Genomic DNA, 128,114 nt, shown 5'->3' on the forward strand with positions numbered 1-128,114 from the left:
AGGCAGACATAAAGACAGAAATATAAGAAAGTACACGCTTATGTTTGTAACACTAATGCACAACAGAAGTTTTATTTCATTTTTGTCTCACAATCTAAATTATACGTGTGATTAATTAAATCTACGTAAGTATACTTAATAGTTAAGAGGTAATTACATGTAAAATTTCAATTAATATTCTAAACCTTTGAAATGAGACTCTTAACTATAAACAGTTCTATTATTCTTGTTTTAGCAGGAATACATACAAACAAGCTATAATTAGGAAAACTGCAAGGAATACTGTTTTCACAGTGTAATGATTTTATAACAGAATTGGTCATAACCTAACAAAAAATATACAAATTTGCATTCAGTAGGCTATATTCAAGATGGAACTTCGTCATATTGCATCAACGATATGAGAAGTCAACTCAATTTTAGAATCAAAATCGTGCAGTAACTTAAATTTTACCATCTATTTGAAGATTGCCAGTTATCACTAATAGGCCTATTGCTGAGTTTAAAAGAAACTGAGCGTTAGAGATGTGTGCTCTACGACTTTTAACAAATAGATACTCACTAAGTACGGTAATATTCTCTCCTGTGTTATGTAGATCATGGAAACCAGCGTGGGCATAACCTTCATTGACCACGTCGACGAGTTTCAAACCCCTGTCCCATAGGGATCCCACCAGCTTGGCCTCCTCCTGAGAGTTGAGAATTAGCAGATGAGCGTCTTTCTGTTTGCAGATCTGTAGCGCCTCGTTCCACGTCCTCCCGGTGGTGTGCAGCTTGTAGTAACCAAAGCCTGGCATTACTTCATATCCAGGTGATGGAACGCGTTTCTGACTCACAGCATCCGAAGCAGGCAGAGAAGGAGCTATGGACAGATTCAAGACTGCGTTAAACACTAAACGTTCTTGCATTTAGTGATTGGGTTTCTTTTCAAAGCATTGCATTGTCATAAATAAGAAACAGTGCAGAAGATCCGCTACAATCAGAAGGTTAACATGTCTTAAAATTTAGAGTAATAGGAATTTTTAACACATCTTTCTAAGCAAGGGAAAAGAAAGGAGTAAAAATATGTTATAGTTGCATTGCATGCCAGTCAACCGCCATGTTGTTGCGTATTTGTATATATAAATGCATTTTAACATAAGTACGTCTGGAAAGTTGTTTCGCTTAGTGCGGTGCCGTTCGGAAAGGGACATCGACAAGTAACATATCGCTTTGTGGAGATTTAGGGTGTCAGCTTTCGGCAAAAAAATCTAGCTACTTTTCTCTCTATTATTCTCCCTTTAGGGGAGTGCATGAGCTGAAACTCCCCTCGCACGCAGGCCGCTCAAGTGGGTCCATTTTACTACTCGGAATGAAATGGTGTGCATGCCCTAAGGCCCCCGCGCGCAGTTCCCGCTGCGCACCGTCACCGGTCTCCTAATTCCTTTACCATTCCATGTAGCCTTCACCAAGGAAAATAGAATACAAGGTACTGGCCAACAGGAACAGACACATTGCTCGTGACGTCATCTGCCGTCAAGGCTGGGACCTTTAACTTGCTCGCATATCCAAAACAATCTCATAGTAAGGAAAATAGAATAGGCTCTGCCTTTAACAATGTAAAGGGAAAGTAATGCACCAGAGATATTTATGACATGACACCCCAGTTCTTGGAGAAAGTAGTACAAAACGTATATTGGCAGACCTTCATATGTCAAAGGAAAGGGGCAAATCGTAAAGTTGAGTCGATTTCTCTTTTACCCTCATCGATTTATTTTTCACCCTTCCTAGTAAATTCTTTTAGTTTTACTTTGCCAAGTTTGTAGTTCAGTTGTACAGTGTATATTTGTGTAAGAGAGTAGATCTTTTAGACCTGAAATGTCATATATTTTTTTCTGATCATTTCGATAATTCAGTGTTTCTTAGCGAGTGTGAAAGTGTAAAAGGGATTCATTTATAAAAATGCCTTGAAGTTGTGCAGCAGCAATCTGTGAAAACAGAGGAAAACATTGTGGTGATGAAAAGCATAATTTACGTTTTTAATTTTACTTTGCCAAACTTGTAGTGTAGTACAGTTTTTATTAGTGAGTGTAAAAGAGTTTAATTGATAGAAAATGCCTTGCAGTTGTGCAGTAGCGACATGTAAAAACAGAGGTAAAAATTGTGGTGATAAAATACATAATTTACCATCGATTTCCAAAGTCGCAGGCTGTTGTGTAAGAGAGCAGATAGTTTCAGACCTGAAATATCGTATATTTGTTCTGATCATTTCGATAATTCTGATTATGATCGCGATCTGAGAGCAGAGTTATTAGCGTTACCATCAAAATTGAAACTAAAAAATTCGGCCGAACATCATTTATTGTTGCCAAGTAACAAACATGTGACATCCAAAATGACGAACGCGACACAAGATTTCATTTAAGAAACATGAAAAAATTGTGTGAAATTTTGGAACCAGGCACATCAAATACATGTGGTGAAAGTGAAAATATTGAAGAGAAAGTGAATGAAGAAGTTATTAAACTTCGAACAGTAAACGATAAACTGCAAAAAGAACTACAAGAAGCAAATAACAAAATATTGCAGTTGGAAAGTAAAATCTCTGAACTTGAGAATGAACTCTCGAAGTCTAAATCATTCCTTGTTAAATATGAACAACTCTTCTCAGAATGCCAACGTAAAACCATTACTCGTGGCTCATGCAAATTTTGAGACAGTAACGATATTGCAGTAGCTGTGACACTTCGTGCAATTTCGAACAGAGCTTCAGAATATGTAAGGAACATTCTAAATTATCCCTTACCCAGTGCACGTACTTTACGTAGACGTCTTTCGACAATTGAGTGTCCACCAGGCTTAATTAAAATTAGCTTAGACATAATGACCCAGCATGCACATACCTTAAATGAAATGGAAAAAATGTGGTGTTGTGTTACGACGAAATTAAAATAGATAGTGACATTTGTTATGACCCAAAAAGCGATTGTTTCTATGGGCCACATAATTATGTTCAGGTCGTACTTGTTCGCAGTTTGACGGGGAAATGGAAGCAGCCAGTTTATTATATGTTTGATTGTGCTACCACGCCTTCATTATTACATGAAATCATAATCTCTGTAGAAGTGTCTGGTTTTAAAGTACGTGCTTTCGTCAGTGACATGGGCCCTCAAAATCAGAAACTGCGGAAAGATTTGGGAATTAATGTAGGTCAGACGTATATTTCAAATCCTGTTACAACTGAGCGTAGAATCTGGGCTTTCTGTGATATACCGCACGCACTGAAACTAATGAGGAATCATTTACTAGACACTGGATTTACTTTGGAAACCGGAGAAACTGTTAGGCCAGCAGTATTAGAAAAATTAATTTCTGATAACGAAAATATAGACTTACAATACTGTCATAAATTAACAATGAACCATCTACTAGTGACTGGAAGTGAACGACAAAATGTGAGAAAAGCTGCACAACTATTGTCTGATAGTGTTGCAAATTGCTCCTTCACAATTATCCAACAGAGAAACACGTAGCACAAGTCATTCATATTATAAATAATGGTTTTGATGTTTTAAATTCCCGGACACCTGTCCATAAGACGTGTTCAATGAAAAGTGCTTATGGTACGTGTATTGAGCAGCAGGACGATGCTCTAGAACAGCGGTTCCCAAACTTTTTGAGCCACGGAGCCCTTTTTGATGCAAAAGTTTCTCGTGGAGCCCGAAGAAATGTTTAGTTTTTAGTTTTATCTCTCTATGTTCTATGAAGTATATTACACACGACACGTTTACGAAAGTATGCCTACTAAGGCATATATATATATATATATATATATATATATATATATATATATATATAAGAAACAATAGTATATCTGATATAACAACTAAGTAGGATATATGACAAATTTTACAATGTTACATGTACACCCGAAGTTATGTGAATAGTGTGCATGTTTATGTTCGGTGTCACAGAAGTCAGTTGAAGACGCATATCGTCTTCTGCCTCCAAACAAGCTCGATATTTTGTTTTGGTAGCAGTGTACCTCGACAAGGCCGTTTCACAGAATTACGTATTACCAAAAAGGCAGTAAGAGCAATTTAGCTTTTGAAATTAATATCAAAAGATCCTCCCCTAACTGAGCCCAAAATCCTGGAAGTGGTTTGCTTTTAAATTATGCCTGACTAACTGTCCGAAGCCATGTCTATAAGGACCTCATATTCTGCCGCAGTGAGGGCTGCTGGTTTTGACTTCACTACAGTGGATCTATGTACAATCTACTCATATTTCTTTCGAATCGATTCCTGAGTGTCCCTTGGAAAGTATGAATTCATATTTTGAAGAAAATTGTCAAGGTGTTCTTTTATTATTGCTATGGATGACTTATTCATTGTTATGTTATTTTTTTCTATTAATTTTGAGATCGATAAGAAACATGTCAGATCCTTATTCTCGACGCTATCTTTTTCTTCAGCGCGGCAATTTTGTCATTAGCATCGAATATAGTCTTCAGTTCCCCCTTGTATATATGTGCTGAATTTGTTCATTTTTTTTTAAATGTCTGCCAAATAACATAATTTGCACAACCATTCTTGATCATTCAAATAATCCGCTAGCAAACTGTTTTGGTCACTCAAAGGTGAAGAAACTTCCGTTCGAAGTTCAAGTAAACGTGACAACGCTTTACTACGCTACAACCATTGCACTTCTGTGTGTAATAACAATGACTTGTGTATACTTCCCATATCTTCACACAGGATATTGAATAGCCTACACTGCAAAGCTCGTGCCTTAACGAAGTTGATAATTTTGACGGCGTTGTTGTCTAGTACCTGCTTTAATAACGCTGGAGTCCACACCTGTGGAGTAACGGTCAGCGCGTCTGGCCGCGAAACCAGGTGGCCCGGGTTCGATTCCCGGTCGGGGCAAGTTACCTGGTTGAGGTTTTTTTCCGGGGTTTTCCCTCAACCCAATATGAGCAAATGCTGGGTAACTTTCGGTGTTGGACCCCGGACTCATTTCACCGGCATTATCACCTTCATCTCATTCAGACGCTAAATAACCTTAGATGTTGATAAAGCGTCGTAAAATAACCTACTAAAATAAAAATAAAAAAATAACGCTGGCATTTTTGCAAGGGCGTGTCGGTGTAGTACCAAATACTGTAAAATGATAATAGATACCGGAAAGTTCACGGTAAAAGTGGCGAATGACTCACCAGTGCTATCTAGCGGCAGGAATTGTAGGCAGCGAGGATGACGTGACGAATAGGGCGATGAACTGTGATACGAGTTTTGTTCTTCAACAAACACATGATGTCGTAAGGATTATTCTCATTATAATTGTACACACTACACACTGTCAATTAACTGTGGAAATGTTTGTTCTGTGTTTTGTGAAATCTACGCCTAGCAGAATATGCTAGATCTTTCTTCAGATTTCCAAAAGATACAGATTGAGAGTAGTCATGTAAACACCAGTAGAATATTACTTTTCTGTTACAAGGTACGACGATGATGATTACTACTACTAGTACTACTACTACTACTACTACTACTACTACTAGTATTATTACTACTACTACTACTACTACCGGTACTACAGTTATTTGATTTTGTCTTTTAGGTGTACCGTGCTCATATAGGTAAATAAACGCAGACAGACGTTAGTGAGGTTTAATAGGGCGCGCCAGCTAGTATCGCTATTTGCGTCCTTATCTAAAATTCTTAAAAAAAAAAACAAAACACAAACAATATCATAAGCAAAATGCGAGCACTAACTAGAAACGCTGTCAACAGTTCTAGACGAAACGTTTAAAATTAAATGGAGAGAATATCTGTACAAAAATCACAGAAAATATTCAGATCACTTTTGATTATCGGACTTCAATAACTATAATTCGAAACATTAGGGGTAAATAAAAATAGGGTGTAATAAATTGGAAAAGAGTACCGAAGTTTCAGATCAGTCGTAGGTCTGTAAATTTTTAATACTCTGTTTTAATAACAGACTGAAGATAACAGTTATCCCTTCACTGAATTTAACAGCTTCTTCTTCTGAAAATATGAGTCAAAATCAAAGCACAACGAAAGAACAGCGAAGATCTCAAATAAACACATTAGATCTTGCATGGAGGAAGCTGCGAGTTTTCTGATATCAGACAGAAACGGCAGACGATACTCCTCCATCGTGTAATTAGATAGTGCATTAGCAATGACATAATCTCTATGTTAACTAAAACAGTTACTAAATTGCATAAATCTACTTTACACTGTTCATATAAAACACAATTTCTTTATAGTTTCTCCGTTAAAAAAATTGAAAGTCTTTACTTTTTTTATCCAAGTAGTGTGTCTTGGGATGCGTAACATAAAAATGTGAATTATTTATTTTGTGAAGAAAGTGGACTCCTGTTTTTTTTTTTTTTCGTAATAAGTGATCCAAGTAGTTATTCGGACAAATAATTTGCCTAAATTAAGATTTTTTTACGATGCAATAAATCCTAAAAGATAAAAACTGGCTCAAGTGGAAATGACAGCTCTAAATACAGCAAGTTCAAATGCCGATTTAGTTAAAATTGTTCAAAATGATGAATTCATTAGTCACAAGTGTGCTTAAAAAGAAGAAAATGGGGAAACGATATTCCAGTTACGATAAAAGTTTTGCCCCAACATTCCATTAATGCTCACCTCAAGATTAAAGATTTCTAAGAAGAAAATTATATTTACCAACTGTTAGATCTCTAAAAAATTGACTTCATGAATTTGGTATAGGCCCCGGTATAAATAGCACCATTCTACAATTTATCAATTATTAAAAATAAAATCCGATATTGTACCATTGAAAGAAAAGGTTGTAACTAATATTGATGACGATAAAATGTCTTTGAAGGGAAACATAACATACAATGCTAAAACAGACACTTTGAGGGATCCATTGAATTAGGTATAGACAGGCCTAATCAACAAACTTCAACTGACGTAAAAATTTCAGAAGTACCATTTGCAAATCAAGCAATGATTTTCATTATTAGAGGAATGTGCAAAATTTTAAAGCAAACTACATATATGTTATTTTCTACCAAAAGATAGAGAGATTTTAAAATGACATCTGCTTGATGTAAAAGATAAAATACAAGATACAGGGTTTATTCCTAAAGCAGCAACTGTGCCAGTATCTTCACTGACAAATATTTCAATGTGCTAATGATTTTTTACATAAAAAATAAAATGGATAACCATTAGCCAAAAAACGAAATACGCGATGTATGAAAGTTTCCAAAGTAATGCACAACTAAATCATAATTACATTTGAAAATACGAGAATTGTCTCATTTCATTTATATTCCAATAACTTAATTTAAAATGTTGCGAACCTTGTGACTCTAAATAATTCTATTCATTTGCGTTTTCTTATCGACATCAAATGCACACCTCTCTGTTTTTAATCACGTAACCCAGCACGCCGCAAGGAGTGTATAAACAATTCAAGCCTCTAGATACCAGCACAGTCACTTTTCCCCGTCGCTTGCAATGCTACAGAGGCAAGCTTTCCAGACTTGGTAGTACACAGTGACTACTTGTGCAGTTTTTTTTAACTTTCTTGATTCTTGTAACAGAGCCAGCAACAGGAACTACCATTGCCTTTGCGCCATCTATGCACACGTCAATGCTATTGTCCCACAGTATCGAGTTTTCAATGAAGGAGAAAAAATTTCAGTACCGCTTGTAAAGGATGGCAATTGCTTGCAGAACAAAATATCTTCATGAAAGAACCTGAAAATTCGTACCGCACAAACGTCATTAACACAGATACTCCGGCAAGGTCCGGGATTCAAGTTGTAACGAAATTTTCGTTTGCCTAATACGGAAAATTATATTTTTAACTTGGTTTGATAGATTCTGGATTCGATTACGTACAGTGTTATTTGAGGACACACTGGAGATCAAGCTTGCAGTTTTTTCGTTGGCCATGCACTTCATTATCTTCACTAATATTTGTTTCATAAGAGTTTCAGCAAGGATGATGTTTACCAGCAAGAGCCAGATCAATCAAGTACGACGCTTCCAATGCTTTCTCGTTATTTGTCTTTACACGAGATAAAATTTTTGTCCGAACTGCATGGAATTAGTCACTTTTTCTTTTGAAGTAGTCTGCAGTTTTATTTGTGAAGACAGGATGAGTGTCGAAATGCCGTGAAAGCTTGGCAGGGAATATAGAACTATTGGGAAAAACTTTGTTACATATCACACACTGTGGACGTCCGTCAGTAAACTCAGTAAATACCATGTCCAAAAATGAATCACAATATTTTCGTTTTTAACTTCCTTTCAGTACCTCTACACTAGGCATCGTAGACTCTGAAGCAGGATCATGTTCAGCATATTCCGAACTCAATCTCACGGAATTCGCATTATCTTCTCTGAAAGTAAGGTTACAGCTGTTGTTACCCCCTTTGACTGAGCACTGTTGTTGGTTTATGACTCTCAGGTCTTAGGGAGCCCGTCTTAAGTCACAATTCCAGTTCAACGAAAGTTTAGTTAACACTTCTACAATAAAATTAACACGCAGGTATATATTTTTTGAGGCAACACAACATTCAATAGATTTTAGATTCCACCTACAACGAATAAAAAAATGCTGTCTGTCCGGTATGTAAAATATAAAAAAATTTCGAGAATCATCCGAGTACTTGGCAAGTAAGAAAGCTCAAGATAGCTCCAGTGACGAGTAGATCTATTATTGCTATTTCCATCTAGCAAGAACAACGCAAGCTACTTTCTGAGAAAGTACTTTTCGCTTGACGGAAGCAGTTTGCGTTTTTCCCGTTAGGGACTAGATGTAAGCAGCAATTTTTGTCATTTTTATAACAAAAGCGCACGGAGCCCCTGAGAATCACTCGCGGAGCACACTTTGGGAACCACTGCTCTAGAAGAACTATCAAAATTGTGTTCTTCTTTAAGAGTTGTGAATAAAACTAAATTGCTCCAATTCCAAACCGCGTTTCTTATCTCTATAGAAAGCTTGAGAGGTCTCTATGCCGAAATAAAAAAGACGGATTTTCATACATAATGACTGCTAAATTAAATCAAGACGTCCTTGAGAGTTTATTTTCTGAATTAAGAGACCTTGGAAAATTCTATGACCATCCATTACCTGTGTCTTTCATTTCAAGATTGAAGTCAATTCTTATTAGTCGAAATCCATCAACAATTTTCTGCAGCACTGCTATAGAAGAACTGAACACAGGCTGTCTTTCACTGAGCAGTGATATCATCACACTTGCAATCCCGGAAATTCCAGAATCAATTAGTGCAATGAATTCAGAATGCAATTTTTCTAACAGTCACAATACAGAACAGCATGAAGTTTGTGAAGATGATTTGTTTCTGCAATCACTTGACGGTCTGCTGGAAGATTTAAGACATTTGGGTGGGGTCAGCAATGTCAGTGAAAGCGAAGATGTGAAATGTGTTGAAGTAAATAGTTCTGAAAAAAGTGAATTGATCGAAATGCTAGCTGGTTATCTTTCGTACCGTTTGAAAAATAAATATCCGTGTGTATATACTGCAAACAAACTCTTCTATGGTGAAAAAACAAAAAACTATGAAAATAATAAATCCGATTGGTTACAGTGTGTTTCACGGGGAAATCTTATTCGTCCTTCTGTTGATTGGCTTCATATAGTTTACAAATTTGAAAAATGTTTTGAGGAGTACCATGGGGCTACGCTAAACAAGTGCAAAAACGTAACACAAACACTTACCGCTATACTAAAGGAAAAGTTTTATAGTATACAGTAGATCCATTCGTTATTGAATGCTACTCCAGGACTCGGTCATTCATAAGAATGAAAGCTCTCAACAAACGCCGACAAGGGCAGAAAAGAAAATCATCTACAACTGGCCGTAAAACTGCGAAGAAAATGACGAAAATCACCAAATAATGTGAGTACAATAATGTAATATTTTCCTTAGTCATCCTATATTATTTTAATTTTCAAGGAATTAGCACTGTAACAATGTTCCACAGTCTCTAAAGAGCCCACAATAAACGAAAAATAGTTTGGGGTCAAAATGATGTTTTTATGAGTGTCATAAATATCTTCGGTCATTGCTTCCTATAGTAAAAGGCGAGTTAAAAGTCCCAGTGTCGACGGCAGGTGACGTCACGTGTAGTGGGGGGAACTTCACATGGCCAGTACCTTCTATTCTATTTTCCTTGGCCCTCACCACGATCCCTCAACCCCGGTCCCACGAGTTACCACATGCTCCGTGGAGAGCTCACGGTGCTTAGCGCTATCACCAACAACAATAACCACATATCCTCGGAGTCCAAGTTCGACGGCAGCCAGCAACCAACACTACATCGGAGCAAGCCCGAACCTAGGAAAGAAATTGAGATTATGATGATGATGATGATGATGATGATGATGATGATGATGATGATGATGATGATGATGAAAGAGGACAAATGTAATTATGATAGCGAAATGAATCCGAGTTCCAACTCTGGAAGTTACCCAGCAATTCTGCTTCGATTGATTGAGGGAGACCTTGAAAAAAAAAACATGAACCAGGTAACTTGTCCCAACCAGGATTTGAACCCGTGCCCGTTTGTTGCACGGTCAGATGTGTTAACCGTCACTCCACAAAGGTGGACCTCGCGACCTCTACACTGGATTGCATTAATGCCGTCTCGTTCTTTAGTCGTGCACAGAACGAAACTACGTCTTCTACCCCACCCCTACTGTGCACGCGCGGCTTGACTCGTCTGCAATGTGTATTCCGGTTTTCAGTGGTGTTCATACTAGCAGCTGTGCCGTCATCACAAATTAAAAATTGTTTGAATTGTATGTATACATTTCAGAGGTACAGCGATACGCCACTGCTCATAGGAATGGCTACTTCTGTGCCTTTTGTACACACTTAGGCCTACTGGAATAACAGTGGGAGGGAGATAAAGTACTGAATGTAAACACATCTTCAAAACGTCACCGCATTGCTTGAATAAATTGTACAATTGCAATGTCATTAAAACATCTTAATATATAAAATTGAATGTGGGTATGTATGTATGTATGTATGTATGTATGTATGTATGTATGTATGTATGTATGTATGTATGTATGTATGTATGTATGTATGTATGTATGTATGTATGTATGTATGTATGTATGTATGTATGTATGTATATGTATGTATGTATGTATGTATGTATGTATCTATGTATGTATGTATGTATGTATGTATGTATGTATGTATGTATGTATGTATGTATGTATGTATGTATGTATGTTCTCTATACAAATCTACACGGTTTGACCGATATGTGCCAAAGTTTGCACATTTAATCTTCATAACCAAGAGAAGTATATAGGCTACATTAAAATTGTGTAAATGGACGTTAAATTAATTAAAAAATAAAAATTGAAATAAATACGATCAAACATTAATGCATAATATTAAAATGCAATCTTCGACAGTCAATAGTTTTTTTTTTATTATTGTCTGTTGTATTCAACATCGACTTTCATGAAGCCACGGAAATTATAACACGAAATTAAATAACATTGTTGATACACATAATGAAGGCTAAAACTAGATAATTCATGCAATAAGTATCTTCACGCAGTCCAGGACCGTATTATGAATTTTTCGATGCAGTCGTAGATAGTGAGCAGACTATGTTTTATCCAACTGAATTCTAGAATTCTTTCAAACTACAAGGATTGCTACTACATAATTTACTTAATATTGAATAACCAGAAGTACTATTGCGAAATATTGACCCACCAAAATTATGCACCAACAAGAATTGGTGTGAAGAACTCATGCGAAACGTAATAGAAGTGGCAATATTAACTGGAAAAACGAAAGGGGAAGATGTTTTATCTCACGTATTGCTATGATACCCATTCGATTTTAAGCAACTGAAATTTCAGTGCGACTAACATTTGTAAAGGCCATATTAAAATGAAGCTCAAGGACAGTAGCTCAAAGTTGCAGACATTGACTTAAAAACTGCGTGTTTTTGTCACATCCTCGACTATATTTTAAATAAAGGATTGGAAAAAAGGGTTTTTCATATATCGAAAAGCAATTCTATGACATATGTCATGTTGCTAATGTAGTATGTGAATGTACGTAAGGCGACTGAAAATAACACTGTATTAATTCTAAAATATACGTCTCTCAAAATATTGTTCTCCACGTCCAAAAATATGTTACTGCGAAATTCTGTCTGCATAATCACGTTGCAAATATAATAGGCAATGCAATGTGGAAATAATCTCTTAATTTCTAAAATACCGTTAAGCCTATACGTTTCCCAGATTATTAGTATTTATGTTAAAAAAATGACTTATTGCAAGTTTATATTGTATCTTTATTCTGTGTATAAAATAAGAACTAATATAATATGTTCTGAATTTCTGAGATATAGTTTTTTCAAGTCATATTAAGAAAAGAAACTGGATATGATGTAAGTGGGTGTACAGCGGTCAAGAGGTAAAAAAATCTTCAAATATAAATTAAATTATATATGTACATAATTATTGATTCGATGCTGAAACTGATCAGAAAGAGGAAAAGGAATCATATTTACGTTGGGTTTTACTTCGTTCATAGTTTGATTTTCTATTATTTTATTTGTATTTCTGGCGATATGGAAAAGAAGGCCTAATGGTCTTAACTACACCACAATAAATAAATGAAAACAAATAAATATATAAATTCAAAAAACCGTTGACCGTCGGGCACATGATGACATGTTTTCTTTTCGGTGCCTGATTTACAACTGTTTTAAATTCAGTTAACGCTGGCGGAATTTCGATAAGGAGTTCATCAATTCATGTGAATGAAGTTAAGTAAAGATTCATCTTAGCTTAGTAAAGACAATTCATTTTGGTTGTCTATAGTTAGGTTCCGAGATTTCCGAAAATATAGTAACCAGTTTAATTAAAAATAGAAGCAGAAAGGAAAACCCGTGCAACGCCGGGTGCTTTCAGCTAGTTAGATATAAGAAGTTAAATTAATATTAAAATACTAATGCTAGGGGAGGTTGCCCTATTATCGGTCAGGCCATAATACCGGTCACCAGGTAGTTACACATTTATAAGCTATATAGGAGAAGCAACCCGTTATGAAGTGGTAGCCGATGACAAAGGAACTTGGTTCCTCGCATAGGGTTCAGTGTTTGCCTCGCCAGTCTGGAGGAAATCTTTGTGAAGTGAGCACCACGTGGTTTTTGTATTACGCTGTTAACGTTTGGTCCATTACTGATTGTGTTTAGGTGAGTTGTTCTTATCTATTATATTTTGTTGTATACTTAACATACCTAAGCAATGATTTAATGTGCTTACATTACGAAAAATTTTGTTATATATAATTCATTTGTCATTATCTTTATAACCCTTTTCTTGCCCTAGTGCCGGTCACTATGTCTGTTCCTAATACCGGTCATGCAGAAAGTCTTGTAACAACTGTAGTAAACTTATTGTACATTTCAGGGATTATTGTCAAGATGGCAGCAACCAGGAAAGGAAAATGGGATGAAAAAAACATGAAAATGGCTGTTGATGGTATGATGGCGGGAAAATTGACTTTGAGGGAAGCAGCTGGTCGCTTCTCTGTCCCTAGAAGAACTTTGAGTAACCGTGTATGTCTCCTTAAAAAGGGGAAATGCACTCAAATTGCACCCTCAATGGGAAGGTTTAAACAAACCTTTGATGATGAACTAGAGGGCGAACTTGTTTCGTATCTCAAATATCTTGATAGCTGTTTCTTTCCTGTAAATAAAACTGAATTCTTAAAGCTAGCCTATGCTCTGGCTGAGCGTTTCAAATTGCCACCGATTCAATAAAATAAAGAAAACTGCAGGAAACAAGTTTTATCGGGGATTTATAAAGCGGCATCCCGAATTTTCTTTGCGTTGTGCCCAGTCAACAAGCCGGCAGAGAGCTCAAGGCTTTAACAAGGAGCAAGTAGATGCTTTTTTGACAAATTAGAAGAACTTATGGATAAGTACTCATTCCCTCCAAACAAGATATTCAATTGCGACGAGACGGGTGTCAGTGTTGTATATTCAAATTCTCAAAAAGTGTTGTCCATTAAGGGGAAAAAACTAGTAAGCAAGCTAACATCAGGTGAACGGGCCAGGAATATCACAGTGATGCTTTGCATCAATGCTGCTGGTGACCAATTCATCCCGCCTTTATTTGTATTTCCGAGAATTCGAATGAATCCACAGCTCATGAAAGATGCGCCAGATGGTAGCATTTTTGATTCTCAAGAAAGCGGCTGGATTTCGGTTTCAGGATTTATTAAATAGCTGAAGGCTTTCATTGAGAGAGTAAATCCTACAGAGCAAACTCCAGTTCTGCTCATCTTAGATGACCATAGTACACACAAAGATCTTCAAGCTATTCTTCTTGCCAAAAAGCTTCACGTCCATATGTTGAGCCTTCCCTCACATACAACACACAAACTCCAGCCTCTGGATCGTGCTGTCATGAGGCCTTTCAAATCTACATACAATGCAGCTTGTGAAGAGTGGATGAGCAAGTGTGGAAAACTGAGATTGAAAATCACTGACAAATACATCTGCGGATTGGTAGGAACTGCGTTCACCAAAATATGCTGGATGGAATTGGCAAAGTCAGGATTCAAATGTACAGGGATATATCCCTTCAACGGGAATATTTTTTTCAGAACTGGATTTCCTACCAGCGTCAAACACAAGAAGAGTGGCAGAGGGAAGTGAACATGGCAAACCTTCAGCAGAGTCTTCAGATTTCAATGTCGACTCTTTGCCAGAGTCATCACCGACACTTCCGAAAAATCCAGCGGTTGACATGGCTGTTCCTTAGAAGTCTAAATCTACAGACTTCCAGAAGGGCATAGCTAAGGTCTCTCCTGTATCTGATGACGTGCAGAGAAAAATCGTTAACAGAAAAAGGAGAGGAGAAAAAAGTGCAATTCTAACGTCCACCCCCTTTATAAATATGTTAGAATAAAAGGAGGAAATCAAGCGACAGAAGAAACAAATAGCGTTATGTGGAAAAAATGGCCCTAAGAAGAAGGAAATTTCAGGCGGTAGGCCTACCAAACGTAAACTTCAGCTTGGGAAAGAAAATGAAGTCAACAAAAAAAGACAAAAATGATACCGAGGAAATTGAATGCATTATTTGTGGCGAATCTTTTGAGGAGGATTGGGTGCAGTGTTGCAAGTGTTGTGGTTGGGCTCTTGTAGGTTGTGCAGACAGTGACCAAATAGTCTATTTTGTATGTGAGAATTTCAAGAAATGACTAAGAGTGATACATATCAAGAGAATAGACATAATTGTATTATTTTCATTTAAATTTTGTGTAACTCTTCAGTCATACCTTTGTTTTTCCGTGTAAACCAACGTGACCGGTACTGGGAACAGTTTTTTGAAAGTCATTATCTCAACAGTTTAGGAAACACTAAATCATGGGTAATTAAACGTAAGTTATTTGATACAATTCTTGCACTGACTTATTTTTCATGTTATCCCGTATGTTAGATTTCAATTTTGTTTAAATTCATTAACGGATTTACCTCAAATAATGATAAAGGCTTAAGTGACCGTTACTAGGGCAACCTCCCCTATATCGAATAACTCTTCTCGGGTTCTCAGCCAGGTGAGTTGGAGATTAGCTTCCAAGCTTTCGACGGCTAGCTCTGCCATCTTCTTCAGGGACGAAGTGAAGATGGCAGAGCTAGCCGTCGAAAGCTTGGAAGCTAATCTCCAACTCACCTGGCTGAGAACCCGAGAAGAGTTATTCTACATCAAACGCCGGGAAAGCCTCAAGTCATACACTCCCCTATATCGTTCTTCCTAAACATTATTCCAACGCCTCCACTCTTTTTGGAGATGTCTATAGCATACTGCATTTAGTTACTCAAGTTTCCTCATTTGGTGTTTACAGTACTGACTGAAGACTGATTACACTGACATCTCCTTCTCGTAGTTTGTGATTGTCTCTTATCTTTGTGTTCACTTGCATACATTTAAGAACACTTTTGAAATGAAAAATATTGGAGTGAGGATGATACAACATGAAACTTGTATTTAAATGTGAATGAAAGACTCACAGGGCCCTGGTTCGAATCCTGGTTGGGACAAGTTACCTCGTTGAGATTTTTTCCGGGATTTTCCCTAAACACACTAAGAGCAAATGCTGGGTAACTTTCGGCGTTGGATCCTGGGTTCATTTCGCTGGTATTATCACCTTCATTTCATTCAGACGCTAGATAATCATAGCAGTTGATAAAGTATCGTAAAATAACTAACTAAAAAAGACTCACAGGCGTTCTTTGTACACATTGACCTTGAAAACATTTTCTTTTCTGACCTTACATATGGGGGAAATTCACTCTCTTCGGTAACATATTGTACAGTTGCAAAATGTCTGTACTGTACTGTCATTCGGTGGAATTACCACGTGATCGCCCGTAAATCAATCTTCAGCTTCACTTGCTGGAAGGAGCTACCGAAGAACAGTATTCCAAAAATATACTGATTTCCAAGCCACGTTCCTTATAGACAGTGCTGAGACTCAGGGGACTGATATTCTACTACTAAGTTCAATGAATTCGTACATGGAATCTGTATCCCTTCACATGTACAGTTGTCAAAAAAAAAAAAAAAAAAAAAGAGTGGCCACACTCGTGAACAGCGAAAATTTTCTAAGTCCACTTCGGGTAACGGTGATGTTAAACGATGCATGTCCTTGTAAAAGGAGTTCCGGAACTATGAAATTATTTCATATACGTGTCTCGTAGACCAGCGGTAGAGTGCTCGCTTAATAATTGAATGATTGGGAGTTCGGTCCTTGTTCAAGTTTTGATTTTATTTTTTTAATCGTTCTTTAGCGATATAAATAATATTCAAATTATAATTTGTATTCTGTTACCGTTCTTTCGCGTTATAAATAATATTCACGATACCATTAATATTCTGTTATCGTTCTTTCGCGATATAAATACTCTGAATTTATATAAGAAAATATTGTAATAGTCTATAAATAACCACTTTTCTTTGTAAAATAGGTAATTTTATTTAAATAATTAATTATATATTATATAATATCTTATATTAATTAAACAAACCGATATTTATCATTTATATTATGTTATCGTTCTTTAGTGATCCTGTATAAATAATATAGAAGTTATTTATATTCTGTTATCGTTGTTAGCGATATAAATAATATTCAAGTTATCGTTTATATTCTGTTATCGTTCTTTAGCGACATAAATAACATGAATTTAATATTAGGTTTGGAACAATACAGTTGCATAATGCTGGTGTTAGTTTTTTTCTTTTTACATTTTACATTATATTATCTTCAAACACAATAAAATGAAAAGGAGTGACATGGAATTGAACCTGAGACGTTTACATCAAAATTCCGACGTTCTTCCGACTGCACTACAAGGGCACAAGTAAAGAAACATTTGCGGAAAAATTGGCCCAATTCACCTCCAAGATTTTCTGATGATTTGTAGAAGTTCGTCCAGGATGCGGGGGACAAAGGCTAATTGGGATTTCCCGGTATCTGATCGGGTCAATAATCCTGAAAGAACTAAATTTAACCCTTGCGGTGAATTTCGGTGAAGTCCGGAGGGCCCAATTAGTCAAATCCATTCTCTTCACCGCCACGCTTGGTCCCCTAGAATCTATTAAGATTCGAAAGAGACAGTGGTGTGTGGAAAGCCACGGGATGTTAACGCATTTATCCTTCCCAAGAAAAACTGCAAACATGAGCATAGGAAGCTTTTAACAGAAAAAGAAGCATCTTCTGCGACCTCTGGAAAAAGAACTAAGGAACAGACTAGTGAAGTGTTTTGTGTGGCACTGTATGGGGAAAAAACATAGACATTACGATGAAATGAAGAGAAACATATAAAAGCATTTGAAATGTGGATGTGGAGAAAAATGGAAAATGTGAAGTGAACAGACAGAATAAGAAATGAAGTTGTGTTGGAAAAAGTGGATGAAGAAAGTATGATGGTGAAACTGATTAGAAAGAGAAAAAGGAATTGGTTGGGTCACTGGTTGAGAAGAAACTGCCTACTGAGGGATGCACTGGAAGGAATGGTGAACGGGAGAAGAGTTCGAGGCAGAAGAAGATATCAAATAATAGACGACATTAAGATATGTGGATCATGTGCGGAGACTCAGAGGAAGGCAGAAAAGAGGAAAGATTGGAGAATGCTGGGTTTGCAGTGAAAGACCTGCCCATGGGCAGAACGCTTATATATGTCCAGGATGCTTGGAATGTCGTGGCTGAGAATAGTAATTTGAAAAGACTCTAGTCGATTCCATGCCCACTCGACTGCAAGAATGCTGGGTAACTTTCGGTGCTGGACCCTGGACTCATTTTACTGGCATTATTACCTTCACCTCATTCAGACGCTAAATAACCAAGATGTTGATAAAGCGTTGTAAAAATAATCGAATGCAAGATGTGATCGAGATGTGGGAAAAGATAAATTAAATATATTGAATCGTAGCTTTTTGTTTTGTTTTTTGAACGATTAATTGTTTGAATATTGTAAGGCAGACACCAGTAAGTTTCTTTTGTTTATGCCACGAAAGATATTTTTGTTGAGAATAAAATCTTTTTTTTCTTTCCATTTGCAGCCATAATGTCATAATAAGTAATGATAAAGGCATGGCATAACACATTCATGAACCTGATGTTAATTACTAAAATAATCATAAAAGGGAAATGAGCAATTATGTATATTTTGTATCTCTCACTTAAAAACAAAAAAAAAATAAAAATAAAAATAAAAATAACATAAAGAGCACGAGGTTGTATTCGAACACAAGACCTCACGAATATGAGGCCAGAACGCTACTATTACACTATCAAGTAACACAAATAATACTTTAATTATAACTGTAGATATCAGGCAACGTGATACAACAACATGTAACATCGCCTGTCTCCGAACTATAGCGAAGATACAAGGAGGGAACTTTGCTTCTGGAGAGCGGCCACTTTTTCTTTTGACAACTGTACAATGAATGAAATTTCAACAGACAAATTCAACGCTTTTTCGAAGTCGACGTAAATGTATTTGATGAAAAATTCATTCTAATCGTTCCTATTTTACTACAGAACAAGCTCATGTAGCATTCTTGCCTTTGAACTCTTCAGGTAAGACTGGCAAGGAATTCGGTTGTGTACTCGGTTGATCCGGAAATCAATAATTTGGTTCTGTCTTCATCTACATTACATACCACCGTCCTTAGTTTTGTGTATAGGCCACTCTTTATCTCGTGCGCCGTAGCTTATGGTGGGGGTTAGTCAGGTAGCTAGATGCAAATGGACGCATAGCGAGGGAGGGAGGCTTTCTTCTTCCCCTTACACGCAAGTAGGTTTCACGAGATAACGTATGGCCTATACTCATATATAATGATTTATGTACCTCGTTTTTTATTGTGACAACGTTTTTAGTTCGTGTTTGAATTCAGTTTATGGTATTGTTTGTGTTTGTTTTTGAAAGGATTTAGATAAGGGCGGAAATAGCCATAGTAGCTGACGTACTCTTGTCATACCCCATTAACTAACTATATAAAAATTTCGGTACCAAATAATTTTAATCTGCCATATCTGTAATTCAGCTTGGATGTATTAGATGTTTTCTAATATCTACATTACTCAGTTGGTGAATGAATGAGTATCCAGATTAACTTTCTACAGTCAAACTTCTCCTGTATATATTATTCTCGTCTCAGTTGCAGTTATTGTCCAGTTCTTAGGGCCGTACCCAGGAACGTTACTTCAACTTCACATCCCACTTTAATAGATTGAGAACGCAGAATTTATATTCAGAAACACAACTTAACTTACATTTTAGTCGCAACTTAGTCAGAAGCTAGTCAGAGTCACTAGTACTATAATTTGTCTGAACAACTAATGAGACTAAGGTACGGTAAGGTAATAACTGCCTTCCATTGGAGGTAGCCCAGAAGGATTCAGTATACTCTCCTACATGAATTTTGCAATATTAAATGTTTACATAAATTTTGTAGAAAGAAAATTTAAATAAACATATATGAATAGAAAGTGAATAAAAAAAAATTAAACAGAGTGAATATGATGACTTAGAATTTGGCAAGCGCGTTTCAAAACTGAAGTTATGATGTCAGCAGTATTACAACATTTTTTGTAGTAAATAGACTTTTATTTCAAAATGATTGAGAGCACACAGCCTATAATGTATTTTCACTGTGACAATGTATTAAAAAAATCGAACCCATATAAAACAAGCATAATATTGTACTTTTTTATTTCATATTACAACATTTTTTAAGTAAATAGTTTCTTTTATTTCAAAGTGTTTCAGAGCATACAGGGTCTAATGTATTTTCATTGTGACAAAATATTAAACAGATCGAACCCATATAAAACAAGCATAATATTGTACTTTTCTACATCGTATTACATCATTTTTAAAGTAAATAGTTTCTTTTATTTCAAAGTGTTTGAGAGCATACAGGGTCTAAAGTATTTTCACTGTGACAAAATATTAAACAAATCGAACCCATATAAAACAAGCATAATATTGTACTTTTCTATTTCGTATTACAACATTTTTTTAAGTAAATAGTTTCTTTTATTTCAAAGTATTTCAGAGCATACAGGGTCTAATGTATTTTCACTGTGACCAAATATTAAACAGATCGAACCCATATAAAACAAGCATAATTTTGTACTTTTCTATTTCGTATTACAACATTTTTTAAGTAAATAGTTTCTTTTATTCCAAAGTGATTGAGAGCATACAGGGTCTAAAGTATTTTCACTGTGACAAAATATTAAACAAATCGAACCCATATAAAACAAGCATAATATTGTACTTTTCTATTTCGTATTACAACATTTTTTTAAGTAAATAGTTTCTTTTATTTCAAAGTATTTCAGAGCATACAGGGTCTAATGTATTTTCACTGTGACCAAATATTAAACAGATCGAACCCATATAAAACAAGCATAATATTGTACTTTTCTATTTCGTATTACAACATTTTTTAAGTAAATAGTTTCTTTTATTCCAAAGTTATTGAGAGCACACAGCCTATAATTTATTTTCACTGTGACAATGTATTAAACAAACCGAGCCCATATTAAAACAAACATAATAATGTACTTTTCTATTTCATATTACAACATTTTGTAAGTAAATAGTTTATTTTATTTCAAAGTGATTGAGAGCATACAGGGTATAATGTATTTTCACTGTGACAAAATATTAAACAAATCGAACCGATATAAAACAAGCATAATATTGTACTATTCTACATCGTATTACATCATTTTTAAAATAAATAGTTTCTTTTATTTCAAAGTGAATGAGAGCATACAGGGTATAATGTATTTTCACTGTGACAAAATATTAAACAAATCGAACCGATATAAAACAAGCATAATATTGTACTATTCTACATCGTATTACATCATTTTTAAAGTAAATAGTTTATTTTATTCCAAAGTGATTGAGAGCACACAGCCTATAATGTATTTTCACTGTGACAAATTGTTAAACAAATTGAACCTATATAAAACAAGCATAATATTGTACTTTTCTATTTTGTATTGCTACATTTTAAAAGTAAATAGAATTTTTATTTCAAAGCGTTTGAGAACCCATAGGCTATAATATATTTTCAATGTGACAAAGTATTAAGCAAATTGAACCCATTAAAACAAGCATAATATTGGACTTTCCTATTTCGTATTACAACATTTTCGAAGCAAATAGTTTTTTTTTATTTCACAGTGATTGAGAACACACAGGCTATAATGAATTTTCACTGTGACAAAGTATTAAACAAATTGAACCCATGTTTAAATCACGTCTGTTCAAGTCCCGTTAATAAATTATAATTAATCATCCATTTTGTATCTGGTACTATTAAACAAACCAAATTGTATTCTTATTAAATAACATACAAAACATATTATAATTTCCGTTACAAGTCTAACATAAACTGTTTTATTAAAATGTTAAATAACAGAAAAAACATTAAGGACATATTGCAAATTTTAGATAGAAAGTTGGTTACTGTGTTGAGATTTAGTAGGCCTAATCTTGAGAATAGAAAATAACTGCTCAAACATAATTTGGACTACGCTTTGTACCGGACATACATAACATTTGAGTAGCAAGCCTATGTAACCGAGGAAATTTTTGTTCGAGATATGTACTGTATTATAAAGCTCAATAAGGTTATCTTTACGTTTAAATTTATCTATCAGTTTTATATAATTTCGCAAATCAATCATTTCTATTTGGTATTCAGCAGTTTACAATATTTTGTCAATAGGAAATGGAGTAGCGAAAATGTGAAAATGCGGCTGAAGTTTTCCATATATGGTATCCACATTCAAATTCCGCATAACGGTCCTTCAATACTTAGGATAGTTCTTCAAATGTTTGTAGTTGAACAGTCTGAAATACCGAAGTTAAATTTGGGCTTCCATTAATAATTTATGGATGAGGGCAATTCGATCTTCCCCTCATATTGTTCAGTTCATTGATCGTTGTAGATGCTTTAATACAACGTTTTCAGGTATTATCACATACGAAGTCAAAAAAATGCTGATATAGATTTCTAGTTTTTAGTCATTGACTGATGCCCTCTTTAATAATTCCTAAAGCTTTAACTTCACTCTCGAACTTCAAAGAACATTCTGACCAATGCCCTTTTAATGATAATCAATGCATATAATATATACTACTATATAAAACAACAAAAAAAGCAAATAGTTGGCTGATGTCCTTTTAAGAATATGTAATTCATTTGAAATACAGTGTTTTAATATTTTACAAGATTATGTTGGTGCTTATTCAACTGCCGAAGACAGGTCTGAACCTCACAAGTGATACCTACAAGGCACCACTTATGAGGCAACTAAGCCGGAGGATAATGAGGTAGGGTGACCATTTCCTTTCCTCCATCATTGCATACATCGGCAATTAGCTACATGTTACACTAATCAGATTTCAGATGCACAGAAACAATGATGCTATCGATCTGAGGAGGCTGCAGAATAACATCACAGGCAAGCGGAGGAACGTTCTCCAATCACAATGGATACTGTTGCTGAATCGATACGATGATATACAGTGAATCATGTGCTAGAGGAGCGATCCTAAAAATCGACTTCAACAATCATTTCAATATAGGCTTAAGGACGTTGCACAATCAGCCTAAGGCTGCGGTGCTTGGCTACGGGCCCTCCTCCGAAGAAAAATTAAACATATCAATATAGGAAAGACCTGTTGTTTTCGTTTCTGCAAGTAATAAAGGTCCATACACCTTTCTCAGGGAAATGGTGCAGAAAACGTTTGGTAAATTCCGTTTGTGATATATGATTTTTTGTGGGTTTTCTGTGCCCCAGATATGCACATTTTGGAGACTTACTTTTCCAATTTAGTGGAATGTTTCTTAATCTGAGAATACTATGCAAAAAGAGAAATCGTTATTTCCCATTTCCCATCTCTGTTGTCATGTCATATTAAAGGTTCATCAGCATTGTCATCGGGTTGTAGAGCTTGTATCATTTTCAGCTTATATCCTGTCATACTCTATAGTATTTTTATAACTCACAACACTGTTGTCAGAGGGATATTTTACTCACGACTTTGTAGATTTTTGAGCTTCCGCTGGAAATATTCGATAATCCTTCGTAAGTTGTCTTCGAAAACTCATGATCATCTAGAACTTTCCCCCTCTACAGACGCATCCTTTTCCTTCAAACTGTTTATACAATGGGTGAATGTTATTCTCGGTTGAGGAGCAATTCGATATAGCCTTCACAACACACGTTGCATCTTTATGGTAGACTGAAATTTTGCATATTTGAACATACAACGCTTTATGGTTTAGACTTATTATTTTGTTTAATTTCATTATCCTAGGTACTAAAATCTTTGGAAAAAACAAATGTTATGAAATGTCATACTCGGAAAATTTCTCTTCGTGAAAACCATTTAATCGTATCTATGTAAGTATAGGGTCGTTTAGGGACATCTCGACACGCCAACGAAAAATGTTAATTTTGCGATCAATTTTTTAATAACATGTTATTCTAATACAAATTAATGTCAAAGTGTGAACTTCTCCCATAATGGGGGATATTTCGACATAGTGTGACAAACATAGGAAACACTTTAAAACCCAACATTTACATCACAAATTTTGCTCCTGAAATGTTAATATTTTATAATTCTCTTACTCACATTGGTCACTTGTGAATTATATTCAGTGTTGCCAATTCAGCGATTTTCCCGCTAAATCTAGCTTTTTTGGATAACCGTTTCGCGGGTAAAATTGTATTATCCCGCTTAGCGGGAATACTAGCGAATTTTAATCTTTAAAGTTACTGAAATGAAATTCATATTAGCATTATAAGCGACTTTCATAATTACATTTAATTCGTTCAGTGTGTTTTTTGTGAAATAATGGATGTGTTAATGTACTGATAATTCCATATTATATATAAACCTAACCTGTAATTGATTCTAGGTCTTACGAAAATTCGCTATCTATCTATATTTTAAAAATATTTTTTACTGGTTGAAACTGGTTTTGTCGGAATTTGGGTTTTAACGGTAACATATATATATATATATATATATATATATATATATATATATACTGCAATAAAAATTGAAATGTGTTGTGTCTGGAATAAAGGTGTTCAAAATTGCTTTAAAGCGCCACATTGGGAATGATAAAAGTGTGCAATATTCGTTACACTGGCGGGCGGATGTCGTTACATTGGCAGGTGGATACTCTATCTTGACCATTATTATTATTATTATTATTATTATTATTATTATTATTATTATTATTATTATTATTATTATTATTATTGAATAATAAGTATACATTAAAATCTAGAGATATTTGTTAGAAAATCGCGGGTTTTCGAAAGCCATCTAGCGGGATTATACGAACAACTGTTGGCAACACTGATTATATTAAGCAACGCAGTCTGCAGCAATAAACCGTAGCGAACAGACGTAAGCATCAAAAGCGCTGGCGAGTATATAAGCATTCGCTTGCGATAAAGGAAATCATCATAAGAGAAAAATGGAAAGTGGATACAACAGGAGATAACAGGAGTGGAAAAGCAAGTAAATTAGGCAGTGAAGTAGTGGAAAACAATACAAGGTTAAACCAGAAGGAAGCAGCACTGAAGACTCAGAAATTTGAAAACTTACGCCTAAAGGTAGAAAACGTCTTTGTGAAGATGGAGGATTTGCGAAATGAGAACAATCAATTAAAAGAGAAAATGAGTGATTGTGAATGCAATATGAGGAAAATGAATAGAATAACTTTTGGTGTAGAAGAAAAGGATAGCGAAAAAGGAGAGGGCTACTTGGAGAAAGTGTATGAAATGTGTAAATTGATTTTAATAATGTAGAAGTGAGTGAAGAACACATCGATGAAATATATAGATTAAGAGGAGACGTAAATAGACCCATTCTAATAAAGTTTAAGAGTACAAGAATCAGAGAAGTCATTTTGAATAATCGAAGACAGCTCAGTGGTTCAAAATTGCGCTTGCAAAAAGACTTGTCATATGAAATTAGAGACAGAAGAAAACTACTGTTCTTATTTTATAAAAGGATATTTTGCGAACTGTATGAATATAAGTTGAAAGTAAATGGAAAATTCTACAGTATGGAGTATTGCTTGGAAAATGAAGATCATTCAGAATTCGTAATACGTGTATATGTTGCAGGCGTATCTAGATCTGCCTAGCCAAACTGGATTCTACATACGGCGTTTAGGTAAATGTGTATTAAAAAGAGGATTATATATATTTGCCTAGGCATAGCGAGTGTACGGAAGAGTGTTAGGCAAATCTAGAAACTGTGTTCTCCGAGAAGCTACATTTAAATATCTTCACCTCACTTCGCGCACGCGCAATAGAAGCATTCTGTCGGCTGCTGTTCGGTCTGTTATAGTGGGAAGGGAGTACAATATCACGGGAGCGGCCAATGAGCGATCTGTGGGCCAGACTACAAAATTGTCGAGGTCCCTACCAACGTAAGATTAAACTAGCATGCAAATATACGCAAAACAAACATTGTAATTTGTTTTACTTACTCCTTTCCTAGGCTGAAAGCTGAGAATACTGTCAAATGCACTGGTGAATGTTCTGCTCCCTCTTGAAGCATTTAGCTTGTCCACATTGTGTAATGTCACTTCACTGTCACAATAAATGTCACATTTCTTACAATCAAACAAATCTACAGTAGGCTATCTTGCAATACGACACATAAAACGATTAGGTGCAATGAGTACAGAAATGTTATTTCCAAGATTGCAAGTTCGATCCCGGATCAGATCAGTAGCATTTAAGTCAAACGTCTAATGTTAATAGATTTAGTCGCATATAATAACGAAAAAATTCATGCGGGACAAAATTCCAACACACGGGCACAGGCCTTGGCGCAGTACAAATATGAAACGTCAACAATGGGGAAAAAGTTATGTGTTTCGTTTTGTCATTATAGTTGTAACGGTCAGAGTGTATTAGTTTTAAACATGGCTTCTAAGGAGAGGGATGCACTCATGCAGACAGAAAATAATACTCATAGTATTGTCTCTGATACAAGTGAAATGAAGTTTAAGTTTAACGCCAAAATTAGCAGCTTAAGGAAAGCAGAGTGTAGTGATTTCTTTGAAAAAGAACGATACAATGAAATAATACTATAAGGGGAATTGGCTAAGGTGAAGGCTAAGAAGACTTGTTTGTACTACAGACGATTGAAAAAAAATTGATGTTCTGATAATCGGTAAATACAAGAAGTTGACACTTCAAGAGATGAGATAAAACATTATGTACATGCTAATGAACTTATTGATATAGATACTACCAAGTGGGTAAGAAAGACTACTATATATATATATATATATATATATATATATATATATATATATATATATATATATATATATATATATATACGAGCTGGCAGACTATTTCCTTATCCAACAACTGCTCTGAATATGACCACAACACAGCGGTCGAAACGTCAGCCAATAACACCAAGACAACACGGTAGAAGCCCTGAAGCTTATCCACACACCATGTACACCAGCTGCGGAAGCCTACGCGAACATATTTTTCACAACTTTTCTTAGGTTATTCAACGGGAGTAGTATTCTTGACTTCATGGATCCTGTCTTCAAGTTCATCAAGAGTCTTGCATAAATAGCAATTCATGTGCTTCGTTCCATGTAGAAATTGTAGGCCAAATAAAATTGTATAACACTGCCAAGTAACGTTCACCATTCATGGTGTTCCGCAACAGATATGGCCCATCAACACGAAATTCGAACTTTTTTTGGGGGGGATGGCGCAAAGAAGAAGTGTATCCGAGTAAATATCAAACTCTTGATGAACTTCAAGATAGGATTCGTGAAGTCATGGCTGCTATTCCCGACGAGTACCTAAAAGAAGTTCTGGATAATGTACCTGTCCATTTGAGGAAATGTCTTGAAAATTCTGGAGCACATATTGAGTTGTGGCTTTCGCACATGCAATAACAATGCGTGAGCATTATGTGAACAGAAATGGGGGTTTCTATTCTGTAAACCTTTTGAGAAATACGCGTTCAAAAATAGGGTGTGACCTTTCACCCATCCTGTGCATGCAACTCATCGCAACTGTGACTATGGAGATACGGGTAGAATGCTTTGCAATTTAAAACAGAAATACAAAAATGTGTCATGAGATATTTTTATGATTTACTTAAACTTATGTGGACGTTGTAAAAAAATGTAACGCAAGTGAGCACGGAATTGTAGTTAAACCAATCAATTTTAATGAGTGTATCGCACGAGGACAGGTGGTTCTTATCGACATGCAAACTTTTGCTGGTTGGAAGTTTAAGTACGTAATGGTATACAAAGACCACCTTCAAAATATGTAAGCCTACGAGCTCTAAAATGTGAGAGAACAACAGAAGTAGCATAGAATCTCTTGATATATTCTGTTAAATTAGAAACAAGTCATAATTATTTTTTTCCCAATGAGAAAAATATATCTTCAATGGATAATGAGCGGCCCCGTAACAATATATTATGAGGCAGAATAGACTGAGCTAAAGCACAATAATATACAATGCAGTGCAAAAAAAAAGTGAACGCTAGAAAAAAATTATTTTGTGATTATATACTAGGACTTAAAATCTCTGTTGAAATCTGAAGTAGTTTTATAGTTTTATGATGCTGCTGGGATATACTGTAAGAAAAAGTTAGTAAAAACTACCCTAATAACCATTTTCAGATCTTTAACGCATTTGTACTTTATTACCATTATCAGAGGCAATCATTGTTAACATTTATTGTACCATATGTTTGGGGGATGGCTTGTGATTTTGAAGTTAACCGAAGCAAAGACGTGTTTTGTTAACTGTTTGACGCAGTTACGAAGAAGTTTTCATACGATCAATATGCCATTAAGATCGAAGGGTTGTTGAATTGATTGAAGATGGAAGATCTTATCGCTGTAGAGCGGAGAGACTTGGAGCATCCGTTGGAAGCGAGCACGGAGCTGGGAGACAATTTAGAGGGACAAATTAGTACAGCAAAATGCCAGGACCGCTTTATATGGCTTCAAATATTGCGGAATCGGTGTACGACTGCCGCCTGGGTCCAAAATCGACTCTATCAAGTCCATCGATTGGAAGTGAGTGTGTGGACAGTTAGGAGCAAAGAGTTTGTAATATATAACTAGAGACACCAACGGCGCTAGTGTAGCGTACAAATTTGAACCGCTGTTCGGCCGCCATTAAAGGGAGTTGATACTTCGCCGGGATTGCGAGCAGTTCATGCTAATTTGAGGAGTATGAGTGTATATAAGTACACATGAAGGGAAATAATAAGAAAATGGTGAAATACTGCGCCGCAAATAATTGTTCTAACATAGCTTACTATTGTAGGATGCCCAGGAAAGCATTGAAAGAATATTCTAAATGCAGTTCCACCTTTGAATGTGTTTACAGAATGTCGGAACATTTCTTGGATAAAGCTTTTCCAGAAACACATTAATCAGGTTTATACGGTTTATTTCAACAATGTATGTATTGGTTAGGTGCCATCATATTACAATAGATTGTAATAGCAAAGTGCACAAGAAAATCCTCAGACAGCATCTGCATAAAACTGTTTTGTTTCAGAATAAATGGAATCATTTATGTTCCCGTTTAGTACAGTATGTACTCCTAGTTTATTGTTGAAAGTTTAGCCGACGGCAACCAATTTATTACCACCACCACTACTAGTAGGCATACTAATACCACCAATACTTGGGCTACTATTACCACTAATACTAGGCTTACTATTACCAACACTACTAGGCCTAGTACCACCACTACCACTATTAATGGCACCAATACTAGGCCTACTGTTACTACTACCTACTAAGCCTACTGTTACCACTATTCCTAAGCCTACTGTTACTACTACTACTAGGACTAGTATTACTATTACTACTACTACTGCTACTAGGCCTACTAACATCACTAATACTAGGCACTATTACCACTACCGCTGGGCCTACTGCTACTAATAGGCTGCTAGGCCTACTGCTACTAATACTACTAGGCCTACTGTTATTACTACTACCTAAGCCTACTGTTACCACTATTCCTAGGCCTATTACCACTACTACTAGGCCTACTGTTACTATTACTACCTACTAAGCCTACTGTTACTACTACTACTACTACTAGGCCTTTATTATATCACTAGTACTAGGTCTACTATTATCACTACTACTAGGTCTACTGTTACTACTATTAGGCGTACTGCTACTATCTACTAAGCCTACTGTTACCACTATTCATAGGCCTACTATTACCACTATTCATAGGCCTACTATTACCACTACTACTAGGCCTACTGTTACTACTACTACCTACTAAGCCTACTGTTACCACTATTTCTAGACCTACTGTTACTACTACTAATAGGCCTACTACTACTACTACTACTACTACTAGGCCTCTATTATGTTACTACTACTAGACCTACTAATATCACTAATACTAAGCCTACTATTACTTCTACTACTAGGCCTACTGTTACTATAGGCCTACTACTACTACTATTACTACTACTACTAGGCCTATTACTACTGCTGCATTAAAAAGCCTGTACTGACCTCTAATCTATGGTCGTCAACTGTAGAATTAATAGATTGTTTTATGACGATAAAAATTTATCCTTATTTTGTTTTAAATCATTGTTTCCAGAATTTTGATGATTTCATATTTCACCACTAAACATTTTCTAAGCACCATATACCTTCCTCTTCCTTTGCATGAAAGGACAAAAGTATAGATTATTTTATTACAGTAGATATCTATTATTATGGTCTTACACAATACTGGTAATATTGAAAATTCATGTTGGCATTTCCATTGTTCAATATTTCACTTACTTATCCCGAGTATATATGGGTCATATAATTTATTTTTTAACATCGCCATAGATGAATCATATAATATTTCAATAAATACAGCTCTCCTCTACCATTCATATTTATTTAATCACGATCCATCTTTTGTAAAAGATGTTTAAAACAGTGTCTATCACCAGGCTACATCAATGTATTGTGGTACTGTTTTCGAATTTTGCGCCGCAAACACTCCCTTTAATGGCGGATGCTAGCCGATTCAATTTGTGACATTTTTCTTGCCTGCCACTCACGGGTATGTGTCTCTAGTAAGTATTACAAACTCTTTGGTTAAGAGATGTCTCCACGAATCGATCCTACAATCAGGGAGACCTGTCACAGGATCCCAGTTGATTCGGAAGCATTGTGCTGCAAGACTTAAGTTCGCTCATCAACATACCAACTGGACGTTAGAGCAGTGGTCTATTGTCTTGTTTACAGATGAGTTTAGGTTCGATGCCCGGCCCAGGAACAATTTTTCCCTCGTAATTATTCAAATAAACTTTACGGGGAGTTACACCTGAGAGCTTGATTAGCATAATACATGTCACTGTACGTACGTTACAGAAAAACCACAATTTAAGTCACACAGAGTCAGTGTGCACTTAATGTTGGTTGCTTGACGGCTGTCAGCCAACTTTGAGGTCTGTGGATATAGAGGGAAAAATTGGATCGGTGTCTGCTAGAGTTCCCGGGTAGCTCAGTTGGTAGAGCGTTTGTACGTTTAACCAAAGGTCCCGGGTTCGATGCCCGGCACCGGAAAAATTTTTCCCTCGTAATTATTCAATAATAATAATAATAATAATAATAATAATAATAATAATAATAATAATAATAATAATAATAATAATAATTAGATAATCTAAAGAAGATGTTGCTTCTGCACTTTATAATCGGGCCATCTGTAGTAGTAACACAGTAGAAATTGGTTAATTCTACATTGAATAATTCGGGTTATAGCATAATATTATTAGAATAATTATTTATTCATCTTGGAATTCGTATTCAAACCAAAACCAATTGTAAAAGTTCACATTTAATTCGAATTTTTAAGCTTCATTTGCATAATTGAAAGCAAAGACAAAATAATAATCTTTAGCATTACTTTTAATTTATATTTGGTGGCCAGCGGACGAATCAATCAGTTTAAAATCAGTCTAGGTATTACATAAATGATAAAACTAATTGTGTATTTGCTGATCCGAAGTTGAATTTAGACGTACGTTCGATTCCCGTTTAGACTTATTAAGTGGTTGGAATTTTTCCGTGGTTTTTCCCAACTATAAGACGAATATCACTTAGGTCTAATCGTATGGCGAATCCTCGACCTCATCTCTCCAAACATAATCTTTTCTTCTCCTATTAATTATAGGCTTCCAGCCTGTTGAGAAGGAGTTGTTCTAACTTTTCCAGGATCTTCCAGGGGATCACTTGTCAGTTCAAAATCATCTCGTACAACATTTGATAATATGTCCTCATTCATTATTGATACATAGCTGTTCCAGTCTTGTCTCGTTGTCCAATCATTTATCGGTTGAATTTAGCACATTTCCCGAACACGTTCTTCCCTTATCCTGTCATATTTTACAATCTAGGCCTATCATTTTCCACGTCACAAATTCCATCGATGCTAAATAACCTAGTAGTTGATAGAGCGTCAATAAGTAATCGATCAAAATAAAAATAATAATGTGTGTTATAGCGTGAAACAGTGTCTTGTCTCAAAACTCGTTTGTCACACTTAAGTTCTCCTCTAATTACTCGTAAAAAAGTTAGTGTATGTGTGTTATTCATAGATAGAATTAATTGCTGAGACTGTATTAAACTCAGTTACGAACTGTGAAGTTCACGACAATTCCATGGGAAACTAGGCCACTCGTAAAGCTTCTTTGCTACTTCGTCAGCAGCTCATCTGTGGCTTGTGCAATACTTAAGTTATTCAACACCTGGTTGTGCTTTCTAGCATAGCGAGACTCTGGTAGTATAAAAGAACCCACTAATTATGTAGTTTGAGTACATTTTATTTTAATTCTTACACTTATTGCATAAGTCGTTGATTCCAATTACGTGGGCACAATAAAAATAACAAATAATAAAAATGGAATATCGGAAGATACCTGACAAGGATGTCCTCTATCTCCTGTACTATTCAATTAATATTTAGATGATGATGATGATAACAATGATGGCTATGATGATGATGATGCTGATGATGATGATGATGATGATGATGAGAAATTAAAAACCATCAGAATTTTAAAGAAATGATATTTAACAGTGATATTTAGGCCTACTATTCACTGTTGATCAGTTTATAAGTTCAGATACAGAAGATAGATTAAAAATGGCAGCTAACACATTATTCAATATATGAAAAGAATATAATTGAGACATTTCTACAAAGAAAACAAAAATATTTGGTTTTATTGAGACGGAACACATCAGAACAAAAATCATTATAGAAACTGAAATATTAGAACAAATTCATTAAATTAATCATCTGACTGCAATATTTCATATCAATCATCAAGTGATTTGGAACCCAAATTAGCAATTTCTTACAATTAATTGTCTTAATTAAACGAACTGTATTGAGAAAAACTAAGAAATAAACAATTTTGAAATTATATAGAAACTTTAATATTGCCTACATTTTTATACGGATCAGAAAATTGAATTTTATCAACCTCACAGAGGAAGAGAGCTCAGAGAGCAGAAATGCGATTACTTGACCTCTGACAGCATACACTCTCTTTGACCACAGAACACACGAGTCTATACGTCAAGAATTAAACATTTAAAGCATATTAGAAAAAAATAGACGAATACAGAAAAACTGGTATTTACATTTAGAGCGAATACCAACACGTCGAACGCCATTACAATCATACAAGTACAAACCACATGGAAAAAGAAGAATTATAAGACCTGAGAAGTGGAGATAACAGCTATAAATATTGGACCATTAATCTTATCATGATTATTATAATGATGAGGATGATGATTATTGTTATTGTTGTTGTTGTTAATGCAGTATATGTATTACTTCAGACTATCTGCTGTTAGGCACAACGTTCACGTGTCCCTTATCTTTCATATTACATTTCTGCTTCGCAGAAAAACGCCCTCTTGTGGAAACATGCATCATCTGCTAGCACCTTGTTCCTTCCAAACAGACCGCAGAATTTTTTGTTCCGTGTCGGATGTCCAGAAGCCCACTTCATAAAGCCAGTATTCGTCAACGACTGGTCTGTAATCAAGAAAAAAGATTTGGTGTGGTTACCTGGCGAAGCAATAAAATTCAGATCTGCGCCTAAGTAGTAGTTATTTAGCTAACAATTTTTATTATAAGGGGGCTGTTTATAGTTTGCAAAACAGTAGCTACAGATAATGGACTTACTGTATGGCGAAATGAACGGCAGTAGAAAGAGAAACACTACGAGAAAAATTATACTGCAGCTATTTTTTCCCTGAAAGTCTCGCAGAACATTCTGGTAATCGATCAGGAGGTAATTGATATTGAAATCTTATCTCTTGTTAGAAGTACTTCGAAGGTCGATGAAAAATATATTTAATATTTGAGAAATTGAGAGTAAAATTAAAATAGGTACTACATATCTTGATTACACAAATTTTAACATTATATCACTTCGGAATGTGTATTATATATCTTTCTCGTGTTAAATTCTATCGTACCTGGTTAAGGCCAAAACATGTTAACCAGGTAAGATAGAATTTAAGACGAGAAAGACATGTAATACACATTCCGAAGTTAAAATAGGTCATCCATCACTATAACGGCGTTCTTCCTGAACGAATTCCAATTTACAATTTAGAAAAAATTACTGTACACTCAGAAACACATAAGACATGCCAAAAGCAAGCTTTCCGCGATAACGGATGCTGAAAATGTGTATATCCTTGAAAATATACAAATTTTCCTTTTCGCAATACCGCTTTTCTATTTCTTTGCAGTTTGTATGAAAAGAAAGTAAAACTGTTTCAAAATTGTCTTGTAATGTACATTGTTACTATTTAAACTACCTACTTTATGTTGTTCAATGTAGTGCATATTATTTGTTTTTTTTTATCGTATAATAAAGTAAATAAGCCTGCAACGGTGTTGATTCAAATAAGGAACACTTAAAATTGTTAGAAAATATACTTTGAATCCCTGGAGGTGAGAGTCTAAAGAACAGGAGTAAAATTTGACAGGAAGTATTAACCCTCTGCTAAATAAAGATAAAGGAATCCCCTAGTCTATAAACTGCATAAAGACGCTTGCGAGGCTTGAAGGTAGAGCTCCATACTTTCAGCGCTAGAATGTGGTGGTGTGATCGTCACCACGCTCCGACCGTCTTTTACCCCCATGAAAGATTCAGTACTCAATTTGATAGGAGGCCGAGTGAACCGTTATGGAAGTTTCACGAGAAAGATCACGCCACAACCTGAGATTGAACCCAGAACCTTCCAGTCCGTAGCCAGTTGCTATACCAACTTCTCTGCTAAATGAAATGCAATACTTTTTAAATAAATATTTGACAATTTCATCTATGTCCATTACGTCCACACGTGTGGAATAACGGTTAGCGAGTCTGGCCGCGAAACCAGGTGGCCCGGGTTGGGGCAAGTTACCTGGTTGAGGTTTTTTCCGGGGTTTTCCCTCAACCCAATATGAGCAAATGCTGGGTAACTTTCGGTGCTGGACCCTGTGCTCATTTCACCGGCATTATCACCTTCATCTCATTCAGACGCTAAATAACCTAAGATGTTAATAAAGTTTCCTAAAATAACCTACTAAAATAAAAAAAAAACTATGTCCATTAAAACCAACTAACTGTTCCATCAAATTCTGGGACTCATGACCTGTGCCAATGGACTCAACTGTTCAATCGATAGCGATCCTAACGCTGTAATACTGAACTACGTAGCGAAGCGTAACAAAATTTTTGGGTAAGCTGGACTGAAGGCATGGTTCGGAAATAGTGATCTAGGCCGTGCTTTACATCGCTAAAAGGTAAACGAAACTCGGAAACTCTCCTGTTTTCAACTAACTAAATTCTAAATTGATCTTGTCCCTCTTTCGAAAATGTTTCGGAAAGTTCAGCTTACCCTGCCTACCCTGAAGCTTCGCCACTGCTGCTATTGTAACCTTAGCAGTGATAAGAAGAAACTCACTGAAGATAGTAACGTATTCCTCGTTTTTGTACATGTTGTGAAAACCAATATGAGCATAAACATCGTTGACCACATCGACGAATTTCGAACCCCTGTCCCACAGGGATCCCACCACGTTGGCTTCCTCCTCAGAGTTGAGAATTAGCAGGTGAGCGCCTTCCTGCTCGCAGATCTGTAGCGCCTCGTTCCACGTCTTCCCAGTGGTGTGCAGCTTGTAGTAACCCAAACCGGCCATGACGTCATATCCAGGAGACGGGACGCGTTTATGTCGCACATCGTCCGAAGCAGAGAGCGACGGACCTGTGGACAAATTCAACCATGGCGTTAAAACACTAACCATATCTGAATTTTTTGACTGGGTTCCTTTTCAAAGCGTTATTTATTGCAATAAATGGTGTCATACGTCCGCTACGATCAGAAAGTTAACACGTCTCAATGTTTGGAGTTGTAGACAGATTCAACCACGGCGTTAAAACACTAAACATATTTTGAATTTAGTAATTGCGTTCTTTTCAAAGCGTTATTTGTTGCAATAAATGGTGTCATACGTCCGATACGATCAGAAAGTTAACATCTCAAAGTTTGGAGTTGTAGACAATTCAACTACGGCGTTACAACACTAAACATATTTGAATTTAGTGATTGCGTTCCTTTTCAAAGCGTTGCAAGAAATGGTATCTTACGTCCGCTATAATCAGAAAGTTAACGTTTCTCAATGTTCAGAGCTACAGACAGATTCAACCACGGCGTTAAAACATTAAACTTAACTGAATTTAGTGATTGCATTTATTTTCAAAGCGTTATTTGCTGTAAGAAATGGTGTCATACGTGCGTTATAATGAGAAAGTTAACATGTCTCAAAGTTTAGAGCTGCAGACAGATTCATCCACGACGTTAAAACATTAAACATAATTGAATATAGTTATTGCATTTCTTTTCAAAGCGTTATTTGTTACTAAAATGGTGTCACACGTGCGTTATAATCAGAAAGTTAACGTGTCTCAAAGTTTAGAGCTACAGACAGATTCAATCACTGCGTTAGAAAACTAAAGATAGGCCTAAGTGAATTTAGTGATTGCATTTCTTCTCAAAGCGATATTTGTTGTAAGAAATGGTGTCATACGTCCTTTATAATCAGAATATTAGCATTCTGAAAGTTTAGACTTGCAGAAAGATTCAACCACATTAAATCACTAAACATATCTGAATTAATTAGTGATTGCGTTTCTTTTCAATACGTTATTTGTTGCTAAAAATAGTGTCATACGTCCTCTATAATCGGAAAGTTAACGTGTCTCAAAGTTTAGAGCTGTGGACAGATCCAACCACGACATTAAAATACAATACCTTATTCAGATTTAGACCTATCAAGAGGTATTGTACGTACAGGATGAACCGTAAGTAATGTCATTAATTTCAGGGGTTAATCTTTGAGGTATTTCAAACAGAAAAGTTTAATAAAATTTTGTTCATTTTTGCTTTCTTTTCGAAAGTCATTGATTTCAATCCCAATATGCTCAGTCAATTTAAGAGGACTCTGTATTATGGTAATAAATTATTGAAGGAATTTTAGTTTTATCCTTTAAATTTGGAGAAATTTGATCCGAACAAATGTAATATTTTAAAATTCCTGTGCTGAACTAAAAGTTGCATTTGTTCGGATCAAATTTCTGCAGATTTAAAGGACAAAACTAAAATTATTTCAATCACTTATTATCAAAATGCACTGCTCACTTAATTTGACTAGGCGTATTGATTAAATCAAAGACTTTCCCAAAACACGCTATGAAATGTTTCATATAAAACAATTTTTATCTTGAAAAGGAAGCAAAAATGAGGAAAATTGTAGGCCTATTGATTTTTTTTGATGTGTCAAGGAATAACCCCCCTGAAATTAATGGGATTACTTACGGTTCTGCCAATATATTTAGTTTTGGGCTATCTTAAGGAAGAAAAGCGAAAGCAGAAACCATGGAAAAGATGTTTCGTAAATATTATTGCATATTTGGTGATAAAAAGTTGAACTGATTCTATGTTATGAATTTAAAAGAAATTTGTGTTTGATATAAAATTCAATTTTGACTAAATTGAGTGTAGAGTACTAATCAGTGCTAAAGTAGGTACTTATTTTTTATAAAGATTGGCGAGCAAGGAAATTTCGATTTTGACGTTTTTGGAGAAATTCACGTTTTCAGCGTCACTGATACCGAAAGAGGCCACCGTTTGCCTTCTGATCCGGAGCTGCTGTCGGTCATGGATTCGATTCTCACTTGGGTTGATTGCCTGGTTGGCTTCTATCCCAGTTTTCTCTCAAATGTAAGGCGAATGTCAGATAATCTCATGGCGAATCCTCAGTCTCATATCACTAAATACCACCTCGCTATCATAAATTACATCGGTTCTAAAATGATCTTCATGAGCTTCATTAAACAACCGACAAAAGGATGTAAGGGAATCCCAATGATTGCTTCCAACATCTAGGCCTATAGACGAATTAAAGTAATAAACTACAGTAATATGTACTTTCTTTAACACTGTACTGTATTTAATTTAATATTCTTGTATAGGGCTATACTTAATCCATATTATACTCAATATTTCCATGACTATTGTGTGGGAAACCTCGAGGCACATTAAATAGAGAATGGAGTGAGACGGACCGTGTAGAAAACCACGAGACACGACGTTTATCTTACACTTCTGTTTCCATGGTACCACGAGTGACGTCAAAGTAAATTTTTCATGTCTAAACGTTACAGTTTTTCTCTTTTGTACCCGGAACATAAACTTATCGAGACAAAAAAATAATATCTCGGAAGGTTTTTCATGTACACACTTCCGATTTGCGTCAACGCAAAGGCAATCTCCCAAAGTTTTATGTATTCCCGCTCAAGCGCTATCACTAGTTGGTGACGTTGACCAAGCTCAGTGAACAATGTCTATACCTCAGGAGGAGGTACAATGCGTGTAATGGGTAGCCGAATTAGAAGTCTGTTGTGTCTCTTAAGTATCGTCTTAGAACGCATTATGGACGTTAACCTCCAGCACGGAAAAGAATCCAATTAGGGCAATATACATGAGTACTATAGGAAGTTGTGTTATATTTTGGATATATTTAGATATCTTTGAGCCACAGACACTAAATTACTCGCAAATAAATTCATTGTTGCGGAACATTTAAATTTTCGTGACTCAATTTCTAATAGGCCTATAATTCGTAATGTATCGGTTTTTATGTAATTGTTAGCAATCAACAAATTTGAGTTAGTATTTCAAAAGTAAGGTATGTTGACCTTTTAGTAAACCCATGTAGCCTAGCTTAACTGAACATTTTCTTATTCCCTATGCTGACACTACCATTTTCTGACTTTCATAGATCAGATATCAATTTAACAATAATATACTCCAGTTATGTTTCTCATTTTATATAGGCCTAATATATTACACAAACAGATTACATGTAGAAACATCCCGATATAAGCATTTGAGACGCTCAATTGAGTAATGACGTTTATACTCAAGTTGTAATTTTTTAACTCTGTTGAGTAATAGAATTTTAGAAGTACAAAATCTCCATTAGCTTAAAATAATAGTTAGTTATGCATGGGAATGGAACTCCTTTACCTGTGACGATGGCTGTTATCAAGACAGACTCAGAGTTCTCGCATTTGAAAGTGGTGTGGTCCAAGTCCAATTCCCACGGTCCTGCGTCCTTCGGATCGGCTTCATGTCCCAGTTGCACCTGAAAAATAAGGTAAATGCAAGTAGAGTGAGGTGCAAAATATTTTCTATCTTCACGAAGATAAATGTAAACTCACGCTCCAGACGGCTTAACTGCACACAATTAACTAGCTGCTACAATTTGACAGTCGTTCAGGATTATTCTGTAAACCCAAGAGGGCATAAGTAGGTCTAAAGCAAGTCTTTCTTTTATGTCCGGTCGAATTGACGCGTAGACACTGAATATGAACAAAATCGGTAGGTTAATTTAGGAAAAATCACTGTACACAGACATTGATAACTGATAAGAGTGCCTGTATATAGCTACTAAGAGTAGAGGCATATTGACCAGAAAACATACATGCAATAGACCCATTGTACTTGACAGTCAAATAAATAATACTAGAAAAAGAACTAAACAAGAGGTTCATGAATTGTTTTGTGTGGAGTGTGACATTGTAAAAAGCAGAAATATGGACATTACGACGAAGTGAAGAGAAAGAACTAGAAGCATATGAAATGTGGATATGGAGAAGAATGGAGCTTGTGAAATGGACAGGCAGAAAAGGAAACGAAGCTGTGCTAAGAACAGTGGGTGAAGGAAGAATGAAGCTGTAACTGATCAGGAAGAGGAAAAGGAATTGTTTGGGTCATTGGTTAAGAAAAACTGTATACTAAAGGATGTAGGCCTATTGGAGGAATGGTGAACGGGGAAAATTTCGGGGAAGAATACTGTATCATATTAAAGACAATATTAAGATACATGAATCCTATGTGGAGACTAAGAAGAAGGCGGAAAATAGGAAAGATTGCAGAACGTTGGGTTTGCAGTGAAAGATCTATCCTTGGGCAGAAACTACGAATGAATTAATGTTATCATGTAATTATTTCTCGACCTTTGCTTTCAAAATCATTTTTATGACAGGAAATATTCGTTAAGTTGAATGAAATTATCAAAAAACTATAAAATTGGTGGTATTACTGTTAATAATTAAATAACCGTTATTTCGGTTAAAATAAGCACTGACTTTCGGACCAACCAGTTAAAATTGATTAGCCATAAGTATAAACTCTGTTCATACAGCGATCTCAGCTTGTGACAGTAGAATTGAAAGCTGAAAACAAAAATGAAAAGAAACTCAAGCAAAAACATGAACATTTATAAATACGTTATACAGCTCAAATTAATACCTCTATCATGTACCTGATGAAGTTCTGTTAATGCATAGCTTAAAATTTTCCCCTATTGACTAGAAATTCAGATACTTACCTGAGCAACCCAATGTCCTGTCTGGTTGCGACGACTAACAATGGAAAGCTTGAGTGTGTTTGTGTGCGGAGAGACACACTGGAGCCCTGGTGATTCCCTGAAGCACATCAGCACACAAAACGCCAAAACACACTTCAGCATCGTGTAAACAAGAATGTACAGCTGACAGACCAGAAGGTATGGCACTTTATATACTAGCAAAATGTCTGGTAGGGCATGGATTATCCAGATTATCCTTCACTGCAAGAGATTTTCTTATGTAAGGAAATATAAGATCAGATGCCAGCAGCAGACGTATTCCGTATGTTTGCTTATTAGAGAGTGAAATTACATCCAATGCGTTCAATGACAGGCAATTAAAGAATATTATAAGTAGGGACCGATTTTTGAGGTTTTTAAGAAGTCCATTTTAGGTTATTTGAATAGGTGAAATAGATTTCTTTAGGATTTTTGTTCTAACTGTGAAATATGTCGCAAGAACTGTCTCATTGTTAAAAATGTACTCTTACAGTTAATTTTAAATAACATAACTTTTCCCTCGACGGTAAAGATGGAAACATTTCCAATCCATTGTCGTAATAAAATGTGATTTCACTTATTTTGACGTAGCTTAACAAAACTCAAAATATAAAAATTCAATGTTAAAACCAGAAGCACCAGAATAAGACAGACTGCATAGATATCTCAGAAACGTTCACAGCTCGTACTCGCACAATCAAGATCACAGTCTTCTATTAGGGAACTTGTCCGAAAACTTCACGAATTTCAACAATGCGACATTTTGCAGGGCATTCAGCTCAAAATAAAGTTCAGTCACTTCTACTGGCATGTCATATCTGCGATTAGTGGAAATTCCAAGATACATACAGTCGCATTCATTGCCTTTGATGGAGTGAAGCCTCTGAAGGACGGCCCGCTATACAAAGAAATACAAAAATCCTTGTTAACCATTTTATCCAAAACAACAAAGGACTGAAAAGGTAAAGACCGCAATCACTTTCTCCAGTGCAGAAAACGATAGAAATTGAAGATAAAATGAAATTTCCAAATATATGTTTGTAAAACGTAGTAAATAATGGAGAATACATATTAATTATGATTTAGGTTTATTTTTAGTTCTTAAAGTCCAATTTAGGTGTTTTTAGGTTCAGCAGAATTTACATAATATATGACTCTCATGACCATGATTCCGAAATTCATCTAAGACATTGTGAGTTTAGAAGTAAGAAAAAAATAGGTAAAAACCTATAAATCCGGTCCCTGTTTATAAGTGAATAAAGCACATATTGAAAAAATATATGAAAAATTTGATGTCATGTACATACATATTATTATACAGAACGTTCAGTTCGGCTCCTCAGAACACGCACGTCAGACATGTTTGCTTGACCGGCGTAGAGTGCATCATTATCGGTCCGTAATCTTTTTTACATTTTTACTCATATAATTTTGATTGATAATAGATGCGTTTCCAATTCACTGCGGGCTAAAGCAAAGAGATGCTCTATCACCTTTACTTTTTAACTTTGCTCTAGAGTCTAGAGTATGCCATTAGGAAAGTTCAGGATAACAGAGAGGGTTTGGAATTGAACGGGTTACATCAGCTGCTTGTCTATGCAGATGAGGTGAATATGTTAGGAGAAAGTCCACAAACGATTAGGGAAAATACGGGAATTTTACTTGAAGCAAGTAAAGAGATAGGTTTGGAAGTAAATCACGAAAAGACAAAGTATATTATTATGTCTCGTGACGAGAATATTGTACGAAATGGAAATATAAAAATTTGAAATTTATCCTTTGAAGAAGTGGAAAAATTCAAATACCTGGGAGCAACAGTAACAAATATAAATTACACTCGGGAGGAAATTAAACACAATAAATATGGGAAATGCCTGTTATTATTCGGTTGATAAGTTTTATCATCCAGTCTGCTGTCAAAAAATCTGAAAGCTAGAATTTATAAAACAGTTATATTACCGGATGTTCTTTATGGTTGTGAAACTTGGACTCTCATTTTGAGAGAGGAACGTAGGTTAAGAGTGTTTGAGAATAAGGTGCTTAAGAAACTATATGTGGCTAAGAGGGATGAAGTTACAGGAAAATGGAGAAAGTTACACAACACAGAACTGCATGCATTGTATTCTTCACCTGACATAATTAGGAACATTAAATCCAGACGTTTCAGATGGGCAGGGCATGTAGCACGTATGGGCGAATCCAGAAATGCATATAGAGTGTTAGTTGAGAAGCCGGAGGGAGAAAAGACCTTTGGGGAGGCCGAGACGTAGATGACAAAATAATATTAAAATGTATTTGAGAGAGGTGGTGTTATGATGATAGAGACTGGTTTAATCTTGCTCAGAATAGGGAACGATGGAGGGCTTATGTGAGAGCGGCAATGAACCTCCGGGTTCCTTAAAAGCCAGTAAGTAAGTAAGTAATAGAATGCATACAATTATATTTTAATTCATAATTGTTACTAACCTGCGTTATATTCTACTGTGGATCTAAGTTGTGTACGTCTGTATTCCTAGATTTCCGATGCCTTTTATAAAATTTGTATTCAAAATCAATGTTCTGTTTCCGTAATGATAGGAATTTTTCTTGTCTCCAAGTTTGTCTACAGTTTTGGGTTATTCCTTTATATCTATTTTTAGAATGTTTAGGAAGTGAATAGTAATTTCTCCGCGGTTCAATATAAGCAATCCAGTTTTTTCCAATGTCATCATGAAGTTCGCATTTAAGAAGCTTTTCTATCTCCGGCGTTTTGAATATCATGGTTTTCTTTCGTGTTCCCCTTTAACCTGCGCCCAAATAATTTCTTTTGCGTCATACTGACATTTTAAAGACGGGAACCTTCCAAATTCAGGCCTTCTTGCATTGACCAGTTGATCAAGTTCATATAATTTCTCACTAATTTTGAAATCACGAAATATTTCCAAAAAACTAATTGTCACTGCGAGGGAAAGAAATTAAACCACTTAAGTTCTAGCCACTGCATGCTACATCTTTCCTAGTGAACGTATTGGACGTGGGTTTTTTTTTAACAAAACGATATGGTGCATTACCCTCATAGTTATACAGCCTTCCTCCGATACCTGTTCAAAAACTATTCTCAATATTTTCTCGTGATAATTAACCTACTAATCTTCTCTGACTAACTGCCCATTTCCTGCAAGGAATGAAACTTGTTTTAGCCGATCCTGCGTCACAAAACATTAATTTTCTTTCTTCCTCTACACTTCTACACGAACAGTGAGATCCTCAAATCTAGATGAATCAGCCAAATATATGAAGAGGTGAAAATGATATAGCCCTAAGCCACACAGAGAAAATTTTACAGAAAAGCGTGTTGAAAGTTTAGAGTCCAATGCCATTAAGTGAAGTATCACAATTTCTCCAGCGTATACTTACGTCATTTGTTGAGTAACTTTTGTAATAATCTGCTAGGAGATGCCTTATATGCATAAGAAATTAATTCGTACAAAAAACTGTTTTTGCTAAAAGTATGGATTTGGTCTACCTTATTCTCACCCCTTCATATTTTACAGTAGGCCTATGATTTTCGTTGGCTCATTTTAATTTTAAGGTAAAAATATAGACAGTGTGTCGCCTAATTCCCTGATTATGTGCTTTATGCTCAAGAACTTCAACTTCACTGCAGCTATATCATTTCGTTCCATAAGGAATTTTCGTACATCAGGGGTTTACCCGTAATGTAATTCCAACTCTTTTAGTAAGACACTGAACAACTGTGCACAATTTTTTTTCTCTGAGAGGAAGCTTTAATTCTCGACTCTTGGATATTCTATTTCATTATAAAAGTAAAAAAGCGGTGCGTCGTAGAATGGAAGTCGTCTAATTTGTAATTTTATTGTTTTACGTACTTTTTATAGTGTATACTCCGACTAGACGAACGACTTTTGGTCTACAAAGTTGGTATATTTATTGAACACACCTCGGTGGTTAGTTCTTGGCACTTGTAAAAATTTTTACTTTTAACTTCAATTTTCTACATTCGCAAATTTGGTGTTGTCGCCAATTGAGGACGTGAGAACCGTTATAGCCAAATACCTGAAGAAACTGGGAAAACAAGTGAAGATTTACAAAAACAACATTCCATGAAGAGACTTCATCAATTTAAATCCACAGAAACAAGCTGTCAGTATGCCTGACATCAAATATAAAAAGGTCTTGGTCCACCGTTGATCGTGATGACATTATTAGATACTTATAATAATAATAATAATAATAATAATAATAATAATAATAATAATAATAATAATAATAATGATAATAATAATAATAATAATAATAATAATAATAATAAATATGTATGGACCTTGTTTTTTCTCTCTTTGAACATAGTCAAGTGTAACATGGTCTTAAAACGCTTTAGAACCGCTGCTTTCTTCAAAGTGAACGAGTAGCGCCAACACCGAAGCTACTTGGCCACCTCAATAAATATATATATATATATATATATATATATATATATATATATATATACAGGGACATCATTTTATTTTTACTTGCATTTTTATTGTACCTGCATTTCAGAATGTACTTCACTCCCACCCCTTCACAAACTTACGGCCGTCAGACACACAAACTTACGGCCGCTGTTGCATTCAAAGTCTTCAAGCAGTGAAGTAAACACTGCAGTGTATAGTGTGTTTCAGAAATATGTTGCGTTTTCTATAGAAGAAATAACCTATATTAATAATATCGTACTAAAAAATTATATTCAAGAAACGATAAATTCAATTTCAGAGAATATGCTTCAAAATGTTTTTAATAATAAGCATAAAGAATTGAAGCCTGCATTTTAATGAACGGCAACCATTTTCAGCAACTTGTTTAAAAATTCAGATTAGCTTATTTTGAATTGAGGTGGCTACAAGCAAAGGAATGCTAGTGACATTTGTAATAATATGAGTTAAGTACATCCAGTGTAAGCAAAAGTATCTAAAATTTTAGTGGCAAAGGGATATTTTAATCACATCACACATTAAAATTTAAATAAAAATTTCACCGATTTACGAAAGCTTAAATATTTAAACCCCATTTTCTCAAAAGTAACTTAAGTGCACTTACAGCCCTTTACTTATGACCCCCTCAATTTAAATGCACTCTCTATATTGTATGTTAACATCAATAATTAATATGCTAAATAAAGTAGACATTACATAATGAACATAGCCGCCTGAAAAATTGAGTTTTTGAAAAAAATGTTACTACTCTACTGTATTCCATAAAAGTGATGATCAAACTGAAAATCGTAATATCGTATTTCCCTACAACATAAATGGATACACTACTTTTCTCTCCTCCTATATCTAGTAAAATGATTTGTTTACGTATTGCACTAGCAACATCAAAATCCTGTAATGGAAGGGGGCAACAGTATTTCCGAGTATAGCCACGTTAATGTTAAAAATGTTGGTAAAAATAAAGTGATGTCCCTGTATATAGTCTACCATACATATAGCACACATCAGGTGACATGTTTTGAGATTTATATATACAATAGTTTCCGAAATATTTTGCAAAATCGCCCAAAAAGGTGACCTTAATATGCGGCGTGGTGCACTGGAATGAATGGTGAACGAGAGAAGAATTCGGGGCAGAAGAAGATATCAGATAATAGACGACACTGAGATATATAGATGACATGCGAAGATTAAGAGGAACGTAGAAAATAGGAAAGACCGGAGAATGCTGGATTTGCAGTGAAAAACCTGCCCTTGAGCAGAACTCTATGAATGATTTAATGTACCGCGTAGCCTATATATCTGTAAAGTTATTCCATCTTTCACGTTTACATTTGATCATGAAATAACGCAACGCAAATCAGACATATATCCTGTGTGTGGTGTGGAAGGATATCAAAGCTTCAATTAGTACTTTCACAAATATGTTTATTTAATCTGTCACCTTTATATCATACATGTTAGCTACAATGATCTGCGTGAGAAATCGCAAATTAGCACCGACAATAACGTCGCATGTTGTCTTTCATGTCACAGTTCCTCTTCGCAGAAAAACGCTCGCTTGCTCAAGCACGAGCTATCTGCTAATCTTCTGCTTCTCCCGAACAAACCGCAATACTTATTGCCTGGTCTCGGAAATCCAGAATCCCAGCTTGTAAACCCTGTAGACGTCAGCGACTGATCTGCATTGAAAACAAAGATTGCACCTTGTTAGGTAAGGAAAGATGTTCTTCTCCCTCCCCCCCCCCCACTCACCATTCATGATAGCAAGTACAGCCCAGTTACTTTATGGTGATAGCTCTGGCCTGGCGACGCAGTGGTTTGGGCGAGTTCACTGTTTGTTCGAAGGGGTGTTCATTTTAGTCTTCCCCTGGCTGCGTTAGCGGTCACATCTCGGGAGCGTTAGTATGGGCGTACAGTCGCGCTAAGGACCTACTACACCACCACTGTCTTGTGTATTGCAATTTAGTTCATTTGTTACGTACATTTCATTTAGTTACTTAAATAGTTGTAGTTCTTCTGTTTTGTATTGTTTAGTGTGTAGTATTTATTGTCTAGATTCACTGCTATTTTCTGTTTGTGAAAATGCTGCCTGTTAGAAGCAAACTGTAAGGTCGGGTATTGCATTCGCAGTCGCGAGAAGACGTGAGCAACGTGTAGCGCTTTACGAAGATAGCGTCGGAAGAAAAAACGTAACAAATGTTGGAAAACTTGTAGCAGAAGTTACCGCTGTGTCCGTGAGTAGTAATAGCCAAATAATAAGGGAGACTAAAGACATTGATTCCTGGGCTTCAGCTTCTTTTAGTGCTCCAAGTAAAGAAATATATCGATCGGTACTAAAAACAACTGTGCACAACTTTAATGAAGCTGTCATAAGGCGAACCATACACGAGTTCTATATTTCACAGAAACAGAAGCCCACAATTTAAAAAAAAATATAATTGAAATTGAAAGACTATAGACTTTCAGGGAGGTATCTCGACTTTGAAGAAATTTATTTTAAAATTAGGATTTCATTGGAAAAAAAAACACAAAATAATCGCCAAATTCTGGAGGAGCATCACAGCATTAGGGCCAAAAATTTGCAATATTTGAGGAAAATAAAGAAGTACAGAGAAGAAGGCCGCCCCATCATTTACATGGATGATGATGACGATGATGGGAAAAGTACAGTGAAGCACTGATGAACATTACCGGTATTTACGCATAAGTATATTTCATTGTTAATTAGTGATTAACTGTTAAATATAGTGATTCGATTGCTGCTCATTGTATTTCCACATTAGTGCTTACTAGTGACTATTGTTCCGAACTGCTGCTCATTGTATTTCCACATTAATTTACTTCTTTAGTGTTTATTATTATTCCGAACTGCTGCTCATTGTATTTCCACAGTAGTTTACTTCTTTAGTGTTTATTATTATTCCGAACTGCTGCTCATTGTATTTCCACATTAATTTACTTCTTTAGTGTTTATTATTATTCCGAACTGCTGCTCATTGTATTTCCACATTAGTTTACTTCTTTAGTGTTTATTATTATTCCGAACTGCTGCTCATTGTATTTCCACATTAGTTTACTTCTTTAGTGTTTATTATTATTCCGAACTGCTGCTCATTGTATTTCCACATTAGTTTACTTCTTTAGTGTTTATTATTATTCCGAACCGCTGCTCATTGTATTTCCACATTAGTTTACTTCTTTAGTGTTTATTATTATTCCGAACTGCTGCTCATTGTATTTCCACATTAGTTTACTTCTTTAGTGTTTATTATTATTCCGAACTGCTGCTCATTGTATTTCCACATTAGTTTACTTCTTTAGTGTTTATTATTATTCCGAACCGCTGCTCATTGTATTTCCACATTAGTTTACTTCTTTAGTGTTTATTATTATTCCGAACTGCTGCTCATTGTATTTCCACAGTAGTTTACTTCTTTAGTGTTTATTATTATTCCGAACTGCTGCTCATTGTATTTCCACATTAGTTTACTTCTTTAGTGTTTATTATTATTCCGAACTGCTGCTCATTGTATTTCCACATTAGTTTACTTCTTTAGTGTTTATTATTATTCCGAACTGCTGCTCATTGTATTTCCACATTAATTTACTTCTTTAGTGTTTATTATTATTCCGAACTGCTGCTCATTGTATTTCCACATTAGTTTACTTCTTTAGTGTTTATTATTATTCCGAACTGCTGCTCAATGTATTTCCACATTAGTTTACTTCTTTAGTGTTTATTATTATTCCGAACTGCTGCTCATTGTATTTCCACATTAGTTTACTTCTTTAGTGTTTATTATTATTCCGAACTGCTGCTCATTGTATTTCCACATTAGTTTACTTCTTTAGTGTTTATTATTATTCCGAACCGCTGCTCATTGTATTTCCACATTAGTTTACTTCTTTAGTGTTTATTATTATTCCGAACTGCTGCTCATTGTATTTCCACATTAGTTTACTTCTTTAGTGTTTATTATTATTCCGAACCGCTGCTCATTGTATTTCCACATTAGTTTACTTCTTTAGTGTTTATTATTATTCCGAACTGCTGCTCATTGTATTTCCACATTAGTTTACTTCTTTAGTGTTTATTATTATTCCGAACCGCTGCTCATTGTATTTCCACATTAGTTTACTTCTTTAGTGTTTATTATTATTCCGAACCGCTGCTCATTGTATTTCCACATTAGTTTACTTCTTTAGTGTTTATTATTATTCCGAACCGCTGCTCATTGTATTTCCACATTAGTTTACTTCTTTAGTGTTTATTATTATTCCGAACCGCTGCTCATTGTATTTCCACATTAGTTTACTTCTTTAGTGTTTATTATTATTCCGAACTGCTGCTCATTGTATTTCCACATTAGTTTACTTCTTTAGTGTTTATTATTATTCCGAACCGCTGCTCATTGTATTTCCACATTAGTTTACTTCTTTAGTGTTTATTATTATTCCGAACTGCTGCTCATTGTATTTCCACATTAGTTTACTTCTTTAGTGTTTATTATTATTCCGAACTGCTGCTCATTGTATTTCCACATTAGTTTACTTCTTTAGTGTTTATTATTATTCCGAACTGCTGCTCATTGTATTTCCACATTAATTTACTTCTTTAGTGTTTATTATTATTCCGAACAGCTGCTCATTGTATTTCCACAGTAGTTTACTTCTTTAGTGTTTATTATTATTCCGAACTGCTGCTCATTGTATTTCCACATTAGTTTACTTCTTTAGTGTTTATTATTGTTCCGAACTGCTGCTCATTGTATTTCCATGTTAGTTTACTTCTTTAGTGTTTATTAGTGACTATTGTTCCGGAGTATGAAGGGAACACAGTGATAGGAGCTCAAAATTATGCAGACGTAGCAACATGCGAGAGAGCAACGTGAGACTTCATTTCTAATATGACTGTATTTCCCTCCCTCCATCTAGAAAACGCGTCGCTCCGTCTCGGATCGGTCTCCCTTCCACACTCGAAACTTCTCCTCTCTCGCGTCGACGAGCTGTCACCATAAAGTAACTGGGCTGTACACTTCAACAGTTACTTGGATTTCCTTCTCCTTGTAATGAACACAAAACTAGAGAAAATATAGCACATGGAATTTACAATACAGTAACGACGACGATATAGTACCATTACGTGTATCTGTGTGAGAGATAGCAGAGTTAAACGAACAAAAACAAGATACACTCTTTAGGAACAATAGTTTGAGAGGAAGGATTTCCATTCAATTCCATGCAAATGCATGGAAATCCTACATATGAGGCGTTCAGAGCAGAAGTGGTGTAAGTCAAAATTGGGTAATGAGGTTTAAAGTAAAAATTCTGTAAAATACAGCGCGAAGTAGCAATTTTTGCGGATGAAGACCGATGCTGCCTAAGTGAAATCACAGTCTGAGCCGAGAGTCGAAACGCAATTCTGCAAGAACTTCACGAAGGCAAGTGTCAAAGACAAATCTCCATGCTCTAGGATGTTAGTTTATAATTCGAAGAAAGATGGAAATTCCTTACAAATGTCTGCGTGGCCTATGGCCCATTTCTCCTACAGCTCCTCCTGATATTTGTTACAACACTTTCGGAAAATCACTAAACACGGGCAGGATTAATATCTGGAATTGTAAGATGAGCAAGCTGACAATATGGTGACTATAAAGCCAGTCACACCAACTCAAGTACATAAAAATAAGCAGCGACCATAGTGATAATAATTGCCACCTTGGCAGCTGTAAGAGGTACTCACTGAAAATAGTACGGTGTTCGCCGACACTGTTCTGGTCGTGGAAACCAGCATGAGCGTAGACATCGTTGACCACATCGACGAATTTCGGGCCCTTTTCCCATAAGGATCCCACTGCGTTGGCCTCTTCCTCAGAGTTGAGAATTAGTAGGTGAGCTCCTTCCTGTTCGCAAATCTGTAGCGCCTCGTTCCACGTCTTCCCGGTGGTGTGCAGCTTGTAGTAACCCAAACCGGCCATGACTTCATATCCAGGCGACGGGACGCGTTTATGACGCACATTGTCCGAGACACAGAGCGACGGAGCTGTGGATAGATTCAACCGCGGCGTTAAAGCACTAATGAGATACATTGTGATGAATACAATTGATGTTCTTAACAATAAAATTATTTGTACACATCTGAAGTCTGACTAGTGTAATATGTTACTACTCAGCAATGTATGCAATGGAGGGGGAAAGGAACTGGCCACCCTAACCCATTATCTCCTGAATTAGTTGCCTCATGACTACTGTCTTGTTTGTATCACTTATGGGATTCTACATACAATTGACTAAAAAGTAACTCAAAGAGCTTTGGTGATGTAAGAAATAATGTTATGCGTCCTCAGTGATCCAGAAATGAAAGCGTTCTATATTACAAAAATAATCTGGGACTTCTAAATCTATTAGAATTATCGTCATTTTATTTCCAGAGGAGCACATATTGTGAATACAGAGTGAGCATCTGCAACTTTCCTGATTTTGATTGTATAGATGAGTCAACCTTGCGAACGAAGAGTGCATGTTAAAAAGTTCTATGTCTACTGCATAAATGGCGGTACATTATAAATCAATTAGAAAGTGAGAAAATCTGGGTTTCCATAGATGAAACCACAGATTCTATTGATTGCCACATTACTACTGTGTTGGTTGGTGCGTTGAAAACAGAAAATTCAGGTGTATCTATCTATATTCTAACAGGTGAGTTCTGGATAGAGTATCCTTGGTCTGTTGCTGATAGATTAATAGATAAATAATGCAGATAGCACCATAAGTGTGAAATTCAAGTGATAACCCTTATAAATATTCTACAACCTTTTCCACGACTATGACGGAATTTTCAATATATAATTTTTTTTACCGGACAAATTTTATATTTGGGAACTTTAAAGTGATATAGTTCTACATCCTATTACTATATATCACAGAAGAGGCAAACTGTTTTGTTTTTTACATATAGATCATTTTTATCTAATATATAAATGTGAATGTACGCATGTATGTATGTATGTATGTAAATGTGTGTATGTGTGTATATATGTGTATTTGTGTATATTTTTATGTATGTATGTATGTATGTATGTGTGTATGTAAGTATGTACTTACGTATGTATGAATGCCTATGTTCTCTATACAAATCTACACGCTTCTACCGATATTTGCCAAAGTTAGCACATTTAGCCTTCACAACCAGGAGAAAAACATAGGCTATATGAAAGTTGGACTAACGGACGTTAAATTAATTAAAAGAATGAAAAATAAGTTGTCAGTTGTTCTTTATTTCTGTTGTATTTACACACCGACTTTCATGAGGCCGTGGAAGAAATAATACAACATTAAATATTATTGCTTGTTACAACATGAAAGACAAAATCTAGAAACTTCGCATAATTTGTATTTTTACGCAGTCCAGGACCATATTCTTAGTTTCTCAATACAGTTGTAGACACTGAGCAGGATGTATTTTATCCAACTGAATTATTGAATTCTCTGAAACCGCAAGGATTGCCACCACAAAATTTAATACTTAATATTATATTTAATGACCAAAGTACTATTGCGAAATATTGATTCACCAAAATTATGCAATTGAATAAGGGCTGGTGTGGAAAAAAAAAAAAAACTCGTGGATACACATTTCAAATCCTGTTCATCCCAAGATCAATACTCTATTTGCTTTGTACATATTTCTACTCTATATATCGTTCATATATTTTAACTTTAATTGTAATGTTATAGGCTATGTTTAATTCTGAAACATAAATGGATTATAACGTATGTAGGATCCTAGCCACCAGCCCAAGATACGTATAAATCCAATTCTGCAGGCCGAGAAGTGCATCCTCAAATAATATAGATTGTACGTTTCGCCTCTCTCGGGATTCAAACTCCGTTACCTATGACGGTGGCAGTTATGAGGACTGACTCTGAGCCTTCACACTTTGTTGTGGTATGGTCAAGGTCCAGCTCCCATGGCCCTGTATCCTGTAGTCCCGCTTCGTGCCCCAGCTGAACCTAAAAAAACAAATCTATTAACACACTTGAAAACATCACATCTTAGAATGAAGAGTTTAAGCATACTCGTATTTTCTTGAAAACACGTACAATCTTAGAAGTTATGCCGTGGAATACATGGGCATTTGAATGTGCATTTATGTGATCTGCAGTAGTATATAACACTAGTAAGAAAAAACAAGTTGCAAACATGAGTTATAAAATGCTTGTGTAAACTGTTACATTAGTAAAGGGTGCGTCAGAAAGAACGGATGGATTTCAAACTATCGATACTCAGCGAGGGAAGGAATAGAGTGAGGAGGACCACGACTGTTTGGTCAGTGAGAGAATGCAGTTTCAGTTGAGAACATGGAGTCTGACATGGAGTGGTCTGGCGTACAACGTGTATTCATTGCAGAGACATTTTTGAAAAATGAAGAGCCTGTGATCGTCACTCAGGACTCATTTCGACATCTGACGTCACGCTAGGATTCCAACTAGGAATACAATTTTGCAGTGGGTGGTTCCATTTCGTACTACAGGTTCAATATTAAAGACGAAATCACCGGTACGACCACAGAGCGCGCGTACACGTGCAAATGTGGAAACAGTAAGACAGTCGGTTGTCCGGTCACTTCAGTGATCAGCCCGCAAACATGCTATTGCACTGAGATTGTCCGAGGCTACGGTAAGACGCATTTTGCATTTAGACCTTAAATTCCACCCATACAAGATGGCAATTCTGCAACAAACTTAATGCAGGAGATTGCGAGAATCGTGTTGATTGTTGTCAGCGTATTTTCACGAACGTGGCCCCTACCACCGTTCTGTTGACCAGTGACGAAGCCCATTTTCACCTCTCCGTCTGTGTCAATAAATAGACAAGAATCAATCCTAATTAATTGCACGAGAAATCTCTTCACAGTAAGAGAGTTACGGTTTCGTGTGCTGTAGCAGAATTTGGTGTTTGGGAGTCTTACTTTTTTAGGATGATGACGACCGTGCAGTAACCATTACAGATGCTCATTATGTTCAAATGTTATAAACTTTCCTACAACCAAGGTAAACGAGCTTCCTGTTGATGCTGAGAACATTTGGTTTCAACAAGATGGGGCAACTGCTCACACCGCACGTCAAACAATAAATCTCCTGCAAGAGCTCTTTCCGGGGCACATCATTTCGCATCGCGGTGACATTCCTTGACCTGCACGTTCGCCAGATCTCGCGCCCTGCGACTTCTTTCTTTGGGTCCATTTGAAGGTGGAAATTTGTAAACATCGACCACATACACTGGACGAACTGAAGACGGCGATTCGTGAAAAAATCGCGGCATCCCACCAGCTGTGACTGTGAAAGTGATGGCGAACTTCAGGAAACTTCAATAAACTGCATGTATTGGTGGGTCTGTTGATAACAATAAATTTTTGATTTGATGAATCCTTACAATTTGCTTGCCCTGTGAAATCCATCCGTTCTTTCTGACGCACCCTGTATAACGTTAAAACGAAGATGGACTACAGCTTGTTGAACAGTCTGTGATAAGGGGATCACATAATTCCAGTGCAGTGTTTTGTGCGTAGACTAAACATAAAAGTTGAGGATCACGGTGAAAGTTCCGGTGTCTTTGGCAGCTAGACAACTGTTGCCGTCAGCATATCCGGTTAAGCATTATCAGGCCAACAGTTGCCGTCTAGCTCCCAAAGACAACGAAACATTCACCGTGATCCTCAATTTTTGTGTATATTCTAAGCACAAAACACTGCACTAGAATTATGTGATCCCCTTATCACAGATTATTCAACAAGCTTAGTCCATCCTCGTTTTAACATTATACTGATGTAACAGCTAACGCAGCATTTTATTGTTTTTTTTTATTTTAAATTTTAATCACATAAAATTTTATAATTGTATTTTATAACTAATATTTGCAAATTGTTTAGTCTTACTAGTGTTATATACTACAGTAAATCACATAAATGCACATTCAAACTCCTATGTATTTTATTGTATTTTATAACTAATGTTTGCAACTTGTTTAGTCTTACTAGTGTTATATACTACAGTAAATCACATAAATGCACATTCAAACTCCTATGTATTCTACGGCATAACTTCCGATGATGACTCTGTGAAGTCGAAAACGTTTAAATTTATCAAATAATATGTACAAATAAATTTTAGTTATTTAGTTTCAAAGATAAGCATAGACGGACCTTGTTTAACCCAATTTAATATAACAGCTTATCGGCTTCAACATGGTTTTTAAATTCCATTATCTTTGATTTTTCAATTTGTTTGTGGACTACTATTTTTATCTATTGATAAAGTACGTGTGGTAACATTAGTTGCGCTTTATTTTAAAAGTGGTTTGAAACGGATCTGAGTTATAGTTTCTATTTCGTTAACAATTTATGGGGTTCTGTTCTGTAAAAATCACTCTGTATTAGGGCCTACATTATGTGCACCATTGACGAAAAATAGCATTCTTCTTACAATTACAATAATTTGAGCTGGTTTACCTGAGCAATCCAGTGACCTGTTTGGTTGCGACGACTGATGACAGACAATTTGAGGGCACTGGTGTGCGGTGATATACACTTGAGCCCTGACAACTCCCCGAAGCACACCATCACACAGCACACCACTACCAGAACACACCTCATCATCGTGGTATAAAATAAGAAGAAAAGCTGACAAACTCGAAGGTATGGGACTTTATATAGAATCAGGATCTCTGTTAGAGCTGGATGAACCAGATTATCCGTCACTGAAGTAGATCGCCTTACTAATCCAGAAACAGATTTCCTTACGTCAACTTAAGCTGCAAGATTTACCTTAAATCTTCTTGTAGAAGAATAATATTATGGATACCGTTTTCAAGATGGTATATAACAGTTTTGTTGACCATGTCTATTGATATTATGGTATTCGTCAGTTGCGTTGATAGCTCAATTCCAAACTCTTCTGCACATAATATTCAGACACATGATATCCTATAAACAGGAAGCTATAGCTGAGAGATCTGATATTATGCAATTTATATAGCAGCAGAACCCTGAATTGAAAGTGAATTGTCTAGATTATCTGTCATTATGGAATATATTTCACCAAACCAGAAAAAGAAAGACTCCCTTACGTCAATGCAAGCTGCAATATTTACCTTAAATCTTCTTGTGGAGCAATAATTGTGAATTCCGTTTTAAATGCTGTATAGCCTACAACAGTTTTGTTGACCATGTCTGAACATTCATCAGATATGTTAACGGCTCAGTTCAGAACTTTTATACTCATGTACAGAACATGATATTGTGCAGCTGAGAGATATTACCTTTTGCAAATTTATATAGCAGTAGAATCTTGAATTTGAAAGTGGATTGTACAGATTATCCGTCATTATAGAGTATATCTTACAAAGCCAGAAACGGACTTCCATTCGTCAAAATAACTCTTAAATGTATCCTTAAATCTTCTCAAGTGAATTATTATATTACATATCTCGTTTTAAGGTGTTTCAGAACAATCGTGCTATGTTTGTAGCTATTATAATATACGATTTGGCACTGGGTATACCTAGATGGATTTTAGTAGGTTGTGGAACGCGAACGAAATAATTGACGAATATAAAATTGTTGCAAATTAATTTTCTGTTATGCAATTTGATGAACTATACCATATTTTTTAGCAAGTCAGTGAACATTTTTGTGGAGATGCTTTTAAAACAGGGAGCGTTTCTCAGACACAAATAAATTTCATACTGGAGTTTCGAGTTCCAAAAAATGGAAGGATACCCAACGGGATATGGTCTTTAAATGGGTTAACAATTTTCGTGATCTTGGCAGTGTTAATTCATCAGTTCGTAGTAGTACAACACGTTCCGTTCGAACGCCCGAGAACATTGAACCAGTTGGAACTGCCGTGGCAAGAAAAAAGTAAACAAGATGACTAAATTGCAAACTTTGAAGTTTTTTTCTCAGTTTATTCTATTTATATTGTTAGGCCTAAGGCCTTACAGAACCATTTTAAAATTCATCCATACCCAGTGGCCTAATCTACATAAGTCAGATACAACAGCAGCTTAATTTAGAGCTCTTCTGCGCATGTAGGCTATAGAAAATTTATTTTGTAACTTTTAGTCAGTCGCTGGACATTCATGTAGGAGTATTGCATTAAACTACTATTATAGATGAATTTACAAATCACCGGGAATTCTGTTAGAATTAATTATTCTGCATAAGCAGTATTATTACCTATTTAAAAAAATTAAGTAATTCCTTATTGCTATAGCTCCACATATAAGGAGCAAACTTTCAAAACCTGTCATGTAACTTTTCAGAAAATACTACAAATATATGTCTCTGTAATAAACATATTTTTTTTCTACGGTGAAATGTGATTAGAATCTATATAAAAAAAATCTTTAATATTTCACCACAGAAAATATTTTGTTCATTGCAGAGATGTACCCTAAGTTTTTGGCATTTAAATTATATTTTATGAAAATGGACATGTCAGCTTTTGAAAGCTTGCTCCTCATATGTTATCGAAAATTTTTCGCTGTATAAAATAATTAAGGTATTGTGACAATGATTTATTATAACAATTAAAAGAAAATTTTCATAGCGATCTTTCGATTTCGTCTTCAGAGAAGACGAAAATAGAAATCTACATACATCTTAAATTTTATTGACTAGGGCAGGGATGCAGAACTGGAAAAGAGAGGGGTGGAAGCATGAGGAAAGAATTTGTTCCCCTGTCCACAATCCTCTGGCTTTCAATGACATATCTGTGACGTTTCACAAGCACAATGAATACATATCTCTTCTCCCCCTACCATATCTATTGGCGCAAGAGTTGAAAGAAAGGGATGAGTTACATGTTCCGGCTTGTGATTTCCACCACATTTGTAGCACAGTTTTGCATCCCTGGACTAGATAATAACACTTCGTAAAGAATACACAAGAAGGTTGCTCTTTTATGCCTTCTGATGATGATGATGAAGAAGAAGAAGAAGAAGAAGAAGAAGAAGACGATACGTAGCTTCAAAACACTTGAAATTTTAACATCTAAAATACAGACATTAAAAATATTGCACAAAGAAGTCTGATTGAAACTGCTGAAGGGGAAATTACTTTATATGTTTGGTCTAGATTACACATTAGATAATTGAACTTTTAACGTGAAACATTTAGTCTCTAGAGTAAAATGAATAAAATGTTACGGAAGTTTCAACATCTGACGTCACTTCCTTAGCAAAGGCAACGAGTTACATCAACTATTCTGACGTCACTTCTTTGCAACAGATCAGACTCTTGCATTTATACGGTAAAGATTTTCTTGCATGAATTATATTTCTTATTTCTTTTATCATAGGCCCATACTAACGGTTCTCCAAGAAACCAATTCAGATTAAACACAGTAATTCTTTTCTAAATATTTCTACAGATATATGGAATATATTCAATAAAGAGATAAAAGAAAAGTAAACATTAATTTAATGCAACACATAAGTGCATTAAATTTATTCAACTTTTAATAATATTCACAATTCTTATTAATAAGAACCAATTCCTTAAAAATTTTAATATTGCAATGACATCCGACCGAGAACATAAGCCTTATTAATATTTGTTTCGTCACAAATTGTATATTCATACTTCCTAAAAGCTTCAGGTTGTCACAGACAATAAACATTTCATAATGTCGTTATGTTACAGTTCTGCCTCGCAGATGAACGCTCTTTTATACGAACAGGCGGCATCAGCGAGAAGCCTGTTCCTTCCAAAGAGGCCGCAGTTTTTCCTTCCTCGTATCTGGTATCCAGATTCCCAGCTCACGTAGCCTGTAGTCGCTAGTGATTGATCTAAAATCAAAACAAATATTGCAGTCTGTTAGTTACCACAAGCATCGAATGTTCAGTCTTGCACCTTTCGCCTACACGACATGCGATTACTAAATGTTTCACAAAGTTTCTGAGAGTCGATGAAGCTTGATATGGCAATTATGAAGCTTTGCTGGGATTATAGCAGACTCCACCAACGACCATTACATTTTACTCGGCAATCGTCAATTATATCTATAATATTCTTTTTATGATAAAGACTGAATATCGATCAATGAAGAATAGTTTGATAATCACTAGGAAACAAAGTTTGGACACCAAAACTCTGCTTAGAGGCGGCTACAGGTTTGACGAAAACTGGCTATAGGATGACCTTAGGCTATTTATTGATGTACTTTCAGATTCGTATACAAAATGGGAGACGTCGCGTGAAGTCATTCGAAGTTAAACAGGTGCGGGTTTTGTATTGTTTACTTCATTTTAATAGAATATTTCGACACAGGATATCTGTTTTCTGTTTGAAAAGTAAGCATTTCGTAAGGAGTTCAGTTGTGATCTATTAAAGGTACTGTGAAGATGTATAAAATGCCGCCAATAAAATCTGTAACTTTCCCTCTGCTTGTAAAAGACTTCGGAGATGATTATTTTTCAATCAAGGAGGAAAGTATGTTATGTTGTAAAGTTTGTAAATTAATAAGCGTCGTGATTTATAAAACCACATCGAACATCTGAAATTGTTCATTGACTTGATTTCTTATCAGTCCTCTTTTTATTATGACTTGTGTCTGATGATGATATGTGCGAATATTCCGTTCCATAAACTTGAGAATCTCCATTTTAAATATTTCATTGAAAAGTATACTTCTAGGAAATTGCCGACTCTAACAATCACGCGTAAGCAATACTTACTTTCGTGATAAGAAATAACTTTAAATTCTATACGATCAGCTGTTGATAACAATAAAAGGGTTAAACTGAATCTGAAGAGTGTTCTTAAATAATCCTACATATTCGAAACGCTGTGAAGTGCAATATGAATTAAATAGTGAACAAGTACAAGATAATACACATTATAATAAATATAAAATCTTACAAATTGTCGCATCAATAATACAGTGCAATTTCGAAATAACACTTCTATGTTTGAGAGATACACGAAACAGGTTCATAATTGACAATTTACGAATATACACAGTACACAGTTCTGCATTGCAACAAAATTAGTGACACTTAAGCTACATAATTCATTTTAATTTAAAATGTGTCACTATTTTCTACAAAGAAAAGAATAAGGTAAAACGCTTTCCTAAATATGTGTTATATCGTATTAGTTTTAGTTACTTAACTGTAGCGAGAACTGTTTTGATTCAAGCACAGCACTGATCTGCACAAGTCCCTCTACTACCCTGAGTTGATGTAAACAACTGCACTTGTATAATACACGACGTAGTTAACTTCATAGATTCGGTGTCTGAACTTCCATCCCTAATGATCATATACTTTATGTATAAAGGTTTCAAGAAGGCCATGCATCTTCTGTCAGAGCCAAGGATATGAAAACGTACTTTGAAAACTCAGTTTGAAGATAGGAGCTTGCTTACCGGTAAGAATTCGTTCGGCGTGTTCGGATTTTTATTGTAGTATAACTCACTGGTTTTCTTTCCGAATTGATCATCTTCCATTCATTCAGTGCTCTGCCCAAGGGCAGGTCCTTCACTGCAAACCCAGCTTTCTCCAATCTTTCTTATTTTCTGCCTTCCTCTTTGTCTCCTCATATGATCCATATAACTTAATGTCGTCTATCATCTGATATCTTCTTCTACTCCGAACTCTTCTTCCGTTCACCATTCCTTCCAGTGCATCTTTCAGTAGGCAGTTTCTTCTCAGTCAATGACCCAATCAATTCCTTTTCCTCTTCCTGATCAGTTTCAGAATTATTCTTTCTTCACCCACTCTTTCCAACACAGTTTCATTTCTGTTTCTGTCTGTCCTCTTCACACGTTCCATCCTTCTCCATATCCACATTTCAAATGCTTCTATTCGTTTCTCTTACTTCGTTGTAATGTCCATGTTTCTGCCCCATACAATGCCACACTTCATACAAAGCATTTTACTGGTCTCTTCCTTACTTCTTTTTCCAGAGGTCCACAGAAGATGCTCCTTTTCCTATTAAAACTTCCTTGGTCATTGCTATCCTCCTTTTGACTGCCTGGCAGCAGCTCATGTTACTACCTATAGCACACTCCCAGTATTTGATGCTGTTCACTTGCTCTACTGCCTCAAAGAGAATTCGCAAATTTATCTTATGTATTTTTCTTCCTATGATCATGCTTCTCGTCTTATTTTCATTTATCATCATCTCATACTGCTAACAGCTGTCATTACCTCCACTAATATATCCCTTAGCATCTTCTCCTCTTCTGCTAACAACGTAAATCTTATGCACTTTATTCTTCTTTCTCCTACTATCACTCCTCACATGTTCTGAAAACAGTTTTTCACTAAATCCTCCAAGTAGATGTTGAACAGGGTAGGTGATAAAGTGCATCCTTTACGTACTCCTCTCCCTATTTAACTTCCTTCTGACAGTTCTTCTCCTATTCTGACTTTGACTAGTTGTTTCATATAAAGATTACTGAACAGTCTTCTCTCTTTTCAATCCACACTTATTTTCTTCAGGATTCCCATCCCTTTATTCCGATTCACTCTGTCAAAAGCCAGTCTAGGTCCACAAATACTACATACACTTTTTATTCTTATCTAGGTATCTTTCGCCGATTGTTGGTAGCAGTCCAATTGCATCTCTCGTACCTTTTCCCTTCCTGAAGCTAAACTGCTCTTCTTCCAACTGTTCTTCCATCTTAGAATATAAACGTCGATTCAATATTTGCAAGAGAATCTTCGCCGAGCGCGATATTAGGCTGATAGTACTGAAATCATTACATTTCTTGGCATTATTTTTCTTCGGTATTGGAATCAACACTGTCCCCGTAAAATCTTCAGGCCATTCGCCTTTCTCATATATTTCGTTGCACATCTTATAGTGTTGTTATTTATCGATAGAGCTCTGAGGAAGATATATTTTTAATTGTGTTAGCTTTGGAAGAAGAAATAACAAAATGCGCTTCGTATCATCCATTTCATTTATGCCTTCAGAATTAACGCGATTGGAGACCTTGCAATCGATATAATGTTAAGGCTTTCTTTATTTTTTTCTTGTCCTGTACAGATATCCGTCTAGATTCCCCTCGCCGGAATCCGGTCATTCGGAATTTAGAATAGTGTAAAGAATAAAAATCCGAACTCGCCGAACAAATTCGTTCCGGTAAGTAAGCGGCATCTTTTAATAGGAATCGTCTGCTTAGTAATAATAATAATAATAATAATAATAATAATAATAATAATAATAATAATAATAATAATAGTGTTTTATTTAATTTGGCAGAATTAAGGCTTGAGCCTTCTCCACTACTCAATCAGCTTCTTGATCAAAGTATTATATTAAAAACGCAATAAAAATAGAGGCTACATGGTAAAATTAACACTATAAAAGAAATATATATTACATGTATTTTAAAATTTGAAAATGTAATTTAGTACGAGTTGAGAATAAAGAGATACAGAATTGTATGATAGGTCTATCAAAAAATTAACATAAGTAAAAATGGTAGTGAAAGTAAACTGATGATACGATATACACGTTAATTGGTAGCCTACAGTTTTAAAATTTATGTCATGAAAATACGTACATTGAGTGTTAATTATATTTTTTTTAAGAAAAAGCTTAAATTTTCATAGAAAGACATGTGTCTGAAAATGAACATGATAGATAATATTGAAACAAAATGCATCAAAATATGTATAATTTCACGACTTGTTACAAGGGACTGATCAATATAATTATTCAAGATTATAACCAGTAATCACATAGACCTGTATGAAAGAACTGTTAGACAAGGCATCAGATAAAGAGGACTTGCATGCCGGGGGTGAGTACTTAGAAATAAAACGGGATAAGCGAAATAATGCCGTCACTTAAAATGTTACATTATATTGATAGAAATCTTTGTGAAATAGTAAGTGGACAATTCTACAGCCAGGATATTAATATTTATATTGAATTTTGTTCACAGAATTTAATAGGCCTTGTTTTGACAGGCGATTTTGTGTTATGTTTACCTTAGTTCAGATTGGATGGGCTCTAAAGAGTTAAAAAGAAGGCAGACAAGAAGACAAAAATATAAGAAAGTACACGCCTACGTTTATAACGGTATCAAATTAGGAGCTATAGAAGCTTTCATTTTATTTTTCTGTCACAATCTAAATTTGACGTGTGTTTAATTAAATCTACGAATACGTACTTTTAATTGTTAAGTTGTAATTACATTTAAAATGTCAAATTAATATTCTAAACTTTTGAAATGAGACTCTTAATTGTAAACAATTCTATTATTCTTATTTTAGCACGAATACATACGAACAAGCTACATAATTAGGAAAACTTCAAGGAATACTGTTTTCACAGTGTAATGATTTTATAACAGAACTGACCATAACCTAATAAAAATATACAAATTTGCATTCAGTAGGTTACATTCAAGATGGAACTCCGTCTTCTTGCATCAACGATTTGACAAGCCAACTGAATTTAAGAATCAAAATCGTGCCGCAACTTAAATTTTACCATCGATTTGAAGATTGCCAGATATCACTAATAGATCTATTGCTGAGTTGAAAAGAAATGTTCACTTTTGAAATCTTCTGATCATGACTGGCGAAACTGACCGTTAGAGATGTGTGCTCTACGACTTTTAGCAAAGAGATACTCACTAAATATGGTAATATACTCTCCAGTGTTGTATAGATCATGGAAGCCAGCGTGGGAATAACTTTCATTGACTACGTCGAACGTGCTTCAAAACCCTGTCCCATAGGGATACCACTACCTTGGCCTCCTCCTCAGAGTTGAGAATTAGCAGGTGAGCGTCTTCCTGTTTGCAGATGTGTAGCGCCTTGTTGCACGTCCTACCGGTAATATGCAGTTTGTAGTATCCGAAATCTTATATCACTTAATATCCAGGTGATGGAACGCGTTTGTGACGCACAGCATCCGAAGCAGATAGAGAAGGAGCTTTGGACAGATTCAACGACGGCGTTAAACACTAAACATTCCTGCGTTCAGTGATTGTGTTTCTTTTCAAAGCATTGCATTGCCATAAATAAGAAACGGTGCAGAAGATCCGCTATAACCAGAAGATTAACTAGTCTCAAAATTTATAGTAGGCCTAATAGTAATTTTTGACACACCTTTCTCATCAAAGGAAAATAAATCAGTAAAACCATGTTATACAGTAGAACCTCTATTATCCGTGGTAATGAAGGGGGTTGACTGAACGGTTAATCGAAAAATCGGATAATGCATACCATAAAAGATTTTCGTAAATTTAGTGAATAATACTTACACTTTCATAATTTCTGCCATGGTATTGTGTTTAACATGCTAAGTAGTGGATCAGAAGTTCACTAATTTAAATCTGGTTGTCTGGTTTTTAATGAGCAAGGAAACTCCTTGTAATGGCTCTCTGTGAAAAGATACGAATAGTGGAGGTCTCGTGTTGTAGATTTACATACTTTATACACTCCAACCTCGTATTCTGGTGCGAGATGAGCCACAGTTTCTCCTTTCCCAAACCACTCACTTGTTTATACTTTTTTTCGATACGTAGCACAACAAGATTTATTTTGACATCCATAGAAGACATGTTATATAAAAGCCTAGATCATATATGTAACAGATATATCGAGGTTACAGGCTTTGAGGTTAACAACTTTTGTCAGGTTTACTACGCTGCCATCTAGTTGTTACATAAGGAGTCATGTCATAATACCCATTTGAATTGCATTAGCGACTGTGCTGCCACCTCTTGTTCGTTTACGGCGGACGGGTGGCGATCCTGGGGGTTGTTCTCTTCAAAGTGCTGCCGATTTTAACGTAGCGAAGAGTTATCTGTTACATATATGATCTAGGATAAAAGTTATATACTTAGTACGACAATTCGAACAATATATCATACTGTGTAAGGGAAAAGGCTTATAATAACACATTCTAGAAATAAAAAAAACATGCAAATACAATATGCAGTACTTCATATATTTCTGGAGAGAAAGATAGACGGTTTAGCCACCAATCGGTTAATAGGATGACAGATAATCGAGGTTCTTCTGTAATTGCACTGCATGTCAGTCAACCGCCATGTTGCTGCGTATTTGTATATACAGAATGTTAAAATGTATGCAATATTTTAGGAGGTGATAGTATACATCAAAATAAGAATATAATGTTATGCAAATCTAGATCGATACCCGGCCCCGGAACAATTTTTCCCTTGAAATTATTCAAGAATATAATGTGTAATAAACATGGATCCTACAACACATATTTTCTTAGATCTGAACACTTGTTCACAGGAGGTGCTCAATGTATATGAAGAGTTCGCTGGAAAAAAATGAATGTCACAGTTTTGTTAAGGTTGATGTCATTATCTAAGTCAATGGATCACTACGAAATTTAATGTTGTTCTTATGAAACATGGTAAAAAGGAGAATTATGACCACGAATACAGTAATCCTTTCCTTTATTTTCTATAGAAACAGCACTACATTTTGCAGTTATAGATTCAATTAGATCATTATCTAATCCATAACAGAAATGTGACATTCATCGTTTTTCCCGCGAACTCTTCATATTGGTTTGAAGTGTCAATACTATTTCCTAAACATAATTACAGTGTTGTAGTTTTGTCAATTCGGCCACAGAAAATGGTGATATTATGTTAGTCATACAGAGAATGAAATTCATAACCGTACAAATGCTGCTTGATAGCACATCATATAAGTAGCAAAATTTGATTTGTTATACTGAATTATTTCAACGTTACAATTGCTTGTTTGTTAAAATGTGTGTATGATAACGTTATGTAATTTGTGTTTTTTTTTTTGTTTTCTGTTTTATTTATGTCAATTAATGATCCGCTATAAATGTTGTAACTAAAACCTTGTGCATCCCTTGTGTTTACCGTACGGCTCGTCCTCCCCCACATGTTACCTGCACTGTGCCTACGTTTTCACTGTGCCTAAACGAGACGCTCAACTGTACCCTGAAAACCCGGTACAACGGAGTTGTACTGGCATTCCTGGGAGTAGCTATCCTGTATGCATTGAGATTAAACATGTCAGTTGCTATGGTAAACATCGTGCTCTATCCTTTGCTATCCGTTGCTTATACGCCTGTCCCCAGTTGTCCTGCATATGCCTCGACAATCGACATTGTGAATTTTTGCTCTTCACTCAAATTCACTCGTAAATATTTCCAATTTAACTTGGCGACTGCTGATTGTTGCTTAATTGAGATTGTAACCTTGTTCGTTATGAATCATTTGGTATCACTTCAAACGTTCTATCGCTTCGCTTTCTCGAGTTACACTGTCTCTGCTGAAGTTCTACCCACCAATTCGTGCCTCAAATTCTTCACTCCCGTGTATCGCTAAACGACTTCACCTACTCCAACTCAAGCTCAAGTTGGATACATTGATTCTTCGTCTGTCTATCGCCGTTTACTTCATTGCAATAATTATGTCTGTAGTTTATAAATTACAGTTGCGACAAAACTGACCTGGAAATGTGTCAGTCGACTTTCTGGGATGGCAGCCTAGTAATGGACCGAGCTCATGGACATATTCACGTAAAAACGTGCTTGAATCATTGAAAATATCCTTAGAATTGTAACACACCACTCTAGAGACACGATGTGATCACAATGAAAAGTATATACTTACTGTCTTACTAATAAATCGTGTATAGTTTTTATATGAGACTTATGCAGACTTGAGACAGAAAACGTTACTAATAAACCGTGAATAAGCTATGGACGTATAAACAGGCTGTAACTATACAATGGGAATTGCTTTGCAGTAGTTATATACACGAAACCCCTTGTTTAAGCGTTGTATATAGCGAAAAAATGGCCGTCCCTCTAACAGCTGTTCGTATCGACTGTCATTTTATGATGATGGTTGCCTTGTAACCACAGAAGAACAAACCAAAGATCATAGAATTATTAGAATAATATTGCTGTAGCTTGTACTCTTTGACCAAAATGTAGTGAGGTAATCGATTAGAGCCAGTTGTACTATCCATATTTAACACGCCACACTAGAGCGCTCTACCGGATGCAATAGAGAACCTCAGATATTCTATTACCTTTCGTAACGAAGTAATGACGAAATATGACGTAGCTGTGTAACAGTTATACTGTTGTACACGACGTATGTAGTGATTATTAGTAAGGAATTTACACACGACGTATAAACGAGCTACTCATTGGATAAGTATAAGACAGTTAAACGTCTGTATATAGAGTTTTTATTAGTAAGACCGTTAACAGATAACAGTTCCGTATAGTACGCAGCACTCAGTACGGGATAATAATATTAGCAAAGGAATATCTTTAGGCTGACATGTGGGTTGTGGCTATCCTAAATTCCGACCTACACCCCTCTGAGCGCGAGTCCTTAAACAGTCGGTCAGTCACGGTATGCTGTTATAAATGAAAACAATTAGCAATAGGTATGTCAGTCAAATACCAGAAGAAACTATGGACTCATTAAATAATTAAAATACGATCATTTTGTCCAGGGAGCATTCGATTTTTGGTGCAAGGATAATTCGTTAAACATGTTTCTTAATTCTTATCGTATCAAAAGAATTAAAATACGATCATTAGGTCCAGAGAGCTTTGTTTTTTTAGTCTTCAACACATTATTTAATAAATCACTCCAAACCAATGTGAATATAGAGTTGATTGTGTACGAAGACAATTTATTTTACGTTGGTCCCATTGTGTGTAATTATTTACGTAAATAAAGACGAATGAAAACTAATATGGCATATAAACATTATTTTACGGAACGCAGGAAAACAACATGTAACTAAGTAATAAAAAATGTGTAGCCTACCTTACGAAATAATTACTATCCTAAAACGGGGCTACATGCACACCCCGGGGCTACTTGATCATTAATGGTTCTATGATTTTAATTTCTTTTATGTTATTGGTGTTTTTGTTTTTTGTTTTGTTTTTTAGGTTAATTTCTATTGTTATAGATACACCTTCAATATAAATGGTGCGTACGTAAGAAAGGACCCCAGACTCCAGAGCCTACAAGAATTTTAAAGAAGGGGATCTTTAAAAAGCTCTCGAGGCTGTTGAAGCTCGTATGTCAAAAAAAACTGGCAGCAAAAACCTCCCAAGTGCCTCGAACGACGCTTACTCGGAAGGCTCTTGGCAAGAATATAGGTAGTGTTGACCATCCAAGAGTGCTATCCCCGGAAGAAGAGGCTACCATTTCACACACTCTTGATGTTGTCGCCAATTGAGGGTTTCCTCTAACTCGGTTGGAAGTGAGAGGGAAAACAAGTGAAGATCTTCAAAAACAATATTCCTGGAAAAGACTTCATCACTGCTTTCATCCACAGAAACAAGCTGTCAGTACGCCTGGCATCAAATGTAAAAAGGTCTTGATCCACCGTTGATCGCGATGACATTATCAGATACGTATAAAATAATAATAATAATAATAATAATAATAATAATAATAATATTAATAGTAGTAATAATAATAATAATAATAATAATAATAATAATAATAATAATAATAATATGTAGGCCTACGGACCTTGTTTTTTCTCTGTTTAAACATAGTCAGGTGTAACATGGTCTTAAAAAGCTTTAGAACCGCTGCTATTACCATTTTCTTTAAAGTGAACCAGTAACCCTAACACCGAAGCTACTTGGCCACCCCAATTTTTATATATTTTTTATTTTTCTAATAAATATGTTGTGATCCTGCACACGTCCGGTTACATGTTTTGATGTCGTCTGTACACTCAAATTTACTTGAGACCGAGATATACAATACTTTTCGAAATATTTTGTAAAAACGCCCAAAAACATGACCAAGTAGCTCCGTTTTACGCTTAAGGGGACACTCAACTTAAAAATTGGAGAAAAAGTGTCATAGAAATGAAAAATTAAATTTCAACACTAATTTACGTGATAGAACTAAATCAATATGCAGAATTCTTCCTCTATTCATTGAGAAGTCACAGTCAAATGCACAAAGCCAAAAAATAAAAAATGATAATTAAAAGTGATATTTCAATTAATGATTGATTAAAAATTGGAATATTTTTTATTTTGAAAAGTATTGGATCTAATGAGCTGAGATTTTGCATGTTACTTTCCATGTGTATATTAAACTTTTTCTCCAAATTTGAAAAAGATTGGTCAAATGGGAAAAAAGTTCAAAATATACAGTAGTTGAGTGTCCCCTTAATATCTGGCGTGATACACTGGAAGGAATGGTGAACGGGAGAAGAATTCGGGTCAGAAGAACATATCAGATAATAGGCGACATTAAGATATGTAGGTCATATGCGAAGACTAAGAGGAAGGTAGAAAATAGGAAAGACCGGAGAATGCTGGGTTTGCAGTGAAAACCTGCCCTTGGGCAGAACACTATGAATGATTGAGTATGCCGCGTAGCCTATACATTTGTAAAGTTATTCCATCTTTCATATTTGATCATGAAATAACGCATCGCAAATCAGACCTCAGTTCTGTGTGGTGTGGAAGGATATCAAAATTTCAATTAGTACTTTTACACATATGTTTATTTAATCTATCACCTTTATATCATACATGTTAGCTACAATGATTTGCGTGAGAAGTGGCAAATTACCACAGACAATAACGTCGCATGTCGTCCTTTATGTCATAGTTCCTCTTCACAGAAGAACGCTCGTTTCTCCCTGCAAGCGCTATCTGCTAGTCTTCTGTTTCTCCCGAACAAACCGCAGTACTTATTGCCTAGTCTCGGAAATCCAGAACTCCAGCTTGTAAACCCTGTAGATGCCAGCGACTGATCTGCATTGAAAACAAAGATTACATCTCGTTAAGTAAGGAAAGATGTTCTTTCTCCCCCCTCCCCAATATTGAAGATAGATAGTACACTTCAACAGTTACGTGGATTTCATTCTGCTTGTAATTGACACAAAACCAGAGAAAACACATCACATGGCATTTAAAATACAGTAACGACGAAGATACAGTATCATTACGTGAGTCTGTGTGGGAAATAGTCGAGTTAAACGAACAAAAACAAGATAGGTACACTCTTTAGGAGCAATATGTTTGCTGATAAGTAGAGCCCGGAAATGCATGGAAATCCTATAGGTCTATATAAGCTTATTACATTTCTCAAACTTTGCAAATATTCGTTTTATGACTTATCGGTTCAAAAAAAAAAAAAAAAAAAAAAACTTATTTTTTCCGTGCATGTTTGCATGTTTTGACCTTTTTGGGAGTAAATTCATGCATAATGCATATTTTGAAGATTTTAGATTTAATAGCACATATTTACACTTTTATATTGCATATTATGTCCTTTTATATCTTCAGGTCATGTATTTTGTTACTTGCATAATAGTATCTTTATGAATGTTGCATAGTAGAATCTGGTATTTCGACGTTATTTGTCTATTGAGGAAACAAAATAAAGCTACCTGTAACATGATTTCGTGGCGTCCTACCTGACAAATAGTGTTTGATTTTTCCACTAAACTGTCCCTTTGTTACACTGGAACTTCCAACCGCAACTCTTGCTCGTTACAAGCCGGAGATCAAAAATATTGAAAGAAAGGAAGGCAGAAAATCATGATTGCAAACTGCAACTTATTAACTTACACTTTTGTTTCGAATTGTGAGGAGATCTTGTGTCCAAATGGGTCGAGGAAAAGCAATTTAGTGATTATTGTAATAAAGACGTAAGTACAAGGGAGGATCGAAAAGTAATACACAACAATTTTTGTGGAAATGCATTTAATAGCTAAGCAAAACGAAAACATGCAGAAAAACTACAGATTTTACCTATTTTTCAACACAGGAACCAAGTCTCTCGACACATTTCCCCCATCGTGACACCAGATTCAGTACATCTCGTTCATAAAACTCCGTTTTCTGAGCGTATAATCACCTGCGCACGACTGATCTAACTTCGTCACCTAAACCTAAGCGTTGGTCTTAGGAGTTTTTTCATTAGTCCGAAGAGGTGAAACTCAGAAGGTGCGAGGTCTGGACTGTAGGGTAGATGACTGACGCCTCAATGCCTCTGTCATTGCGTGGTGTTGCAGCGGTCACTGGTCGGCCGTAACGTGCTGGTGGGTAAGATTTACTGGTCCCTCTTCGAAAAACCTGTACCAGATAATCAGCACCATACACCTCTAATATTTCCCTATGGATTTCACTCGGACTTTTTTGTTTTGCTCAGAAAAAACGAACTACACCTCGCTGCTTTTCACAAGTAGACGATGCTAGCACACGTTCAATCTTTACTCTTTTTACCTCTCGTTCCACTAGGGTGAACCCTAATCGAGCCATTTCTGTCTGTAGCACAAGATTCAAACTAACTATCTGGCAACTTGGAACGTCCTAATCAAAATAGTATACCGTAAAGAAATTGTTGTGCGTTACTTTCCGATCCTGCCTAGTACTTGCGTATTTTGGTGTGCCCAAAATCAGAAGGCCTCTGGTTCGATTTCCGATGGGGTCATGATCATGCGGAAATAAAAAAAGACCTACAATTCCACCTCACTTCGCCTCAAATTTCTTCGCTTACATAAGTATGTATCTGTCACATCTTGTGACGTAAAAAGATAATTGTTTGTGCTCAAGAACGTACTTCGGATAAACACATGAGCTTAAGTGAAGAAAATTTTGAGAAATTAGTTATAGTACGTTGTTTCAAACTAAAATAAAAATGCAACATAATGTAGAACTCAATTTTAGTAGTGCATATTTATATTGCTTTTTCGCTTCATTTTGCATGTTTTATCATACAATAGTGCATAAGTGCATGCATGTTTTAAGATTTGATAGTGCATGAAAATCCTGGCCCTATTGATAAGTTAACCCTACCTATGAGTCGTATTTATTGTGTAAAGCTGTACCTACTCTATAGACAATCAGTCACTCACACAGGTAGTTTAGGTTCGCATACCGTTTCGTTTGGATTAAGGATATATCACTTGAATCAGAAGCTTTGAAATGATGACGAGTCTTACTATTGTAGTGAATAGAACTTGCCATCTTTTTTAATTAATAACTTAATGTGGACATAAGGGAAATTCAAAACTTCAATAATGAATTGCCTGTCTTTGTTTTTGTTATATTCTGAGTCTTTTTAGTTCGTATAAAAAAGTACTTGTAACTTTTCTTCCCTAAAATGAACAGGGAGAGATTATTTGAGAAAAACTGATTTTCCATGTTAAATTCCTATTTTCAGTACTTTGATTTCCACAATGTATATCGATTAATATATTAATATGACCACTATTAAATGCTAGGCTTTACAACAGTAGAGTCGAGTCTCCTGGAAAATGTTAATTGCTGTGTAGTGGTGAGCATGTGCAAAAATTACTGTTCATGGGGATGAAGCCCGATGCTGCCTAAGTGAGATCACAGTCTGAGTCGAGAGTCGAAACGCAGTTCTACAAGCACCTCGCCAAGGCAAGCTTGAAGACAAATCTCCATTCCCTAGGATGTCAGCTTTAATTTGAACAAAACTGAAAATTCCTTACAAAGGTCTGTAAGATGAGCCAGCTGATATTATGGTGACTATAAAACCAATCATACAACTAAAGTACATCAAAATAAACAGCGGCCATAGTGATAATAATTGGCACCTTGGCAACTGTAAGGAGCTACTCACTGAAAATAGTACGGTGTTCGCCGACACTGTTCTGGTCATGGAAACCAGCATGGGCATAAGCATCGTTGACCACATCGACGAATTTCGAACCCCTGTCCCACAAGGACCCCACTGCGTTGGCTTCCTCCTCAGAGTTGAGAATTAGCAGGTGAGCTCCTTCCTGTTCGCAAATCTGTAGCGCCTCGTTCCACGTCTTCCCGGTGGTGTGCAGCTTGTAGTAACCCAAACCGGCCATGACTTCATATCCAGGCGACGGGACGCGTTTATGACGCACATTGTCCGATGCAGAGAGCGACGCTCCGTGGATAGATTCAACCGCGGCGTTAAAGCACTAATGAGATACATTGTGATGAATAATTAATGTTCTTAACAATAATATTGTTTGTACACATCTGAAGTCTGACTAATGTAATATGTTACCAGTCAGCGATGTATGCAATGGAGGGGGAAAGGAACTGGCCACCCTAACCCATTATCTCATGGCTTGGTTGCCTCATGACTAATGTCTTATTGATATCAATTATGGGGTTCTACATACAGTTGACTGAACAGCATCTCAAAGAGCTATTTGGTGTTGTAAGAAACAATGTTGTGCGTCCGCAATGATCCAGAAATGAACGCGTCCTATATTACACAAATAATCTGCGACTTCCAAAGGGATTAGAATTATCGTCATTCCATTCTCGGAGAGCAAATGAAAACGGGGTTCCCATGTAGTAAATACACAGTGGTCCTCTGGAAGAGGAAGAGAGTGCATGTTAAAGATCTACGTCTACTGCATAAAATACGGTACATTAGAAATCAATTACAAAATGAAGAAAATCTCTCCGCAGATATGGAACGGAGTTGTCAATGAATAAATATTTGTTTTCTTCCAACCGGACAAATTTCACATTTTGGAATTTGAAAATGATATATAGCTACGGTACATTATATTATAATAAATCACAGAAGAGTCAAACTCTTTTGTTTTTTTTTTTATATGTAGCTCATTTCTTTGAATGGATTATGTAAATAACATCTCTTTACTTTTTTTTACAAATCATACATGTTGCATATCCAATATATAAAAGTGAATGGGGGTATGTATGTATGTATGTGTGATGTGTGTATATTTTTTATTTTTTTTTTTTTATTTGGACAGCATGTTCCATTACTAGGTTAGTAATACTACATGCCTCGTTGATCGTTCAATACAATTCTAAATTACTATTAGATAGTCACTATTAGATAAATGTCCATGTCACATAAATGGTTTTACTGTTCTTTGAGTCTGGTTCATAATTAGCTAGTTCACTTCCCATTTACGCGCATACTTACACTTACACTTCTGTACTTAGTCAGTTGCACTATGACTATGCAAATGTTGTTAATACGCTAATTGCACTATTTACAATTGTTAGCAATACTATATGCCTTGTTAAACATTCAATACACTTCTATATCACTAGTGTTACTAAGAGATGAGATACCCAGTGTTATATAGTTACACTATTTTCACTATGACTACTGTTTGCACTTCTGTTATGTTGTTATTACACTATATACACTATTTACAAATCTGTTTCTTTCTTTGCTTTCTATTAGATAAATGTCCATGTCACATATGGCATTCACTGTACTTTGGGTGTGGTTCAAATTAGCTAGTTCACTTCCCATTTAGGCTTATATTATACTTACACTTCTGTTCTTAGTCAGTTGCACTGTGACTATGCAAATGATGTTAATACGCTAATTGCACTATTTACAATTGTTAGCAATAGCATAAGCCTTGTTAAACATTCAATACACTTTTATATCACTAGTGTTACTAAGAGATGAGATACTCAGTGTTATATAGTTACACGTATATATGTATGTATGTATGTATGTATGTATGTATGTATGTATGTATGTATGTATGTATGTATGTATGTATGTATGTATGTATGTATGTATGTATGTATGTATTATGTATGTATATATGTATGTATGTATGTATAGTACAGTATGTAAAGTATGTACGTATGTATGTATACCTATGTTCTCTATACAAATCTACACGCTTCGACCGATATTTGCCAAAAATTTGCACATTTAGCGTTCACAACTAGGAGAAAAACATAGGCTATATGAAAGTTGGACAAATGGACGAAGAATAAAAAATAAAGTGTCAGTTGTTCTTTATTTCTGTTGTATCTAAACATCGACTTTCATGAGGACGTAGAAGAAATAACACAACATTAAATATTATTGTTTGTTACGTTATGAGAGACAAAATCTAAAAAATTCACATAATTTGTATCTTTACTCAGTCCAGGACCATATTCTTAGTTTCTCAATACAGTTGTAGACACTGAGCAGGATGTATTTTATCCAACTGAATTATTGAATTCTTTGAAACCACAAGGATTGCCACCACAAAATTTAATACTTAATATTTAATGACCAAAGTACTATTGCGAAATATTGATTCACCAAAATTATGCATTGGAATAAGAGTTGGTGTGAAACACATTTTCAAATCCTGTTTGTCCCAAGATCAATACTCTGTCGGTTGCTTTGTACATATATCTACTGTATATATCGTTAATACATATTAACTTTATTTTTAATGTTATAGACTATGTTTAATTCTGAGACATAAATGCATTATAACGTATGTAGGGTCCTAGCCATCAGCCCAAAATAAATCCAATTCTGCAGGCCGACAAGTGCATGTCCAAATAATATGGATTGTAGGTTCGCCTCACTCGGGATTCAAACTCCGTTACCTGTGACGGTGGCAGTTATGAGGACTGACTCTGAGCCTTCACACTTTGTTGTGGTATGGTCAAGGTCCAGCTCCCATGGTCCTGCATCCTCCAGTCCCGCTTCGTGCCCCAGCTGAACCTAAAAAAAATCTATTAGCACATTTGAAAACAGTACATCCTAGAATGAAGAGTTTAAACATAATCGTATTTTCCTGCAAACATGTACAATTTCATGCTTCGACCATCTCACTTCTAGACAAGAACCTCGCCAATCTTATGACACGAATGTGACGCCACATGAGTTCTTGGAGAAGTTAAAAGAATCTCTGTCTCTTCGTTAAACATTTATCTGTGCCTCGCTAATACAATATATTCTACACAGAGGGTTGTTTCCCATTTCTGAAAACAACTTTTGAATGACGTCATGTGCGTCAGGCGTCACACGACAGCTGAACTGTGACGAGAGGTGATATACCAATAGTGAGTGAATTCATAGTCAGGGTACACGGTGTCTCACAGCAGCAATGCCCAAGAAAATTGAGCCTTTTTGGGAGGGGTACATTACAACCCTTTCCAGTGCCAAGTACAGTTAAGTGAAAATAATAGACGCCTGCAATTAACGAGGTTTCGTTATTTCCAAGAAAGGCATCTTCTGTGTACCTAATAAGACTAGTAAAGCTCGGATGGGATTAATTTATATCATTTTGGGAGGGTGCTGCTTGTGGTGGGGGGGGGTGGATTTGCTTCCTTTTTCCTCTCTGGAATTAATCCCATCCGAGTTTTGCCTGTCTTATTACCATTAAGTACTCAGAAGATGCCTTTCTTGGAAATAACTAAACCACGTTTTTTGCAGGCTCCAATTATTTTCACGTACTGTATTTCACATCGGAAATGGTTGTTATGTACCCTTCCCAAAAAGGCTCAGTTTTCTTGGGCATTACTGGTGTCAGTCGCCGTGCACTCTATGAGACTACTCACTACTGGTCTGTCACCTCTCCCAGCAGTTCAGTTGTCATGTGACTCCTGACGCACATGAAGTCATTCAAAATTCGTTTCCAGAAATCGGAAACAACCCTCCGTAGTTGAAATAATGACACATAATACTCATAACAATACATACCTCTGATTGACGTTCTGACTGATATGTACATCTATTATCCGGCAGTGCATGTCACTTCACGATATGTGTGAGAGGAAGAACAATTATTTATATACATCTGAAATCTGATTAGTTCCTGTGTCTTTGATAGCTAGACGGCAATTGTTGACCTGATAATCCTTAACCAGATATGCTGACGGCAACTGTTTCCGTCTAGCTGCCAAAGACACCGGAACTTTCACCGTGATCCTCAGTTTTTGTGTTTATTCTACGCACAAGACACTGCACTGGAATTATGTGATCCCCTTATCACAGACTGTTCAACAAGCTGTAGTCCATCCTCGTTTTAACATTATACTGATGGAACAGCTTACACAAGCATTTTATTGTCTTTTTTTTATTTTAAATTTTAATCACATAAAATTTTATAATTGTATTTTATAACTGATATTTGCAACTTGTTTTGTCTTACTAGTTTTGTATACTAGATAACATAAATGCATATTCAAACTCCTATGTATTCCACGGAATAACTTCTGATAATGACTCTGTAGAGTCGAAAACGTTTAGACTTATTAAATAATATGTATAAAATAATAACTTTTAGTTATATTGTTTCAAAGATAACCCAATTTAATATAACTGCTTATCGGCTTCAACATTCCATTATCTCTGATTTTTCAATTTGTTGGCGGACTACTATTTTAATTTGTTGATAAAGTACATGTGGTAACATTAGAAGCGCTTGATTTTAAAAGTGGTTTGAAACGGATCAGAGTTATAGTTTCTATTTCGTAACTAATTTATGAGGTTCTGTTCTGTAAAAATCACTCTGCATTAGCGCCTACATTATGTGCACCACTGACGAAAAATAGCATTCTTCTTACAATTACAATAATTTGAGCTGGTTTACCTGAGCAATCCAGTGACCTGTTTGGTTGCGACGACTGATGACAGACAATTTGAGGGCACTGGAGTGCGGTGATATACACTTGAGGCCTGCCGACTCCCCGAAGCACACCATCACACAGCACACCACTACCAGAACACACCTCATCATCGTGGTATAAAGCAAGAAAAACAGCTAATAAACTCGAAGGTATGGGACTTTATATAGCATCAGGATCTCTGTTAGACCGTGGATTAACCAGATTATCCGTTACTGAAATAAATCGCCTTACGAATCCAGAAACAGATTTCCTTACGTCAACTTCAGCTGCAAGATTTACTTTAAATCTTCTTGTAGAGCAATAATATTAGGGATATCATTTTCAAGATGGTATATACCAGTTTTGTTGATCATGTCTGAATATATTATAATATTCGTCAGTTGCGATGATGGCTCAGTTCAGAACTCTTCTGCGCATATACAGACACATGAAATCGTATAAACAAGAAGCTACAGCTGAGAGATCTGATCTTATGCAATTTATGTAGCAGCAGATCTTGAATTGAAAGTAGATTGTCCAGATTATCTGTTATTATAGAATATATTTTACGAAACCAGAAAAAGAAAGACTTCCTTACGTCAACGCATGCTGCAACATTTACCCTGAATCTTCTTGGGGAACAATAATTTTGAATTCCGTTTTAAATGTGGAATATAACAGTTTTCTTGACCATGTCTGAACTTATTATAGTATTCGTCAGATATGTTCACGGCTCAGTTCAGAACTTTCTGCTCATGTGCAAAACATGATATTGTACAGCTGAGAGATCTTACCTTTTACAATTTTGTATAGTAGTAGTATCTTAAATTGAAAGTGGATTGTACAGATTATCCGTCATTATAGAATATACCTTACAAAGCCACAAACGGACTTCCATTCGTCAAAATAACTCTCAAATGTATCCTTAACTCTTCTCAACCGTGAATTATAATTATTATACTACATATATCGTTTTTAAGATGATTCAGGACAATCTTACTATATGTGTAGCTGTTATAATATACGATTTGGCACTGGGTATAGATGGATTTTAGTAGGTTGAGGAACGCGAACGCAATAATTGAAAATATATTGTTACAAATTAATCTTCTGTTATGCAATTTCATGAACTATGACATATTGTTTAGTAAGTCAGTGAACATTTTTGTGGAGACGTTTTTAAGACAGGGAGCGTTTTTCAGTCACAGACAAATTTCATAATCGAGTTTCGAGTTCCAGGAAATTGAAGGATACCCAAACAGGATATGGTTTCTAAATTGGTTAACAATTTTCGTGGTTTTGGCAGTGTTAATTCATCAGTTCGTGGTAGTATAACACGTTCCGTTCGAACGCTCGAGAACATTGAACCAGTTGGAACTGCCGTGGCAAGAAGAAAGTAAACAAGATGACTAAATTGCACACTTTGAATCTTTTTTCCCTCAGTTTATTTTATTCTTATTGATATGGCCTTATAGAACCATTTTAAAATCCACCCATACCCAGTGGCCAACTCTGCATAAGTCAGATACAAAAGCAGAACAATTTAAAGATCTTTTGCGGACGTATAGAAAAATAATTTTATAACTTTTAGTCAGTCGCTGGACATTCATGTAGGATTATTGCATTAAATTGCTATTCAATGTGAATTTACAAATCACCGGGAATTCTATTAGAATTAATTATTCTGCATAAGCAGTATTATTACTATTTAAAAAATTAATTAATTCCTTATTGCTATAGCTCCACACATGAGAAGCAAACTTTCAAAACCTGTCACATCACTTTTCAGAAAATGCTACAAATATGTGTCTCGGTAATAAACAAATTTTTTTCTATGATGAAATTTGTTTTAATAAATATAGAAAAAGTAATCTTTAATATTTCACCACAGAAAATATTTTGTTCATTGCAGAGATGTAAGTTTTTGCATTTAAAGTGTATTTTATCAAAATGGACATGTCTGCTTTTGAAAGTTTGCTCCTCATATGTTACAGAAAGTTTTTCCCTCTATAAAATAATTAAGGTATTGTGACAGTAATTTATTATAACAATTAAAAGAAAATTTTCATAGCAATCTATCGGTTTCGTCTTCAGAGAAGACGAAAATAGAAACCTACATTTAAATTTTATTGGCTAGAGCAGGGATGGAAGCATGAGGAAAGAATTTGTTCCTCTGTCCACAATCCTCCGGCCTTCAATGACGTATCTGTGACGTTTCACAAGCACAATGAATACATATCTTTTGTCCCCCTACCATGTCCAATGACGCGAGGGTTGAAAGGAAGGGATGAGTTACGTGTTCTGGCTTGTGATGTCTGCCATATTTTTAGCACAGTATTGCATCCCTGGACTAGAGAATAACACTTCGTAAAGGATACGCAAGAAAGGTTGCTCTTTTATGCTTTCTCTGATGATGAAGACGATACGTAGCTTCAAAACGTTTGAAATTTTAATATCTAAAATACAGATATTGAAAATATTGCACAAAGAGGTCTGATTGAAAGCTTTGAAGGTGGGATTACTTCATATGTTCTGTCTAGATTACACATTAGATAATTGAACTTTTAACGTGAAACATTTAGTCTCTAGAGTAAAATAGATAAAACGTTACGTACGTTTCAACATCTGAAGTCACTCGCTTAGCGAAGGCAATGAGTTACATCCACTATTCTGACGTCACTTTTTAGCGAAAAATCAGAATCTTACATTTATATAGTAGAGACTTTCCTGCATGGATTAGGCTACATTCTTATTTCTCTTATCATAATAACAAATTTATTTCACTTTTAATAATATTCACAATTCTTATTAATAAGAACCAATTCCTTAAAAATTTTAATATCGCAATAACATCCGACCGAGAACATAAGTCTTATTAATATTTGTTTCGTCACAAATTGTATATTCATACTTCCTAAAAGCTACAGGTTGTCACAGACAATAAACATTTCATAATGTCGTTATGTTACAGTTCTGCCTCGCAGATGAACGCTCTTTTGTATGAACAGGCGGCATCAGCGAGAAGCCTGTTCCTCCCAAACAGGCCGCAGTTCTTTATTCCTCGCCTCTGGTATCCAGATTCCCAGCTCACGTAGCCTGTAGTCGCTAGTGATTGATCTAAAATCAAAACAAATATTGCAGTCTGTCACTTACCACAGTCAAAGAAATGTTCAGTCATGCACCCTTTCGCCTACACCGACATGCGATTATCAAATGTTTCATAAAGTTTCTGAGAATCGATGAAGCTTGATATGGCAATTATGAAGCTTTGCTGGGATTATAGCCGACACCATCAACGACCATTACATTTTACTTGACAATCGTCAATTATTTATAATATTATTTTTAGGGTAAAAACTGAATATCGATCAATGAAGAATAGTTTGATAATCACTAGGAAACAAATTACACCAATTGGACATCAAAACACTGCTTAAAGGCGGCTACAGGTTTGACGAAAACTGGCTATAGGATGACCTTATTTATTGATGTAGACTACTTTCTGATTCGTACGCAAAATGGAAGACGTCGCGTGAAGTCATTCGAAGTTAAATAGGTGTGGGTTTTGTATTGTTTACAGCATTTTATTAGGCTGTTTCGACACAGCATGTCTGTTTTCTGTTTGAAAGGTAAACATTTCGTAATGAGTACAGTGAGTGATCTATTGAAGGTACTGTGAAGATGTATTAAAATGCCGCCATCCGCAACTTTGCCTATGCCTGTAAAAGACTTCGGAGACGATAATTTTTCAATCAAGGAGGAAAGTAGGCTATATTAAGTTGTAAAGTTTGTAAGTTAATAAGCGTCGTGACTTATAAAACCATAGTGACTATAAAATGTATATCGAACATCTGAAAATTTTAGTGATTTGATTTCGTATCAGTGCACTTTTTATTATGATGCTGATATGAGCGAATATTCCCGTGCATAAACTTGAGAATCTCCATTTTAAATACAGGTTCTTCATTTAAAAATATACGTCTAGGAAATTGCCGACTCCAACAATCACGCGTAAGCAATACTTACTTTCGTGTTAAGAAATAACTTTAAATCCTATACGACCAGCTGTTGATAACAATAAAAGGGTTAAACTGAAACTGAAGAGTGTTCTTAAATAATCCTACATATTCGAAACGCTGTGAAGTGCAATATGAATTAAATAGTGAACAGGTACAAGATAATACACATTATAATAAATTTAAACTTACTCTTTCAAAATGTCGCACCACCAATAACATAATAATAAGTATTATTATTATTATTATTATTATTATTATATTATTATTATTATTTATTATGGCGAAGGCTATCAGGCCTTCTCTTTCACTTAGCCAGAAACAAAAGAACAGTTTTACAGACTAATATTTAAAGAACACTAATAAAAGATTTATAGGCCTATAGTCATACAAGCACAAGTTGAGTAAAATAATGCAAACATACTAAAAAATAATTACAAAATAATATAAGGCTAGAAGTTACATTCAATGAATATGCAAGCGGTAAGTGAACCAATATTACAAATCACAAGAATAACAAATTGAAATCTAAATTATAATAATTATACAACACTGAGGAAAATTACATATATAGGCCTACACACATACACACAAAGGAGAATTAAACATGGATACTGGTCACGTGTTTAAACAATTTACTTTTAAATTGCAATACCGTTCGACAGTTCCAGAGGGAGCTGGGTAGGGAGTTCCAGAAACGAATTGCTGATAACAAAGTGTAATTTCCAAAGAACATTTCCTTATTTGAGAGACAACCGAAACAGGTTCATATTTAACAATTTATGAATGTACACAGTTGTACATTGCGACAAAATTAGTGACACTTATACTACATTATTCATTTTTATTTGAAATCTATCACCATTTTCTACAAAGAAAAGAATGAGGTAAGTTGCTTTCCTAAATATGTGTTATGCTCTATTCGTTTCAGTTACCTAACTATACAGAGCAATGTTTTCATTCAAGCATAGCACTGCTCTGTACAAGTCCCTGTACTACCCTGAGTTTATGCAAACAACACGACTTGTATAATACACGACGTAGTTAACTTAATAGATTCGGTGTCTCAACTTCCATCCCTAATGATCACATACTTCATTTATAAAATATTCAAGAAGGCCATGCATCTTTTGGCAGAGCCAAGGATAAGAGATAAAAGTATACTTTGCTAGCGCAGTCTTAAGGTAAGCGCTCGCTTATCGGAACGAATTCATTCGGTGCGTTCGGAATTTTATTATAGTATCGCTCACTTGTCTTCATTTCCGAATTGATCATCTAATAATGTTGTTATTTAGCGATAGAGCGAGAAAGTTACTCCCTTGTAGTGTTCCGAAATAAACATGGAAATGAAATGAGTAACTCTGAGGAGGATGTATTTTTAATTGTCTTAGCTTTGGAAGAAGAAAAAACAAAATAATTATCCATTTCATTTATGCCTTCAGTATTACCGTGATTAGAGGGCCTTGCAATCGATATAATGTTATGGCTTTCTTTATTTCGATGTTTACTGTATAGAAATCCGTCTAGATTTCTCTGGCAAGAATTCTGGACGGAATCGGTCATACGGACAGAGGCGATACGGCTAAGTGGGCGATGGTCAATTTAGAATAGTGTAAAGAATAAAAATCCGAACGCGCCGAACGAATCCGTTCCAATAAGTGAGCGGCTTCTTTTAATAGGAATCTTCTGCTTAATAATAATGATAATAATAATAATAATAATAATAATAATAATAATAATAATAATAATGTATTGTGGATTCCTATCACCACGGCATGGCGCGTCCTCAGGTTGCGGATAGAGGAGACGGCCTCCACATATGGAGGGTATCTGTGAATATATTAATAAGCAGTCGTGGACATACGATAAAGTGTGGTCCTCCAGAATCGGGTGTTGGGCGAAGGGCTAACAACCCATCACCTTAAAAAGCAGCTTACTACGAAACCATACAATAAGCTTCGGAATGGGATTGATTCTCTGGCACTACCACAGCAAAGGAATAAGGTTATGAGATTTGGTATTTGGAACGAATTAGTCTTTATAGAACACTAACAAAAGAACTAGCTAGATATAGAATGGACTTTATGGGAGTACAAGAGATTAGAATAGATGGGACTGGCATATCACAAATAGAAGATTACTTTGTAGTATTATAGGGAAGAAAACAATAATCATCAATTAAGAACAGGATTCTTTGTTTATAAAATCAGCAGTAAAAAATGTTGAATTTACTAATGACAGACTATCGTATTTATTACTTAAGGGTAGATAGTGTGAAATCGTAGTTATAAATGCTCACGCCCCTACAGAAGAGAAAACGACTATATAAAGATAGCTTCTATGGGGAATTGGAACACACTTTTGATCAGTTATCTAGATATCACATGAAAATTTTATTAGGGGATTTCAACGCTAAAGTATGACGGGAGGATATTTTAAACCGCCTATTGGGAAAAGAAGCCTACACGTAACTAGTAATGACATTGGAGTTAGTTTAATCAACCTTGCCACATCAAAAAATGTAATTGTGAAAAGTACAACATTCCCCCATAAGGATATACATAAATATACTTGGACTTCTTCAGATGGATTGACACACAACCAAACAGATCACATCTTGATATATAAACGAAGACATACTAGTATAGTAGACATTCGAACCTTCGGGGGAGGGGACAGAATTCTAACAAATATGTGGTAATTGGAGAATTAAGAGAAAGACTATCAGTAGCCAAGCGAGTAGAGCAACAAGTTGCTATTAGTAGATTCAATATTCTGAAATTAAAGGCCGAGGACACTAAACAACATAATCAGGTCGAATTTGAAATAGGTTTGCCGCTTTAGGAAGTTCCGACAAGGTGAGAGTTAGATGTTAATATTGTGTGGAAAAATATCAAACATAGTATAAAAAATTTTATTGCAGCTGAGCAGAGCATAGGTTATTATGAAACTAGGAAAAAGAAACCGTGGTTTGATGAAAATTGTTTTATGGTAGTAGGAAGAGAGAAACGGGCAAAATTGAAATTCTTAGAGGATCCAATTGAGGCGAATAGAGATAATTATTTCAATGAAAAACGGGAAGCAAGTCGCACATTTAGGAATAAAAAAGAGAGATTACTTGAAGAAAAATCTGAACGAGGTAGAAACAAATAGTAAGAATAAAAACATTAGCGATTTATTTAAGTGCATAAGCCTAAAGGAATTTAAGAACGGATATCAGGCAAGAATAAACGTGATCAAGGATGATACTGGTGACTTGCTTGCAGACTCTCATTAAATTCTGAATAGATAAAAAAAAAGCTATTTTGGAAAACTACTAAATGTACATAGGCCAAATAGAAATGATCGGGACGAAATTCAAATACAAATTTCTGAGTCATTTATACCCGAACCCACACTCTCTGAAGTCGAAATTGCGGTAGAAAATCTTAAAAAGTACAAGTCTCCAGGTATCGGTCAAATTCCACCAGAATTAATACAAGAGGGTAGAAGCATCTTCTTCTCAAACACCCTTAGCCTCTGTTCCTCTCTCAAAGTGAGAGTCCAAGTTTGACAATCATAAAGAACAAACGGTAATATAACTGTTTTATAAATTCTAATTTTCAGACTTTTTAACAGCATACTAGATGATAAAACTTCTCAACCCAATAATAATAGACATTTCGCATATTTATTCAGCGTTTAATTTCCTCCCGAGTGTAGTCGACATTGGTAGGATAGTCGCTATAGCGCTGGCCTTCTGTGTTCGAGGTTGCGGGTTGGATCCCGGCCCAGGTCGATGGCATTTAAGTGTGGTTAAATGCGACAGGCTTATGTCAATAGATTTACTGGCATGTAAAAGAACTCCTGCGGGACAAAATTCCGGCACACCGGCTACGCTGATATAACCTCGGTAGTTGCGAGCGTTGTTAAATAAACCATAATTTAATTTTCCTCCCGAGTGTCATTTATGTTTGTTACTGTTGCTCCAAGATATTTGAATTTTTCCAACTCTTCGAAGAATAAATTTCCAATTTTTATATTTCCATTTCGTACAATATTCTGGTCACGAGACATAATCATATACTTTGTCTTTGCGGGATTTATTTCCAAACCTATCGCTTTACTTGATTCAAGTAAAATTTCCGTGTTTTCCCTAATCGTTTGTGGATTTTCTCCTAACATATTCACGTCATCCGCATAGACAAGAAGCTGATGTAACCCGTTCAATTCCAAACCCTCTCTGTTATCCTGAACTTTCCTAATAACGTATTCTAAAGCGAAGTTAAAAAGTGAAGGTGATAGTGCATCTTCTAGCTTTAGCCCGCAGTGAATTAGAAAAGCATCAGATAGAAACTGGGCTATATGGACTCTTCTGTACGTTTCAATGACACACATTTTAATTAATCGAACTAGTTTCTTCGCCATACCAAATTCAATAAGAATATTAAATAAAACTTCCCTCTTAACAGAGTCTTCAGAGTCAAACCCCTATCCCATAGAGAAATCTCTATAAAATAGTAAGTGGACAATTCCACTCGTACATCCAGGATATTAATATCTATATTGAATTTTGTTCACAGACTATAAGAGGACTTGTTTTGACAGGTGATTTTGTGTTATGTTTGTCATAGTTCAGATTGGATTGACTTTAAAAAGTCAAAAACAGGCAGACAGACAGACAAAAATATAAGAAAGTACACGCCTATGTTTGTATAGACAGTTAACGCCAATAAATTAGGCACTACATAAGCTTTAATTTCACTTTTTTATCACAATCTAAATTCTACATGCATTTAATTAAGGCTACATATGTTTTTCTAATTATTAAGAGGCAATTACACGCAAAATTCTAAATTCATATTCTAAACGTTTGCAATGAGACTCTTAACTGCAAACAATTCGGTTATTCTTGTTTTAGCACAAATACATACAAACAAGCTACATAATTAGGAAAACTGTAAGGAATAGGCCTATTGTTTTCACAATGAAACGATTTTATGAAAGAACTGACCATAACCTAATAAAAATAAACAAATTTGCATTCATTAGGTTACATTCAAAATGGAACTCCGTCTTATTGCTTCAACGATTTGACAAGTCAACTGAATTTAAGAATCAAAATCATGCAGCAATTTAAATTTTACCATCGATTTGAAGACTGCCAGAAATCACTAATAGGTCTATTGCTGAGTTGAATCGAAAACTCACTTTTGCCATCTTTTGATCATGGTTGGCGAAACTGACCGTTCGAGATGTGTGCTCTACTACTTTTAGCAAAGAGATACTCACTAAATATGGTAATATACTCTCCAGTGTTGTATAGATCATGGAAACCAGCGTGGGCATAACCTTCATTGACCACGTCGACGAGTTTCAAACCCCTGTCCCATAGGGATCCCACCAGCTTGGCCTCCTCCTGAGAGTTGAGAATTAGCAGGTGAGCGCCTTCTTGTTCACAAATCTGTAGCGCCTCGTTCCACGTCTTCCCGGTGGTGTGCAGCTTGTAGTAACCAAAGCCTGGCATTACTTCATATCCAGGTGATGGAACGCGTTTCTGACGCACAGCTTCCGAAGCAGGCAGAGAAGGAGCTATGGACAGATTCAACGACGGCGGTGTAATGTACACACTCAATAATTGAGGAGCAGACATGGAAAACGGTTTAAGTTGCTCAGAGGTCAAATTTTGTTTTTGTCATAGAATGTGATATATGTAGCAGCGCCTTATCATACTAATTGATATATGTGTCAAACATCCTTCCATATAGTCAAACGAGTGCATTCTAGATGGCACTCGATATAAGTCCCGTAGTATAGTCCTGATGAACGATATAAGTGCCACGTAGTGTATGTTCCGTGGAGGGTTACTCGCTGTGTTGATCTGCAGTGAATGTAGCGGTTTTGTAGCATTTATCATGGATAGTAACAGGCCACTAACTATAAAAGTATCTAAGTCAAAGAAGTGTGTAGAAAATAGGAAACTACGGCAGCAAGGGAAGCCATACACAACTGCTAAGGGAGAGGGTTTGTAAAGCCATGGTTCCTGATGAGATGCAGGACATTGTAAGGTCGACCAGAATTAAAAAAACCATTCAAAGTGATTTCAACGAAATCTGAAGACTTCTTGGATGTGGCTTCAGAAGCTGATAGGGATCTAAATATGTTAACATTTAGCATTACTCAAGTATCATGGATTCGAGTTGCTTGTGATCATCAAACATTGGTCCTTACCAGGAATAACTTGAGTGATTCTGAACAGTGGAAGACATGTCTGGGTCTAAGAAAAGGACGAACACTGCAGTCTGTTACAAATCCGAAGAAGTTTGCTATGCTGACTCCTAAGAACTCTTTAAAGGCAAAACTTCTGGCAATGTTAGACTTCATGGACACTTAAGTACCATGGTTTTTATAAGGACCTGTGCCAATAAGAAAAACAAACAGTTTCTCATGCTTACAAATCAAACTGTTAGTGTTCTACCTTTTAATATTCACAAATCACTAGACTGTTTGTACCGTTTTCAAGGAAATTATACATGGCACTTATATCGCTGTCAGACTTCGATAATGTGGGAGCCAGTTACATTACATAATATTGTCAGTAATGGGTTGTTTCATAACTCAATATGTTTGCAGGGAACTTAATAGGATATTGAGACACTCTATGTTGAAAAAATTAAATAGTAATTGCAAGCATACAGTTTTTTATGTTTTCCCACACGTTGTCATTTTGGCACATACACCGTCTTCGTTGTCCAGTCCACAATTGCTGATTGTATGCTCGCTTCGCCTCATTTGGAGTTCGAACTCCGTTACCTGTAACGATGGAGGTTATGACGATTGACTCTGAATCTTCACACTTGGTCGTGGTGTGGTCTAGGTCCAGCTCCCACGGTCCTGCGTCCTGGAGTCCCGCGTCGTGTCGCAGTTGAACCTGAAATAATTAAGAAATACAACTGCATGAAACAGCATAGTGCAGATTTAGGGACAAGAACAAGTTCACGCTTAACATGATGCTATAGCCGTGATGTCTCCGAAACTATTTTGGGGTTGTTAAAACAAGGCATTCTCTGTCCCGTCGTTAAAAAATTCCACTGCATATTTAATACTTAAATATTTTCTATTCAATAGTAACTAATGCATTAAATCGGGTGACACATAGCGAAACAGCTAGACGTTTCACTGTCGTGGTGAGAAGTTATTACACTCAAAACAAATTTTAATAAATCGCTATTTTACTTTTAATTTTGAAATATATGATCTAAGAAATATAGCTGCATTTGAGCATATTGCTTATCTTCATTATTTTTCGAGATAGAAGAAGATACGATGAAAGAGTAATGGAACGGAGAAAAATTCTCTCCGGCACCGGGATTTGAACCCGGGTTTTCAGCTCTACGTGCTGATGATTTATCCTCTAAGCCACACCGGATACCCACCCCGGCGTCGGACAGAATCGTCTCAGATTAAGTTCCAACTCTTGGGTTCCCTCTAGTGGCCGCCCTCTGCACTACGTCATAGATGTCTATGAACGTAGGACTGAAGTCCACACATGTGCTGAGGTGCACTCGTTATGAATGACTAGTTGGCCGGGATCCGACGGAATAAGCGCCGTCTTTCGCATATCATATATATTATTTTAATGTACCGAAGTACATATGATATTTCCAAGCAGATATTCTGCGTCATCATACAATGAAAGAGTAATGGAACGGAGAAAAATTCTCTCCGGGTTTTCAGCTCTACGTGCTGATGCTTTATCGACTAAGCCACACCGGATACTCACCCCGGCGTCGGACAGAATCGTCTCAGATTAAGTTCCAACTCTTGGGTCCCCTCTAGTGGCCGCCCTCTGCATTACGTCACTCATAACGAGTGCACCTTAGCACATGTGTGGACTTCATAGACATCTATGACGTAGTACAGAGGGCGGCCACTAGAGGGAACCCAAGAGTTGGAACTTAATCTGAGACGATTCTGTCCGACGCCGGGGTGGGTATCCGGTGTGGTTTAGTGGATAAAGCATCAGCACGTAGAGCTGAAAACCCGGGTTCAAATCCCGGCGCCAGAGAGAATTTTTCTCCGTTCCATTACTCTTTCATCGTATGATGACGCAGAATATCTGCATGGAAATATCATATGTACTTCGGTACATTAAAATAATATATAGAAGAAGATATTTAATGAAGAGTAATTTATGAACGATGCTTTATTTTATAGGTTAAGGTTATTATTTCCCACACACCTATACAGGAATACACATGAATCTTTCCAAACGGTATTACGTTCCGTGTTATTTCCATTATAATCTCACAGCTTTTTCCAAAGTGTGCTAAGTCAGTAGTATGAATGTTCCAAAGTGTGCTAAGTCAGTAGTATGAATGTTCCAAACTGTGCTAAGTCATTGCGTAGGAGCATTACACGTTCGGAGCAGTGCAGTGTTGGTTCGTGATGATACCCAAAATGAAGAAAATACATTCATTTGTTATACTTGGTGTAAGCTGCTATTGGTAGGTCTATTTCCCTTTTTTGGCGAAGTGTTCTATGTTATTTTAAGATAAGATGGCAGTAGTGTACGTTGTTTTCTCAGCGAAATACTGTTTGAAGATAAGATTGTCATAACATGCGTTATTTTCTCGGCGAAATGTTCCATGTCATTTGAAGCTAAAATGGCCGTAGCATACGCTATTTTCTCAGCTAAATGTTTCATGTTTTTGAAGGTAAGACGGTAGTAGCATCATGTTTGTTTCTGAGTCCAGTGTAAGAACCTTTTTCTTATGTTACATAAGTCTACTAGCATCCACAGTCGGAATTCATTCTATGAAGTGTGTTTTGCTTTACTTTTAATCACGCTGTAAGTTGGATTGAGCTATATTTGGATTGCAAAATGTAGGGTGTAAGTAAAGCCTACACGCATTGGGTGACTCATATTGGCTCACTGCGCTGGAGCTCATCAATATTCAGGATAACTATCGAGCATGCTATTCTAAATCAGAATTCTACTTATGATGATCATGTCAGGCCAATCAATTTGCTAGCGTCAATCCTCTTAATTTTGCGAGAACGAGACAGTGACAGACATTTTGATGTTTCGATTTCTAACTTGCTCCCGTGTCAGCTAAGACTATTAGGCCTTGTCATTTTTTTTTTTTTCTAAATTTGAAGTCTGCATATTCACATGTTATCATTATACGAGGTGATCTCTTTGGGAAGACAAAAAATAATAAAATCGCTAATAAATTATTATCAGGAGTCCTACGTAAAATATTTCGGTTCAAATATGACGGTAAAACAACAAAAGAAATCAGATTTTCACTTAGCAACGACTGAATAAAGAAACCGACGTTTACTTCAAGGCAACTAGCAAAATGTGTGTTGCGGCTTGCAAAATTTGAAAGCGTGAAATCAGTTCAGCGTCGTTTTAACCATGATTATGATGTTCAGAGAGCTCAGAATTACAAGTCGATATGGTTGTGGTACCGCAGTCTGGAGAAAGTGACTCTGTTTGCATGTCATACGCTGGTGGCTATCCTACAAGCAATACGCCAGCAGGAAGTAGTAAGTGTGAGCTGTTAAACTGTGGTTACAGATACAAAAAAAAAAGTAGTCGTGCTCTCGAAACCGAAGCTGCTGTTAGCGCTACTGTGACAGCATGTCCTCAGAAGAATCTTAGGCTACTGTCCCGCAGAGATACATACGTATACCTTACGCAACTTTTGAACGATATCTGAAACTTCATCTCTACATTATGCAGCGAATTCAGGTATTAGTCTACGCGATGTGGATTTCCAGAAACGGATCGTATTTGTTTTTCATATCACACCTGTAACAGAAAGACAACATGGGCATGAGGTTTCAATTCCAGCAGATGGTTCATCACCTCACTGAGGAAAGGAAGTTCGTAATAACATTCGACATCAACTGGTTAGGTAGTGGTGATCATCGCATGGCATTCATATTCTCCAGACCTGAAGACGTCCGATTTCTTTATTTGGGGTCTTATGAATAATGATATTAATGCACAGCGACCCAGGGATATTGATGATCTCAAAACAAAATTTGGCTCAGCTTTTGGAACAACTACCCAAGAGATGGGAGAAATAAGACTCACGATATGAATTGTGTTGTGTACACAATGATGACACGTTGAGGCCCAATGTGGGTAAAACTCCCACCTTTCTAGAAATTTACAGGTTACGATAGTGAAAAATAAATAGCAACAGTTATCGTATTACAGCGTTTTTGTTTTATGTATTTCCAAACGGATCACCCTGTTATATTACAGTTGGCTATAGCCTTTGTAAATCAAATATTTTTATAGACAAAAATATACTGCCATGATATTAAGATGGTTCAACTTGTGTCGTAATCTTTTAAGAAGAAAATCAACTATATGAATCAGGGATTGCAGAAACGGCACGTGTCACTATTTGTGGCGAAATGAGTTTATTTCAGATTCATCAACTGTTGATACAGGGCTAACATTCCATGCAGAAACCACATAATATATCAGTAGGCTATAGCCGTCTCACATTTGGAGATCTGTGAAATCCTGGAACAATTCATGTCAAAGACATGTGCCGACACATTGGTTCCGATTCCAGACGGCAGATATCTACGACACAAGGATACAAAAATTGATCAGACGGAATGACAATGTCTCAATTCTGGTGGTGAATACGTTGTAAAATAACTCAACAATATTGCTATATCTGTGCCAATAAAACGTACTATGAAATTTTCTTCCCTTTCTGTAAACGGTCCCAGGGAAACTTATTTTTACGGCCTTCGTAACGGCTCGAGTGGCCAAAATTTGTATAAGCACTTCTTTTGACATTATTAAAATGATAGAAGAAAAAAGATTAATTTTTTTATCCGCCCCCATGAGAATGTTTGCTTGTAAATACAAAGGAGAATACCATATTTACCTTCTTCGTTGGCATATCCAGACAAAATCGTGCCAATTCAAAGAGAGAAGCTTGACGATATACGCAAACTAACGCGTTACGTACCATATGAATATCAAGAATTTTACAATACTATTCTTCAGTAGCCTATTGTGGAAAAAGAAGTTCATTTATATGCTGAATGCATATATTATATCCCTAATTTGACAAAAAAAACTTCAGTTGAACTGAAATTATTATACAATTTTCATTCCTTGCAGAAACAGCACATGTCAAGCTAATATGGGTTATATATATTTATTTCATTAACAATTCATTACATTCCAATAAATTTGGTACAAAACGACACATCTATTAGGCTTCTGTCTGAAGAAGCCAGTACTATAACCAATGATGTGGTCTACCACCAGTAATACCGTTTTTTGTGTCTACTGAAAAATTTAGTTTTCATGACACGTGCTGTTTCTGCAATACCCGATTCATATATATTAATATACATGCATCCTATTTAAAAACAGCACGTTAGTGTTGCGATTTTTGTCTTTGAGAATTAAAACCATAAAACTGTAGGTAATTTAAGATAGTCCTATACCATTCGTTATTCCGGTTAACACTTCACTGCCCTCGTCCATCATATTTTAACACTTGGTACAGTTTGATTTATATCTAGTGAAACGTTGTTGAACTAATTCAGTGGCCAATATGTTTCATATAAAAGTAAGTAAATACAATTATCTACAATCTGTTTCTCCTTTCACAAATCAACTGTCTTAACAGTTGTTGTCTAGAAGGAAACTACCTATCAATTACAAGGAAGTTAGATGTTACCTGGGCAACCCAATGTCCTGTTTGGTTGCGACGACTGATGATGGACAACTTCAGTGTGTTGTTGTGCGGGGAGAAACACCGGAGTCCTGATGACTCCCAGAAGCACATCAGCGCACAACACGCCACAACACACCACATCATTGTATAAGACAGAAGGTACAATTAACAAACCTGAAGATAAGGGACTTTATATAGCAGTAGGATTTCTGGTGGAGCGGGGATTATCCAGATTATCTGTTATATGACGAGATACTCTTTCATAAGTCAATCCGGGATTAGTTACCAGCTGAAAATTATATTCTGCATAGTCTGATTGTGAGTCAATAAACAATTGTATATTCTATACAGGGTGCTCTAAAATTCCCCTTACAAACTTCTAGAACTTGTTACGGGGACTGAATTGGAACCATTCCACTCATGAGCTGTGAGCCGGCTCGGAGAGCGCAAACCTTGTGCAGGCCTGATGTAGACAGAACATCACGTTTATTCTTTAGTAATAATGTTAATTTTACATATCGAGTATTTCAATGACATGACTTTAATCTCAAATCATCCTTACTTACAAATGGCTTTTAAGGAACCCGCAGGTTCATTGCTGCCCTAACATAAGACCGCCATCGGTTCCTATTCTGTGTAAGACTTTCCTGTGATCGTGCCAGAGAATCAGTCCCATTCCGAGGTATATTGTATGGATTCGTAACAAGCTGTTTTTACGATGATGAGTTGTTAGCCCTTCGCCAACCCCCAAGCTGGAGGGCCACCCCTTATCGGCTGTCCACGACTGCTTATTCAATATATTCGCAGCCACCCTCCATATCTTGAGACCGTCACCTCTATACGCAACCTGAGGACGCAACATACCGTGGTGATAGGGACCCACAATACATGGCTTAAATCATCCTGGAAGACTAAATTCCTCGATGTCATGTTCGAGAAGAATCTTAGTTGGTCTTTTCACATTCATGACCTTTATAATGCTTTAGACTCAAAAAGGAGGGCAAAGGCTGATTGGAATTTCCCGGTCTCTGATCGGGTCCAAAACCCTGATGGAACTGATATTTAACCCTTGCGGTGAATTTCGGTGAAGTCCGGAGGGCCCAATTAGTCAAATCCACTCTCCTCACCTCCACGCTGGGGTCCCTGGGATCTTTTAAGATGCGAAAGAGAGAGTGGTGTGTGGACAGCAATGGGAAGCTGCCGCATTTTTATATCTAAGAAGATATGATTAAAAAAATGGCATGATGAGTCTTTCCCCGGTAAAAGATTCCGGACGTAAACTATCCCCCCGTTCGGATGTCCGGGAGGGGAATACTGGAGAAGGACACATCATGGCCCAAGCCAACGTACAGGAAGAAAAAAGATCGACGGACGCAGCAACACAAGCTCCCGAAGTGATCCAGAAGACCCACGCAGCCACACATACAGGAGAATCCAGCATTTCTGAAGATACAGTAATTGTTTACATCAATGGCTGTAGTAATATTTCGAAGTAGGGAAGCAGTGACTAAATACAATAAATATTTAGAAAATAAATTACCTACTCATCTGTCACTTAAACTGCAGAACGATTCTCCCGTTTTGTTTGTCAAACTCGTCTATGACATCGTAAAATCGAAATTGTTGTGACAGTTCCTTAATAAAAGATTTTTCAGTGTCAAAACTGCCGGCTCTGACATTCGCTCTCGGCCTATGGAGTTTCTCACAAATGCCTTTACCCTCTTTAGAATAGAGTGGAAGTTGTGGTAGGAATTGTTAGTGTTAAGTTCACAAACTTTGACAACTGCAGAGTAGTTTATTTTTCTTAATAAATTTCAACAACTCACTCACGCACCCAAAGATAATACAATATAATGAATCTTGAAACTTTTAACTTGCTGTGCTGTAAAAACAGTAAAATGTGACTTACTAGGTTTTTCCCTTTACTATTCATATGATACGATATGACATGAGAGGACATGACACGATATACAGGATGACTCACAAGGATTTACCGTCCCTTACGGAGCTTATTTCCGAGATATTCTGAACGAAAAATGTCATATAAACTTTTGTCCTAATCTCAACATTTTCAGAATTACACTAATTTGAAGGTGTTTGTAAAACACCATTATTCTCGAGTTTTAAGGGTAAAAGAATATTACAGATAAAGAATGAACTACTCAGGAATATGATTTCTTTAATTAACTAGTATTCTGAACTTAAAAGTGTGTTGTGAATTCCATAGTTCCTTCGTACAGAATTTCTTTTTAGATTTTTAACTACAAAATTACTCCATTTTGAATCTTGCGTACACCACTTTTAACACTTGAATATAATTAATTGATGAACTAGTGGACTTACTCGTGTTAAATATGTAATATTTGTCCGGCTTACAGCTGTTTCAGTGCTTGACGCACCATCATCAGAGCCTACTAGATCGCGGCGTCAACTCGAACTTCTCTGCCTGTTAGGAGGGTGTGTTTTATTCTTTGAAGGTGTTGAAGTGTGGAGTCGAATAGTGTGTGTGTACTCACAGATGACGCCGCGATCTAGTAGGCTCTGATGATGGTGCGTCAAGCACTGAAACAGCTGTAAGCCGGACAAATATTATATATTTAACACGAGTAAGTCCACTAGTTCACCAATTAATTATACAAAATTACATTTTCTTATGCATTTATCACAACAATTGTTACAATTCACGCCACTCTTGTAAAATCTTTAAGACTGAACTTTAGGATGCATAATTAAACTGTAAAGAATAAAATTCTTAAAGTCGTATGATTTGTAACAATTTTTGTGATAAGTGGATAAGAATGACGTCATTTTTAGTTAAAAATTGAAAAATAAAATCTGTGCAAAGCAATTAGCAACACATTTTTAGCTTCAGAACACTAGTCAATTAAAGAAATGACACTTCTCAATAGTTCATTCTCTATTTGTAATTTTTTTTACCCTTAAAACTGAAGAAAAAAGGTATTTTACTGTCAAATTCAAATTAGTGTAACTTTGAAAATATTGAGATTAGGGCAAATGTTCATATGACATTTTTTGCTCAGAATTGCTTTGGAAATAAGCTCCGTAAGTGTCGGTAAATCCTCGTGAATCACCCTGTGTGATATGGTATATGATACGATATGAAGAGCGAAGGGGAAAACGTGAAAGTAAAAAATGATTCATTTTATGTTTTAATAATAATAATAATAATAATAATAATAATAATAATAATAATTCGTGACACCACAGCCCTTAAAAGCCCACCGACCAGCCGGTTGCTAGCCTCACGTTCACATGCCGAAGCAGAGGTGGACGATAAATTACGTATTGTGGAATAACATCGAGTGAAACATTTTTATCATGAAATAATATCTTTATTAAATTACATAAGTTAGGTCAGATACAACAGTGTTCATGTGTGAGATAGTTAAATACAATAGAAGTAATTTAATACAGTTATATGAACACTTTTTAATGATGGAATAAAATTAATAAAATCGGTTAAAAACCAGACATGTTTCGGAGGAATGCTCCTCCATCTTCAGTGGTAGTATCACGACGCTGGTACAGATGTTCGACCGCGAGTCTTCCTTAAGCTACGTTACGCGATCGAACATCTGTACCAGAGTCGTGGTACTACCACTGAAGATGGAGGAGCATTCCTCCGAAACATGTCTGGTTTTTAACCGATTTTATTAATTTTATTCAATCATTAAAAAGTGTTCATATAACTGTATTAAATTACTTCTATTGTATATAACTAAATAATATCTTATTTACTTATATATTTAGACCAATGGTCCCAGTACTTTGCCAAAGGCAAATACAAATATTGCCCTAAAGCCTTTACTCAGGTAGTTTGCTCAAAATACAAAGTAAATCTGTGCATGACTATACTTTGCATTTCGAGCAAACTATCTTAGTAAAGCCTTTAGGGTAATATCTGCATCTGCCTTTGGCAGTGTACTGGAGCCATTGCTAATAATCATCATATTAGATATCGTCAACGGGTCGAATCGCAAACTTTCACTGTGCTGTAGTTTTATTTTAATTGTTAATATTATATTCCTCTTGTAGTCCTTATATTCCAATTGTTCTCTTTGTATTCCTCTTATTCCCCTGTTCTCCTTTTTCTCCCTCTATGCCCCTCGTTCTCGTTTTATCAATCTTATTTTCGTTCCAATGAACATCAAGGGATCTCTCCGAACGAAAAAAAATCCTATTCTCCTTGCGTCTCATGTTCTCATTGCATGATCTTTTCCTCCATGTCTTCAACTTTCCTCTCCGTTTTCGCCTCGTTCTGCTTGTATTATCTTTGTTCTCTTTGTTTCCTTTCTCTCCCATTTGTTCTCCTTGCATTCCCCTTGTTGTCCTTATATTCGTCTTGTGCGCCTTGCATTTCTGTTGTTGTTCTACTCTTTCCCTTGTTTTCTTTGTTTTATCCTTTCTTTCCTTGCACTTCTCTTGTTCTCCTTGCATTCCCTTCATTCTCCGTGTAGTCTTCTTATTCCCCATATATTCCGCTTTTCTTATATATTTCCCTTCTTCCATTCCACTTTTTCCCTTTCAATGCCCTATGTCTTTCTTGAATTCTCCTTGTTTTCTTTGTATACTCCGTTTTCGCCATGTATTGCCCTTTTTTGTATTCACGCTGTTCTCCTTGTATTCAACAAATTTCCTTTGCTTTCAACTTGTTCCCCTTGTACTCCTGGATTTTTAGATTAGATTAGATTAGATTAGATTTATTTATTTAACCTGGTAGAGATAAGGCCGTCAGGCCTTCTCTGCCCCTCTACCAGGGGATTACAACTATAACATGAACAATAAGATTACAATTAATAAATTAATAAATAGATTTTTAAATGTTAAATTAGAACATGGTAATGCGAACAAAATAAAATATTTGAGGAAAGCAAACTTCAGAGTTTGCAATTTAGTTATGTTGTTAATATTATGTTGAGTTTGCATTACTTAACAGATTCGATGAAGACCAAGAGAGCGATTGCCATCCGGACGGCTCTAGAGAAGGCGACCACCAACTACAGCAGTACTGGTACCAACTTAGATGAAGACGATGCAGGCTCTTCAGCTGTACCGGCAGAGAAAATAATGACAGAAACAGCCACTCAGAAAAGCTGCCAGAATTTGTACGTGGAGCCTGTCGTTATTGTGTTGACGCGGGCATCCACACAAATAATGGAATCTAGCACTTCTGAAGGTACAGTAATTGTTTACATCAGTAATATTTCAAAGTAGGTAAGCAGTAATAAAATACAACCCATAGAGAACAAATGTTGGGTCTCTTTCTCGCTTGTGCTTGACTCATTTAGCCGACATCGCCATTTCAGTCAGACACTAGATAATAATAGGAGTTAATAAAGCATTGTAAAGTAACTCATGAGAAAAGATTACTAGCACATGGGTTCGAAAGTGAAAAATTCATTAATTATTTTTTTCGAAGACTTGAATATTCTATTAGTGTATAAAATTAACAGTTTCTAATAGCATTGTAGGAGGAAGATGACTGTTTGTTTGTGTACAAATTGTGATACTGTAAGATTCAGGTTCAGGCATGTCAAATTTTCGCGTTATTTTCTACATTGAGCATAGTGCTCTAACCAAGGTATTTCGACAGTACCATGTCCAGTGGTCCCTTGTGCGTGGGAAAATTAATGTGTTCTGTTAGGATTCTACTACTTGGAATAATTCTGCAGGAGGCATCACGAACAGATTCACACAATCAATCTTCTTAATGTATCCAGATGCTTGCTGACAACATAAAGTCCACTATAGTCCACTGTAGTCTATTCAGTTGTTGTTTTTCACGAGAAATGAGGGGTATTTTGATTAGTGTTCATTATAGATGCCTGTTGCTAGTAGCCAGAGGTGGAGTGTAGTCAATATATACTGCAGGACTGTGTCTTCTGCAACTGGTACTGATGATTTTAATTTACTTCTTTTGTGGTTTATGGATGGACAGTATAGAAGAATGTGTTCCAGATCTTCATCATGATTATTACACCACAGACAAGTAGGATTATCAGAAAGGTGAATTCGGTGTAGGTACAATTGAGTGACGATGTGACCTGTTCTGACTCTTGACATATCTGGGTAAGTTTTAGTACATTTTCAGGTTTTTTTTTTTTTTTTTTTTTTTTTTTTTTTTTTTTTTTTTTTTCCCCCCCCAGAAGAGAGCCTGAAGCAAAAGCATTGAATAGAGATATCACTTGAAGAGGTATTGGTTGCGAATATGTTGCCTGTTTTGCAATATCGACTTTCTCGTTTCCAGGTATACCACAATGACTAGGTATCCATTGAAATGTTATTTCCTTTTGGAGTTCTTTTAGTTTACTTAGTTTTTTCCGAATTGGAATAATTCTATGTGCATATAGGTTTACCAAACCTTATTTATATTAAATATAGCCCCCTTGGAGTCGGTAAGTATGCAAATAGATTTTGCAGAAATTTGAGTAACACACTGAAGAGCAGCATCAATAGCTAGCAATTCAGTGTCAAGACTGGAGGAGGATGAACATGGTATGAAATAACTTCCTTGATATTTTGGAATATAATACCCTGCTCCTGATGTCCCATTATTAGGATTTAGAGATCCATCTGTATAAATTTGAAGGTGATCCTTATATGTACTGCAGAGTAGTTCCATGGAATCTAACAGATTCACACAATCCGCACACAAAATATAACAATATCACGCACTTGACACTCAAAATACAACAATATCACGCACTTGACACTCAGACTGCTGCCGTGCCAATAGACAAAATATGGTTATTGGCCTTAAAGTAGGGGTGTTTGGGGAGTTTGGGCATCCTTCTTGTTGTGCAGTACTGCAAAGGAACAAAGCCAGTGAGTAGTTGTTTGGGCTTTTCCACACCTACCCTTCATATGCAAGGATTTTTCTCCATCGAGTACAATAAACAAAAACAAAAATACTGTATTATTTGCTTACAAACAATACAAGGTATTATATTTTTATGAAATATGCTAATTTGGGGTTTTCTGACACATAACCCTGAAGATATACTACATTGTATGATCAGTAGTCTTTTACATAGAAGAACACCTGAAATATGCAAACATATGTACGAGAAACTTTAAGTATTCGTCATTTCAGACGTTCAAAACGTGTATAAAATGTTTTTGCATGATTAGCTTACGAATCCTCTTCCTATTAGTATGACATTCAATGACAGCCAGTGAATGCATGCTTAACGATCAAGTTTATTTTGCTCTTTGCAGAACTATTGTTTATGGACTATGAAGCAGAAGAGGAACCCAGAGGAGAGAAGAGGAAGAAGAAGAAGAAGAAGAAGAAGAAAAAGAAAAAAAAAGTGCTATTTTCCTTAACCTATTTCGTTGTTTGTGTTTGAGGCGTAAACGTAGTGAATTTTAAGTGTACGAGGTGTAGCAAGGTGTTCTGCGAGTATCCCATTATTCTCCTCGTATTTTCCCTATTCACCTCACATTCCCCCTAGTCTTCCCGCAATCCTCTTTTTTGCCTCGTAGTCCCGTTGTTCTCTTCGAATTCCCCATGTTCTCCTTGCATTTCCCTTGTTCTCCTTGTATTTCCCTTGTTCTCCTTGTATCTCCCTTGCTCTCCTCGTATCCTCCGTATTCGCCTCATATTTTCCCTATTATCCTCGCAATCACCTTATTCTTCCCGTAATCACCTTCCTCTTCTAATTCCCCATGTTCTTTTGAAATTTCCCATGATCTCCTAGTATTCCCCTTGTTCTTCTTGTATCTCCCGTGTTCTTTTTGTATCCTCCGTATTCTCCTCATATTTTTCCTATTCTCCTCGCATTCCCCCCTATTCTTCACGTAATTCCCTTTTTCCCTTCGAATTCCCCATATTCTCCTTGTATCTCTCGTGTTCTCCTTGTATCCTCCGTATTTTCCTCGTATTTACCCTGTTCTCTTCGCATTACTCCTATTCTTCCCGTAATCACCTTCTTCTCTTCGAATTCCACATTTTTTCTATGAATTCTTCGTGTTCTTCTTGTATTTTATTTGTTCTTGTATTTCCTTTGTTCTCCTTGTATCTCCCGCGTTCTCCTCGTATCCCACATATTCTCCTCGTATTTTCTCAATTCTCCTGGCACTCCCGCTATTCTTCCCGTAATCCTAATCCCCTTGTTCTCTTCGAATTCCCCATGTACTCCTTGTATTTCCCTTGTTCTCCTTGCATTTTCCTTGTTCTCCTTCTATCTCCCGTGTTCTCCTCGAATCCTCTGTATTCTCCTTGTATTTTCACTATTCTCCTCGAATTCCCCAATTCTTCCCTTAATCACATTCTATTCTTCGAATTCCCCATGTTCCCTTCCAATTTCCATTGTTCTCCTTGTATTTCTTTGTTCTCCTTGCATTTCTCTTCTTCTCCTTGTATTTCCCTTGTTCTCCTTGTATTTCCCATGTTCTCCTTGTATTTCCCTGGTTCTCCTTGCATTTCTCTTGTTATCCTTGTATTTCCCTTGTTCTCCTTGTATCCCCCGTGTTCTCCTCGTATCCTCCATATTCTCATCGCATTCCCCTTATTCTTCCCGTTACCCCCTTGTTCTTTTCGAATTCCCCATGTTGTCCTTGTAGTTCCCTTGTTCTTCTTGTATCCCCATGTTCTCTTCAAATTCCCAATTGTTCTCCCTGTATTTCCCTTGTCCTCATTGTTCCTCCCGTGTTCTCCTCGTATCTCCCGTATTCTCCGCGTATCCTCCGTATTCTCTTCGCATTTGCCCTATTCTTCCTGCAATCTCCTTGTTCGCCTCGAAATCCCCTTTTTCTCTTCGAATTCCCCCATGTTCTCCTTGTATTTCCCTTGTTCTTGTGTTTCCCTTATTCTTCATGTATCTCTCGTGGTCTCGTCGTATCCCCTGTATTCTCCGCGTATTTTCCTTAATCTCCACGCATTCCCCCTATTCTTCTCGTAATCACCTTGTTCGCCTCGTAATCCCCATATTCTCTTCGATTTCCCATGTTATCGTTGTATTTCCCACGTTCCCCTTGTACTTTCCTTGTTATCCGTGTATTTCCCTTGTTCTCTTTGTATATCCCGTGTTCTCCTTGTATACTCCGTCTTCTCCTCTTATTTTTCCTATTCTCCTCGCATTCCCCCTATTCTTCCCGTAAATCCTTCGTTCGCCTCGTAATTCACTTTTTCCCTTCGAATTCCCCATGTTCTCCTTGTTTTTCCTTGTTCTCCTTCTATTCCCTTGGTTCTACTTGCATTCTCCATGTTCTCCTTGTTTTTCCCTTGTTCTCCTTGGATTTCCCTTGTTTTCCTTGCATTCCCCATGTTGTTCTTGTATCCCGGTTGCTTCCCTTTCATTCCGTTTGTTCTTCCTATATTTTTATTCCTATTCTTCTTTATTTACCTCGTCCTCCTACTTGTATTCTCCTTGTTCTTTACTTATTTACCTTTTGTCCCTGTTTTCCCCTTGTTCTCTTTATATTCTCCTTGTTCGTTTTCCATTTTTCTTCTATACGTAGAGATAAGCAGTACAGTAAAGCTATGCATCTGTCGATAGGTCGCCTACTTAGGATCAGAAAATCTACAAAATCATAGTTTTGAGATAAACGTACTTAAAGGTTTGCTCTTAGAAACTGGACGCTTTACAATAACTTTACATCGAGTATTCTGCTATAAATCATTATTACACTTAATGTTGTGATGTTGTGACTTGATAGTCTTATTCCTATGCCACTTAATAAGTTGTAATAAATTATTATTTTAATTTATGTATGCAGATACGTTTGTCTTGTTCTTAACAAATTCTAAATTCCAGTTCAACTTACAGCAATCAAACAAGGACATTACAGTATTAAGTAACATTATACTGCGTTCTATAATGTCTGACAGGAGACGTAAACATTGCCGACACAGGTAGGAAGGCGGATAATTGCTTAACAACCAATGGCAGAGACCATATCCCACGCTTATCTTGAAATTGGGCGGTCTGAAGCGTTCTGTCCGCCCAATGTCAAGATAAGCCTTGGACTGTGACCTCTTCCATTGGTTGATAGAAATTATGCGCCTCCCTACCTCTGCCGACAATGTTTACGTCTCCTGTCAGACATTATGGAATGCAGTGTAGAAATCTAATTTCATTGCAGCTGCTGATCATGAATTGTAAGGTAAAGTACCCAAATAAGAGACACTTTTCTTTAACTGCTTATACTAAACGAGGATGGGAATAGACATTTTTAATCTGAATTAATGGAATACATACAGCATTTAGTCTATTTTTAGAATTGACAATACAAATTTTGGTCAGTTTCTATTATTACTTTAAATTATTAAAAAAAAGTAAAACTGGGAAATACTGATGTTTTGAAAAGGGGTTCCAAATAAGAGATACGTGTGCCATTTAAGTTTATTTTTGAACATGGACAAAAATTATCATCATTTGGCTGAAAATTGAAGCAATATATAACATTGTGATGTCATGTAGATACTTTAATAAATTCAGGAACATTTTAAAATTGAAGAGGTCAGTGCAACAGTGACCTAACTCCTCTCAACAGAAAATCTGATGTTTGTTTAGCATTTTTCCAAGTGAAATTAAGATGGTTTACGAAAAGAACACAAAGTCGGTCAGATCGCACATAAGAGTCATTCCATGTCAAATCAAACACGTACGAAACATGACAACTTAATATTTGCTCCAATTTTTTTTATATATTCTATTGATGAAATTAAATAACCCATGCGTAATTTTTTCGGACTGACACAATTATTTAGTCATTTATTAAATGTTACTTTTTCCGTAAGTTAGGATGCAACGTATTATGAAAATGGTTATACTGAAGATTCTATAAATCGTAGAAATTTCGTATTGATATCATTTTAAAGTGCAATATTTGCAGTATTATATACTAATTTTTAGTTTTCAATCAAAATATAAAATGGGCCCCTTTTAGGGGGTTATATTTTTAAAATACGTTTTTATATATCAGGGACGTACTTCTAAAAAGAGAAAAAAATATCATTATATTCTTTGAAATGTTTTACGTAGAACTGCGTTGGTTTTAGAAGGCTATTCGAATAAGAAGTCGCTGTGCAAATAATTTACTGATGGTGTGTTCGGGTCGGAAGGCTCAGATTAAGTGAGACCACGCGCCGGAACATGCAGCTCCGATAGCCGCAGCGAGAGTGACTAATACATTATCAGTGGTGCGGTGTTACTTTACGTAAATAAACAGATAACCTCTAGTTCTAAAAGCACATAATGTCACTTCAACACTTAGCAGTTTCCCTTTAATTTATCTAACAATAATTCCTAAGTCTTTCGGAGTAAGTATCATATTGTGTTGTGTGCTTGTCAAATCAAACACCTGTATACGAAACGTGACCATTTAGTATTTGCTTAAATCTTCTAAAATATGTTGTGAAGATCAAAATAAGAGGTCTGTAATTTTTTCTGGGATCATACTTTAATATTTTACTATTTATACTCTTTTAATTATATGACAAATTCATGCACGACGCAGTATGAAAATGCTCATTGTTAAGATTCTATGCATCATAGACGTTGAGTGTTGGTGTCATTTGAAATGGTAACAAATGGAATATTATATTAATTGATTTATTGATGGGGTTGTTTTAGAGGGTCACTTTTTAAACAATTATTTTTTTATAACAGCTTATCGGTAGCCTACTTTAAAAATGCAAAAAGAAAGTATAATGTATTATATTTTACATAGACCTACGCTGATTTCAGGTTGCTTTCGAATATATTGAAGATGTGTGAGAGCTTAGTGATAATTGAGAATCGCCAATAAACAAGACAAAATTAACTAAAAAAATACAGTATCCAAAACAAAAAAATGCAGAAAGTTATAGATAGGCTACACTTAAACATAAAATCTTTCATATCACAGAAGACACAATTTCAGTTGAAAGTTAAAACAATTCCGATATAATACAGAAATTGATAAAAACATAAAATTTACTTAGTCTTACGTTAAAAAGTGTTAAAATTGTTAAAAAAAAGGTATATACCTTCGACAGACGGCCCGTTTCGACGCTATGTCACGTCATCCTCAGTGTCTCTTGACTCTGCGATATGCATTTGTCGATGGTAGGGTTGGGGGTGTGTTGTCCCTATGGTGGGGGCTGGCTGTTTGTGTGTTATGATGTATTATGGTGTCGACTAATGTGTGCGCATTGAACTGCAATTGTGTGTTAAGTATATATTGTGGGTATGCTATTGTATTCTTATATATTTCGTACTGTTCTAAGATGTTTAACTGTGAACTTTTTGGTGTGATGTGTAAAATTTCCATATCTGTTTCTATATTATGTAGCATAATTTGATGTGATGTAGGGTTTGGTTATAGCTTTAATATGTTCATTATATCTTGTGTGAAAGGATCTTCCTGTCTGTCCTATGTAAAAATGTGGGCAACTATTGCATTTTAATTTGTAAACTCCAGTTGAATTATATTTATTTGAATGTTTAATGTGATTATTTAGGTATTTCTGTGTTGTATTATTTGTTTTGTATGCTATCTTGTATTTTAGTTTTCTGAATGAAGTTGCGATTTTGTGAGTATTGGTATTGTGATATGTTAATGTTATGTATTTATTCTCGCGTGGTGTTTGTGTTGGTTTGTTTTGTTTTTGTTTTGCCTTTTTTATTAGTGTGTCTATTATGTTAGGGTTGTATCCATTGTCTTGTGCTATATATTTTATTGTTTTTAATTCTTCAGTGTAGTTGTCATTGTTCATTGGTATATTAATTAATCTGTGTGTCATTGTACGGAAAGCTACATGTTTATGTTGTATGGGATGATTTACTGAATTGTGTATATGTGTTGTGTTTGTAGTGGGTTTCCTGTATATTTTGAATTCCTGTCTGTTATTTGTTTTGGTTATGGTGATGTCTAAGAAGTTTATAGCTTGGTTATGTTCCGTTTCTATTGTATACTTTAATTTGGGATGTATTTTGTTGAGTTGTTGATGTAGGTTTTCTATTTGTCTTTTGTTTCCATTATATAGGACTATTATGTCATCTACATATCGATGCCAGTACAACAAAAGACAAAGACAAGTAGTGATGATGTGAGGAGGGTTATGGCTGGCAAAAAGAATTGTGTTTCAGTTAAAGAAGATGGAAAGAGAGCTCACAAAGAGAAAAGATTAATACTATGTAATCTTAAGAAAACTTACCAGTGTTTCAAAGAGCAATATCCGTAATTCAAAATAGGATTTTCAAAAATTTTCAAACTCAGACCAAAGGAATGTGTACTCCCTGGAACAAGTGGCACGCACTCGGTTTGTGTCTATGTTCATCATGAAAATGTTAAATTAATGCTTGATGGAATTAATAATATCATTTATAATATTCCTTTTAAATTTTTACCATTAGCAAATACAAATAACTTAGCTATATTTTCTACTCAAGGTACCAACAAGCAAAAGTGGTACGAGGTATCTTACAACTTCATTCTTTTGTTCCACTGACACAATCTCAAGCCATAATAAAGAACTATTCACTTCAAAGTGAGAATAAAGTGGTGGACATTAAATAGAATTGGTTGTAGGTGATTAGTTTTAAAAGTGCAGTGTTGTGTAAACTGTAGTTATCATACTTACAAGTGTATATTTTACAAAAACAATATTTGAATACAGTACTACATCACATAAATTACGCGAAAGAGTGATATTCTGACCATAGAACAGTGTAAAGTGGTCACACGACTCTCATCCAGAGCTGCACTTGCCCATCATCTTGCAACAGTACTTATGCAGCCCTCGACCTCAAGACGCGCAGCTTGGTGAATCATTTAATTATTCTTCAACGGTTGAGAGCAGCGTTCTGATTTTTTAAGGGTGGTTAAAATAATTTCAAGGTATTTAAGGATTTTTTTTTTTTTTTGTAATTTTAAAGCAAGCCGCAGCCATTAAAACATATTTTTATGTGTTGAAATGTTTTTTAAAACAAAGTTAACAAACTTATATTTTTATATTATTATGCGAAGAACAAAGTATGTAATATCACCTTCAAATTGAGACAAAGAGCAAATCTCTGTGATGATTATTAGTGGAGATAATCACGTTTAACAATAATGATGCGCGACCTATTTCAGAATCTTTGATAACACATATCTACTACAATAATCGATATAGACAACAATAATAAAACACGTATTTACTTTTCAATCCATAGAATGTGCAAAATTTGTTTTATCTAAATCAGAGACATGAAGGTCAATTCGAGGTTAAATTTGTGCGATTTGACGTGGAATGACTCATAAATGTACTAATCTTATTTAGGCTACTATTGCTAACATTAATATTTTCCTAGAGAAAGAAAAATGATAGAATATTAAATTTCTATGTCCATATTTTAATTTAAGTTGATTGCAATTTTGCCGTCCCCATTAATTGACACAATTCTTATTTCGGTGTACTGAGCAATTTGGACAAACGAAAGGTTCATCATCAGTGCTGCAGTGCTGCCCAACGACGACATTTTGAACACTGAATCCATTTCTCTCCCCTGAGCCCTGCTGTCCTTTGAAAAAAATTCAGTGCAAAAGAAGCACTCTCCATCATCATAATTTTCTCTATATTCCAAGTCTCTAGAGTTAATTAATTCAATTTCCACATCGGATTCTTCATCGCTGGACGAAAACGAGCAGTGCTTCTTGGACTGAGTTTTTCTGTTATTTTTGTTGTTTTTCGAACAACTTCTTGCGAGCTCCGTCTTTTCTTTGATTTTCCTTATCTAAACTCTCTCTCATTTTTTTTTCTGATCAGATCTGATATTGTGATAGCTCCTTTTCCTGCCCTGGATGACTTTGCATGCGACTACCCACTGGTTGAAGCTTACGGCTCTTGAGGTGGTGGTTGTTGTTGCTGCTGCTGCTGCTATTGCTGCTGTTTCTGTAGGCCTAACTATGGTATAACCAAAGTCACCGTTTCTGGAGCGTGAAATAAGTAATGGGAACGTTGAGAGCGACTAACTTATATTTGCCATAGTCTGTGGCATTAAAGTTGACAACTGTGATTCACAGATTGCTTACGTCACATCTGTTTAGGAGGTGGTACCACTCAGCCGAAGTGTAACAGATGCCACAGAATCTTGAGTACACATCCCATAAATGCAAAGTGCGTGTGTCTTGCCTTTGACGCAGTCAGTGGGCAACAAGACTGACAACTGTGATTGGCAGATTGCTTATGTGACGTGTTGGATGTTACCGTTCTCAGCTACACTGGCAACAAGTGCTCATTGACTGGCTTTTTAGTCAAGAACACTGGCTGTAGTGGCGATATTTACACAAGTCCAACGAAATTTTCGAAATCAGGAATCACAATTAAACTTAATAGTTTTAATAATTACACACGATTTTTATTTGAAATTTATAGAGAATATTTTACGAATTAAGCACTTATGTTTTGATCTTTAAGTAAGGTAAATATTGTCGGACTAGCTGATTTTAATTGACTTTAGCTATTGATATTATTATTGTCATCTCAATGAATAATTAATTTTAGTCATTAATAATGAAAACTTAATTATTTCAATTAGTAATTTTTGTAAGGAATAATTAAGGACAATGGATAATTAATGATTGACCTAATTCGTAATTCATTTTAATTAATAGTTAATTAATCTTTCATTGGTTCTTATGTAGTTGCTGGCAGACAAACTAACACGACTGGAAGCATTAACGCTTTTCGCAAACTCTCAAAGGTGAGCATCATAATAATATCAAATAAGAGTTCTAAATAAGAGATACTATCTCTTAATAGGACCCATAGGTATCTCTTATAAGTGTACGAAGTAAATAAAAATGAAATAGCTACTAAGGTATTATCTTCCTTATTAACAATCTACATTATTATATGCAACATTTTGCCAGCAATTTTATAAAATTAATAATAAATTTGTTGTAGCTTACATTACCTGCTGTTCTCTTCCTCAACAAAAACCAGTAAAAAGTTTAAAGTGTGAAAAATTACTTTACTTGCTCTCAGCTTCGTTGCTTACTTTCAACTGAGGTTAGACAAAGAACACGATGCCTTAGAAACACAAACATTGATTTACCATAGTTGTCGAGAGCTGGCAAATTATACCGGAGAAGTTAACAAGGTATCTCGTATTAGGGCCCTGTCTCTTATTTGGGTACTTTACCTTATAAACATGAGTCTGTGCGATACATGAAACTGAAATACAGTAATGAAAACTTTCCTCTCCAATACAGTTGGTTTTTATACAGACCAGTACAATACAATAATGAAAGTCCATAAACTGTTTTCCTAAACGTTAATAATCTACAGGACTTTGAACTTGAGATACGGTAATAAATTATGAGGTAAATGGCATTACAGGTTTTTTATATAACAAACATAGTACAGAATGTTCAGCTAAACAAAATTATTTGTTAATAATATTATTTAGGGCCTACTACATCGTTCATTAATTGATACCTAATCCAAACTTAAAAAATAAGCATTAATAAAGTACAGAATATAGATAAATGAACATTACACACTTCATTGAGAAACTAATAAATTAATACCAGAATAATAATACTTCCAATTAATTTAATAAATCTGTAATGAAAACTAAAATAAAACTGGCTATGTATTTTATCCAGTTATCCTCCACAACCTCATCTCCCACGAGATCAGAAGTATTAAGACCCTTGTAGAATGCATGGTACCTAAGGGGTTTATACCCTTAGCCTATGACATAAATCTAGGAAATCTTTTTTTCTTTTCTCTGCTTATGCAGAGGGGGCCATCATAAGTGGGACAAAGAATAATATTGTTTTCAGACTCTGATGACATTCGTAGACCAGCTCCTACCTGGTTTGTAGAACCTGGAATGCATTATTGTAGGAATATTAGTAGAAATCGTGCAAGGAACTTTTTTCCGGTATTTAATCTAAGCCATCTTCAACCAGGTTACAGTATCACCATTTTCTGCAGTTTTGTTATCGTTTATGATCTTCTTATGGAGTTGGCTGAAATATGAAAAGTGATTGTTATCCATCTTTATTACCATATGCTTGTCTGGTCTCATTCTCACAATAGTAACCATCCAGTAGATTCGAATACATCTACATGTTTATTTCTTCTTTCTATCTTAGCATGGACAGAGTCCACTTCTATACGTGAATGTCAGGGCTCGAAGAAACACTGATTAATTATAGGAATATCCATTACATTCACTGCATGTAAACACATAGTACTGAAGTTGACATTCCTATTCTGACCCCCACATGTGATTGAAAACAAAGTTACTTCTTTCCCACCTCCTTGATTTTTAGGAAATTCCATATAAATGAAGCCACATCTATCGAGTCTCTTTTTCCGATCATTTCCTCCCACACGAAGCAATATGCTTTGTTTACCTCTACATTAGAACAGTAAAATCATAAGCAGATGATCTCCTCTCGCAGAATATTACTCTTGAATTTATTTTTGGACAGGAAAGCACAGCTTCGAAGTCAGTCGAATTCGACTAACACTTTTTTTTTTTTTTTGCATTTTCTTTCTGAACATTTTTTTAAGTCTCTTGCCATTTCTTTTTTTTTTAATATGATATCCCTATTCTTCCAAAACGTCGTCTTTTTTTCTTCTGGAGCAAGATAAGCAAATTTTAAACACTTATCACAAATATCATTTCGAGGCCTATGAAATTTCAGATTGAATTCTGTTTTGAATATTTTCCGATAGAATCATAATTTCTCTGCTACCCTCCCTTCTGCATGACACTTTTCTTGATACAAATCATCATTTAAATTAATGCATTGCTGTGAAAGAACATAGGTAATAGTCGATACGTTTAAGAGGAATGGCGCAAACCACATCTATTTATCTAGGATCAGAGAAATGTAAGCGCTCTTACGTTTCAAATATTACATTATTTGGAATTGCTTTTTAGAATCTAAAGACAGATAAGCTCTTATGTGCTATTATTCATCAAATGTAGATACGCTAGCACCTAAAATTCGAACTAGTTAAGATACAGATACATTTGTCTGATCCTCAGATCGACCTCAATTCCTGGTTTCTTACAGTTGTGTCAGTTAAAAAATGGGAAAATTGTAGATACGTCTCTCTGCTCCTAAGTAGGCGGTGTTCGCACCCTAACCTAATTCTACATTTTAAGATATATACAGACCTGTCGATTTTTTGTAAACTACGAAGGCTATTTACCAAGAAAATAATAATACGAGTATGTACCCATGGTAGGTCTTCTCGCTTTTATATCCTGAAAGGTTTTAACCAGACCTGTGTTTCTGTGGTGATAATTTTCGTGCAATCTCGCATGTCACTTTCAAAATTACATTTATTTGTATTGAGTAAGGTATCAAATTTTCAACGTAATGTCACAATAATATAATATGCTTATCTATCATAGCGTAATAGCAGAACACAATACATCCCTTATCAAAATTTCTTGGACGCAAAAATCAATTTAGGCACATTACAACAACAACAACAACAAGATAAAGTAAAACTTTTTAATTATAACATATATTTATATAGATAATAATAATAATGATGATAATAATAATAAAGTAATTATACTATTATTATTATTATTATTATTATTATTATTATTATTATTATTATTTTGCGGTATTGATGTAAGATTATTATAATATTTGATATATTATTTAGTTGTAGGACATTATGGTGACAATATAATATAGTGAAGTAAATAACATAATTATTACTTTAACTTTCTCTTAATTTCAATCAATGAAATAGGCAAACTGCAACACACACGATGTTCCAATAATTTCTGATTTCACTGAAGTCTTCTTCTAAGACAGCAGTGACCAAAACTGGTATTGTGATTACATCGTGTAATCACAAACATTGAAACGGATAAGGAGAGTTTTCTGTAAATTGCTATCTCTCCCAGTTACGTACTAAAAACAAGCAGTGACGGTATTTTTACTAGGTTATTTTACGACGCTTTATCAACAGCTTAGGTTATTTAGCATCTGAATGAGATGAAGATGATAATGGCAGTGAAATGATTCCGGGGACCAGCATCGAAAATTACCCAGCATTTGTTCATATTGGGTTGAGGGGAAAACCCCGGAAAAAACCTCAACCAGGTAACTTGCCCCGACCGGGAATCGAACCCGGGCCACCTGGTTTCGCGGCCAGACGCGCTAACCGTTACTCCACAACCAGTACCGATATCATGTCGCTCTACAGCAGCGGTGACCAAACTGGGTATCGTCATTACATCGTGTAATCAAAGACATCATATTGGTAAGGGGAGTTTCCTGTACATTGCTCTCTGTCTCGCTCACGTACAGAAGGTAACCAGTGTCGGTACCATGTCGCTCTACAAACCTTCTATCTCTAGCAGGAACAAAAGGTTTCGTGCAGAAAGGGAAGAGGAATTTATTAGCTGTTCTGTCGGAGAAAATGTAATATGTTGCTTTACTCAACAGTTCAATTAGCAGTATTATATAGAAGCGACATTACAGGGCATCACGCTGACTACAGAGGCATAACAGATATTATTAGTATTAATATTATTTATCAACAAATATTAGCATAATTTTTATATACGTGCCTGAATATATAGGCCTACATCTTCCCTTGAAGGATAAAATAATTACTATACTACGCTATATCTTCATTTTATTATTTTTAATCTTTTGATGACTATTATCAGTTATTTGCTAGTTATTGATTTAATAATAATAATAATAATAATAATAATAATAATAATAATAATAATAATAATAATAATAATGGTAATACTAATAATAATAATAATGTTAGCATTACCAGTACCAGCAATAATAATAATAATAATAATAATAATAATAATCATCATCATCATCATTTATTACATCCACTGATCATACTGTATACAGTCACGAAGCTTGAGTTGTGAGGGTGCTAGGAACAATTGACTGTGCCATGTACTTTTCCGCATTGTCTGTAATGAGGCGATATTAGTGCTCCTAGTGGTTAGCAACTATCTATGGATGCATATTTACTACGTATTGACCTTCGTCACTGTATATACTAGACTGTGATGAAACTGTAAACATTTCACAAATAGAAAACAGTTATTAAGTTGGCAGCAGTAGATAAATTAAGATGGCTGCCATTGTAATTTGAATTGACATTATTTCCATCTTGTAGTTAATAGACCCAATCAGTCTTGACTGTTGCTTAAATATCCACAGAGTATGTGAAATAAATCTATTCCATCAATATCCATGTAAAGGAAGAGATATCAGAAATACATGCAGTTAAAAGCCATGGGTGATTCTCTTACATTTTCCGATATTTTTTATTGTACAGGTTCAGTTTTTGTCAGTTTAAATCTCCAAAATTGTCTGCAAAACTAGGTTTCCTAACTGAGCACTGAAGTAAATATAAAACACACAATTTATGGCAGATTAGACAATAACAGAATCACTCTGTTATAATGGAACCATCGTAACAGAATCATTGTATTAGTAGCAAATCCTATTGATGCAAAATAATATATCTAACTCAATTAGCGATTTTATCATTACAAAGAAATTGGGGACCTAGCTCTGTCTGATAAGAGTACTGAAATTTCCTAATTTATTTTCATAGGTTATATGATATGGTATATCCCCCAAGTTGTTTACGAGCGTGATGGAACATATATTCCAGAAACTGAACTGGAACGAAGACTGGGGTATCAACATAAACGGAAGCTATCTAACAAACTTACGATTCGCTGATGATGTGGTCCTATTCAGTAAAACTCCAGGAGAATTACAAACAATGCTCGAACAACTACATGAACAAAGCAAAAAAGCTGGTCTCACACTAAACAAAACAAAAACCAAACTAATGTCAAATGGGCCACAAACAGCCATACTAATAGATGGAAAGACACTAGCATATGTGAATGAATATACATATCTGGGGCAACTGATTTCATTTCAAGACAAAATGGAAAAGGAGCTGAGACGGAGAATCTGCCTAGCCTGGAAAGCGTTCTGGGGCCTCAAGTTCATACTCCTAGACAGAAAGCTAAGCCGGAAAATAAAATTTCACACTCTAGAAACATGTGTATATCCTGTGCTATTATACGGATGTCAAACATGGTCGCTAAAATCACAACAAAAGAACAAATTTCAAATATGTCAACGTAAAATGCAGCGCAAAATCTTAGGAATATCTCTGCGAGACAGGATACCAAACACCACAATCTAACAACTAGCACAGACAACAGACGTCGCACAAACAGCCACACAAAGCAAATGGAAGTGGGGAGGACACATTGCAGGACTACAAGACAACAGATGGACCTACAAAATTACTGTTTGGGACTCACGGATTGGGCAAAGGACGCAAGGCAGACCAAGACGCAGATGGGAGGACATCTTCAAAGATCACGCAGGGCACCAATGGACACGGATAGCAAGGGACAGAAAAGAGTGGAAGTCGCTAGGCAGGCATCTGAGCAACGACTAGAACAGCAACATGCAAGCAGCATTGTTTGAGGGAAGTTTAATAAGAGAACAGTGAAAAGTGTAGTGTCAAACAATATTATACCTAACGAACAGCATTGAACCTAGCATGGAGTAGCTCGCCAAGTTAGGAAAACTGAGCTAACCCTACCCAAGGGCAGGAGGCCTTTGCTCTTCATGGGACATATTGGGCTATTTCATTTCATTTCATTTCATATGATATGGTAGTAGGTACACTAAGGACAAGAAGAGAAGCAAAAACCTTATGTAGAAGGAGGAAGAGAGAATATGAAAGAGAAATTATAGAGAATCTAGAAAGAGCGGAAAATCAGAAAGAATCCAGGAAGTTTTATAAAAATGACTAAAGAAATAAAAGCAGGTTTCCAACCAAGAACAATACTATGCAAAGACAAAGATAATAATCTAATAGGAAACGAACAGAGTATATTTTAATGACATACTTAATGAAGAAACATTAGAAAATGTTACAAGAGAGGAACAAGTGTATTATGGACCAGAGGTATTTATACAACCACCAACAAAGGAAGAAATTGTGGATATTATTAAGAGCCGGGGAGAAGATGGTATTAGTGCAGAACTTATTAAGAATGGGGGAACAATATTATGTGAAAAGATTTATAAGCTAATTGTGAAGATATGGTCAGAGGAGGAGATGCCGCAGGATTGGTACATAGCTGTGCTATGTCCAATACATAAGAAAGGAGATAAATTACAGTGCTCTAATTATAGAGGAATCTCACTTCTAAATATCTGCTATAAAATTTTAGCAATTGCATTGCTTAAGAGGCTGGTTCCCTATGCGGAAGAAATAATTGGTGATTACCAGAATGGTTTTAGGAAAGATCGTTCTACAACTGATAATTTATTTATGGTGAGAGAAATAGTTGAAAAATTTTATGAATTCGACACAGGATTGTTTTTACTATTTATAGATTTTAAACAGGCCTATGATTCCATAAATAGAAAATATTTAATTGAACTGTTGAAAGATTTTGGTATACCTTTAAAACTAGTTAAATTGACACAAATGACCATAGAATTATCATGATGTAAAGTCAGAATGCAAGGAAGGTTATCGGATGCATTTGTTATAAAGAGTGGATTAAGATAAGGCGATTCATTGTCAGCGACATTGTTTAATATTATGTTGGAGAAAGTACTCAGAAGCATTGAAATCAACCATAATGGATCTATTTTTATTAGCACTAGACAGTATATAGCTTATGCAGATGATGTTTTAATATTAAGTAGATGAGTGAGAGCGATCCAAGAAATGTTGGAACAATTTAATAAGGAAGCAGTCAAAGCAGGTCTTATTATAAACGAGACAAAAACTAAGTACATGAGGATTAATAAGAACATAGAAAATACTGGTACAAGACAAGAACCATTAAAATTGAGAAATATGATTTTCGAAGAAGTAACTAGTTTTAAATACCTTGGAACCTTAATCACATCTAAAAATGAAATACGAGAAGAAATTAAAAATAGGATTGCGGCTGGAAACAGATGCTTTTATGGGTTAAGGAACGTGTTTAAATCAAGAGGAGTAAGTAAAAAGGTTAAAATTAAAATTTATAAAGCAGTAATTAAACCAGTAGTTACATATGGGAGTGAGTCACAAGCTGACATGTTACTGTTAAATACATGGGAAAGGAAAACATTAAGAAAAATCTATGGACCTCTGAAAATAAACGACATATGGAGAATTAGAACAAATTATGAGTTACAAAAGTTATACGAAGATATTGATATAGTTGGCGATATACGAAAGAAAAGACTGTAATGGACAGGGCATGTTATAAGAATGAAGGAGGATAGATTGGTAAAGAAGGCCATAAATGGGAAAATTGAGGGCATAAGAAGAGGCAGGCCTAGAACAAGATGGTTAGATGCTGTTGAAAACAGTCTAAGGGAAATGAAGGTTAAAAGATGGAGAAAAACAGCAGAAGATAGAGAGGCATGGGCAACTATTATGAAGGAAGCTAAGGTTCTCAGAGGACCGTGAAGCTCAGGAGTAGGTAAGTAAGTAAGGTAGATACACTAAAACATAAAAAGTGTTACAGATATATCCAAATAGCCGAAGCTGCCAATCAGTAAAACCTATCGTTCAAAAATTCCACTCCCCATTTCAGTTTGGTTGATAGGCCTTTCTCCTCTACTCACATTATCTACTATCAGTGAAGGGGAAGATGCTACTGCCATTCTCACTAACGTTCAAGTAATTGACTTTCAACACAAGTGACAAATTTTATTATTGAACATTTGTACCCGTAATCTATATTTCAAAGTCTGTAAGCAATTGTATTTCATTTTTTATGCTGTTTATATCAATTAGCATATTAAAAAGCTATTGACAGCAGAAAATAAATGTTTTCTTCACCACTAGTTCCTACACTACAACTGGTTAGAAGACACTTCGTCCACAGATACAATGTTCAGTCATATTTATGTCTACACATTACTTTGACCACCGTAAAGGCTTATGATCAGTTTGAACCTTTACTTAATCCCTTACAAAGATATGTCTGAATTTTCAGCACCAAAACACAAACTTAGCAATTCTTTTTCTATTTGGCTCTATCTTTGTTGTGTTTGTGTGAGAGCTTTAGATGCATAACCAATTGGCTTTCATTTTTAAGCAATGCTGCACTTCATCCATACTGACTAGTATCTATACTAAACACTAGAACCTCTGGAACTAGTTCTTCAAGAGTATTGACGTGTAGAGAGAATTTTTCATTATTTTGACAGTGTTAGGAATTTCTTTTCTCTCACGTTTCATAGTACCAACAAGACTAGTGTCCTTTTCTTTCAGTTTATTCCCAAGTTTGACTGTAGTGAAAAAATTATCTGTTGTCGTGTTCCTTCCCTTATTGAGATATGGTGCTGCTAACCTCATGACAACGTTCTTCAGAAGTGTTTCGTCCACTGGTCTCTGCTCATCTTTGCCGAGGTAAATAATAAGTAAGAAAGCGCACAAATGTGCTTGTATAGTTCCAAGGAGTACAGATTCTGCACTTTTTGTTGTCATTGTTATTTGCTGTATTCCATCAATGATTTTGTTCTCTCTAAGCACTGGTTGAAGTGATATCGATCACAGTGTCTGTCCAGAGGCTGCATATGCATTGAGGTGAAGGTTCGTGGAAACCTTTTCTTATACATAGCTTGTGATGAAAACCATGTGATGCTAATCTTGTTAGAGTCTGTCCAGCTATGGTCCACCATGGCATCTGTTGCGTAGAAATCCAAGGGAATTTCCTTCTTCTTTGCTTGTATTTTCCAAAGCAGTTCCGTCTCTTGAGGAGTAAATGACAGCTGTCTTCTTATCCTAAGGTTTTCAATCAGTAACGGCCTTCTAGTCAGCTTGTATACTAGTCTCGAAGGTGTCCACTTAGAAACTCTAAGTATTCTCTTTAGGAATCTTGCTTTGAACCTTCCATGGCAGTTAGATCGGAGATCGTTAGGTGGTTCCAGAATAGTTCTATGCCGTATGTTAGCACTGGTTCAATTTTAGCACAAAATAGTGTCATGGCAGTATGTAGTGCTAGTTTGGTAGGTTCTTTGCCAAGATAAGGGAACCGATTACAAAGATATTTAGAATCAACATCTACAAGCAGCCAGAATTTTATTCCGAATTTTATCGTGTTTGTTTGACAGGTATTGCAGAAAAGATCATCTTGTTTTTCTAGGGAAAAGTTGTTCGTCTGCAGTCATAATGCACTGGGGATGAATCATAGCTGGCAGTTTTCAGGGAACCTATCCCACGTACTTGATATCAGTGCAAATTTGTCTGTTTTCAAACGTTGTGCCCTTCTGCTTTTCACATCAAAACGCAAAAATTTAAGTATTTTTCGGAACCTATCTCTGCCCATTGTTTCATTAAAAAATGGCTGCCCCCATTTTTTTTACCATAGTTCATCTACATCTATGGCTCTCGCTACTAGACTAATAAAGCTATAAATGCATCTAATTCTTGTAAAGTCAAACTCCATTAATTGTATCCCAAAACTCTCCGTGCTTCAGTTTCTGTACATTTTTCTTTATATGTTTCGACATAGATTCATCAACTAGTAGGAGCCATGCACTTGGAACACTATTGTTACATATCTGTTGCTTTCAATGTGCTGTAGGTTTTCTTTCTCTTTCAGTTCTTTCTGCTGGGTGATCCTACCTGGAGAAACGACACCAAAATTCTTTACAGTCCACACTGTGATGCCATCCTTGCCCAATAGTTGAGGAAGTGACTTCCAATCTTGGTTACCTGGGAGTTTGCTTTTCCTTAGGTTCAGCAGGTTCTGTTCCCTCGTCTATATTACTTGGTCCAGGTTCAGCATCTGTATGATAATAATATATACCATTTAGAATTATGCTAATAAAAATGCTAATGATAAAATAATAGTAACAACAGCAACATTTTATTACCTTGAACTACTTGACTTTCAAAACGTACTGTGACTGGCTCTCCATCTGTTTTTCCCTTTCTGCGGTTTGCTGATCCAGTTTTGGTAGATTCTATTCTCTTTCCAAAGTGGGTAAGTGGCCTCTGATCTAAGTTGTAATTACCGCTTGGTCCAGGTTCAGCATCTGTATGAGAATATATGTTGCCAAATTAATAACTTTGCTAATAAAACATAAACTTGTACCTTACGAAAAAGCGATGAAAACTTTTGTAGACCGGAACAGTCCTTCTAGGACTATCACCTGTTAGGAAGATGATGATGATGATGATGATGATGATGATGCTGATGATGATGATTATAATAATAATAATAATAATAATAATAACAACAACAATAATAATAATCTTACCTTCAAGAATTTGGTTTTCACATGAAACTGGAGACAAATATTCTTTGTCATCCGAAATGCTACTGTTTGAATCAACTGAAGTCTTCGTCTGAGGAAATATCACTATTTTTTGTCACAACCTCTAAGTCTGAAGCATCTTCAACGTCCGATTTATCTTCACAAATTTCTTTCAAAGCTTTCAACAGGTTTTTATGTGAGAGGGGCTTTGATCTGCACAACCGTGATGGCTGTGACATGTTCACTGGTCCAAGATCATGATTCAAATACACTGTTTTTGCAATATAAACGCACACAGTGTTGGGTATGCGATTTCAGTTGTAAGTTTGATTTACTGACACAACAACCGTTATGAAATCTTTTATAACAACTTTTAAGTAATGACAATCATTCCGACAGCTCTCAGTTCTAGGTATACGTGCCGACAAATACCAAACTAATACAAGAATAAATACTGAATAGCAGAAATGTTCTGTGAAACAACTTAGAAAAAGTCATAAATTCATAGTAATGTAGGATAAAATATGTTGTCGTAATAATGCGTTAAACAATTAAATGCGATCAAAATGACCGCTCCGCAGTTCTAGTGTTAAAGTTAGCATTATAATAACCTAAAACTGGAGAATTACAAAGAGTCCTTTTCATGACATTAAATGTTTTATCCTGACTCTCTGTCCAGATGAATTCCACATCTTCCTTTAATAATTTTCTCATTGGAGCAGTTAATTCAGAAAAATTGTTAATAAACTTAGACATGTAAATTGAGCAGTCCAAAAAGTCTTCAGGAACATTTCGTCAGTGGAAATAGTCAGTCCTAGAGTAGCTTTAACTTTGTCACAAGATACTCCAGCATAACTAACTGTGTGCCCTAAAAAGTTACTCTTTCAACATTAAAAACACATTTGTTAATATTAAATTAGATTCCTTTCTGGTCAGCCACCTCTAATACATCCAATAAAATCTCATTCAACTTATTCTGAGATTCAGCCCATATAATAGTATCATCCTGAAATGTCACGAGAATTTTCTTATAAACTATATTCAACAACATAATTGTAACAATCATCAAAATACATAACAACCAAACATTTGCTTCTGTAAAATTCGTGTAGGAGAGTAAACTGAGTCCTTCTGGGCTACTTCCAATGGGAGCCAATTAATAAAATTAAAAATATCAACATTACAACACTGTTTATTAAGTTTATGTTATTTTCCATAGATTTCCTAATAGTTATGTATAAAAACTAAACTGAATTATAAAATTATTTACAGTGCTGTAGTTGGGCTGTACGAGCCAGTATGCCATATCATCTAAAATAAAAGATCGCTGTTATCATATTGGCAAAAAAATATAGACTCGAAAATATATCAATTATGTTTAACTAGTCTTTAATATTCTTTAAAATGGTGAATGTTAGCTATTTGAAAAAATTTTTATTTTGATATCTGGTGTAAAAGTAGCGGCCGGCATCTCATATCATTTGCTTAAACCCTTGTCCATGTTGTTTTATTGGAAACCATGATCTGGCACTTCAGGAGTAGTTGTGATTGTTAATTTCATTTTCTACAAGTGATTAATGGCATGGCGCCTCAAGAAATCTGCTACACTGATTCCTTAATTTCAAAACTTGCGTAGATGTCTTCGCATAACACAATGAAAATTAAACATAACGTAAGCGTTAACTTAAGAATATAAACGTTACGGTAAAATCAAGAAGTCATACCATCATTCACGATGGGAACATAAACATAACCGCAAACATACTTGGTAACCATGGAAACATAACAACGACGCCATTTCCTCATATCCTGTCGTATACTTCAGCGCTCCACAATTGTGTTCTGTTTGCAAATCACGTAAGCATAAGCATGAAAGTTTGGAGTTTGCAAACTTTCATGTTAACGTCTTACGGTAATGTTTATGTCAATGCTTATGTGAATCATTGTGAATGATCCCATTTGGTAGCCTGGGTGCAAACTTCTGTGTTTATGTTACGGTTATGTTTAATTTTCATTGTGAATGGGCCTTAATTTTATGATATGATACCTCAAGAATTCTGCTGCACTGATTCACAATTTTAAAACTCGCTAAGACGAAATGCTAGCAGTTTGTTAGAGGAGCGAAATATTGTAACTTTTCGTGCGTTCATGAATCTTGAGTCCAGTTCATAGGCGAAGTTATGGGGCAGCATGGGGGGGGGGGCACTGCTCCTCCTAAACTTGTCTGAACTCTTTTTTTTTTTCTGTTGGCATTACGAAATATTTAATTCGAAAAATCTTTTTTGCTTTTGTTTATGATTAAGTTTCTGCGCTTAAATTGATGAATTAATGTCTTCAGATCATGTGTCTGGACTATAATATTTATTTTCAATTTCTGAATATATAAGAATTTCTATACCTCATTTGAGGAATGGAAGCACTGTAATGTTTCTTTTGTAACAGCCTGTACTCGTGTTAGAAGTCTGCAGGTGTTCAGGCCACCACTAGGAAAAATATGAATAACATACTGCACATCAATGCAGAAAAAAGAAAAGTGATCACGATATAATGTGTAAACTTAAAGACGAAATTAAATAAAATAAATAGAGTTTACATTTCATATGATATCTTCAGGGAGATGAGCTTCATATAAAAAAAGTTTTATTGATGTATGCGTGTGTTTCTGTACGGGAGAGGAAAAGAGGGAGATTATTTTAAGTTACGCCCTATTATAATTTGTAGTAGACCTAGAGTTCAATCCCTATACAACTTGGTTGGAAACATCGCGGATATGGATATAAGAAACGTGCTCCCCCAAAATACCTTTATTAAATGATGATATTCCAATATACTGTACCACGGTCAAGCTATAACGAGAGGAGGAGCTAAATGATGTCCCCATAACCACGTTATATGGAGATTTTATGGTTTTGCTTTGCTCCCCTCCCCCCAAGGAAATGGTTACCAGTACTGTAATGCACGATATCTACACTAAGAAAAGGAATACTCTTGCAGTAAAAGAGTTCTTAGGCTTTTGTTCCTAAAAAGTATTTGGCCCATGTCAGCGTTTAATCTCTTGCCTTATATGCAATTGTGGCTGCGATCTGGAAAGAGGTATGCAGAGACAACTGCATGACGAAGAAGTTATCTTGGAAAAGAAGTGCAGTACAAGACCATACAGTCTAGTCTGACCAAGGAGATTTCAACAGTACCCCCTAAAATTTCTTTCCAATTACAGCACTGATTATTTATTCTGCTTTGCTAATGGCCATATCAGAAATAAATAGATATACAATACACACAAAAATTATTTTCCTTTATCTCAGTCCTCCGGACTAGTAACCCCACTCATTCTCCATGGGGACCCCTGGCAGCCTTGCTGCTGAGAGAAAATATTCAGTTTGTAAGGTGTTGCACAAGGAGTTATGTCCAGGGGTTTATTGAAATAGAGCAGCTACTGATATTACCAATATTGTCTGGAATCCTATGTGTTGAACACTTGAGCCCTGATTTTATTAAATGATTGCACCCTCTTGTTGTCAGATGCATTTCGGATTTTGTTATTACTATGATATGACTTCTTGCTACAATAATAATAATATTATTTTTAATTTAAATGTAATGTAGAAAATAGAAATAGATGCACCCAGAGAACGTGAAGTGAACTGCATATGCATAGAAATTTATGTTGTACAGAAAGCTTTTCCTGAATTTACAGGATACATGGGAAGTTTCTGTGCCACAATATGACAAGCGAATTTCACAATTAAGTTATTCAAGGCTACCTTTGCCACATATAATCTTGAATTCCTCGGCCATATTATTACCATTAATCCGTACAGTATCAAGGCTATCAGGAAGTTTCTGATCCCCAAGTTTATTCCAGGTTTTGCGGAAAATGCCGAACCATAGGATAGATTTAGGAAGAATGGCATTCGCCTTGTATGGGGCTGGGAGTAGGGTAACACCTTTAACAAGCTTAAGGAAGCTATTATTTCTCCTTCTGTGATAGCTATGACGGATTTTTCCAAGAAGTTTGTGTTGCAAATGGATGCTTGTAGGACTGATTTGGCGGCAGTACTTTTGCAAGATTTTCTGGAAGGTAGTAGGCTTATGCTTCAGGTAGGTACCCTTAAGGTTGACGCTCACTGGCACGAACCGACCGGAACGGAACGAACCGGAAATATTCTGCGAGAGACGTATGCTTGTATTTTAAACGGCAAACGCTCACTTGTCCGAACGGAAGCAACCGGCTGCCGGTCCTGACGGACAGGGTTCTCGCGACACGACCCTAGCGGAATTTCCGATGACGATCGGCTGCTTTCGTATGTCTTCGCTGGTCTTCGGAGAAAAGTGTGTTGGCTGTTCTCAGTACTTTCCCACTCAACATGTGCTGGTGCGTTGTCCAGACAGATTATTCTTAAAATGGGTGATGAAAAGTTAATTTTAACAGTGCTAATCGCGCTTCTGTGCTGATTGGCCTTCGAAATGTGATGTTTCCCTTCATTATTTGAGATGCTAATAATCAGGGAAAGGATTTATATGTAAATACATATTTACTTATAAAGCTAATATAATTTATATTTTGCATTATCTTTATGTTTCACAATGTGTAGGGTTGAAAAATCCTACTTTTATTTTCCATATTTTTCCATATTTTAGAGTTTAGTACATATTTTCGTTAATTTCCATATATTTTCCATATTTCATATAAAACAGTCCATATTATATTAGGTTTAACAATAAAACAAAACAAAATTCCATTAACTTTTAAAAATACATTTCAACAATAGAGATTTAAACACAGGTTCAGTAATCCCTTTAACATCAGAGTTATTTGAAAATTAGCAGTCCTATCAACAATGGGAAAGTAAGTTACAAAACTGTATTAATTTAATTTAAAATTTTTAACAGACTTCAGTTGTGCAGCTCAACAGTTAAATGCCAGTCAGAGTACACATAGGTTCAGTTTTGTAAATCATACTATAAAGACGGTAAATATGCCAAAAGTACGTCATTCAGTCAATTTAAAATCAAAACTAACAAGTTACATTTCAGAATTTAAAGAAGATGGTTTATCAACTGACAATAAAATATTATTTTGTAATTTGTGTCAGTGTGCAGTATCATCTACACAAAAGTTCCTGGTGCAACAACACATTACAACTAGTAAACATCAGGCCAACAAACAACTAAATTCCAAGCAGAGACAATTGTTTTTAACACAACCAACAACATCGAATGTAAGATCTGAGTTTAACATCGACCTGTGCCGTTCTCTCATCTCTGCTGATATTCCTCTCTACAAACTAAAGAATAAGGTCTTCAGGGAATTCCTTGAAAAATATACTCAACATACAATCCCGGATGAGTCAACACTTAGGAAGACGTATGCTCCATCCATCTACGATGAGACAATACAGAAGATAAGAGATGAAATTAAAGATAGTTCAATTTGGGTTTCCATTGATGAGACTCCCGACAAAGAAGGTAGACTTGTTGGTAATGTAGTTATCGGTTTGTTAAGTGAACAATATTCTGAACGAATTCTTTTACATTGTGATGTTCTAGAAAAGTGCAATAACAAAACTATAGTTAAACTGTTCAACGAAGCTATGGGTATCCTGTGGCCAAAGGGTATTATGTACGATAATGTGTTATTCTTTATTAGCGATGCTGCCCCTTATATGGTCAAAGCTGGACAAGCATTATCTGTTGTATATCCTAAATTGACTCATTTTACTTGTGTGGCGCATGCATTTCATCGTGTGGCAGAAGTGGTCAGAGACAATTTCCCTAAAGTAGATTTGTTGATTTCATCAGTGAAAAAAGTATTTCTCAAAGCTCCCAGTAGAGTTAACGTGTTGAAAGAAATGTACCCTGAAATTCCATTGCCACCAAAGCCAATTTTAACTAGATGGGGTACATGGCTAGAAGCAGTTGAATATTATGCCGAACATATAGACTCTATTAACAATGTTCTCCTTGCATTGGACTCTGAAGATTGATACTGCGAAAACAGTTACCTGTGACATAAGTGTGAAGAATGACTTAGCTCACATTCAGCATACATTTTCATGCATCATAAAAACGCTCAAAAGTCTCCAAAATAGGCACCTTTCACTATCTGAAAGTTTTGAAATTATAAATAGTACTGTGGAACAACTGAATCGTGGTAGAGGTAAAGTTGCAGATGCAGTAAGAGCTAAGGTGGACACTGTACTTTCAAAAAACCCTGGATATGAAGAACTACAAAAGGTTGTTGCTGTGATGAGTGGTGAATCAACAGTGAAGATTAACTTGGACTTATCCCCAGCAGACATTGTGAAATTGAATTATGTACCAGTTACTTCTTGTGACGTCGAACGCTCTTTTAGTCAGTATAAATCTATCCTCAGAGACAATAGAAGAAGATTCACTTTTCAGCACTTGAAAGAAATGTTTGTAACCTATTGTTATGGTAACAGACAATAAAAATTGTGTTTTGTTGAAACTACATTGGAAGATAAGGTACGTCCATTATATTTTTTGTTTAGTTTGATTAAAATGTACCAATATTTAACGTACATAGTCATTTTTTTATAATTTTAAGTCCATATTTAATTCCATATTTTGGTAAAAATCCATATTTAATTCCATATTTTGGTAAAAATAACTACATATATATTTACATATTTCATATATTTTTAGTCCATATAAATCCGTTCCCTGCTAATAATAGATGAAATTTTAAACATTTTTCTTCGCTCATACGAAAGTACTAAAAAAACCATTACTCGATCTTTACACAAATGTGGGCAAAGATGGTTAAATTGATCAAAACACTTTTTTATATTGTTATGACTAGAGCCCGGATTGTATGTAATTACATATTCCGTTCCTACATATGTAGCTATAAGGAAAGCTAAAAGTCCGCGAATCGTATTAAATTTAAATTTAAATTTAAATATACAGAATAAAGAATATAATTACAAACAAACAAGACAAATAGAAATAAAATAATACCATCAATATAAAAAGGAGATACAGTAGTATTAACAAAATTTGAGACCGAATGAGCAGCGCTCGTGTTCGATCGCAGTTAAGATATAATATTAATAGGCCTGTAAGAGAATATAAAATAAAATAGGAAATAAAATTAAAATTACAGTTACAGAAATTATATAATACAATATTAATATAAGAGAAATACAGAAAAAATAATAAAAATAAATAAGTAAAATAAAATAGGAACTAAAATTTAAATTATAGCGGCAATGGAATTATATAATATAATATTAACACTAGAGAAGAATAATATCGCACGTGAAAAGTAGGACAATATGTGTGTGTGTGTGTGTGTATATATATATATATATATATATATATATATATATATATATATATATATATTTCAAAATTATAGAATACAAATATAATATAGGTTGATTAATTCATACACATAGGCTATAAATTTATTTAATCAAATTGAAGATATTAACACGTTTCTAATTTTCTTGTTATATGTTAGTGGGTTACATGTTAGAAGTTCTGGGTGTAATTTAGTTAAAGCATTGTACAACCGAGGGCCAAAATTAATGCTATGCTTTAGACCAGCAGATGTGAGACATTTAGGTTCTATTAATGTTGAATTAATATTTCGTCTTGTGTCATAATTATGTGTCTGTAATACAAACTTATTACGATTTTTATGATAAAATTTTAACAGCGTATGCTTATAAATTTGTTCAATATTAAATACATTAAATTCAGAATAAATTAATTTAGTTGGATAATCGAAACGTTTCTTCAAACAAATTTTAATTATTCGTTTTTGTAGTAAATTTAACGAACTAAGATTAATGTTTGTACTTCCACCCCAAACAATTATACCATATTGAATGGTAGACTGAATAATGGCCAAATAAACATTTCGTAGAATTCTAATGGGTAAGTAGCATCGAAGATTAACGAAAGGGATCATTATTTCGAAGTTTTAAATGTTTTTACATATTTTGGTGCATAATAAATATTTTGGCATATATTATATATTTTAAAATATTTTGAAGGATATTGCATATTTTGAAAGAATATATACATTTTTTCACTAATTTTCTCTCTACGTAATGATTAAGTTATTTTTAAAATTGTTTATAAAGCTTATCCCTTCGTCTCTAGTGCATAAATATAATTTGATAATTGAAAATAATAACGTATTCTGTCAAAAAATGGACATCTCTTTGCAATGCTAATAGTTTGTATCCCTTGAGAAGTAACGATAAAGTAGGTACAAATACCAATGCGAATGGTAGTAGTGAAGGAAAGAATGAATCAGTTGCTCTAAAAGAAAACAACAGTTTTTTTCTGTTTTTTTTAAGAAACTTATTTTGACATCAGGTAATATAATAGCAAGCCTACTGCCATTCGCATCCAAGTTAAAAGACTGGATTTCAATTGACGATTCCTTTACTAAAATGGTAAAATCGTGCAGTCCAAAGTGTGTGACAAACGCATTGGGTGCTCCATGAAGTCACAATTAGAATAGCATTTAAAAATTGAACTTCATGTGAG

At 35.6% G+C, this 128,114-nt stretch overlaps 3 protein-coding genes across 5 annotated transcripts; all 3 read right to left on the reverse strand.

The window, feature by feature from the left end:
* Positions 1–31,818: 31,818 nt before the first annotated feature.
* On the reverse strand, positions 31,819–40,821 carry LOC138713475 (hemolymph lipopolysaccharide-binding protein-like). 2 transcript variants are annotated; one of them, XM_069845601.1, is made up of 4 exons: positions 40,675–40,821; positions 39,309–39,426; positions 35,619–35,984; positions 31,819–33,756 (listed from the first exon to the last, which is right to left on the reverse strand). In XM_069845601.1, exons 1-4 carry the CDS (start codon positions 40,813–40,815, stop codon positions 33,605–33,607), a joined length of 777 nt encoding a protein of 258 aa, XP_069701702.1. In that variant the 5' UTR covers positions 40,816–40,821; the 3' UTR covers positions 31,819–33,604. The 2 variants fall into 2 exon arrangements, with proteins under 2 accessions (XP_069701702.1, XP_069701703.1); XM_069845602.1 differs by having other exon boundaries at positions 31,822–33,756; positions 35,685–35,984.
* A 5,764-nt stretch (positions 40,822–46,585) lies between these two features.
* On the reverse strand, positions 46,586–77,798 carry LOC138713476 (hemolymph lipopolysaccharide-binding protein-like). Of its 2 annotated transcripts, none has more exons than XM_069845605.1 (4): positions 77,572–77,798; positions 75,581–75,698; positions 50,914–51,213; positions 46,586–46,849 (listed from the first exon to the last, which is right to left on the reverse strand). In XM_069845605.1, exons 1-4 carry the CDS (start codon positions 77,716–77,718, stop codon positions 46,698–46,700), a joined length of 717 nt encoding a protein of 238 aa, XP_069701706.1. In that variant the 5' UTR covers positions 77,719–77,798; the 3' UTR covers positions 46,586–46,697. The 2 variants fall into 2 exon arrangements, with proteins under 2 accessions (XP_069701706.1, XP_069701705.1); XM_069845604.1 differs by lacking the exons at positions 75,581–75,698; positions 77,572–77,798 and adding exons at positions 53,066–53,183; positions 55,682–55,838.
* A 347-nt stretch (positions 77,799–78,145) lies between these two features.
* Positions 78,146–93,459, reverse strand: LOC138713478 (hemolymph lipopolysaccharide-binding protein-like). The gene is made up of 4 exons (XM_069845607.1): positions 93,315–93,459; positions 88,396–88,513; positions 86,875–87,174; positions 78,146–80,704 (listed from the first exon to the last, which is right to left on the reverse strand). Exons 1-4 carry the CDS (start codon positions 93,453–93,455, stop codon positions 80,553–80,555), a joined length of 711 nt encoding a protein of 236 aa, XP_069701708.1. The 5' UTR covers positions 93,456–93,459; the 3' UTR covers positions 78,146–80,552.
* Positions 93,460–128,114: the final 34,655 nt, after the last annotated feature.

Source organism: Periplaneta americana, chromosome 14, assembly GCF_040183065.1.
Source record: "Periplaneta americana isolate PAMFEO1 chromosome 14, P.americana_PAMFEO1_priV1, whole genome shotgun sequence".
NCBI classification, from domain to species: domain Eukaryota; kingdom Metazoa; phylum Arthropoda; class Insecta; order Blattodea; family Blattidae; genus Periplaneta; species Periplaneta americana.

Excerpts from the sequence above, each read along its gene's own strand:
- LOC138713476 (XM_069845605.1), bottom strand. The coding sequence starts at position 77,718 with ATGATGAGGTGTGTTCTGGTAGTGGTGTGCTGTGTGATGGTGTGCTTC. Across the intron at positions 51,214-75,580 it reads CATAACTGCCACCGTCACAG|CTCCGTCGCTCTGTGTCTCG; the intron begins GTAACGGAGTTT and ends ATCTATCCACAG. Across the intron at positions 46,850-50,913 it reads CGAACACCGTACTATTTTCA|ATCAGTCGCTGACGTCTACA; the intron begins GTGAGTACCTCT and ends TTTTCAATGCAG.
- LOC138713478 (XM_069845607.1), bottom strand. The coding sequence starts at position 93,455 with ATGATGTGGTGTGTTGTGGCGTGTTGTGCGCTGATGTGCTTCTGGGAG. Across the intron at positions 88,514-93,314 it reads CAGGACATTGGGTTGCCCAG|GTTCAACTGCGACACGACGC; the intron begins GTAACATCTAAC and ends TAATTATTTCAG. Across the intron at positions 87,175-88,395 it reads CATAACCTCCATCGTTACAG|CTCCTTCTCTGCCTGCTTCG; the intron begins GTAACGGAGTTC and ends ATCTGTCCATAG.
- LOC138713475 (XM_069845601.1), bottom strand. The coding sequence starts at position 40,815 with ATGCTGAAGTGTGTTTTGGCGTTTTGTGTGCTGATGTGCTTCAGGGAA. Across the intron at positions 39,427-40,674 it reads CAGGACATTGGGTTGCTCAG|GTGCAACTGGGACATGAAGC; the intron begins GTAAGTATCTGA and ends CTTATTTTTCAG. Across the intron at positions 35,985-39,308 it reads GATAACAGCCATCGTCACAG|GTCCGTCGCTCTCTGCTTCG; the intron begins GTAAAGGAGTTC and ends ATTTGTCCACAG.